The sequence below is a fragment of the Rhinolophus sinicus genome, chromosome 5, assembly GCF_057876585.1.
Source record: "Rhinolophus sinicus isolate RSI-liver-muscle chromosome 5, RSI-T2T, whole genome shotgun sequence".
NCBI lineage: Eukaryota > Metazoa > Chordata > Mammalia > Chiroptera > Rhinolophidae > Rhinolophus > Rhinolophus sinicus.
Window position 1 is genome coordinate 98,836,890 of NC_142505.1, and position 144,179 is coordinate 98,981,068.

At 37.5% G+C, this 144,179-nt stretch overlaps 4 protein-coding genes and 1 pseudogene across 10 annotated transcripts; 3 read left to right on the forward strand and 2 right to left on the reverse strand.

The window, feature by feature from the left end:
- The first annotated feature begins 37,971 nt into the window (after window positions 1–37,971).
- On the forward strand, window positions 37,972–44,726 carry CCNG1 (cyclin G1). The gene is made up of 7 exons (XM_019740817.3): window positions 37,972–38,184; window positions 39,334–39,597; window positions 41,155–41,411; window positions 41,988–42,066; window positions 42,147–42,245; window positions 42,465–42,659; window positions 43,462–44,726. The coding sequence occupies exons 2-6, from the start codon at window positions 39,334–39,336 to the stop codon at window positions 42,654–42,656; spliced, it is 891 nt and encodes a 296-aa protein (XP_019596376.2). The 5' UTR covers window positions 37,972–38,184; the 3' UTR covers window positions 42,657–42,659; window positions 43,462–44,726.
- Window positions 44,727–50,659: 5,933 nt separating this feature from the next.
- Window positions 50,660–56,284, reverse strand: NUDCD2 (NudC domain containing 2). Of its 2 annotated transcripts, none has more exons than XM_019740830.3 (4): window positions 56,012–56,265; window positions 54,707–54,755; window positions 54,317–54,468; window positions 50,660–52,248 (listed from the first exon to the last, which is right to left on the reverse strand). In XM_019740830.3, the coding sequence occupies exons 1-4, from the start codon at window positions 56,198–56,200 to the stop codon at window positions 52,165–52,167; spliced, it is 474 nt and encodes a 157-aa protein (XP_019596389.1). In that variant the 5' UTR covers window positions 56,201–56,265; the 3' UTR covers window positions 50,660–52,164. The 2 variants fall into 2 exon arrangements, with proteins under 2 accessions (XP_019596389.1, XP_019596397.1); XM_019740838.3 differs by having other exon boundaries at window positions 52,150–52,248; window positions 56,036–56,284.
- Window positions 56,285–56,735: 451 nt separating this feature from the next.
- On the forward strand, window positions 56,736–91,983 carry HMMR (hyaluronan mediated motility receptor). Of its 3 annotated transcripts, XM_074313870.2 has the most exons (19): window positions 56,737–56,894; window positions 60,762–60,860; window positions 61,288–61,367; window positions 63,202–63,249; window positions 66,148–66,336; window positions 67,390–67,476; window positions 67,564–67,664; window positions 69,251–69,325; window positions 69,460–69,638; window positions 70,102–70,250; window positions 71,565–71,779; window positions 73,850–73,966; window positions 76,077–76,223; window positions 76,502–76,654; window positions 76,741–76,840; window positions 77,481–77,657; window positions 82,763–82,925; window positions 83,489–83,537; window positions 91,882–91,983. In XM_074313870.2, exons 1-18 carry the CDS (start codon window positions 56,849–56,851, stop codon window positions 83,506–83,508), a joined length of 2,145 nt encoding a protein of 714 aa, XP_074169971.2. In that variant the 5' UTR covers window positions 56,737–56,848; the 3' UTR covers window positions 83,509–83,537; window positions 91,882–91,983. The 3 variants fall into 3 exon arrangements, with proteins under 3 accessions (XP_088654894.1, XP_074169971.2, XP_019595652.3); XM_088798768.1 differs by lacking the exon at window positions 91,882–91,983 and having other exon boundaries at window positions 56,736–56,894; window positions 63,205–63,249; window positions 83,489–84,350; XM_019740093.3 differs by lacking the exon at window positions 91,882–91,983 and having other exon boundaries at window positions 83,489–84,350.
- Window positions 91,984–93,646: 1,663 nt separating this feature from the next.
- Window positions 93,647–107,765, forward strand: MAT2B (methionine adenosyltransferase 2 non-catalytic beta subunit). 4 transcript variants are annotated; one of them, XM_074313872.2, is made up of 8 exons: window positions 93,674–93,812; window positions 100,846–101,040; window positions 101,538–101,649; window positions 102,352–102,466; window positions 102,658–102,810; window positions 105,243–105,436; window positions 106,378–106,491; window positions 106,881–107,765. In XM_074313872.2, the coding sequence occupies exons 2-8, from the start codon at window positions 100,943–100,945 to the stop codon at window positions 107,049–107,051; spliced, it is 957 nt and encodes a 318-aa protein (XP_074169973.1). In that variant the 5' UTR covers window positions 93,674–93,812; window positions 100,846–100,942; the 3' UTR covers window positions 107,052–107,765. The 4 variants fall into 4 exon arrangements, with proteins under 4 accessions (XP_019596413.1, XP_074169973.1, XP_019596408.1 ...); XM_074313871.2 differs by lacking the exon at window positions 93,674–93,812 and adding an exon at window positions 96,005–96,143; XM_019740854.3 differs by lacking the exon at window positions 101,538–101,649 and having other exon boundaries at window positions 93,647–93,812.
- A 455-nt stretch (window positions 107,766–108,220) lies between these two features.
- Window positions 108,221–109,031, reverse strand: LOC109452135 (receptor expression-enhancing protein 5 pseudogene; annotated as a pseudogene).
- Window positions 109,032–144,179: the final 35,148 nt, after the last annotated feature.

Genomic DNA, 144,179 nt, shown 5'->3' on the forward strand with positions numbered 1-144,179 from the left:
TGAGTTGGGGAAAATGATCCAAAGAGTCTAGTTGAAGGCAATGCTTGAAAAATAATGAAGCTGGTTCCTGACTGGAAATTCTCAAGTCCAGTCTGTCCAAGAAACCAACTACATAAAACAGAAAATGGTAATTTCAATAAGGAGAGTAAAAATAAAGTAACAGAAGATATCTATGTTGATGCAAGCAGTTCAAACACATCTCTCTGCTTAGGAATAAACTTACCAACCAATGTTCCAGGAATATTAGGAATAATAGAATCACATTTGTACCTATTGCATATGCAAAATGTGTCCATATTTTTCTCTTCCTTCAGCAAAAATTATTCATGAAAAACATAAATTTCTCATCAACTCCCTGGAAAATTGTGCATCCTGCAATTGTGGATAATTCAATATTTTTTTGTGAATGTACAATAACAAGATATTACATCTGAATATGTTGTTCTCTGCAAAGAACTTCAATGACAGAATGTCTCTCACTTGATCGTCAGCCACCTAGGCGGTGGGTAGAGAAAATATACTCCCATTTTACAGGCAAGGAAATTGAGACTAAAACCGGGGTCTGCAAATTATGACTCACCAGCTAACTTCACCCTACCACCTGTTTTTCGTATGGCCCATTAGCTCAGAATCATTTTTACATTTTCAGTTCATTGAAAAAAATCAAAAGAAGAATAATATTTCATGATACATGAAAATAATATGAAATTCAAATTTCACTATTCATGAAGTTTTATTGAAACACAGCCAGTGCTCATTCATTTATATATTGTTCATAGCTACTTCCATGCTATAATAATGAGTAGTTGTGACAGAGACTTTAATGGATGGCAAAGCTTAAACTATTTTCTATTTTAGCACAATATTATTGACTATATGCTCTAAAAGTTTAAATGGCATCTAATCAAATTTGGCCTTAATAAAATTTGTACAAAGAATCATCACATATGCATAAAAACTCACTATTTTCTTTATTAAATGTGTTGGGGTAACAATGGTTAATACCATTATATGACTTTCAAGTGTACAATCCTATATAATACATCATCTGTATATTGATTGCACTGTGTGCTCACCACCCAAAGTCTTCAATCACAATGTGTTTGACCCCCTTTACCCTCTTCATCCTCCCCGCAACCCCTTCCCCTCTGATAACCACCATACTGTTATCTGCACTATTTTAAAAACATCACATAAGTCTTCTTGTAGAACAACACATCTTTGAGTGATGCATGTAATTATTTTTAGTTCTAGGATTTGGGTATGTGAGGTTTTGTTAAGATATGGCATATTTTTGTTTGAGACAACAGAATCCCCAAAGTAAGAATGCCCTTAGGCCAGTGGTTTTCAAATTTTAGGTGCCCAAGGATCATCTAGAGAGATTTTAACCATGTAGATTCCTTGGTCTCACCCTAGACCTTCTGAACCAGAATCTCTAGGGTAGAACCACAGAATTTGCATCTTAAAAATTTGTCCCTCATGTAATTCCTCTGCAGTTAGTCTGTGCAGAATACTGTATTAGGCTTTTGTTGCCATGGAAATTGAACTTCTGTATTAAAATGGTGAAGATGTTATTATGATCTCATGTGAAAAGCACTTTTTTTGTAGAGAGTAACCATTGGTATGTCAAAGACCATTGTTGTCTTAATAATTTTTTCCAAGTATATGTTATTTCTAGTACCTTCCAACTACTGATCACCTTCCCAGATTTCAAGTTTTTTGTGTTTAATTGAAAATTAATACATTAATTGTGTTGCTTAATATAACTTGCCATCCTTTTAAATTTCCCAAGGCATTAACTATGCCTCTAAAAATTAGAAAGCTTACACATTCACCAAATATTCTATCAGGTTATAGAAACATTGAGTGTTTTATTTTGAAGCCATTTTTATAATCTTGAAAATTAAACATTGCCTTAAATATGCACAATATCATGAATTCAGGGAGTATCTTTTATTAATATTTGGTAGCCCAAATTGGTGACAGAAGCTATTAATCATCATTACCAGTGAATGTATGCGAGACACTAACAAGGAGCATTGTATTTAAGATCTTAAATTCCCCATTCTCCTTATCACCTACAAAATGTTCTCCATAGGAACACATTTTCACCCATCAGGTTGGCAAGACTTGATCACTGGACTGAACTATGTACTACTAGCATGTATAAAGCCAACATGAACAAAATACCATTTCCTTTAGTCCCCCTTCTTAAAAAGAACCAATTCTTTGTGGTTTAATGTGAAAACATTTGGAGCCATCATGACAAAGGCTAACTAACTGAGCATTTTCTATGTACCAGACACTCTACTAAGCACTTCAAATCTCAGTATCAATGTATTGTCATGATAGTCTGTGATGGAGATTCCAATATCATCCTCATTTTGCAAATGAGAAAACTGGAGATTAACTGTCCCCAGCAATTAAACAGCAGAGATGAGATTTGGACTTGTGCTATACTGACTCCAAATCCCGTTCTCCATGTTTTCCCAAAATGTATGAGATCCTGGTGTGCTGGAATGAGCATTGGGCTGAGATCCAAGAGATAAATGTCCTTGTCTCAGCTTGACACTATGTAACTGGGTGGTTTTGACCATGATATTTCCCCTCTTTGGGTTTCCGTTTCCTCTTCTACAAAGCGTGATAATTGGACTGCTAGATGAATAATAAAACTGCTTCCAACACTAATATACCACGATTTAAGAGCAGCCACTTTGCACAAAAAGAGGACTAGAGAGACAATGGAAGCCATCTGGATGTGGACATGATGAATGGCAAAAGCTTTTGGAGGGGCTAGTCTCAGATTAGCATGCAGTGCCACGGGGTCCACACACCACACTGAGTTTCCTGCAAATTGCCTGCAGCTGCACTGATCCCGAGGCCATTTACAGTGCAGAACCCTTGACAAATTGTTCAAGGTATTTAGTCTTGGGTTTCTCAGGAGCCGGTCTAGATCCATAAAAATGACATGTTTTGTGATTTTGCCAACTTTGCTGTGAGAACTGGATCAAAGTTGTATTTTTTCATTTGTTTATTTGTTTGAACTCAATTATCACTTCTTTCTGGATAGAAAGAAAGCCTGTGCCAATTCTTGCTTGAATAGGTGATTTGTGACAAATTTTCACATCAGTCCAAAACTGCAAACTGTCTAAATAAATATGATGGGAGAAACGTTGCAGTATTCTCAGAAACTACATGTCTGCTTCCACTTTTATAGGGGTATGCCTCCAGGACTCGTGTTCTTAATCCATAATGCTTTTCCCAAGATGTTTATACATTTTTAGGTATTTTTAGTTTTAATATTACAATTTGCTCTTATTTAAAATCCTGCAAAAGTTTCGTTCACACTCATGCGAGCCTCCTATGGCTTTTTCTCTCTATGTTAACCAAATGTTTCCCAAAGCATGACTCCAAAGGGCAGTGTTGGAGATGACAAAGGAGGATTCCATCACAGCGCAGAGTAGAGCAAACAGTTCTCAGTCTAATAGGACACATCTCCATCTCCATTCTTAAGTTTTTCAAAGCCATCTTTGCCACTGGGAATGTTTCAATGGCCATATTTGGTCAAAAAGTCCTGGCCTCTCCCATCTTGTTGTGTGACCCTTTCCCCATCTCCCTGGTGCCTTAATCTCTTGAGACGCCCTCTCAAAAATAAAATGCCCATAATTTTCTTATGTAGAATAATTGGCTATTTCTATTGCCCTCTCCTTCCAGGACATACCCAGAGACTATTCCTTCATACTCTCAGAGAACTCGGCCACTGGCACCGTAAATTAGAGAAAATAACTTGAAGCTCCACTTGCTGTTACCCAATCTTAGTACAAATATATTACTTGAATATAAGTGGGGCTCCATAGGGCCCTGTCTCACAACACTGTTTTACTCAAAGAGGAAAAAAAATCTGATTCTGACCCTTCAAGCTATTTTTTTAATTCCTTTAAAAACAAACCAAAAAAAAAAGAAAAAGAAAAAGAAAAAAGAACACCTCATCATATCACTCCTTAAAATTCATCTCCCATTTTTGTCCATGTCAGCTTTCATGTTAACTGCCCAAAATTGTTCTCTCCATCCTCAGTCTTAATTTTCTAGGGGGAAAAAATGAAATACTCCCATATTCGCACTTATTTTCTTCTTCCCCTCCTAAATTCTCTTTTGTACCAGCATTTTTTTTTGCGGGTGGGTGGGGGGAAGCATATTTTCATTTGCAGTACCTCTCAGTTCTTTTTGAAACAACTCCCATCCCATCCCTGGTTCAATGATTGATCCGATCCATATAAAATAGGTAAGAGGAGAGGAGATAGTGTGGATAGTGTGGGCAGGAACAAAATTTTCTGGTTGAGGTAGTGGGGAAAAAAAGAATGGGATACTCATACATCATGAAGTTTTGCCTCCTTCATAAATAAATTAAAATTTTGAATCAATTGCAGCTGAATCATGCAGTACAATTGTCATGCTTGGAGTTCTTAGGACTTAAAAGAGATAACACACCAGAAATAAATTAAACTTCTTTATGACCTAGTAAAAGACATGATTGAAAAGAGCTTTAACTTGAGAAATGTATCTGAAAAATGACAGCTGTGAATTGATTTGAATGCAACAACAACTATTAAAGGGAACCAAAAACAACTATTTGCTACAAATGCAAAAGAATCTTATGAAGAGTGTATTTGTAGCTCTAGGCAATATTCAGGCAACTGAACAAAACGGGACCCAGTACAAAGAAATCTAATCCAACCGAGTGCCAACACTAGAATGCATAAGCAAAGAGCTCCTGAATTCAGTTAAGCTTCACTGATTGCCAACAATACAAAATATCTGACTAACTTAATCAAAATAGAACGTTATTATAAAAATATAAAGGAATGCACAGAATGAAGAAGAAGGTTTAAATCTGGCCATCTCTCTCCCTTGCTGGAAATGCTTATGTGAATTTCTTTAAACCACAATTAAGATCCAGTTTAAATTATTAACATTACCTTTACACTGTGCGTGGCCTGGCCCCTTCCCGCTTCTCCGTTCTAAATTCTACTCACACTGACCACCTCCTGGTTTCTCTCCTACCATGTCCTCTAGCCTCAGGACCTCTGCACATAATACATGGTTTTTCCCTTCACACCCCTCCTTCAACTATTCTCAACTACTCATCCTGCAGGTAAAAGCTCAAGCTGCACTTCTCAGGTGGGTTTTGGGTTGGATACATACATGAATATCCAATTTAAAAAATATTATTAATTTCATCAGGAAATAAAAAAAGCTTGTGAAGGAAAAGAAAAATAATTATTGTATACCACACGACTAAGGCATGGATAATGCCTTACAGACACAACAATCATATTTCTGAACACTGAATTTTCTAACCAAAATTATAACTGGATTGGGTGGGAGAGGGGTCAGAAGAGTAACTAATTACATACATGAGGAAGAGGGGGAGGAGCAAGGGTGAAAAAGAGCTAAATCTTTATCTTCTATTGTAGAAAGGTCACCAAAAAAAAAATGCCTAAAACTGAAAAATCAAGACATAACACTAAAGGCCTGTTATTTAGAATTTTGCAGATAAATGCCAAAAGAAATAGATAGAAGAGTTCTAAGTATTTGTCTCTGGATGATTGGGGAATAGAGCAAAGTAAAAAAACAGGGAGGTGAGTGCTGTCTTTAAAATAAACGTTGAGAAATTATTTGATTCTTAAAGCCGGATATATGAGTATATGTAACTAAGTTTTAAATGACAGTATTTTTTAAAAGCAGTAAATGTGCTAATGGGAAACTAAAATATGAAAGATGGGATGAAGACAAGAAAGAGGTGAATCAATGTTGTAAAAACTGGTGCATCTCCTAGAGATGGGCCACCAAATTAATCTTTTCTAATACATTTACTTCTTGAAAAAAAAACAAAAAACTCTTCACCAAAAACCTTGTTCCCAGAAAAATATACATCTCTATGATTGCCGTTAGCACCTTGTGCCTAAAAAAAAAAACACGTGTCTTCATTTTCAATTGTTCATTGGTAAGCTACTGGTACCATTTCCAGAAGAGGTAGGTCACTGGGAAAGAATCGTCTAGAAGAACTCATTCTCCAAAATGCATCATGACCATTGGTCACATTTTTGTCAAGATGAAAAATGATGTTTGATGGCCCATGTATGTTGTTAGGCAAATATTTCTGATATGGAAAATAATGAGAAGGTCATGTTCTGCAGCAGAGAATGCATAAGTTTGAGAATCAGGAAAACTGAGCTGGGAACCTGTCCTACCCAATATGGTAGTCATTCACCACATGTGGTACTGAGTATCTGCTGTGTTGCTAGTCCAAATTGCAATGTTCTGTATATGTAAAATATACAAGTGGCTACTAGAAAATTTTAAATCATATCTGCGGTTTGCATTACATTTTTTTTTTTTTTGACAATGCTACTCTAGTCTTAGCTCTTGCATTTAGTGATCGCATGGTAATGACAGTATAGCAATTCATTGAATTTCACTGGGCTTTAACTTCTTAAGTATAAAATGAGAGGTTAAATAGATGTCCTCTAAAGTCCCGTCTATCTCAGAAATTTTACAAGGGAAGAAACCTAAAATATAATAGATATTAATGAATTTTTTATTTGAAAAACCAGTAGCTGTTTCCTTCAGATGGCTCACCCCCTAACCACGCTGAACTTAACCCCCTGGCACCATCAACACCATCTAGACATCTATACCAAATGCTGCTCTCACCAGTCAATAATGTATGTCCCATGTGAAATGCTTTATGATTCTTTCATTATCTCCCAATCCCTGTATAATGAAATCGTGTTATTACCCTGTTTCACAGATAAGGACACTGAAGCTTGAAAAGGACAGGCGACTTTGGAGGACCTCAGAGGCAGGACTGGGGGACTCATGATTCACGTTCCTCTGAATCTCACACTTGAATTCTTTATCACTGTGCTCTGCTCCCCTTTACAGAAACCAAATTGGTTTTCTTTTGAAACCTAAATGACAGCCCCAAGTTTTTGAGTCACTACACCTCTCCTGTGTTGTTTTCCATCCCTGGATCCTTAGCCCCTAAAAAGTATGGGTAATGAACATTATGCATCATAATATTCTGAAATTCTATGTCACTTGGTTTAAAATAAACATTACACTTTACAGTATGCCTACAAAATAATATGCAGTGGTTGGGCTTTTAAGACTAAATATTCCCCCAAAGCATATACAAATGATTATTGTGCACTTCAGATGAATACCTTTGAAGAGTTATTCCAACATTGTTGTCTTAAATCAGAAAAGAATTAACTTCTCTTTATAAATGTCATTGGAGCCTACAATATATTCCTTTGAATGTCTGTGGCACAAATTTTGTCTTTTCCTTAAGTATTGTTTTTGTTGTGCCAAAGAACAAGATATCAAAAGGACTCAAGAGCCGACCTGAAGAGACCCCTAGTGGTCTAAAGTGGGACAATTTGAGTATCAAAAAGGAATAATAATAGTATCGGATTAAAATAAAGCAAATATTTGAAAAACCATACTGGGAAAAAATACACCTCATGTATGATCACTGGAATTTGCTATATAACAACTCATACGCTAAAAATCGACAAAGGGAGTAAATCAAGCATTTAGCCCAACCTTCCTGTATGAACTATATTTCAGAAAAGCCAATAGCTACTGAGGAAAAATGTCTTTTACTGAACATTTCTAGCTAATAAGTGCGGAAAGAATGATAAAATTAGAAAATCACCATTTTGTACCCCCTAATAAAATAATGGATCAGAGCAATGATCACCATCGATGCTAAACTAAGACCATTAGGTGAACGTGGATGAAGAACTTTAGAATGAAGAAATCAGGCTGACACTACCTCAAAGTGGAACCTTCAAAATTACGTGTCTCTTCATGCGATGCGATAGAAAGTAAAGAACACTTGCTCTAAAAAGGAAGAAGAAAAGAAGGAGGGCGAGAACAACCTGAATCTAATCAACCATCCAGTTCTAACTTCCTATTTACAAAACAATTGGGGAGGCTAGAGGAAAAAAAAAAAAGTTAAATACCAGAGAAAAATCAGCCACATCCAGAATTCAATACATTCTGCAAGAAAATTAACTTGGTTTGTTCAATAAATAGATAGCATTTTTTAAAAAAAATGTAAAAAGGAGAGACTATTGTAGATTAAATGAGTTAAGAATATAAAAACCAAAAGTAATGTGCACACCTTATTTGGACCCTGATTCAAATAAACTAACTAAGAAGGAAAAAAAAACTTTTGAAATAAACAAGGAAACTTGAATATGGACTGGGGATTATGGGGATTAGATAATAAGAAATTGTTAGTTTTTTAGGTATGACAATGGCATTGTGATTGTGCTAAAATATGCCTTTATAAAAAATAAATAAATAAATAAAAATATGCCTTTATATGTTAGAGATGCATAAAAAAATAGTAACTCAAGACAGATATCATGATATTTGGGATTTGCTTTAAAGAATGAAATACACTAGCAAAAACACCACCACTGTCACCAATAGTAGCAGAAGTAATAGGGGTGGGAAATAAGACTAACAAAATGCTTATAATATGAAAACTGGATGAAAGGTACATTAGGATCATTATATTTTTCTCTCTGCTTCTGTATATGTTTGAAAATTTCTCTAATAAAAATAATTTAAGCTCCAAATAATTTGTAAGCAAGTCTCATGAGCAAAGTATTGATGAAAAAAAATGTGTTATTCCATTTTTGTTGAAAACTGTCTCTACCATAATGAGTGGTTTTCTTTTGCGTTTCTGAAGGCAATTCCAAAAGAGGAGAACTGGGTTTTAATTATCATTCTAGGTGACCTTGGGCAAGGAGGCCTCCACATATCTTGCTTTTCTTATCAGTCAACTGAGAAATTGAATGACTTGATCACCAAGATCTTTTCCAGCAATATTCTAGAGCTGTTTTTGTTCTGTAATAGAATTATTGGGTAAGGGAATGTCTTTTTCACATAATAATGATCATTTAATTATGTAAGATTCATTTTTAAAATAATCTAAAAGACAGCTTTATCACCTGGAATGACTATATTTAATATTTGACCACAGTGATATACAAGATCAAGAATGTTCAAATAAATCAATTATATGAACAATAAACTGCTTTCATTTGTACTTGTCCAGTAAGAAGGAACTCCTGGAAATTCTTGCCTGCTAACAGTAATCCAATCTTAACTGTCTACATGGCTCAGATCACCAGATTAATAGTTTAATTTACTACAATAAATGGACTGGTTGCCCCATCACATGACACAGAGTCTTAAAACAGTAATCTGATACTGTATCAACTAAAATAAAAACAATGGAGGTTTTATACTCTTTAAACAGTAGTGATAAGGACTTGAAGTTGACTTTGGGAATCAAATATTGCCAGTTGAACTAGCCATTACATCCCCACCTTCCATACACACCAAGGTAAAGTGAGGTCAGCAGGAAAGCCTAGTTTGGGGTTTGGCTTTTTATTTTTGTTTCTTTTTTGTTTTTTTATTCTCAGTCCATTATTTTTTTCACAACTCCATTCTATACTCTTTCAATTCCTAGGAACTTTTCCAAGTTAGGATCAAACAAATCACTCATTACGAGTAATGTTTCCATAGCTCTCTTTTGATAATTTTACTTAATTCAATTGTTAAATTGCCACTGGCATGATTTGATTCTTAAACTAATTTTCATAAGACAGAGAAATTTGTCATATCCAATGCTGCTCCTCTTACTTAAGCTGACTTTAAAACTCTAAGTCACTGCTTTTCAACAAGGGAAGAAATATAACTTGCAATCAGTAAAATAATTAAATATTTGTATTGGAACATGGCAGATATCATTAACTACAACCATAATTAGGCTCCAATCTGAAATATTTGAGTGATGGCTAATTACCTTAAAAATATTATTGCAGTTATTTACCTTTATTACTCAATATGAGTAAATTTTTTTCTTAATTGCAAATAATGAAACAACCTGTCAATAATTTTACTTGTTAAAAGATGTCAGATGTGGAAGAAAGTAGAATTTGATGATGCAGTTTTGAAGTTTTCAGAAATAGCCCTGGTTTCTTGCCCTTACATAGAAAGAGAGTAATCACACTCTACGTAGATTTAGAATTTTGAAAGAGTTTATGCAATGACCCTTTGTTTCATTTTTCTAAGTCCTTTCAAGGTAAAATTCTACATTAGTGTAGTTTATGAAATGAGAGGTCTCATGAATTTGAAATAAAGTATTGTTATTGAATTCCTTCATGAATTTTGTATCAGGCTATTAAATCCCTACTAGATAATTCTGGATTGAAATGTTTAAATGTCCCTTGAAATAAACTCCCAAATACAAGTTGTCATTGTTTTCAAAAGCCCTGTAGTAAACAAGTTGAAATTGTTTTGTACTTTAATTGTTAAACACACACACACACACACACACACACACACACACACACACTTCTAATAGGGCCACCATACTGCATAACTTCAAACAGTAGCACCCATTCTAGTCTGTGTAAATGATGCCTCTTGGGCTATACTACATGACTATGTGCAGTGGTCCTTACCTCTGGCAATTTCATGTTCAATTCCATAAAAATGTTCTACCAAAAGTAAACACTCAATGATTTATTAACTAGCGGTTTCTGCAGCAGCAGATTCAGTTGAATATTGGTGGGATATTAGAAAACTCAGATTTCAGAAGTTCTTAATGATCAACTAGTAGCTGATGAAATAGTTTTCTATTATATTAAACTCTCCTAACCTGGGCTATATTTACAAAATGGGTCAATAGCTGGCAATCTTTAACTTCATTCGTTAGAGAGATAAACCAATTAGACTTGTAATACAGCAGTGTAATAGTAGGCGTTGACCAAGCAAATACAGTGAAGACCAAAATTCTGTTTTGCTCTAGGAGAAAAACACCTACCAATCACTTCAGTGTCCAACACAATACAAAGCTTTCTAGCTAGGAGTGCCTTGCTCTTAACAAAACGCTGTCACAGAGTTTTTTCTGTTCATTTTCAACAATGGCATGCGGTGTTATTATTATCAATATTATTATTACACATTGGAAGAAACTGAGACCATGAGAATTTAAATAGATTAACCATGGTCACGGCAAATGGTAGCCAAAACTGAAATCCCTGCCCTTTAACTCCAAGACTTAAGCACATTCCATCACAAAAAGTCAGGTTCTATTTTAGTCACTCTTTAATTCTTCCAACCTTCTCTCTCTTGTTGTTTGAAAATAAAATAAACAAATAAGTAAATAACGAAAAGAGAATTTGGTTACTGCATAAAACTGTGATGAAGAAAACAGCCAAAAATAAAGATAGGCAAGTCGTTTTGATTTGCAAACTTGTGATATAAAAGTTTATAAAATGAATGGAATGAGACCTGTAGCTTACGAGTTGACCTTTATCATTAAGAATGTCTCCCCTTCAGTGACTGGCAACAGTGGGGGGGCAGGGAGAGGTAGAATAGAAAGGTAGAGTTGGAAGCATTCCTTAAAGCCCAGATTTATTCCAAAAATCTGGGCTCAAATCTAACGAGGTGCCCATGAACAACACTGAATGTCACTGAGCCTCAGTTTCTTCATCTATAAACTGTATGGATTAATACCCACCTTCACATTAGGTATTGTGGGATTAAATGAGATATCATATGTATGACATTTGCACATGACAGTTACCTCAGTTAAAACAAAAGAGCCTTTTTTTTAATGTTAGCGCAATAATATTATAGATGTGAGGGGGTGGAGGGGAAAGGATATGAAGAAGGATATGCAGGTAACTGAAGTCTGAGAACACTGAATTAACCTAACCCATCTTTCTCTTCGGAAATGACAAAACTGAAATTCAGTGATGTTACATAATTGCTCATAGTCACACAGCTGACTAGGGCCAGAGCCTGAGCTATGTTTTAACTTTGTTGCAGCAAGTCTCCCAATGCAGGGACCTCTTCAGATTAGATGTGGTTATTCAACACAAAGAGACACAATTTTCCCACTCATTTGGATGGAGTCTAACATCCCTTTGTTTAAAGACTTCCTGGCTTCTACTATTCCTCCATTTCAATGACAATCACAAAGTGTAGAATAAATATTAAGATTTGGGGAAAGAGAGGTGGCTAGCACATTATTATCCCACAGCAGGCCCTATGAGTGCCTTTTGAAGGAAGACATAAATATACACACCCACTCGAGACTCGGAGAAGGACCCTTGGTGATTGATTTAAGTAAAAGAATGAGAACCACATTTTTTTTTCCGTTTAGTGATGAAGGACTGAACTGAGGAAAAGTCATACTGGGGATCTTTGAAAGTGCTGAGGGACAACGATGTGAAGTTTTACAGGGACCTCCAAATGCTGTAATCATTCCACTTCTAGAACTTTGTAGAGTCTTCTTCTAAGAAAAAAAAAAAAAAAGTAAAGGTAATAAAGACCTGTATCCTAATTCTGGACTGAGGCTGAGTCACTGTAAATAAACGTCAGCTGCAGGTAAATCATTTGCCTTGAAGAATGAAAACAGTGAGTCTTCCAGGTGTAGACCTGCAAAACAGAAGCACTTGCCATTGTTCTGCAGACGCATGAAGTACAAGTTCATGTCTCCTGGCTTTGCTAGCTCTCTTCTATTTGGGAATTCACATGTGTCCAAGAAGCCTGCAAAGACAAGCAGCTAAACAGAGGAGAGTTGCTGCAGTACCATGAAGGCACAAGAGACTAGGAACTTGGAGACGTGAATTTTTTTGTGTGGCTAAAACATAATAAAATTCCAAGGTCCCTGGAAGAAGAAAACTTACCAATGCATTCACCGTAGGATACAAAGGACTAATTGCACAGCCTTTCCCTTCCTTCTTTTCCAACAAAACTCTGCTCCAGAAGAAAAGCTGGGATACAACTGTTCCACGGCCTCCTCTATCACTTACTAACTAATGTTAGGCAAGTCATGGAAGCTTTATGGACTTCAGTCCTCTCTCCACCTCTACAATAAGATATATTACCTACTGTTCCTAAGAGAACTAAATGAGATAATACATCGAAAGCACTTAGCTATATGTCTGACATAGAGCAGCAGCCTGAATAATTGACAACTAGTATTTTTATTGATATATGGCAAGGACAGTATGACTGGAAAAAAGCTGGAAGACTCCTCAAGCCAGTTTACATGTAGTGAGGGACAAACGGAAAAAGTTCAAAAGAAAAGAGACATTTCCCTTTCTTTAAGATTTTGCTAAAGCATGATTCCAGGTTTACAATAGTAGAAAGCCAAGCACCAGACTGTTTTCTTTATTTTCTTACAAGGCCAAACCAGTCCTTCTAAGAATGGACCCTGTGTGGACCTCATTACACTAGGACTGCCAGATTGAGCAAATAAAAATACTAGACACCCAGTTAAGTTTGAATTTTAGGTAAATAATGAATTTTTTTAGTATGAGTATTCCATGAAATATTTTGTACATAGCTGTACTTTTAAAGTATTTGTTGTATATCTGAAATTCAAATTTAACTGGGCATTTTGCATTTTATATAAGAACTCTATCGAACACCTGGGCTCCAGAAATCAGGAGACTCTAGATGGTATACCTAAAGCAACCTTTACAGACCACAAGTGTAAGCCTAGTGGCTGGTGAGGGTATTTAAAGGAAATGGAAATATAATATTTACTTTCACTGGCTTGAATGGGTTTCTTTTCCTTGCAATAAAAAAAATTTGAAGAGCAAAACATACATGTTGTCTGTTTTAGTTTTCCTATCTTAAAAGATGGAGGAATAACATTCATAAGGCTCTTACAAAGACAAAACGGAAACTGAATGTGAAAACACTTTGTAAACTAGGTTTTGGGAATGTCTGGGTGAAAAATGCTACACTGAACACATGCTCACTCCCTCCAGCATCCCTACTACAATAAGAGGAAAGGGATTTTTTCATGCATGAGCCCAAAAGAAAAGGGAAAACAGAACCCTAAAGGACAAAGAGGAGATGACAGCAAAAGCAACCCCTCCAACGAGTTAGTTCCCTGCTCTCTTGGGTCTTCTAGATAAGACCAGCTAAACACCATCAAGTGACCTCAGGCAAAAACAGATTAGAACAATCTCCCAGCTAAGTCCTTTTCACATCCTTTAACAATAAAAATGATGAGCAATCATAAAATAATGGGTGTTTTAAACCATTAATTTGGGGTAATTCATTATATAAAACTGGAACACATCACAGAAGGCAGAATGGAATTGGTGACATTAAGACATAGGGTACTATGGGACCAGGTGGAAATCCACTTCTAACTAAGCAAATCACAAGGAAGTTGATATTTCAGCTGCTGTTAAACGATATGTAGAAAACAAGATGCATGTCAGACAGTGTATAGCATAAGCTTAAACACCTCTCTTCCATAAGGCTTTTGAGAGTCCTCGATATTAGCGTGAAGGTCCCCTCAAATTATGGGAGACACGAGGATGAACTGAGCAGTAAAATCATAGGTGGTAATGGGAAAGATGAGAAACTCCATGAAAAATATTAGCTTCAATTTTAAAAATAAGATTGTGAAAAATACATTATTTCCCAATACCTTTCAAAAAAAATTGCTAACTGCAGAAAGTGTTTATTGCCAGTGTAAACAGAGACCCTGAACATTTAACATAAGTATTATTGCTCTTTCTTTTTATGAACTGTATTAAAAAAGACTATTTCTGTTGCATCTGACAGAATGCCAACTGAAACCAGCTTAAGCAATGGAGCAACTGTATTGAGTTAAGAAACTTAAAACTTCAGACATGAAATTGACCTTCTCCAAGAATTCAAATGATAATTTCATTCTCTCTGCTTCCCTCTGTGTGCTGTCTGTGTTGTCTCATTTTTTCCTATAATACAGAGGCTTATCATAAGCATGGAGCAGGCTATGACTTCAGATAAGACTAAGTCATCCCAGTTTAGCAAACCCAGACGAAAGTGAAAGCTTTTTGATTCCCAAGCCCTCCTTACTGGTATTTCAAATCCCAGATAAAGTCATTCGTTCACTTGCCCGCCCTTTGTCCATCATTTGATAGGATGACATAATTGTCCATGGCTCAAATAAGTGAGTTAATATCAGTGCATCCCCAACAGAACCACTTGTACTGAAGGAATAACAGTTCCTACTAAAGAAAGGTAACAGTGCTGTGTGAATCGTGTTGCTGGGCTGATTAAAAAACAGATGGCTAGAATATGGATGGCTTTGTTTTCAGAATTACAATTTGAACAATGGACCCTCACACTTTTAAGGGCAGCGTAACAATTCCTTCCATATGCACTTTTTCCTTAGCCCATCTCTGATGGACTCCAGTCTGGTTGACTCTAGACTTAAGAAATCACAATCTTTAAGGAGTTAAACAATGTGTACATCACAAAGGAGGCCAATAAATAGATCTAGCAACACAACTCACTTTTTCTGAATTCCTGACATGTGCAACAAAGGCAAGCATTCAAGCAGGGATACATGCCTTGGGAGAATGCAAAATAAACAACACAAGTAATGTGAAAAATGGATAAATTTTCCACTCTTGCACCAATTTTTCTCCCCAAACATCTCATTCCCTCTCAAAAACTGCAGTGCAGATTTTGCAGGCACGATGGGTTACGTAAGTAGGATTATGTACTCTTCATGCAAACTCTGAAGCCAGCTGTCCATCCAGTTCTATTTCCCAGTTAGGAAAAAGGATTACTGCACAGCTCCAACACAATGCTGGATAGATATTAATAAATTCTGCCTCTCTTATTTCAAGTTAGGAAGCGGAAAATACATTTAAAAAGCTTGTTCAACTAGAGTCTCTCTTAATGAAAGCAATGGCATTTTGATCACATCATTATAGTTTTATAGTTATATATACAGTGTGCATATCAGGGTCCACAAAATATATGTTAACATTATGGGTTTAACTGTGTCCTCCAAAAGTTCATTGGTTGTAGTCCTAACCCCATCCTTCACACCAAAGAATGTGACCTCATTTGGAATCAGAGTCTTTACAGAAGTAATCCATTTAATACAAGATTTTCAGCATGGGCTCTAATCTGGGGAAATTTGGAGCCAGACTCACACAAGGAGAATGCTACGTAAAGATGAAGGTAGTGATCAAGGTGATGCTTTTGCAAGCCAAGGAGTACCAAAGATTGCCAGAAAACCAAGTACAGAATTTAATGATACAGAGGCGGGTAGGCAAGAGGCATGAAACAGATTCCCCCTCACAACTTCAGAGGCAACCAACCCCACCAACACTGTGATCTTGGGCTCCTTGTGTCCAACGTTATGAAACAATACATTTCTGTTGTTTAAGCCACCCAGTTGGGAGTACTTTGTTACGACAGTGATAAGAAACTAATACATTAAGTAAGAAACTTCACATCAGAAATGAAAAGAAAGAATGCATTACCTCTAAGAACTTTAAACTTTTATTATCACATTTACCCTATAAAGAAAGTGTTTAGTCTATTTTCCCCAGACCAAATAAAAGTCAGAAATTGAGATAACTGCCTTTGTAGCATAAGTCAGAAATTCTATTAAGTTTTACTCAGTAAAATCAGATGAATTGAAGCAACATGAAATTCCTTCCTGATGCTTAAATTATCCACATAATGGTCTTCAACCTTCAACTTTGATTGGTCACATTGTGAAGTAAACCTGATTTCAAGTCACGGAATTTAGATCACCTTTGACCTAAAAGATTTAACACCTCCACCAGTCTCTGCTCATTGGCTCACAGTGACGAGACCTCTCCTACCTGACTACCTGCTAAGCAATTTGGTCCAGTTTCCGTGTCTGATCTAATCCATCTAATCCTTCCTTTCAGTTCCATGTGGGTTCATGTTTCTTTTTGTGCAAGTTGGGGTGAAGGGCAGGGTAGAGGTGAAGATAACACTGGAAATGCATAAGTAGCAACCCCAAATACCTGAGTCTATGTGTATACAGAGGGTGCCAAAAAAATGTATACATATTTTGAGAAAGGAAAAAAACTGTATTAAAATTGTAATTCTCAATGTTTACTGATGACAAAAGATGAATACAAGTCATGTATATGCATTTTTTTGGCACCTATGGTGTGTGTCGGGTAAAGGTCAAGATTCAGTAGTTGCCTGGGAGAAGACCTAGGCTTCTCAACTCTTTTATTTCAGTTGCATTAGCAGTCCCACGCAGCCAAGAAAAGGAATCAGAGCTTTAGCGAAGAAATTATAAAGCTGATATCCTTGACCCCATGACTCCAACAAAACTCTTTTCTGAGCATGAAATTCAATTGTTTCTCTAGTAGGTCATGAGAAAGCAGGAAGCAGAGATGCCAGTTCTCAACTGGCCCTAAGGTAGCCTGGAAAATCTGGAGTTTGTAGTCATTTCAACCTCAGTTGGAGTCACTAGTAGACATAAAAGTAAAACAGGGTTAAGATTATTGCATCATTCAAGAAACAAAGATTCTAGGAGAAGCATGCCATCCCATTCTTGTCTCTGTTGCCTTGTTTTTACAAAACATGTCTATTTACCAATTGCAGAAGCCCACTTAGGAATGCAAAGAGCATGGTAGATATGCCAACCTCTGCATTCAAAATGGCAAATGTCAAATTGTTCTGTGTAGGTAGATGGTGAACAGTTGGGAAAGGCTTTGAGGTGCATATGTTTTGAGTAGAAGTAAAACTGCAAAGCTTCAAGAAATCTTCCCAGTTTCAGTCCCTTCTCCCCTCCCAAACCTGCCCAATCCCCACAGATGACACTCCTTTCACTTCAGGCTTGGTTATTGCCTCTCTGCATGCCCCACCCCCTGGGGACTCACACTGCCTTTTGGTTTTAAAACTTGCTTCACTTAAATTCCCTCTATTCATACAACATTCCCACCCTTACCCCAGCTTCTCCTCTGTAACTGAAGATCATCTCTGCCTCATTAGTACACCCCAGCACCAGCTCACAGCCTGGTGGTTCAAAGCCTTGGTTTGTTGTGGTTATTTTAAGCTTGCTCCATATTAACAAATATAGGAGATTTTATCCCAAATGCCACTTCCTATTAATTGATAGAGGCTGCTTCAGGTACTATGTTAAGAAGGATTCTGAGGTCTTACCCTAACTTAGTTGGAAAGGATGCCTAGACAATTAGCAATACCAGCCATAGTCACTGGAGAGAGAAATGGAGTAACATCTGCTATGAGTATATATATTTGCTAAACCCTCTCTGTACCACTGAATCCTGTATGTACTTGGTTTAGTTAGTTACACACACACACACACACACACACACACACACACTTTTAGTTAGATATTCTTACATCTGGTAATTCAACCCACGTGATCAAGGCAATTTTAACTACACAGTGGCAACCTGGTGTTGCAAGCCCAGGGACTTAAAAATGGGGTTTGCAAATTTAACTTGTAAAAAGATAACAGTAATATGACAAATTATAAAACATCAACACATACACTTATATTTATTAACCATATTGCCTCAAAAGATCCTGAAGAAAGAGAGTATGAAGTAAGTCATTTTGATGCACTAGGAAGGGAAAGCGTTCCAGTCTAATGCATGGGGTAGGGTCTGGGAGGTGAAGTCTAGAGGACTGGAAGGTTTTTGGCAGACCAGGCTTAGAAACATCCAAGGAGATTCTGAATAAAAGGACAGGACCTCTGAAAGAAAAAAGGCACCAAAATCAAGTTGCTTTTGAGGTTAGATGCTAACTATAGGGAACATCTTGTGAATGAGATGGTATTAGACTCTGTCCCCGAAATAAATAACCTTGCAACTGAAATCCACAAAAAGAAAAATCACGTGAGTTAGAGCCTCCATAGTCTATCTTTACGCAGAACTGGGGGTTGGGGGAGATCTATTTAAAACAAGTATTTAGAAAAGCATCATTTCCCTGGCATGATTATTATGTGCTTCATATTGGCAGGAAGACTTCATTTCCAGTGATATTTTCAATTGTTAAAATAAAAAATAAAAAATCTCTGCTGCCTGCTTTGCAATCCATAATTTTGTATTTTTAATTTCAATAACTCAAGTGTCTCTAAGCAGAAATAAGCTGCATATTCATGAGCCCTGCTTTGCTGTAATGATTATTTCTGAGGCTCTGTATCTGTGAAGACTCCAAGTACTTGAGTCTTGTTCTCAGACAATTACATCAGACTGGTTCAGAGGAGAGGAAGTTGGGAGACCCCCACTTCTTCATTTTCTCTTTGAAGGGCTTTGTTGGTCTGAGGTCAACTTTCCTTGCTCCTGATAATTAATGGGGGTGATAATTTGTTACCTCAACATTGGCAGGAGGGATAAAAGTCTATTTAATATGTTAACTAGAGAATTGTTAACTTTTCATCAATCACCCTTGGGTCATAGCCAGCAAAGGGAAAAACAAAAATGGGGGTAAAGATATATGAAAATAAACTGAGCAAAAGTTAAGGAAGGAAATATATATTATCAACAATATTTAGGGTATGTGAAAAATATGGATGGAGAAATTTAAAAAAATAAAATAAAACGTAGATGGCCATAGGGAAAAATATATACTAGGAACTAGAAAAACATCTAGAAATCATCTATCTTCCTATATAAAACTTGGCTTCTCTTGGTGGAACTAGCGCGGGTTTGGGGTTCTAAAAAATGGGAATTTGAACGTCAGCTCTGCTACTTACCAGCTATCTACTGAAGGGCAAGTTTCTTATCCTCTAGGCTAGGTTTCTTCCAGGACTAATACCCTCATCTGTGAAAGGATGATCACACTTCCCTTTAAGGGTTTGCTGGGAGACTTAAATGAGATGTAATGAAAGTATATATGCAGTATGGAGTCTAGCACAAAGTACACACTCCATAAATGCCAGTGTCCTGCCCTGCCTGATTTCTCTTTTTTCCCTTCTGGCTACGTATCTATTCTGTTTTTAAAGGACTTGCAGCTCCCTTTGTAAACCACTCCAGACGATAATAAGCATTTAGATAGTTCTTCCTAAAAGATAAATCTCTAGCGGTCATCTATCCATTTGCCTGCAATTGGGCTTTCCCTAGATAAACTGGAAAGAGTACAAACCAGGATTCAAAATCTGGCACCACCATTTACTAGATATACGAGTATGACAACGGATTTTCTAAACTTCAGTCTCCTCATCTTTAAAAATGGGGATAAAATGATAACTACATTGTAGAGTAGTCCTTTTTTAGAATTAAAAAAGATAAATTGTGTGAAGGGGCTTACTGTGGTAGTTGAACAAAGTAGTAGAATAACAAATACATTTATTATTGTTATATCTAGTCTACTCTTTCTACTTCCCCAAGAAAACTCCAGAAAGAAGAAACAGTGCATATGGGGGCTATGCTCTTCCTTTCTGCAATAATTTGACAATAGTCATGTGGCCACATTATTCAGTTCCCAAATCAGCTTAAATCAATAGCTAGATTCCACCCAAAACTTCCATTTTTCAGATGAAGCCCATAAAATTATAGTCTCCTTCAGAAGGTCACATAGCAGAAGAAATCAGAAATCTTAAAACCATGAGATCAAAATAATTACGTGCTCAGCTTCCTGGAGTGGCTCAAATCTACATCTTTAAAAATCCAACCCAACAAACCATTTTTTCCTGCCTGTCAGTCAGTCTGTTTGTTTCAATGTTTGTTTCGGGAAAGTTTAATTTGAGATATATTTTACCAGTACATATAAAGTACATTTATTCATTGATTTAGAGAATTAATTTCTACTAGGGAAGTAAGTTTTTCTATATAATTTTGAGAACAAGCATTATGTCTTAACCTTTGGATTCCTAAAAGTACTTAGGAAGATACCTCCTAATCAGTATTTGTTAAATAAATCACGAAGAATTACCTAATTTGTGGGGAGGGGTTCTCCTACTTTTCCCTGGCTCTTTCCTTACTGTGCCATTCACACAGGACAGAGTAGAACTCTCTCCCTTCTGAGCCTTTGCACCTGCTGTTCCTCTCCTTGCAATGCTCTTCCCCAATTCATCAATGAGCTGCCTCATTCTTTTCCTTCAGTTTCTGGCTTATTAAGTGCTACGTTGTCCCAGAGGACATCCCACACCATCCTTTGTAAATACCACTTACGTATCTTGCATCCCTGGTAGCTTTTTTATATTTTACATAAGCAGTGAGAACACATTGCTTATCTGACTTGTTCTCTGCTATATACCTAGGGCCTAGCATTTCATTGTTCCTGGCAGCCAGAAGAGGATCCACAACTAGTCATGGAAAAGTGAGCAAAAGAATGCAAAACCGGACCCAGAGTGAATTTCTGATCTAGTATTAGGATTACATGAACTGACTCCTATTTGTCTTCTGTTAAAAGAGTTAGAAAATGTTAAAAAAAAAAAAAAAAAAAAAAATCCTATCATATCGGTGCACTGGGTTTGCTTTCTTCATTATCAAAAAAAAAAAATTCAATTAATTAAATTTATTCCCGGGTGTGAGTTTAGCACATTGCAGGATTCTGAAAGCTTCACACGCTGACTCGAGGCTTCAGTTTGATTCCAGGTGACTATTGAGGCCTCTAAAATCATGATTGGTAATTGCACTGGAGAGTTGTTATTGTGTTCCTTTTGAAAATTGAGTCCCACCTACCATTCAAGACATCAGCACTTATGCCTCAGTGTTTTCTTGTTTGGTTACAGAGAAAGAGAATGTCGATTCCCAGTACAATGATTACACTGGAAGCCCCCTCCCCTTCACCAAATCTTTCTATATAAGTGAATCTGAGCTGACAGGCCATTACAGCAGTACAGTATTCAGCTGCCAATATTGACTGAAAAGCAGCTACCTTGTTTATTCTCTGTTGACTAAATGATGGGACAGGCACAAACGGAGCTCCCTGCTTTAGCTTTTAGTTCTTAATCCTATCGTAGTACATAACCACTATCATATTGGTCATGTAGAGAGAGCAATCAAGCTAAAAATAAAAGCCGGGCTAGGATATTCTGAGATGATCACATGGCAAATATCATTCTTATATTTAGAGTTTTCTCTCTTACATCATATTAATGAATCATAGGAAAATGCACCCCAAATGTCTCATTAAAAAGCAATTTTCTGCTATATACACATTCTTAAATAGTTGATAAATTGTGTTTGTTAAATTATTTGGCTCTATATAGCACGTTTAACTTCCATCAGCGATCATTACAAATACTGAGAAATTCCTATGAGGTGAGCAAATTAATCTAAAAAAAGTTTTCAAATGGAATGGAATTTTATGACTTCATTTAAGAATTATTAAAATTAACAAAGTATTAGATTTTATAATATTTGATTTAACATTTATTCCATTATGATTTTTAAAGTTTTTTCTTGCATTTTTGAGTCAATTGAAAGAATTTTTTTTTTTTTTTTCCAGGCCTCAAACACAGCCCTTTAAAAAGCCCATAGATCCTAATCTCTTACTGGATAAATCGGCTCTGCATGTGCCTAATCCATGCAAAAGTCAGATTTAGAATTGATGGCTTTCAATGGATAATCATCCCTCTATAGTAAAATGACTGGTGGATTATCCTGAAATTGTGCACAAAAATAAAATAAGTAACATTGGATCTATATAGTAGAGAAATGAATAGGCTCTTGACCCCCTTCAGAGAAAGACTTAATGGAAATGATGTATGTTTGCTAGACCTAAATAGAGTCTACCAAATAGTAGGTAGTCACAATATTTTTTACTCATGTAAATTTATATTATATAGAGAGCGGCCAGGAATATCTCCAGTTCTTCTGTATAACCCAAATACCCATGCATCTTCATTTGGTCACAGACATGACCACCTTAAAATATTTTACCCTGAATTTATATTTCTTTTGTATCCAACTATTTGGAAACTTCTGGTACCCTAGATATATTTGCAAAAGTTGTTACAACCAGTTTCAAATAAATAGTTTGCATACTATACATTATCTGATAGGTACACTGGAAGGGCTTTTAACTACTGATATTTTTTTTTAAGAAAGTGTATGTGGGGTGCAAATGAGAGGATGAAATAATCGAGGGCATGATATATCCATATTCTCATTCCCTCATAGTTCAGTATTAACATTCACTGTAATTTGAAGCAACCTTGTTAAATCACATTGGTAATTAGGTAATTTTCCTCTTCAGTTATCCAACTTTTCCACAGCTCATCCCTTGAAGGGAGTGCATTAATATTAAAGTTTGCAAAATAGCACCCTTAGAAAAAAATGTATGTTTTGACCTTTCCCATCTCAGAAGTGACTCATCTGTGGCTGCAGCCATCTGATGCCCTATCAGCTGGATCCCCATGATGATAATTATTAACAATATTTATTGAGCACTTGTAATATGTCAACATTGTGCTCAGCACTTTCCATAGATTACTTCTTTGAATTTCTACAGCAGTCCTAGGAAGCAGGTATCATCTCCATTCTATAGATGATGGAACTGAGGCTCAGAAACAGTAAAAGTCTCACAGCTGGCAAACTGTTATCGGGATTCACAGCCAAGTGGTCTGACACAGAAGTTCACACTCTTACCCTCCAGACCAGTTCTTTTCTTAAGTAGATGGTTTAATTCAACTGATCATTAAACAGGCACAGGCAAAATTCTACAAAATAATGGATTTCTTTTTTTTTTTTTTTAACTAGACCAACAATCCTGACATTGTGATGATAGAAACACTACATCCTGAACTCCCCACAATTAAACTGATTAGTTCTTATTGTCAATTATTCAACATGATTTCATTGGTAGTGAATACTGACAAAAGCTTTCAAAATATGGGGGTAGGGGTTGGAGTTTCCAGGTATCCTCATAGCAATGGCATCAGCTTAAGAGATGTACTCTAAAAAAGCTACAGCTTTTAATCTTCAAAGTAAATATTGATTGACCTGTTTTCTTTTCCTCTTTTCTCTAACTTCTGAAAAAGATGTGGAAAGAGAATAAAAGGTTGAGCTAAGCTGAGAACATGATCAAGGAGGAGATGATTGGGAGGAAAGAAAAAATGAATCTCCCCTAGTCTGTGATTGTTGGCTTTACATTTACTCTGCTATCTATTTGAATAATTCCACTTGACTTGGGTGCTTTGTCAAGGAAATTGATAGTCATAGAACTGGAAATATCCTATCCCACTTGCAAAAATCTATTTTGTCTTCTTGAAGTCTACTTTTGTGGTCTTTATTCAACACAATCAAGGAAAGTACAAAAAAAGTTCATTGGATTCACTGCATCTCCTCACTGACCATTTGTCTCCACCCTTTCAGCCTGCCATGACAAATAGCACAGACTGCTGCCTTGGCAACAACAGACCTGTATTTCACACAGTAATGGTGGCTTGAGTTCCAAGATCAAGGTGTCAGCATGAGTGCGTTTTAGTGAAGGCCCTATTCCAAGTCACTGACTGCTGACTTCCCATTGTGTTCTCACTTGTTGTAAGGGGCAAACTAACTCTCTGGGGTCTCTTGCATAAAGGCATTAATCTCATTCATGAGGGCAGAGCCTTGTGACCTAATCCCAAACACCTTCTAATACAATCATATTGGGCATTAGGATTTCAATTTATGAATGTTGGATGGACACAGCATTCAGACCATAGTACTTTCCTAGACAGATATAATCTCTCTCTCTCTCTCTCTCTCTCTCTCTCTGTCTCTCTCTGTCTCTCTGTCTCTCTCTGTCTCTGTCTCTCTCTCTCTCTCTCTCTCACACACACACACACACACACACACACACACATACACACACACACATACACACCACCACCACCACCACCACCACTAAAATTACCTTCATATTTACTTCACAATTGCATGTACACCTCAGCTACTTAAGGACTTTTATGATTCTAATATTCATTCATTTCCACATGCTTTCATCAAAGGCTTATCGAGTAGCTGTTAAATCCCAGACACTATGAAGAACACCAAGTATACAAAATGAATAATCTATACTTCCTATTGGATTTTAAAAGATCTTTAATTGAGAAGACAAACATTTAAAGAAAATAAAGGGAGCTCTTCTGAGCATTTATATGCCAAGCTGAGTGATTCCCACTTATTCTCTCAGTCATTACAAGAGCCTCGTAATGTAGGTATATTTTTTTTCCCCATTTGCCAATTGAGGTAACTGCAGCTTAGATAAACCAAGTAATTTACACAGAATCACAGTTATTAACAAAACTGCTGCTACTACTACCAATAGAAATATATATAAACATGAAATATTTACTATAAAGCAAGAATTGTTCTAAGCGTCTTACATAGATTAGCTTACTTATTCTTATTACCTTCCTTTCACCAATGAGGAAACAGTAGCACAGAAATGTTAAATACATTTTCCAGTTACCCAACCAGAAAGTGGTAGAGCTGGGAGGCAAACCCCAGCATTATACCAGTTCTTCTTAATAACTCACAGACTCAAGTCTGACCATCCCCAAACCCATGCTCATAATCACTCTGAAACAGAAAAACAATGCGTGGTGTCCCCAATCATGCAAATATATCAATCTTCCTCATCGGAATACTAATGAAAGAAGAGGACTTAAGGACAACGGCTTATTTCAACAGATCAGACTTCTTTCAGAATACTTTCTGATTTCAATCTACAAATTGAGTTCGGAAGTTAAAAAATTCAGCAAGAAACGGCTCCACGACAGTACCATTACATGGCTCAGTTTCCATCTATTTTTCTTATTTATAACAAACGAGTGAATGACTAATAGTCATTGACTACATAACAATGCTTTCCAACTTTGAGGAGTGTATTCCATAAGCTCCATGAGAGCAGAAAGTAGGTCCATTTTTATTCACCATTTTGTTTAGAAAACTGAGTATACTGATTGGCCCATAGCAGTCACTCAATAAATTTGCACTGGCTACATGTTGAGAAAAACCTGCCTGAACAAGCACTGAAGAGTATTTCTAGGGCTGGGTCTACGGTGAGGCAAGTGAAGCACCCATCTTCAGTGAAGCAAAATTTAAGGGGTTATCAAAAATTTCCTTTTGCCTCAGGCTCCAATATGACTCAGCATAACATTCTTATGGATCTCATCTTTATATAAAAGTTTGATTTCTTTTATATAAATTATTTTGCATTTAGTTTTTTCTCCATCCTTATTACACATATTCTGATTACCCATCAACTCAGAGAAAGCAATATAAGGCAAGAACATAAATAAATGATTCAGGCATAGATCCTATCTTCCTGAACTTACTGGGAAGTAGATGATATCATCTGTAAACACAACTGTACAATAGTACAAAGGAGAAAGTGATGTATACCATTAAGAAAATCACACTTAAATTTTTATGAGCTTTGAAGCAAAAGGGTAAGAATTCTAAAGTCCAGTTGGAATCAGAGATCTTTATTTTTAAGTCCCAATTAACTGACTTCTTTCTATAATAAATCTAGAAAAGGCTAAAATGTGATCCCAGCAAATAAAACCAGTGAAACTTGTAATGTTACCATATGGAAAACAGTTATTTTAAAGCCTTGTGTATGATTCCTGTATTATAAAACTTGAGGTTGAAGCTAACAGTAATTTACCAAGATTTCAAGAAAATTACTATTTCCAATGAACATTCCTCAAGGAGTTAGTGAGGGTCTTTTACTGGCAAGTTAAGCTAACCTGGGTTCCAAACTCAGTTCTACCTTTCACCTGGATAGTCCTGGGCTCACTGCTAACCTCTCTGACTCTCAGTTTTCTCCAGTGTAAAGGGAGAGGTAATAATACTTATTTCATAGGGATGTTATGAGAATTAAATGAAACAATTTATGTAAAGGGCCTAGTGCATGGTAGTCACCCAGGCAGTACCCCCTCCGGGTTTAATTAAAGCTCTGGCTCTCCGCCTCTCAGTGAACAAAAAATTTTGAGTGTCATAATTAATGGAAGAAATCCAAAAAAACAATGTCAAAACCACGCGCAGGATAGAAATGAACGAGCTGGCATCGTTACAAACTCCTAGGCTCCTTTTTTTCCTCCTCAACTTAGACTTTTCTGACTGCTTGAAAAGTGGCACAAGGCTGCCATCTATTGAGTGAAAGAATGAAAACCAAACCCTTTGTATTGAAGAACCAGAGCTATGAAGCCTTTCAAAAGGCCTCTCCAATTAAAAAAAAAAGAAAAATAATAATAATTTTTTAAAAATCTTAACATTAGACATGATTGAAAGTAAAGTGTCATCTTCCTTAGTCACAGCAACAAATCTACTGACACATTTTCTTTGAGTTCTGTTCTAACACATGCCCCACCTTCCCAGCCAGGGTCTTACTGTTCTGGAGTCTTAGCCTTGTCCACCTAATAAAAACCTGCTATCACCCACCAATAGCATTAAAAATAATCTGATTGATTTACTTTTTTTTTAAATTCTTAATTCAAGGTTATTCCATGGGAGAGGAGATTTGCATTTTAATTTGGATTGAATTTGTTTTTGTTGTTCGCATTTCATTTTATTCTGCATTCTGTGAAGGACACAAATGCTTAAGGCAGTGTCTCTCAAACTTCAGTGTGTATCAGAAGTAGGCTGAAGGCTTTTAAAACACAGACTATTGGTCCCCATGGCTATACTTTCTGGGAAAGTGGATCTCTAATGAATTACCAGTTGATAGGATGTTGCTGGTGTGGGGACCATACTTTGGGAACTACGGACCAATTTCTGACAGAATTTCATAATGGGACACAGCTGATAACGGTGACAATTTTTTAAGGAGAACCTTTGCAGACCTGTCCTATGCTATCTCCTCTATTTATGAAATCCATCTATTCTCTCCAACCCCACAGCCACATCAGTACTTAAGGTGACCACTGCCTCTCTCCTCCATTCCTACCATGGCCTCCTTCAGTTTTGCACATCTGCAATAGCTACTCCATCAGTAGACTGAAGTGATCAAAAGCATGTCATCATCAAACCCCATCAAAACCATGAACCTCAGGACCCAATTCAAAGATATCTTTTAAGATCCTTTATAGTGCACTCTGCTTCACGTTCAACTCTAGCCAACCCCACACCTCATGCATTGTGTTCTTTATAGCCCAGTGGTCCCATGCAATGGAATGTCATTCACCCTTAAAAAAGGAAAGAAATTCTGACACATGCAACAACATGGATGATCCTTAAAGACATTATGCTAAGTGAAATAAGCCAATCACAAAAACGACAAATACTGTATCTATAAATAAATTTTTGTTGACCCAGTCTGTGGTATTTTCTTATGCCAGCCTAACAAACTAATATACAATCTCTGCCCTGAAAATCTGGCAAGTTCTCTGGGAAGTTTGGATGAAAAAAATATATGTAAAAGCCCTTTATAAATTATGACATTTACTAAAAATAGAAGATACCATTATCTCTTGATGGGAATCATCATATACTTTCATATATAAGGGAGAGTCCATTTAAGGAAAATGCTTAACAGAACAAAGACTAAAGAAAAACCTGAAATACTGGTTTGTCTTTATTAGTTGATTTGTATTAAGCCAATGCCTCCCAGTTTATGAGGTCTTATATCTGGCAGCTTAGAACATGAATTCCCACTTTAAGTTCGAAACAACCGGAAGATTAACTTACTCTTGTAAATAATAAAGGACAAAGATCCTGATAACATTGGTCATTTAAAATATATTTAGTCATTGATATCAGCTGTGCCACAGGTTATAATTTATTTATCTCTCAGAAGATTCTTATTTCTATAGTCTAATGGTCTCCTAATTTAATTATTCCCACAAATCTAAGCCCCCGCCCTATAGCATCACTGGAAATGGAGTCCGAGAGTCCCAGCAGGATGGCGTGTACACCCAGTGCCTGGCACTGAGGCACTGTGGGCCATTGATCTGGGACCAGCCTCAGTGTGGAGGAGAAAGGACCCAGGACGATACTACACCCACCATCCTACGATCCTACGGTCACAGCCCTTTCAAACTTGTCACGGGTTGCCTGGTGTAAATTTTTTATATAAATATATACATATATGTACAAATACATATTTTATATATAAAAATAAATTATATATACACACACGCATATACTCACATATACACACACATAGCAACATACACATATCTACATACATAAAGCAAATGCAATTGGCATTGAAAAATTTATTATTTCCTATTTACTGAAGTACTTTTCTTTACACCTAAAATCACAGTCACTGCATTAGTAGCACGCACTGTGGTATCTATACAGAAGGATTCTAGGCTTTTGAATGCATTTCATTGTTAGTAAGCCACTCTGTCTTCTTTGACAGATCCTGTAAACTACTTAATTGTGAAATATTGTTTGCTCACAGCATCTCTTCCTAGATAACTATGCAAAATGAGCTATTTCAAATGAAAACAAGATAAACAGCTATATTTTTACCCAAAGAAGACCTTCTTAGTTTACTTACTTTGAAACACCTGATCTGCCTCAGCTAAGGTTTAATTTTACTTTGAAGCTATTCTTCTCAGCCTCCAGGTGAAATGTCCCCATCATCCTACCCTCAGGACCTCCACTTACACTACACCCAAGGTTCCATAACTCACAGTCTGAAAGTGATCCAGACTGTCGCAACCCAATTGTCACTTAATGCTCTATGCCTGTCAGCAGTTGGTACCAGTAATTAGACTGGCTTTAGCATGAAAAACATCAAATGTATCTATTTGTACAAATTTCTGATTGGCAAGTTGCAAATAATAGAATTTTGGTGTGGTTCTTTCTCACTCAGTTATCAGTAACTTTCACAATAAACACTTATTGAGCATGAAAATAATCAGATCTCGTTACACAAATGTAAGTCACTTAGACTTGAAGTTCAAAAGCAGCGTGAATAAGGCACATGAATAAGAATATACTTGACACTCAATTGCCACAGACTCACCCTTTCTTCATAGAATTCTAGGTGACCTTCAAGTTCATGTTCTTTTCTGACTTCCCTTGACATTACTTTTTTCAACATTCATCTTTCAAAATGTCTAATTTTTACCAATTTTATAATTAGCTGGTTTCAGAGTTTTAACAAAAAACTCACACTGATAACATCCTGACCATTTTGGATGGAAATATTCCTGTAGAAATTTAAGCAGCGATGATAAGGGAATATATTAGAACATTCCCTTCAAATCCTGAGATTGAGTTGGCAAAAATAAATTCTACTTTGCAAGACTTTGCATGGAAAACTTGGCTCACTTAATCCTTAGAAAGTTCACTGCTCCGTTTCAGAACTGGCCCATGCACTGTGAAATATATGGTTGCGTACCAAATGTTACTGAAAGAGCTGCTTAAATACATCTGTCAGGAGTGTGGTTTATTGCCTGAAATTCCCACTTTAACAATCATTTCTTTAGATTTTGATGTTGTCATTTTAAAATTTGTATGTTACCATTGGGAGGTATGTATATTGTATTTTCCAAAAATAGCCACATCAATGTATCTGGTCTTACCTACTCCTCCAGAACCTTGCAGCTTTCCATCAAGAAGTGGAGCCCATTTTCCCTGCCCTTAAACTGGACTAGGCTACTTGACCAATCGAGAACAAAAGAAGAAATGTGGTATGACTTTAAAACTAGTTCATACAAGACAATATGGCTTCTTCCTGTTCTCTCTCTCTCCAATTGGTCATACTTGGAACCCAGCCACCATGCTCTGAGGAAGCCCAGCAGCCAACTGAAAAGGTTACATGTAAGTACTGGGAACACAGCCAAAGCTGAAGTCCCAGACAGCCACACATGTGAGTGAGTGAGTGACCCTTCAGAGGTCACTCTAGCCAACTCTAGCTGAGCATAGATTTGTTAGTAAGCAAATGATAGCTTTGTTTTAAGTCACTTAGCTTTCAGTTGCTTCTTTATGTAATCACAGGTAACCAGCACGAGTAACACATTAATATGGTACCAGCTAATTTTTCAGATTAGCTAGCCATCGTATAGTAGATATAAGGACCATAAAGGATTAAAACCTGAAGAGAAAAAGCAAGACAACATTTTCTGCTTATTTTGGATTGGCTAAAACTATAAAACTCTTAGAAGAAAATGGAGAAAAAGCTTAATGATATTGGATTGGCAATGATGTCTTGGATCTGACACCAGAAGCATGGGCAACAAAAGAAAAAATAGAAAATCAGGCAGCATCAAAGTGAAAAACTTCTGTGCATTAAAGGACATTATCAAAGGAGTAAAAAGACAACCCACAGAATGGGAGAAATATTTGCAAGTCATATATATGATAAGGGGTTAATATCCAGAATATATAAATACCATGTTTTCCCGAAAATAAGACCTAGCCGGAAAATCAGCTCTAATGAGTCTTTTGGAGCAAAATGACCAAGTATTATATTATATTATATTATATTATATTATATTATATTATATTATATTATATTATATTATATATTATACTGGTTTTATATTATAGTAAAATAAGACTGGGTCTTATTAATTTTTGCTCCAAAAGATACATTAAAGCTGACCATGCGGCTAGGTTTTATTTTCGGGGAAATATGTACAACTCAACAACAACAATAAAAAATGATTCAAGAATAGAGGGAAGGACTTGACAGACATTCCTCCAAAGAAGATATACAAACCGTCAATGAGAACATGAAAAGACACAGCATCTCTGTGAAACAGGTGTTTTTACTTTTACAATGAAGAGGGAATAGATGCTCAGAGAAGTTAATAATGTTCCCAAGTTCACACAGTTAGAGCTAGCCTAAATACAGAAAGTTCTAAAGTACTAAACTATACACTGCTAAGAAAAGCTCCTTGAGGTCCAGGATCATGTATTTTGTTTCCGCGTGCCCAAACCTAGGTCTTAGAAGACACCTAATAAACATCAGTTGAATGAAAAGAGAACAAAAAGAACATCAAAAGATGCTCAATATCACTAGTCATTAGGGAAATGCAAATCAAACCCACAGAAATACCATTTCACACCCATTAGAATGACTATTATAAAAAGAAGGGAAATAGCAAATATTAGCAAGGATGTGGAGAAATCACACTTGTGCACTGTTGGTGGGAATGTAAAATGGTGCAATCACTCTGGAAAATAGTATGGTGGTTCCTCAAAATATTAAAAATAAAATTACCATTTGATGTAGCAATCCCACTTCAGTATACCCAAAAGAATTGAGAGCAGGGTCTCAAAGAGATACTTGTACACCAATGTTCACAGCAGCATTATTTACAACAGCCAAAAGATGGCAAATCAAGGGTTTATTGATGAGTAAATGGATAAACAAATATGGTATATATATACAATGGAATATTAGTCACCCTTAAAAAAGGAAAGAAATTCTGACACATGCAACAACATGGGTGATCCTTAAAGACATTATGCTAAGTGAAATAAGCCAATCACAAAAAAGACAAACATATTGCACCTGTAAATAAATTCTCGTTGACCCAGTCTGTGGTATTTTCTTATGCCAGCCTAACAAACTAATATACAATCTCTGCCCTGAAAATCTGGCAAGGACTCTAGGAAGTTTGGATGAGAAAAATATACGTAAAAGCCCTTTGTAAACTATGAAATTTACTAAAAATAGAAAATACCATTATCTCTTGATGGGAATCATCATACACTTTCATATATAAGGGAGAGTCCATTTAAGGACAATGCTTAACAGAACAAACACTAAAGAAAAACCTGAAATACTTGTTTCTCTTTATTAGTTGATTTGTATTAAGCCAATGCCTCCCAGTTTACGAGGTCTTATATCTGGCATCTTAGGACATGAATTCCCACATTAAAGTCAAAACAACTGGAAGACTAACTTATTATTGTAAATAATAAGGGGCAAACATCCTGATAACATTGCTCAGTTAAAATATATTTAGTCATTGATATCAACCGTGCCAGGACTTATAATTTATTTATCGCTCAGAAGATTACTTATTTCTAAAGAAAATAATATGCAACATTTATTGTGCCCTTACATGTGCTCTTTCCAAGTATTTGTTCAATTAGTCCTTGCAACAACCTTTGACTTTGACGTGGTCCTGTTGTTATTTCCCAGTCACAGCAGGTCCCACTTACCTGCAAGGGGTATGTTCCAAAATACCCACTGAATGCCTGAAATCGCAGATAGAACTGAGGACTAGATATGCTATTATTTTCCTATAAATATATACCTATGATAACGTTTAATTTATAAATTAGGCTTGGTAAGAAATTAACAATAATTACTAATATAACAATTATAACAATACGCTGTAATAAAAGTTAAGCGAATGTGGTCTCTCTCGCTCTCAAAATATCTTATTGTACTGTACTCACCCTTCTTGTGATGATGTGAGATGAGACGATGCCAACGAGACGAAATAAACTGAGGTGAATGACGTGGGTTATGATGGAGCATTAGACTGGTAACTGAGATGGCTACTTAACGACTAACCGGTGTGGCGCGTATCCAACAGGTGTGGAGACGCCGGAAGAAGGGAAGATTTACCTTGGGGGCGGGACGGAGCAGGACTCGCGAGATTTCATCTCGCTACTCAGAACAGCATGCAACTTAAAACTTACGAATTTTATTTCAGGAATTTTCCATTTAGTATTTTCGGCTCATGGTTAACCTGGCGTCACAAACCAAGGTAAGCAAAATTGCAAAGAAGTGGGGACTACAGTAAAATGTGAAAGTACTGAGGCTGTGAACCAGTAACTCAGAAAACTGAGATCCAGACTGTAGCCTTTCCCTCAGTGTCTCAACCAAACCATTGCTTTTTGTTATTAAAAGTTCTCCTAGAAGACCGGGATTAACAGGAAATTTCTTACTTGAAAAAACAAACAAACAAACCAAACAAACAAAAAACTGCTTTGATGCTATTTGGCAGTATTATTTATTACATCCAAGTATTGTCATGCTCACACACACTGTATTTATGGTTGCATGATGTAAATACATGCATGTTTCCATTAAAAGTAGAAATTTCCATAATGCACCTAAAGTTTTTATTCAATTGGAGCTACATCTATGCATGGGTAACTGCCAAAAAAAAAGCTAGGTATTTTAAGAAGTCTTGAGAAAATTGATGCCTTGTTCCATCATATTTTAACTGCATAGGGGTACATAAAATGTATATTTTTATTTATTACTCGTAAGTCAGCACTGATATAAAGCTCTTAAACTTGACAAGCCAGAATGTTTTAAATCAAGAAGAGTCCTTTGACTAATTTGAAACTGGAAATTATGAATATAAAATTGATATAGAAAACATAAACACTTATAAAAGATTTAGTGATATTTCTTTACATCTATTTAATGAATTTTAAGCAGGCTAAATACACAGAATTCTGTTCCTTTGTGCTGTGTGCTTTCATTATAGTCTGTGAATATTTTACTAGAAGCTTCTATAACAATACAGCTGACCGAATGTAAATTGACTAGCGTCATATGAAGCCTTAGATTGTTCCAATAGTCAGGTACTTCTTTTTCCCTGCTGGCTCTCTCCTATCATTATTTAAATTGGCACAAAATCTAGTTCATCTTGAAAAGCAAAATATCTCAGTATCATGTCTGCCCTCTGTTTATTGCGTCTACCCCTCACAGTCAAGCTCCTTGAAAGAGTGGTTTGTATATTCATTGATTTCATTTTCTCTCTTTTTTGTTAATACTTCATTGTATCCTCTTTGCAGCATCAGATATCTCATTCTCGCCTTGAATCACTTTCTCTTGATTTCTGTAACGTATTCTCTTCTGTCTCTCTCATTCCTAACTAATCTACTGCCAGGATTCAAATTACCTCCTGTAGTTCTTGCTGCACAAAGCTATCTGCAGCACCAAATGTTTCTCAAGGTGCATTTTGGACATCTCTTCCTGGAAGACCCTCAGGCATCTCTAGCTCACATTCTTCCCCACAAACCTGGTCTTTTTCCTATATCCCCTGATCTTACCACATATATAGAATCTCCATTCAATCTTTTGCTTAAACCAGAAATTTAAATATTATTCCTCACTCCTCCTTCTTCTTGATCCCCTAATCAATCAAATCTATTCAATGGCCACAATCCATTGGTGGCTGATCTTGGTTTTGAGCCCTGCACTCAACAAAGTCTATGGCCATTAAATTAAATGCTAGAAAGTGGGAGCTCTCTCCCTAATGTCTCCCAGTGCCTTTATATAGCAGTGGTTACTTGACAAATAAGGTTTAGTTTTCCATGGAATATAGTAAAACCTCAATTAATTAGAAGGGGTTCTTTTATCTGAGGTAGCTAGAATCTCTGAATGGCAAGATACACATGACATTACTAATCTATTTTCTGTGTAAACTTCTCCCTGCGTCCCATCACCATCCAGACAACACACAATTTCTTTGGTCTCCCAGGGACTAATAAAGACTCCACGAACCCACTGACAGGCAAAATCTCATCAAATGAATAAGACAGAGCAGATGCACCAGAGAACAGCTGGCGAGGTGGCAGGGGCTGTAAGTCAGTAACTCCAAGAAGGATCAGGAAGTAAAGGGGAGGGGACTCAGCTGAATTCCTTTTGATCCTCCTTCCCTGGCCCTCATTGTGTTTGGACAAATCCATATCCCAAACTTCTGTCTGGGAGCCTGAACAGACAGAGAGGTACAAATCCTCTTCCAATCTCCAGGATGGACACAGAACCAATGAGGAATTTCCCTATGATGTAAGGCAGCATTTGACACCCTGCTTGTTAACATTTTTGTTGCTCAAAGGCACTTCTGCAGTCTACGTAGAGAATGTGATTAAATCTTCCTGTTACTGCCTGGGATTCTTGCCCCATCTCGAGACCATTTTTCTGAGCTCCAGCTCTTGCTGCACTTAACTGTTGTTGATGAAGAAGAAAGTATGAAGATGGCAACTGAATATATCACTGAGCCTAAAAAATACCCTAGAAACCAGTCATTTGAAAAATTCCCCAGAGAAATTCATTACTAAATCCACACATCTTTAAAAATAAGATAGTTAATGCTGGGCTCATTTTCTTTCTTTTACAAGAGTACATAATTGAGTCTTACATTTGCACATTTTGCTAATTAGGTCTTTACAATTATTTAAATGATAGTCTGTATTCTAATATTATGGAATTAAAATGATAGTGGGAGTGAGGCGGAAAGACAAAAGGTAAAGACTGTCCATTTTGACTTGATTTACATTTAATTAATGTTTCTTCAATGCTATTGAAATTATTTTTTTTTTTATGTAGGGAATTTCAGATTTTACTGAAAAGTAGTAACAAGGCCCTAATGTGAGAGAAAATATTTTTATTACATAAATAATATGTTAACAAAAGCCTCATGTGAAAATTTCAAGTATAAATAAGGTGTAGAAATTAATACATGTAGTTTAGGTACTTCTATTAGTGTTAAATAATTTTAATACTCTGATTATTGTCTGAGAAATCTAAGTCTGACAACAGAGAAAACACAATCAAATGCATGTGTAAGCACACATTTCAAAAGAAATATTAGTAATTTAATAATAAAGGTTATCATTTAGCAAGTATTTACTGGGCACAGTACTTACCTCTTTATGTACTTTGCATTATTTAATCCTCTCAGTAGCCCTACGAATAAGCAACTTTTACTTCCGACTTTTGAGAAAACCTTTATTTTCTAGTTAGTAGCCTGTGATTTGAAAATAAGTCAGTTTTATTCCGAAGTCTATACATTTATATTGTCCACAAGACTAGGTGTTCCAAAGGACAGGAACCAGTATATTTTGTTCCTCATTGGCACAAGTTATGTGTTCAATACTTGTTAGGGAAAAGTGCATGTATATATATATTTGTAATTTTGTTACTAAAAGCCAAAAGGAGAAACATGTACATCTGTAAACTCACAGATTATTGTTAAGTACTTTTCAAATGTTTTAAATGGCCCATTTTATATTCATTACTATTTTCGGGGAGGACCAATGCCACTTCTCCATTTGCAAGGCCACAATTTGTCAAACTGACTTGATTATGTGCCTGAGGTATTATTTTGCAGTATTAATTTTTTCTCCCCAGTTTACCCTCCCCTTTCCTCCCACAACTCTGCCCCCATTTCAGGGTCTGGTTCTGTGGCACTGCCTTAGGGAAATACATGGTAGGGCAAACAGCAGAGATGCCAGCAAATCTTTCAGATCTTCACTTTTTCAAAGCCCAGATAACCACTAAAAAGGAAGAGGCCATGAAACAGAAAAGTTCAAGTACATAGCATGAAAAGTGATAACAGACTCTTGGCTTACCAGTCCCAAGGCTCTTTTAATGTAGACCTTTTCAATTGTGACAATCTGGGAGAGAGAAGAGGGAGGGAGGGAGGGAAGGCAGGCCTCAGGCTAATGTTTTTTCCCCATAACCTGACATAGACTCACAATCAGAGATTAAGTTCATTTACAGTAAATAAAGATAATATTGCTTCACACATGGATCTGTGGACTGAGATTCAGTCACTACAATTAATTTGCCCATGTGTTCCTCTTAAGAGTCAACCACATACCTTTCATTTTAAGCCACTGAAAAACTAACTTTTCTCTTTCAATTTGCTAAAAAATCAAATTCAGAAAATCGATATAAGAGCAAAAATTCATGTAGCCTAAGGCAAGGGCCAATTGATTTCCAAAGCTCACAAAGAGAAACCTCTGGAATTTAATAAACTACACCATTGAAAATATGCCATCTCTTCATCTAATGAAAAAGCAGCTTTACTTTTTTTTTTTTTTTTTTTTGGTGACTAGCCACTGTACTTTTAGAAAGAGGAGGCAGAACCGCTCTACTCAACCGCACAGAACAAAAACTCCCAGTACATTCTGGAACGATATTCTGGCGAACCAGGCCGCTAGCAGACACCTGAGCCTAGCCAGGGTTGGTGAGCACAGCATTTATAAATGTTCTCTCTGCTCTCCATTGAAGACACTTTGGAAAATTCTCCAATGAGAGACGCCCAGAGGTAGGGGGCGTGGCCTCAAGGGGCGGGGAATTGGACTCCCTCCCACTATGGACCAGCTCTCTTTGGTCCGCGAGGGCCATCCATCAAAAGAACTACACCAATCAGCGGCGAAAATGGCCCCTTCCTCTCCTGAGGAAGGCTCCGCCCTCCAATATATCTCTCAGGAGGTCAGTCGCGGTCCCTTCGGCTCCGAACTGACCCAGAGGAGGCAGTGTTGCCTGGGCGGCGCTGCGAAGACCTCCACCCAGGACAGCTCCCCCTCCCCGGGCCTCTCCCCTTTTGCCCGCTAATCCCCTCGGTCTCCGAGGTCTCCCGGATCTGATAGCGTGGGCTGAGGTGAGAGCAGGCCCGGGGAGGGTGATCAGCGCTGAGGAGCCGCATTCGTGATCAAGGTGAGCTGGGACTGCGGGGTTGACCTCGGGGGTGAGGGTAGGGAGCCAGCTGGGGGGCGCAGGGTCTGGCCCGCGCCCATTTCCTCGATTAGCTGTCCCGCTGCTGTAAGCGACAAGTCCAGACTAGTCCGAGCCTGGAGAGGCGGGTCCATATCCGACCTGTCTTGTATCCGAGGTGTCTTAGTGTCAGGCCGGCGGGGTCCCAAGGATCAGCCCATGGAGAAAGACGTGGACTCTTAAAGTTAGTGGCTCCTTGTCTGTCCCCCGCTTCCGTTGCCCAACTCTAAAGATCCCCTGCCTTCCTGTCTCTTAGTTGGTGTGCGGAGCGGACCCTCCGTGTATCCAGGGCTTAGCTGCTTATGCCCGGGACATAGATGTGCAATATTATTAATGAAATGATTAATAAAAATTCAATTTATTAATACAAAGCTTCCAGGTTCATCTTGCAGGCTAGATTAGCCCCCCCCACGTGCTCCCATAACATCCTTTAAGCTTCTTTTCCTAACACCAATAAAGTTAACAATTGAGTACCGTGTGCCACACACTGTGCTAAACTCTATGTGAACCATCTTGTTTAATGTTCACAGCCAAAAAGACAGACATTGTTACCTCATTTTACAGACATAGGAATACGTTTATTATTAGTGTCCAGTATTAATTAGGCACCTACTGTATGTGCTAAACTCTATACCTAGGTGACCTCATTTAGTCTACACAAGTCAGTGAGGTAGGTAATAACCTCACCCCCACTTTACAGATGGGGACTAAGGACTAAGAAAAAGAAACTAACTTGAACACTTTACATTGTTTTAATATGTCACAGAATACATACTACTACCATCTAATTTCAGAGTTTTGGTTTCCTTTCTAACAGTGTCTATTCAGTTCTCTCTTGACAATGAATGACTTTCACAAGTATTTCTTGAAGATGTGCATTTTTTTCTTTAAAGACATGGCTCCTGCCCTCTAGGAACTCCCAACTTTGAATGTGACCAACTGGTTGGGGGGTGGGTGGATGTGACAGATGGCACTTTGCAATAACTTAGTTTCAGTAGCAGCATTGGGGGGGGGACTTATAAAGCACTTGGCACAACACAATGTAGAAAGGGCTATTCTTACACTTCTTTCTGGACTTTGTTCTATATATAGATGATAGAGGTACTGACAACAACTGACTCTCAGAATCTGCTACACCAGCTGAATGCCCTGTTGGAACAGGAGTGGAAATGTCAGCCAAAGGTCTCCGGCTTGAGACTCATTGAATCTGCACATGATAATGGCCTCAGAATGACAGCAAGGCTAAGGGACTTTGAAGTAAAAGATCTTCTTAGTCTAACTCAGTTCTTTGGCTTCGATACGGAAACATTTTCTCTAGCTGTGAATTTACTGGACAGATTCCTGTCCAAAATGAAGGTATGTTTAAAGCTACATTAACGTATTCCTTAGTTTTGCTCAATGTGTTTTGGAGATGGAATTGCTAGCTTTGGACTGGTGTTCATAAACTTGACCTTTTTTATTTTCAGCAGGTAGCCAAAACATGGAATTCTATGCACTACAGCACTGATGAATATTCTTTGTTATAATCAAGAGTAATGCATCATTTATGAAATGTAACTGCTGATACTGAAAAATAGTCAAACATCAATTAATTGCAGTGTCTTCTGATAGGAGAGTTGGCTGTTGTTTTTAAAAATATCTCAATAGATTCCGTATTTTCATGTACTATTGTTTTTCAATTAAAAGAAAATGTATTAGCAGCAAAATGCTAGTCTGTGGTTAAGAATTAGAATATATGTATATATGTGTTTTGTTTTTTTTGCTGATTCCATCAACCACTTGGTCAAGAGTACATTTAATCTCTATTTATATAAAGTTCTGATTGTTTTAACCTTGGACTTACTCGAGTCTTGCTTATGTTTGGCATTTCCAGCATCAGCTGGCCTACAGTAGAGAAGAGAGTATCTAATGAAGGAGGAGCATTTATATGATTATTTCCCTGTATCGGATAAGCAGTTCATCAGTGTAGCTTTCAGAGCTAGCTTAGCTGTGCAAAATACATCTGCCTGGTCTGTGTGCCTGTGGTCATTGATGGATATTGAGATAACCTGACAGTCCTCGTTACCTAACACAATGCACCATATACAGGAGAAACTCAGTACGGTTACTTGTTGAATTGGATGGTTCAAGAAATCTGTTCAACAAATTAAACAACTCTTTAGACAGCATGTGCAGGCACTCCCTTTGAAGCTATCAGTGTTGCACAGATGAATAAAATACATCTGTCCGGTAAGCGTATTAGTCTTATGTGAGAATGTTTGCACCAATAACTATCATACAGTACAAGGCATAAGAAAAATAATTACCTTATACCTCTAAAGTGGCATAAATATATTACTGAAGGGGTTTCAAGAAGAGAAGAGTACAGACAACTGGTAAAGGCTTCTTCAAGTTTCATTTGAGGTAGAACTTAAGAGTGGATAGAATTTGGACTGTTTCTCACATTGTAGACATTTAGAAAATGATGACTAAAAAAAAAGAGATTGGTAGTGGACAAAGATTTCCAGGCAGAGTAAAAGGTATATGCTACAGTGTTTTAAAACTATTTTATGTGTGTTACTACAAAGAAAACAGCCTGGAGAAACAACGTTCTGGAAAGAAATTTTGTGCATAAGTGGTATTTCAGTCCTCATTTAAGCCTTTGACCAGTTATTTGGTCCAAGTAGAACACAGTGCTTATAGTTAGTTCTACAGTGATTTAAAAACATTCTATGGAAATTTAGTCTAATTGATCCAAAACTGGTTCCAAATAAGGTGCACTGGGCTGATAGGCTACAGTTGATCTTGTTATTTCCTTCATAGTTGAGAAATATTCCTCAGATACATTTTGATAATGATGGGTCTGAGTTATAGATTATCCCTGTGTTTCTTTAATTGAAATAAGATGAAGACATGGGCTTATTGTCTTTTTAGGTACAGCCCAAGCACCTTGGGTGTGTTGGACTGAGCTGCTTCTACTTGGCTGTAAAATCAGTTGAAGAAGAAAGGAAAGTCCCGTTGGCAACTGACTTGATCCGAATAAGCCAGTATAGGTTCACAGTTTCAGACTTGATGAGGATGGAAAAGATTGTGTTGGAGAAGGTGTGTTGGAAAGTCAAAGCTACTACTGCCTTTCAGTTTCTGCAACTCTATTATCATTCACTCATTCAAGAGACCTTGCCATTTGAAAGGTATGTGATCTTTGTTTTGAACACAGACATTTGGAAGTCAGAATGGAATTGTCTGGATGTTGCTTAAAATTGAAATCCTGGGAGAATAAAATAAGTAAAATGACAGCTGCAGCTCCTTGAATTTCACTTCACTGTCCAGCAAAAGTGAGAAGACTTGCAGTTGTCAGTGGCTTCCTGAAGTCTGTGAAGGCTCATTCTTGGGATTAAAAAATACTTCAACTCTTATTTATACTACATTTTCCATTTATAGACTAGTTATAGAACCTGGTGGATAAGCATCTAACACAGGTTTATGGAAAAAGGAACTTCAGTAGATGCACAAATAGATGTATTAAAATGAAAAGAAAACTTGATAGTTGTGAGATGATACTTATTATTTTGGCCCAAATCATTTAAAATTCATGTATGGTATCCTTCAGGAGTTAATGTCTCTGAAGAAAGGGGAATTCTTTATTTCAAATAATTTATTTTCTGTAAGTGTGTATAAACTTTAAAATTGACCGTTTTTCTAAAAATTTGTATTTTGACTAGATGTAAAATTATCTACATAAAATAAATCTCATTTTCTTTTTAAAGGAGGAATAGCCTTAATTTTGAAAGACTGGAAGCTCAACTGAAGGCATGCCATTGCAGGATCATATTTTCTAAAGCAAAGGTAAATATCTTATATAAAGAGTAAACCTATTTATATACCTGCTTTATATTCATTCAACATTTAAAATTGATCTCTTTTAGCCGTCTGTGTTGGCATTGTCTATCATTGGATTGGAGATTCAAGCACAGAAGTGTGCAGAATTAACCGAAAGAGTAGGATGTCTTCAGAAACATAGCAAGGTATGTCGAGGTTATAGCCTAAATCCTGTTAACAGCTGTAAAAGAAACTAAACTACTTGTACTGTCCTGAAGTAAAATGAGATACCATGTGTTTGAAACTTAAGCTTTTCCTCAAATTTTTTTGATGAAGAAAGACACGTTCATAAGATTGTGACTGTTATTGTAGTTAAATACTATAGGACTTAACTAACAGTAATTTTTTTTTTAATTTACGTATAGATAAATGGCAGAGATTTGACCTTCTGGCAAGAGCTTGTATCCAAGTGTTTAACTGAATATTCGTCAAACAAGTGTTCCAAACCAAATGTTCAGAAGTTGAAATGGATTGTTTCTGGGCGTACTGCACGGCAGTTGAAGCATAGTTACTACAGAATATCCCACCTTCCAACAATTCTTGAAACGGTCCCTTAATTGGTAAATTTGGCTCATAGTTATTCTCCATATAGAGAAAATTTTCTAATGCCCTAGTTTTGTTCTGTAATTCAAGAATTAAAATGTGAATTATTTTCAAAATAAGCAAAATGAAGTTGGAGTAGCAAAGGGGAAAATGACTTCACTGATATAGTCTAATATTTGAGGGCATTTACTACATTTAAGGTACAACACCCTAAGAGTAAGGAATTATCCAGCCTTTGATATGTATGTACATTAGCCATTTCATTAAATTACCAGCTTAGAAAACAGCATCTTCTGTAATAACCTAAATTTTAAAAGGAGCACTAAAACAGTAATTCTACACTGCCCATCACTTTGCAATATGTAGACTCAAGCTCTGGGTCATTTAGAGTTACACAAACCTGAGTAAGACAACAGGACCAAAAGTGCACCATATGAACTAATTTGAGAGTGCTAGCTTATAAGCAAAATCAGTATGATCTTGCACGTTGTATACTTAAATGTAAGTTATGGCAGATAGGCCTCATATTGGTGTCTGGAAACCACCAGGGTATCTCAACACTATAGTTGTGTATCATTGCTATCGCAATTGGAACACTGGAAAGTAGGTATATGCGTGATCATCACTGATACATACATTCTTGGCACCTAAATTTAACTCACGGTGGTGATTTAACTTTTTTTCCTATTCAAAACTAAATGTTCACATTTAACAAATCTACACAATGACATGATTATGAATCTTAGATATACTAAGTTAATTTTTAACAGTAATTGTTTGGCAGACTTCTGGTAACTTGATTTTTATTTGTTTAAATAGGATTACTACAGCAACAAAAAACTTCTCTGAAGCCTTTCTCCACAATCCTGAGCTATGGATTCCTTAATGTTGTCATGGGTTTAAAGCTGTGAAGCCTCAAAACGTCACAACTTGATTAACATTGATGTTGTCAGCTTTGGGGAAACTGCCTAATTAACATTACACTGTAATGGAATTATGCTTAAATCTGAATTCATCCGTGAGACATACAAAGCCAAGAGCACAAATGTGAATTGTTAATGACAGTCTGGGAAGGTAAAGTGTGAATCTTCATTTCTAACACTGATCCAACTTTCTATATCAGGTCAGTATATTTCAGTGATATGAAAAACGGTAAAAATTAACTCCGTTTAATTTTGATTTTAAATTATGAGGTTTAACTCAAAACCAACATTTCACAAATGCCCTTTGAAGGCATAACAATGGTCACTATTCTAGGCAGTGAAAATGGTTTCTTGACCCCCATAATACAAGTTATAGATAATCCGGAGATGTGGACTTTATTGCTACATGGGAATTACATTTAAATTTGGGGGCATTTTATATAAAACAAAACTATCCACCTAATAATTTTGGTATATTGTTATATTTAACATATTTTCTAGAAAGCAGGTGATGTTTGTATCCATGATAAGAAAAGTTTTTATACAAAATCTACTGCTTCAATATAGTTCCGAAACACTTAGTTTTCATTGTATAAGTAACTCAAAATAAATTAACATCACTCTGAAAACTTGCCAATTTAACACTCCAGAAGTTTTCACTAACGACTGTTTTTATAAAACTGGCATTGCTTCTCATTTAGAATTGTGTTTAAAATAAAGAGACTATACTTTCACTAATTGCACCTATATGTCAACCGAAAGTCTTAATAAGCATCTTTCATAATTGTGAGGTTGCTGAGGGTCGAGTTTAGGATTTTCTATTAAGTCAGTGAATATAAGGAGATCTGCAGTGTTGTGTTGTAAACAGTTACTCAGTACAGTGAATAACCTGAGTCCACCTAGGATGGCTGTACACAATTTTGATATTATGTTATGGGTAAATATGCACTAGAAAATAAACCAAAGAACCACAGTGTATCCTATACTTTTGTAAACCATGTTTTGTAGATAACTTTTCAGTTTTCCCAAAAGGCTGATATATTTCAATATTTTGATTACATCCTTGTTAATTTTGAGTTGACAGAGGCAACCTAACCAACTACCTTATTATGCTTTGGTACTGGACATAGTACATTTCAATAAAGTTACTGAAATGCGTTATGTTTACTGTTTGTTTCTCTTCTGATTTAATTAACTATTTTGGCAATGTGATGGCAGAACCACAATAAAAAAGCTATCTCTGCTCAGTATAATTAAATTTAGCACTGAAGTAAGATGCATGGTAGTAGAAACAAAATCTCTGTGGCAGTTACCTACTTGATGTTTTACTCACTAATGGCTTTTTAAAATAGGTGCATAATAATAGGCTTAATGTGCATCATAAAGTTGGTTTTTATGCACTGTAGTCACTTTTGTCATTTAGATTCATCACTATTATGGCTATCTTTAATACAAAGTCACCCTTAGTTAGATTTGGCCCACTTGAAGTTCTGTGCAAACCCTCTTACCTAATTAAACAGCATTCCAGCAAGGTGGTTGGTAGGGACAGGTAACTGCCAAGCATTGTGTTAGCCTACTTAGATCAACTGGTAATTATTGAACTGAATACACAATTTTGAACGATTAATTATACCAGCAAGACATAAAGTGTACACCGCAAGGAATTACTGATAAAAACATAAAAGGCTCCTTTTTCACTTGAGTCATATTTAATATCTAATTTAGATGGTTAGATATTTAATATCCTCTTTTCACAAGTGTTATTTTTGAAAAGCATCTGAACCTTATGTATTTCCAATATGCAACATAGTATCTAAGCAAGTGACATTTCTGATCTAGTATTTGTGGTTAGTAATGATAGCTTTTACTGTCAGGTACTACTAGGTAGCAAATATTTTATATGAATCATCTCATGTAATCTTCCAAACTGTATGAGGTTATCCCAATTTACAAACGAACCTGAGCCACAGAGAAGGTAAGTGATCAGCTCGAGGTCACATACCTGGTACTTAGAGGTAAGATTCAAATCCAGGCATAAAGGCTGTGTTTTTAGCCACTGCATATTATCTCCCAAAATAGAAGATTAAATGGACTCCTGTGAAATTGTATAATTTCCAATCAAAACTGACCACATTATGTTATTTATAAAATATATATTATATACATATATATATATACATATATATACATATATATAGATACATATATATATGTATGTTTTATATATGTCATATTCTGTCCAGATTAACTGCAATGATCATTAAACAACAACACTATTGTCCCTATTTTATAACAATTTTTATAAAACGTGTTAGTGCTTACTCAGTGTAAAATCTGTAATTTCCATAAACCCAAACCAGTAAGTATAAGTCAAATAAGATGAATTAAAAGATAAGACTATTTTTTAATATTAATTCAACAAAATAGATTTAGGAGCAATCAAAATAACTAGGGAAAAAGAGGGGCATTAAATAGAACAATCAATTCACCAAGAAGACATGACAATCCTAAATAGGTATGTACCTAACATCAGAGCTTAAAAAATAAAAAGAATCAAAAGAGACAGCATTGAAAAGAAAAATGGACAAAGCTTCAATTATAGTTGGAGACTTAAAACATTCCTCTCAGAACTACTAGAAAATCAGCAAGGACGTGGAAGAAATGAATAATATCAGTAACTAAATGGATTTACTTGACATAAAAAATTTCATCATAAAACAGAACAGGCATTCTTTTCAAATGCACAGGGAACACTCACCAACATAGACCATATCATGGGTCTTAAAACAAACATTAAGAAATTTAACAGAACTGAAATCATACAAAGTGTGTTCTCTGATCGTAAACTAGAAATCAATAATGGATAAAGGTAAAAATCTCCAAACACTGGGACATTAAACAACAGACTTCTAAATAAATTCATGGCTAAGGGGAAGTCTCCAGGGAAATAAAATCTTTTGAACTAAATGAAAATGAAAATATAAAAATGTATAAAATGCAATTAAACCAGTGCTTAGAGAATAATACATAGTCAACTGCTTTTATTAAAAAAAGGTCTCAAATCAATTATGTAAGCTTCCATTTTACAAAACCAGAAAAAGAGCAAAATAAACCCAAAGCAAGCAGAGGAAGAAAGTCATAAAAAAGGAGTAAAAAACCAATGACAGAAAACAAATTAACAATAGGGAAAATCAAAACCAAAACTTCGTAGTTCTTTGAAAAAAGCAAAGCAATTGATAAACCTCTAGCAGTATTGACAAAAAAGACAGAAATGACCAATCTTACGAATGAAAGAGATACCACTACAAACTCTAAGGACATTAAAAGGATTCCAAAGAACCACAAATCTATGCTCATAGTTAGATCAAATGAATCAATTCCTTGAAAGACATGAACTAACAAAACTTAAATAAATTAGATAATCTGAATAAGTTCTATAATTACTTTTAAAACTTGATCCATTGTTTAAATTCTTACTGGCAAATTCCATAAAACATTTAAAGACTTAACACAAATTCTACAAATTTCTTCCAGAAAGTAGTATAACTTCTCAATTATTTTAGAAGGCCAGCATTGCCCTGATACCAAACCAAGACAATAGAAAAAACCTACTGACCAATATCACAAATGAACAGACATAAAAATCCTCAACAGAGAAATTCAGATATATAAACTGAACAGTGCACCATGACCAAGTTTGGGATGGAGGGAAATACAACCATACAACCTGGTTCAAAATTCAAAAATCAATCAACATAATCCACCGTAAAAACAGCCTAAAGGAAAAATACATATACATACATATATATACATATATGTATGTGTGTGTGTGTGTGTGTGTGTGTGTGTGTATGATCAAATCAACTGACACAAAAAAAGCATTTTGAAAACATTCAAATTCACTCGTGAGGTAAACTCGCTAACTAGCAATAGATGAGAACTTCCTCAATCTGATAATGGTCATCTCTAAAAACCTACAGCTAACATAATACTTAATGGAGAAAGACTGAGTGGTTTAGAAACTAAAATCCAGAACAAGGGAAGCTAGCTTTCACCACTCCTATTGCAGCAAGTGCAATGAGGCAATAAAAAGAAAGAAAAGCCCCATAGACTAGAACAGACAAAATAAAACTGTTCTTATTTGTGGTTTATGCAGAAAATCCCAAGCAGTCATTGACAAAAACCTCCTACAACTAGTAAATGACTTTAGCAAGGTCACAGGATACAAGGTCAACAAACAAAAATCAAACATAATTTTATGCACTAGCTATGTGCAATTAGAAACCAATATTTCAAGAAAAATCATTTACAACAGCTCCAGAAAATGAACACTTAGGAATAAATCTAACAAAAGACGTAAAGGTTTTGTAAGCTGAAAACCACAAAATGCTGATGACTGTAATCAAACATCCCAAATGAGAGATGCTCCATGTTCATGGACTAGAAGACTTACACACTATTGCAATGAAAACCCCAGCAGGACTTTGTGTAGATATAGACTAGCTGATTCTAAACTTTACAAAGAAAGGTAGAAAAAAACCTTAAAATAGCCAAAACAATTTTGGAAAAGAATTGTTGAAGGAATCATGCACCCAATTTTAAGACTTGTTATAAAGCTGTAATTATCAAGTCAGTGCAGTATTGGCAAAGGGATAGACACAGAGATCAATGGAATAGAGATTAAAACAGATCCATATAAACAACAATTGGTTTTTGACAAAAGTGCAAAAACAATTTAATGGAGAATGGGTAGTTTTTTCAACAAATGATTTAGAAGCAACTGGACATCCACCCATAGGTAAAAACATGAACCTCCACTTGTATTTCACAGCTTATACAAAAAATAATTTAAAATGTCACAGATCTAAATGTGAAACATAAAATTATAAAAACTTTTAGAAGAAAACATTGGAAAAAATCTTCATAACCTAGGATTATGCAGAGTTCTTAGACATCACATCAAAAGCATAATCCAACAAAGCATGACAAATTAAGACTACATCAAAATTAAAAAATTCATGCTTCAAAAGACACCATCAAGAAAGTACAAAAAAAAAAACCTACAATAATATATGCAAATCAAATATCTGATAAGGAACTTGTTTCTAGAATATATGAAGAACTCTTAAAACTCAAAAAAAAAAAACAAAAAAAAAGACACCCAATTTAAAAATGGACAAAGGATCTGAATAAACATTTCTCCAGAGAAGATACACAAATGGTAAACAAGCACAAGAAAAGATGCTCAACATAATTAGTCATTGGAAACACAAATAGAAACCACAGTGTGCTAGCACTTCACAACCACTAGGCTGGCGAGAATCGACAAGTAACACAAGTGTTGAACGGGATGTGGAACTCTCATCCACTGCTGGTGGGAATGTAAAATGGTGCAGCCACTTTGGAAAACACGCTAGCAGTTCCTCAAATGATTAAACATCAAAGTTTCCATATAACTTGCAATTCCAGTCCTAGAAATGAAAATATACCTGCACATAAAAACTTGTCCTCAAATATTTGTACAGCTTTATTTATAATAGCTGAAAGCTGGAAACCTCTCTAATGTCTATCTACTGACAAATAGATAAACGTGTGGTAATCACACACAGATTATTTTGCCATCCATACAAAAGGAATGACGTACTGGCACATAACATGGAAGAACCTCTAAAACATTACGCTATGTGGAAGAAGCCAGTAAACAAAAGACCACATATTACTATTCCATGTATATGAAATGCCCAGGACAGGGAAATCTATGAGATGGACAATAAATTAGTGGTTGCTTGGGGCAGGAAGTGGGAGGATGACAGCTGAAAAGCATGGGGTTTCTTTTGAAATAATGAAAATTGACAATGGTGATGATTGAATATACATGAATATACTAAAACCACTGAATTATATACTTTAATGGGTAAAATGTATGGTATATAAATTATCTCAATAAAGCTGTTTTTAAAAAAGATTACACGATTCCATTTATGTGAAGTTCTTGAAGACAGATCTAGCTAGCATGAAGGAATTTTTGTAGTAACCTAATTGTTAAATCGCCTGATTTTGGAGGTAACATATTTATACCTGTTAAAATTCACAAAACTACAAAGTTAATTTTACTGTATGTTTATTCAAAATATAATTTTTAAATGTCAAAATGAGAAGCCAATTAAAAGAAAAAAAGCCTCTTTCCCAGCCATTCATTCCTAAAGTTATTAGGTAACTTGAACAAGATAGACATCTTGCCAAAGGGTGTGGATGGGCTGCCGTGGCCCAGAGTGGGGTATTAGGGTCCAAGCAGGTGAGAAGGGTATCACTGCGTGGCATACGATCTTGGAGCCTGAACAGAGTGAAGAAGGTATTCATGTGAGGAGACGGACTAGAATAGGGACCCAAATATATAAAGGATAACAGGAACCAGGTTTCTCACTGTTATTGAAAGGAGTTATAAATATAGAACAGGAGAAAATAAACCCCATGAGTAGAAAAGAAAGTTTATGTGTGAACTCATGGTTTTCAATACATATATATAGAAATAAACACAGAGGTAAATGTATGCATTATATATATACATCAATAGGAATTACTCACTACCGTTTCCCCGAAAATACGACCTATCGGACAATCAGCTCTAATGTGTCTTTTGGAACAAAAATTAATATAAGACCCGGTATTTTATATTACATTACATTACATCTGTTCTTATATTATAGTAAAATAAGACAGGGGCTTGTATTAATTTTTACTCCAAAAGCCACATTAGAGCTGATTGTCTGACTAGGTCTTATTTTCGGGGAAACACAGTAGTACGCAGATCTTGACTTCTAAAAACCATTCTCCACTAAAAAGAACCAGGACTCCTTGGAAAAATGACTGATTCTTGGGCTAGGGCAGAGAAAGCATAATAAGCCTGGTGCACCTTGTGCCAGAAAGTAAGAAATTGCTCAAATAACGATGGGGACGTATCAAAAGGACATAGAAGCCACCTATAGTGGTCTTCTTTCTACTGGCCAAATTGAGAAAAATGTTGAGCATCAAAGTAATGGGAATAATAGATTTTAACCCACAAAATAAAAGAGGAAATCATGAGTCTATAAAAATATAAAATGAAAGTTTTATGAGAAACAAGGTAGTAAAATTTTGAAACTACCTTCCACAAAGTAATTATAAACATAAAAAGCATAGCTTTACAATGGAGAAAACTGACAGACATCACTTAATCAATGACCAAAGTAAATACCATCAAAAAAAGCACAAATTGAAATTATTAACTCATCATAGGATGCAGTAAGACACAGCTTCATCACTTCTGTAACATTCCTGCCAAAGATGCGTAATCTGAATTTAATCATTGAGAAATATCAGACAAAACTCAAAATGAGGGATGTTGTACAAAACTAGCCTGTAATCTTCCAAAGTGCCAAGGTTGTACAAGTTAGGGAAAATGAGAACTTATTCCAGATTGAAGCAGACCCTCACAGACACGTGACACTTAAGGAAAGGCATGATTCTGACCGGATCATTTTACTGTAAAAGACATTATTAGGACAATCAGTTAAACTGGAATGGAATGAAGATCTGAGGATTAGATGGTCATGAGGTGTCAATGATAATGTCCAGATTTTAATGGTTGTATTGCAGTTATGTAAGAGCACGTCCTTTCAAGGAAATACACACTAAGGTACTCAGAGGTGATGGGGCATCCTGTCATGAACATACAAACAAACAGGTCAGGGAAAATAAAAAAAAATTCGGTGTACTTTACATGTAACTTTTCTATACACTTGAGATTGCTTACAATATACATTTTTTTTAATTGAAAAGGAGACAAAAAGGCTGAAATAAAATTTCAAGACAATTCTTACCCATATTATCTGGATCAGTGATGATGAAAACGATGCCACAGACTTATAATCACTGACCACAATTTTTTTTGTCACTAACAATGGACTCACCCCATAACCATACTCATTTCACCAAATCTCTTTTGTATTAAGCCATTCCTGTTTTTCAGTTTCTTGACATAAAGCCCTCTCTCAAGGAATAATATACTAATTCAGTTTTCATCAACTCCTAAAATTCACTTAGAAAATACCTGTAGATGGATTTTTCCCTTTCTTAAAATTTTTTTCAGTAATGTAATTCCCTTGTGTGAACTGGTGTATTTAGACAAAGGGGTACAGGATTCCTACTTAGAAAAGTTTATTGAACATTATTCCTGCATCACACTTATTGAAAGAAAAACCTAATTTTGTCTGAAGGCACCCTGTCATTTCACATGACCTATACTCTAATTTTATTGCAAAAAAATATAGGTTCAATATGAAATTAGTAAAATGCAGCATATAAAATTTCATTCTGAGCAAAAACAAGTCCAAAAAAAAGTTACCATATATCAATAGAATAATTCCCACAGTACTTAAGATGTTTCCTATGTAAATCACATTTGAATGCAATTTTTAGAACCATTATTTAAATATATTTTGCAATTTGTTAACTGTAGGCATCCACATGCTTCTTCCACCACATAATCTGTTCCTTTGATCAAGATGGCAACATCCGCTAAGATCCACAGAATGCAGCAAAAAACAAAACAAAAAACTGTTTATTTCTCAAGATTTGAGAAATCTGGTCCACCTTTAGTGTAGTTTCCTGAGATTTCTGCTCCACTGAAGTCAAAACCAGGATTCTAAAGGACATGAAAAAATTTTCAGTTAATAGCTAGCATTTTAATAGGTTTTAATAGCTGGCATTTTTTGAGATCATACTGTATGCCAGGCAGAACACTAAGAACTACACATATATTAACATATTTAATTCTCATAGCAATCTTCTGAAGCAAGCACTACCCAGGCTTTAGTCTTTTTCAACAAACATTTAATGAATTCCGACTGTCTGGAGGACATCATTAGAGCACATGGAATTCAAGAGTGAGCAAAGATGCCTGCTTCGGTGGAGCTTATATTCCAACAGGAGGAGACAAACAATAAATCATTATCTAGAGCAGGAGTCAGCAAATTTTTCAAGACCCAGGCAGTAAATATTTTATGCTTTGAAAACCATATAGTCTCTGTCATAACGACTCAATTCTGCTCCTGCTATATGAAAAACAACACAAACGAATGAGCATGGAGCTGCGCTCCCGTAAAAGACTTCAAAAACAGGTAATGCGCTGGACTTAATCCATGGGCAGTAGTTTGCAGATTCCGGGTCTTTATAACATAACACAATATAATACCACATCTTATATTAATTTTTGCTCCAAAAGACACATTAGAGCTGATGGTCCTGCTAGGTCTTATTCTCAGGGAAACAGGTAGGATGTTCAAAGTTCAAAGCATGTTCATTGAGCAATGACTTGGTAACGGTGAAGAAGTTAGCCAAGTTCTGGGGAAAAAGCATTGCTGGAATGGCTTGACACGTTTAAGGAAGAGCAAAAAGGCCTGTATGGCTACAGCAGAATGACCGAGGGGGACAGTAGTAGGAGAGGTCAGGGAGATCATGGAAAACCAGATCAGAAAGACCCTTATATAAGACTTTGTCTTTTACTAGAGTGAGAGTTCTGAGAAGTGATGTGATCTGACTTGCATTTTAAAAGGACTGCTCTAACTGCTATTTTGAGAAGACTGTAATTTGGCCAAGGTAGAAGTAAAGAGAACAAATAGAAGGTTATGGAACTAACGTAGATAAGACGTTAGAGGTAGACCAAGTCAGAGTGGTAGTTGAACTGGTGGTGAGAAATGGTCAAGTTCTGAATATATTTGGAAGGTACCAGTAAGTCTTCCTGACAAAATGGATACAGTGTGAGATATGGACAAGAACAGAGGATGATTCCCTTTTTTTTTTTTTTGGTCTGAACAGCTAGTTTCCATCAACCGTGATGAGAAGGCTAGAGGTAGAACAAATGTAGGAAGAAAGTTAGGGAGTTCACGTTGGTCAGTTTGAGTTTAATATCTGTTAGCCAATGGAGATGTTTAATACGCAACTGGAGGTGCGAGTCCAAAACTCGGGAGAAAAGTCTAGGCTAGAGATATACATTTGGGAATCATGTAGATGGAAATTATCCATCAAAACTTTGACAGTGCTTTGCTCCACTAATTCTTCTTCTAGGTATCTATCTTAAAGGAATGTCTGAATAGTTTCACAGATGAAAGCACAATCTTTGTTTGAAATAGTAGACACAAATGGAGAAATCTAAATCTTACCAAAGGGGAATAGCTAAATAAATTATTACAATAAATTCAAACTAGAATACACGCTACAGCAGTTAAAAGAAGTTTTATCTATATGCGCTAGTAGGGAAAGAGACCCAAGACATATTATTTAAAAAAGCAACATGAACAACACAAACAGTGTGAGCCTCCATTTATGTTAAAAACAAACCAAGCAAATATATATTGACGATATGAGAATGAGACAGAGGCATGGAATGCAGAGATATTGATGAAGGGGACTTTCACTTTTTTACATTCTGTAAGTCTACACTCACTGAATTTTTGAGTTTATTCGCACATTACTAACATACATTAAATAAATTTAAACTTCAAAATCATGATCATACAAATTCTTCTCAAGAAACTTAAAAAAAATCAAATCCATACATAGAAAGGGCAGTCATTTTTCTCATCATTTAACTTAAAAAATTCCTCTACAGAATTTTAAATTTTTTTTATAAACACATTTGAGTTTTAATTTCAAATAATAGTTATGATTTGAAGATGTTTAGCTATATATACTCAGACATTTAATTGACTCACTTCTTTCTGGAATCTCTCTAACGTAAGTTTTCTCTGCATTTGGTCTTGCACCCAAGGATCAGCTGCGTATTCAGATTCTAGAAGAGAAGTCCAACAATTTGCTGCATCTCTCTTTGTCTTTGTAAGAACAATACGAACCATTTTTCTGTCCTCTAAACAAACAAACAAAAATCACAAAGAAATTAGAGTTCATCATTACATTTAATATTTTTCAAAAACCATTAGGTAACCTTGACATACAATTGTTTTCAATACATTTCTATTACTAAATCTTCAAAAGCTGCAAAGACAAAGGACCCAATACAATAAGGGACACAGTATACTAAGTTCCAGGACAAAATTAATTTTTAAAAATATGCTAAGATCTACTGTATAATAGGTTACCCTTACCCAAAGTCCACGTTCCCTCATCAGCTATTGTAGAATCAAAGAGTTTGCCCTGAAAAATAAACAAATAAGGTACTAAAAATATAGAAATTTCATTAATTTTTATAAAGCTTTCATAATTTAAAACTTAACTAATTTCCTATCTAATCCACATGTAATTGTCTAAGTTGGTTAGAATAGGGAGGTAAAATTTTATACCATTTCAACACATTGCTAGGCGCTCAACCCTGTTTCCTCCTAGCGGGTGAAATGGAACCTACTTTACACTGCTTGGAATATTTATTAATACTATGACAAAGAACACAGGGCTCTCTAAAGAAAGATCAAGGTTCCTTCATTTTTGAAGTTGAAGAAATAAATACTACTGATCACTGTTTAGCCAAATATGTAATTAACATCTGAAATGCTTTTATCAATTGAATGATGAAATTAATAAGAAACGACGCTTTTAAAAATAAACTCTTAAAACTCTTAAAAACTGGTTCAATGTCTTTTTTGGGCAATTTAGCATTAATTTTTTTTTTTTTTGATTTGCTGCTACTTGCCAAATTTAAGTTTTAGTAAATGAAATGAAAATGTCACGTTAAAAAACAACAACAGTTTTTTCCCCCAAATGTCAGTATTTGTGCAAAAAAATCCTACTGGGCTAAAGGTACACCCAAGATCTTAGTTATTGTTAAATTCCCAAGTAATTGGAATTACTAATTTGAATTGTAAAGGTAAACCACTGTTCAGGAAACTATGAATTGCGCAACTGTTCAGAAAGGTCATTAACATCCAAGTTGATATAAATCAGTGTCTTTCACATGAATCTTCCTTTTCTCTATGGCACTCATAGCACTTTCATATAAAATAATAGCTAACATGCAGTATGCTTATTACATACCAGACACTACTCCAAACTGCATTCACATGAATACTGTTACGCTCAAGATAACCCTACATAGCACCATAACTGCTGCACCTTGTGGATGAAGGCTTAGAAGCACTGAATGATCTCTTGCCCAAGGATACAAAACTAGTAAAAATGGCAGAGCCGGGTATCCTACCAAGTAGTCACCCTTCACTACACTACACTGCCATCAAACATCTTGGGACTCTAATCTTAGAAAGAAAATTAACTTCGACTTAATTGAATTTAACTATGAATCTTACAAGGAAAATGTGGGTCCCAGACCCAAAGGGCACTGGTGAGAAGAACAGGGGTGTCCTTTTCTTCATACACCCCTTGACCACCTGCTTACCCACTCCACAACATGCAGACTATTTCTAAGGAGAAACTGAGCACAAACCCCAACCTGCCGCTACCTTGAGGATCTCACGGCCACCCACCGCCAGCGCCACATGCCGGCTCTGCAGGCCGCACTGGATATCCTGGGCGCGGGTGCCTGGCGGCACCTGAACTTCAATGAACACTTCCTCCAAAGTCTGGTACCACTGGCCCCACGGCGTCCCGCACGGAACTACCCCACTGCGTTCCTCAAACGGGGCCGACATGCTCTCGGCTGCAGCCGCAATGAGCGAACTGAACGCATGCGCGCAAGTCTCCACGATAAGGCCACGCCCCAGCCTCTTCGTTGGGGTCACTGCTCATGCGCAAGGATATAAGCTGATGTCTCAGTGTGTTTGTTTCTCCCTTTCGCTGGCCATTTAGGACACTGGCGGAACCCAATTTGAAAGAACTGAAATCCAGAAAATCTTACATCCAAGGAAAGGTGGGACAACGTTGGAATCAATGAGGCTGGAACTCACTGCACTGTTACCAGTATGACGCCACATTCAGACTTTCAAACTCTCAGATATGAAGTGCGCTTGCGCAAATGCTGCTAGTGCAAGTTAGAATTGAGTAAGGCTAGAAGTGATTGGGCATGGGGGGATGGGCAGGAGACAATAGTAGTCTGCGATTCGCTGGTAGCCTAAACTCACAGGCCACCTAATTGGACGCAGTGAGAGCTGAGTGCGCATGCTCCCTGCGTGTTCCTTTCCTGGATTGGTGTGCTCAGGGTTTTGGATTTCCAATTGGCTAACGTCAGGATGGGCGGGGAAAGAGCAGAGATTTGAATTTGAAGCTTGTAGGCCAAAATAAATACCAGGAAGTTGCCGAGGAACGCTTGAGACCTTCGGTTTGTGGAGCTGGTCGTCAGCATGTCGTTTCCTAAGGCGCCCTTGAAACGATTCAATGACCCTTCTGGTGCGTACGGGGGAAGGAACTGGGGGACGGGAGTTGCTCTCACGCCTCTTGCCCCTCTCGGTTTCCTTTGTCAAAGGCAAATAGGAAGCGATTTTAGGGCTAGGATGGGGCTCGTTCACTTGAATCATTCTTCTGAAATAAGTACTAAGTAAGCATTTACTACATGCCAAGCACCATCTAAATGATAAGGATACAGCAGTGAGCGAAGCAAAGTCCCTGCCCCGTGGACTTGCATTGAATTGGAGAATACACTCAATAGTGCTGTGTAGAAACAAAAGCAGGGAGAAGGAATGGGGATGAGAGAGCATTGGTACCTCTTTGATGGGCAAGTACGGAAGGCCTCACTGATGAAAAACACTTGACCGTTGCTTTTTGTCTAAATTTGTGGATTTATGATTGGATATTCCTTCGGGCATAAGGAAGGAAGATGGGTAAGGGCAGTTTACAGGTGTAAGATCATGGCAGTAGCATTTACTGAAAACACTAAATGAAGTATAGACAGCTTATATCACGGTACCCTAGGCACCAAAGTTCATCTTTAAGTAGATTCTTAGGTCTTTTTAAATTCCCCTATATCCCTGAGAGGTAATTCAATTATTAGTCATTATTTTATTGATTAAAAAGACTGAGACTTAGAGTTCCTCGATGTTACACAATTAAATTGGCAAAACGGGGGCATGAAACCAAGCCTCCACGAATCCACCCTGTGCTCTTAACCACTGCAGTGCCTAAGCGCAATAACCAGGAAGCCTTGGATGTGGTGGGTAAGGCACTCATTTAGTACATGGATGCAGGGACTGTGCTAAGGTTTTTCCTACTAGATCTGGTTTGTTTGTTTTTTTCCAACAGCCAGATGAGGAAGGTACTGATTCTGTCCATATTTTACAGAAGAGAAAACTGAGGGGTTTTGTAACTGTGTTAAGCAGCCTGTAAGTGGTAGAGCTGAACACAAAGCCCATGATTTATCCATTTGTAAGAAAACGAATGGTCACTGATTACATCTTTAATTTCTGTCAGACAACATGCAGGTAGAAATGTACACCACTCTACTCCCAAAGAAAAGCCACGTAACAAAATGGATTGGCACAAGCTCATTTTCTGAATTAAAAGACTCAAGGACCACATTATTTCCCAGATATTCAGAACCTACTCTAAGTTCTATCAGCAGTGTGGCTTTTAAACAGATTTTTTGCTTCATAATACAGTAAACTGGCTTTACCATTGACAATATTTCAGGCTCACAGTTTCAGGAGTAATAACAGTTACCATTTATTTGATGCTGTGTGTGTGTGTGTATGTGAGTGTGTGTGTGTCTAGTGATTTTTCATGTTACTCCAGTAACCCTAACAATCATACTATAAGGTAGATACTACTTTTCATTCCTGTTTCGTGAATGAAGAATCAGCCTCAAATAGAAATAACTTTCCAAATAACTTTAACAAAGTTGGATTTGAACTCTGATCTGGCTGATTACAAAACCCTATTCTCATTGCCATGTCCCCAAAAACTTTCAGTGTTTTCTTTACCACCCTGCTAACAAAAACCTTAAGCTAAATACTGGGGATACAGTCATGAATAAGACAGTCCCTACCTTCAAGCAGTTTTGTCTAATGTGGGGAGTGAATAAATACACTATTATAAGCCATACAAAAACTGCAAGTTCTGTGATAGGAACTCTATGCACAGGCTTCTATGGAGTGGGGGTTCTAAACCGATTTGGGGATCAGACAAAACTCGAAAAGGTGACATCAGGCTAAGGTCTGAAGGATAAGTGGGAGTTGGCCAGGCAAAATGGAAGGTGGATATCTGTTCTAGGTGGAAGAAATAGAAAAGAAAAGCTCTGGAAGTTTGAGCATTTAATGTAATGCACAAAATGTTGTGTTTGCATACATGCATTGACTGCTTGTGTTAACTTCCGATCATTGTTGATCAAGATACAAGTTGTTGCAGAAAGCTTGTGATATCTCAGAAGTTATCCCAGTTCTATTTGATGTTGCCTCTCTCCAGATTTCTAACGAGTCATATCTAGGATGTAATATATTTAGGTGTTAGTAAGGAAAAGACCTAGATCATGAAAATGGTATGTGCCCCAAACAGATGGCCGGAATTTCAATCTAGTTCTTGAATCTAAATACCTATTACTATCAAATTTGACTCTTGAGTCTTTAGGGAAGAGTTTTTAATCGTGGTTTTTATTGTTCTCAACTTGCATGATTCGGCTTAGTTACTGTCCACCATCCCACCATTTGCTGTCCCTTATCCCCTTTTGGGAGTGTAACCTAAATGATGGACTAGAATACTAGAATTCAGTATCACTTTTTGTTTTCTGGCTGCTTTACTAAGTGTAGAGCAGTGCTTCTCACACTTTTACAGAGAAGCATCCCTAAAAGCAGAGAGCAGAGGAGATTAACCATTTCCTCACCCCCACTTCCCCCAAAAGGCATAACATACAGTAGTGGTGACAGTTTTCTTTGAAGTCTCCTGTTTGCTTTAAAATATAATATGCTCCCCACTTCTATTCCAAATCAGTAAAATAGATGCTCTAAGATGTGCCACCCTTAACCTGGTTTTAGGGAACCCCCCCACCCCGTCACTCTACAGTTCATCCCATGACCTTGCCCAGTTGTGCAGTGTGAGGTATCTGAGTTAGCCAAGATTAACACTTTTTCCTAATTCCACCTTACCTTAGATTCTCCAGTGAATTTTACACTTCACTTTAAGACTCTCTCCTAATTGGAAACCCCACTCACTACCTGTACCCCTTATTGACCACATTTAGATTTGAAAGCACCCAGGATTGGATTCTTTGTGTCAGTATATGTAAATAATTATTAGTCTAGATAGAGGAATGGGAATTTAATTCCATCTTAATGGCCTACTGAGAATTGAAAGCGATGATTTCAATACTTGAGTCCCAGGATATATTGTATATCTCTGTGTGGGATATATTTTTATATTTCTACACATAAACTGAAAAGTACCACAAAACAGTGTTTAACTCTGCTACATGGGAGTCACACTGGTACTTTCTATTGTTTCGGGGGTTTTTTTTAATGCTAGTCAAGATACACTAATGAGCCTTTGCCATCCCATTTGAAAACCACTTAGGGGATAGTAGGAGTTGCCTTGGAATGGTCATACTATTGGCTGTTCCTATTTATTTGCCTGGAACGCTGAAGAAAATAGCTTTCCAGAGAATTGTGTAAATCTGTTGATTCCAAATCAGGGAAAGCTTTATGCTAATGACAGTATTGTCAGTCTTGAGAGCCAGATCTCAAGTTTGCTATCCATAAGAACTCTGAAATGCCTTCAGTTTGGGACTCCAGTGACTTATGTGAGATTATACAGTATCAGTTTCTGGAACACAGAAGTATAGTCTATGGTTTTATAAATTTTCTGATGTATCGGGACTAGCCAGAGATGGATTATCATTATAAATTTTTATTCCAGGCTGAATCTTGAGGGCTAGACATTCTTAGTTGCTTCATTTCTAGAAGCTGATGATAGTCACCTCAGTGACTCCGAGTAGAGTTGATTCCAAATATTTTATGTCATATATTCAGTCTCTAATAAAAAAGCCATGTTGCTTGTTCTTATATGATGCTCATTCCAAGACTGTCTTTGCTGTTTTGCTCAGTTGCCTGTGTTCCTTTGACCCAATTGAAATAATGGGGATTTTGGAAGAAAATGATATTGTTCCCCATAGGCCTACTTTATAATATTACATAGGTACTATTTTTACATTGAAAAAACAAAGATACAATTTATTGATGACATACTTACATTGCTCACTTTACTATGGCATGTTTTTAACTTTAGATCATAAGTAACATTAGGTGAAATGTTAATGTTTTATGTTTCCTCTAGGTTGTGCACCATCTCCAGCTGCTTATGATGTTAAAACTTCAGAAGTATTGAAAGGACCAGTAATCTTTCAGAAATCACAAAGGTTTAAAAACCAAAATGGTAATGGGTCCCCAAATAAAATAGTGGTTATATGATCTCCTTAATTTTAAAGTTATGCATAACAATATATCAATTAAAAGATGCTATAGTATTTCTAAAAATGTGAAGCTATTTAATTGTTTTGTATTTGATGGATTTATAAAAGGATCATCTACAGAATAATGCCTTCATCATTACCCTGTTGTATAGCCAGTAGAATTAATCAAGACACTCACATAGATATGTAGTTTCCCTTTTGTTAGTTACCTTAACCTTCTGTCATTAGGAATATTAGGAAAATCAGAAGAGTGTTAGCTGTGTAAAAAATATTGTGCAACTAATTATTTGGAAATGTACAATCAAGGAAGGAATAACTTTAAATGGCTCCACTAATAGTTGCAATACGAATTTTGAAATTGTGTTTTGTCTGTGGTTCAACTTATTGCAGAATCTCAACAAAATCTTACTGTTGAAAAAGATACTACCTTGTCTGCTTCAGCAAGAAAAGTTAAGACTTTGGGAATAAAGGTGAGGAGCCCTTATATTCTACCTGGTTTATGAACTATATCATTGAAAATATTTCTGAAAGGTATTGTATTTGACCAGAATGGGTTAAGTGTATAAATTAAGGTTATAAGTAAATCTGTAAGTTAATGAAACATATTATCATTAGGACACTAGTAAGCTTTACATTTCTGCATACATCATTATTAAATACATTGTGCTTAAATGTGCCCTTAATTCAGAATTACAAAATGGTCTCCACTTCTCAGGCATCTCTATATCTAGATAAATCGTATAATACCTACGAAGCCTTTAAAAATTATGTGATGTATAGATTTGTTATTATAATTACCATCATTTGAGTTATTTTGTTTTTGTTTGTGGGGAAAGGTAAAGAAAGAGAAAAAAAAACATTCTAATACCTGAAAGATATTTACTATTCAGAAACGATCAAGGAGTGGGGGGCGGGAGGGATTAAATTTTTAGAGTGGGGAAACAAAAGCCAAAGGTTAAGCTTAGGCTTGTTCATTCATTTGGCAATTGCAACTACGCCTCTTGTTCTGTAATATAGAGCTGTGTAGTCCAATAAGGAAGCGATTAGCCAGCCGTGTGGCTATTGAGCACTTGGAAATGAAGAACTAAATTTTTAATATTATTTCATTTTAATTAATGTATATTTAAAAACTGATACTTGATTCTGTTGTTGGAAAACTCTTAAATGTTTTCAGAACAACTCGGGTATGTGAATCTATTTTATCATCTATACGTTTTAGGAAGTCTAAATACAGATAGATAATTTCTGATGAAAATTTAGCATCTGAATTGAGACGTGCTATGAGTGTAAAATACACAGCAAATTTTGAACACCTGGAACGAAAAATATAAATATCTCACTATTTTATACTAATGACAGATTGAAATAATATTTTTGATATTTTGGGTTAAGTAAAGTATATTATTAAAAGTTTTGCTTTTTAAATACAGTTACTAGAAAATTTGAAAGCATCTGGCTTGCATTATATTTTTATTGGGCAGCACTGCTATAGACACTCTTTTCTTAGAAATCAATGTAAATTTCTTGGAGAAACAGTTCTGAAATTTTGAATTTATTATAGAATTCATAAAAACTAAATTACATGTAAGTTTGAAGTTTATGCAATGCCCCAAAATAAGAGGCCTTCCTTGATAGAAAATGTCATTGGTGGTAAATTAATAAACATGAGACTCGTGTGCCCCCCTCCCACCCCCAACTTAGAAACATATAAAACAGATTTCATTCAAGATGTTTATGCATTTTCTTCCATTTTTAGATGGAAAAGGTTTTTGGTCATTGTCTCAAAAAGGCTGTTGGATATAAAAGGATGGAGTGTGAAAATTATTTCTTATTTAGAATAAAGGCAATGAGTGGATTAGAATCAGAGTTTGTGCTATTTCGTTTCTTTATTTTTTTTGCATTTTTCCCCTCTTGGGCTATCTAATTTTAAGTTGGTTTCTCTTTGTAAGATTCTTTTCTTTGTGAGATAGCATAATTAAATATTCAAAATTGCTGTTTTACATTAGAAAGAAACTGTCTGGTAGTTTTATTCATAAAGCTTCACCAATTTTTTTCACTGGACTTATTAGAAAAAACCTAATCTATTGGGATGAAAACTTTTAAGCCTGAAATATTTTGAGATTTAAAGAGCCTTTCCTTGATTCACCAGATAGGTCACCTATAAAATGTTTAGTAGACTCGGGGAAATGTTTAAAATTAGCTCTTTGGAACCCTTAATCTTTTCTGATAACTAAAAATCAAATTTGGCCAATGATATTTGTAGCACTTAAATTTGATTATCACTGTTCTTTGACTTTTAAATAGAAGGAATCTCAAAAGAATGATAAAGATTTGAAGATACTGGAAAAAGAGGTAAGCCATGCTTTCAACTTACTGACAAATAAATGTGCTATATAATGGAAAAAGAATTATGTAGGGTTAAGAGACAGGGATTCTGTTGCAGTTTGAAGAGACACACAGTGAGGCAAATATTCCATGCAGACCAGTGCCTACAGGGTAATCGTTCCTTGGCTGGGATACCGTATTTCAGAGCCTGATGTCCGTGTGATGTGCTAGCAAAGTCAAGTTGTTAGCATGCTAAGGGACAGAATCAAGATAACTCACTTCATGAAAAAAAAAAAAAAATGATAACTGAAAACCAATATGTTGCTTTACTACAATTATGTGAAAATCAAGTCTTTACATTTACATTTCCTGTCTGTTACTCTATATGTGAAGACGATGACTAGCTAGAGAATTGCTCAGGGAGCATGAAATTTAGCAGGTTAGTTGGACGATGATGGAGTTCTGCTAACCTGATGCATTGCTCTGCACCATTGGTAAATGCCTTCCTCAAGGATAAAATGACCGAGAGCTACGCTTTCCTATGTGGTCGCTACTTACCACATGTGGCTATTTAAATTAAATTAAATTAGAACTCAATTCTTCAGTTGCACTAATCATAGTTCAAGTGCTTAATCGCCATACGTGGTGAGAAGCTACCATACTGGACAGTGCATTTCCACCATGGCAAAAATTCCTATTGAGCAGAGCTGACCTAAAGAACCCACTTACTTCCCTAAGCAGGGCTGAGCTGATCACTGCCAGCTTTCCTTTTCTGGAAGTCTTTTTTTCCATATTTCCATTACCAACTCTTTCCGGTAGACATATTCTTTTGATATATTAAAACTTCAAATTGCTTACAGTTACATATGTCAAGGTAACTGCAAATCTCTGCCTTGGTTGCACTGATCCTTTTAGCATTTTTCTTTTTTTGATATTCGCTATCATTTTATTGAGGATACATGCCTGTGATGTAGGAATTCATGCTTAGAGATGTAATAACTGAATCTCAGATAGCTGGTGAGTGGCAGTGCCAGGATTAGAAGTGGTAATTTGCATCAATTACTTAGTCTTTTAGAATAGAGATTTTTGACAAATAGAGCTCTATTTTATTTAAGCCCCACAGTACTAGTTGTTTGTGTTTTTGTTTTTGTTTTTAACTTGAATTATTTATCAATATTTGAAAGTACAATTCCATGCAAAGCAAATTCAACCTTTTGACTTCTTGTTGTAAAATCAGACCTGACAATGCTGTTCCCACATTCCCCTCCAGGGTAACAGTCTGCCAGGGCTATGCAGGGCTGCCTCCTCTTTACCTCACATTTGCTCTCCAGTCCTCACTCTCTTTGCTTATTCATATTATCTGCTTGGCCATGTCGGCATTGGAGGGTACAAGTGCTTTTTTGGAGCTGAAGCTTTTTTAACTGCAGAAAGGGAGATGTACATCATCTCAATGTTCTTTCTCCTACGGTATAACACTGTGTTATAAACAATAGGATAAGCATGGAGAATCTTCTGGGGAATCTTAAAGCTTGTTCAGTCCCTTGTTCACAGCTGTGTACATAAGTAGTGCTTGATGCATTTTTAGTTAAGTAAGTAGCCTTAAAATACTGAGATTAGAATTCAAAACGAACAGGAATAAAAAATACTTTTCATGTTACTTAATACAGCTATGCTTTCTTGACACTTATATCCAATAAATAGTCTATTTTGGTAAATGTTTTATATGCACTAGAAAAAAATGTATATGTACTTGTTGAGTATAGTGGTCTATATATGTCAAGTAGTTCAAGTTGGTTAAATAGTTTTGTTCAAATCTTTATCTGTACTGATATTTTTGTCTGCTTAATCTGTTAGTTCCTGAGAGAGATATTTTTAAATTTTCAGCTCTGTGAATTAGTCTATTTCTCTTTTCAATTCTGTCAGTTTTTACTTTTGTATTTTGAAGTTATGATATTAGGTGCACAACAAATTTAAGATTATGTCTTCCTCTTGAAATGACCTTTTTATCATAAAATTCCCTCTTTATCACTAGTAATATTTTTTGTCTTAAAGTGTACTTTGTGTGATATTTCTATAGCTATACTGGCTTTCTTTTGTTGAATATTTTTGTGGTAAATTGTCTCTGATCACTTTCTTGTCAACCTGTCTATGGCCTTATATTTAAAGTGCCCATCTCATAAACATCTGTGATCATTTTCCTTCAGCCTGAAAACTTTAGTGTTTCTTGTTGTTGTGCAGGCCTACTATATTGCTAAGTACTCTCGGGTTTTTTTCTCTGAAAACATCTGTACATCACCTTCATTTTTTTCATTGTGAGTATTTCATTGTGAATAAAAGGATATTTTCATTGTGAATAAAATTTTTCATTGTGAAAAAAATATTTTCATTGTGAATAAAATTTTAGATTGGCAGGTTTTTCCTTCCTGTATTTTAAACATGCCATTTCATTGTCTTCTGGCTTCCACATTTTCTGTTGACATATCATGTGGTTTTGATTTTGGGTTTGGTTGTTATCTAGTAGTTACAGCAGAAATGATGGTTTGCTGATGCCGACGGCACCCTACTAAGAATTCTTCTGCCTCTTAAAAAAGATACTTAGCATTTGAAACTATAATTTGATTTCATATAATTAGAACTAGAGAAAATAAGAGCTCTTATAGGTAGAAAGACCTTAAAAGTGAGTAAAGAGTTTAATTACACCAGGAAGCTTATGGCAATTAAAATCCTGTGTTCTTAAAATGCACACAGATTTTTAAGATGTATCGTGAAGGAAGTATGATTGTTTAAACAGCTGGTGAAATTAGAACATCTGAGAGCATCATGTCACAATCAGAGGTTTTTCTAGAACTTTAATTATCAGTAGCAGGTAGTTACGTGCGCATAGAATCAGTGAATCATTCATTTGTACACCTTGTTTCCATCCAGATTCGGGTCCTTGTGCAGGAACGTGGTGCTCAGGACAAGAGGATCCAGGATCTGGAAGCTGAGGTGGAGAAGATGGAAGCAAAGCTAAGTGCAGCAGTCAGGGAAAAAACATCTGTCTCTGCAAGTAATGCTGCTCTGGAAAAACAGCTTGCTGAATTATCCAGGGCTAATGAGCTACTAAAATCTAAGGTATTTGAACCTCATGATAATACTTACAATTGAATAAATAATAAACATATTTTTTCTCGCATACCAGTTGTTTGGGAATTTTAGACTCAGTTTACTCCTTTTCCTTCACTAAACGTGCCTTAAATATTAAGCTGCTTCCAATGGGAATTATGATTGTATCTGTTTATCATGATGCCTGACACATAAGAAGTTATAAACAAACAAATTACTTTTTGTTTTAATGTCTCACATTTCCTTACCCTCCTTCAAAGTAACCCCCAACAGTAATGCCATTAATCAAAGTTGCAGAATTCACACCTAGAAGTCACTTTAAAGATCTCTCTCTGGAATAAATAATAGCATAATAGCAGGTTTCCATCTCACATCCTTTTGAGAATGAAGTGGGGAATGAAAAACTTTGTGGAGTAAATGTGTTCAATGAATTGTATTTATTGATGTTAATGTACTAATAGATCTGAAAGTACTTAACATGGTCATCCTTCTTGTTACAGAAGTAGAAGGTGACCGTAAACCACTGTTCGGTTTAATGACAGTCATTGATTCAGGGCCTGGAATGTGCTGGGCCCTTTGCTTACAAAGAGAGTGAGGGTGCATAAGAAGCAGGAGAGAGGGGTTCCTGGGCTCCCACCCAGGATGATTTGATTGACCTGGGATGAACCCTGCAGTCCACATATTTCAAAGTAGACCGGGCAATCCAGATGCATTTTGTGAAGCGAACACCCTTTACAAAATCCTCTCTAGGAAGTTTTTTCTGTTTGTTTTTTTTTTTTTTTAGAGCCTTGCGATGTACTTTCCAGCATGTAGATGTAAGTGACCACCCAGGCTACTTTCAGAAATAAACGAGAAAGTCACATTAAAGAAAAGGAGAGACAAAAACAGTAGTAGTATAAAATCAGTAATCCGGGGATTGATCAAAGGTGGTTTTCTCTACCAGAGGATATTATAGACAAATAATAGTCCCAATAATTGGTAGAATAATCAATACTTAAGTGATTTTATATGTGACTTAGCAGAAAATATTTCTGAATCTTTTACGTGTTTTGTTGTACTTAGTTTTCTGAAGACGGTAACCAGAAGAATATGAGAATTCTAAGCCTTGAGTTGATGAAACTTAGAAACAAAAGAGAAACTAAGATGAGGGTGAGTGATTGATACCTTTTCTAAGTTTGTTGCATCTGTGAATCTGAACAATTTTTTTATTTCCTAAAACACATTTCTGTTGTGCAGAGTATGATGGCTAAACAACAAGGCATGGAGGTGAAACTGCAGGTCACCCAGAAGAATCTCGAAGAGTCTCAGGGGAAAATAGCACAACTTGAGGGGAAACTGTGAGTGACTAAAAGGAAAGAGAAAGTATTAAGTGTAACCAGTTCTTGATTTACCTCTGTCACCTAGCTGTTGATTACTGAGACTTTCCTCTTCCCTCAATACCTATCATTGCCCTCCTCTAATTGCCCTATTTCTTTTCAGAGGTTATATTTGACACCTAATCATTCCCAAACATTTTATGCTGAAAAGATGCATGAATGTTTGTTACTTTTGTACATCTTCTGTATCAGTGATGAGGAAAGGCCTCATAATCTTTCTAATAGCATAATCTTATGGAAGTGGTGAAATTGACCAAAACTGAGAAACAGTGGTATAGGAGGCTGTGATTAATGCACAGTCCTAGCCTTCTTTTTATGACTGAGCTGAAATTTACATACAATAAAACACACAGATCACAAGTATTCAGTTTGGTGACTTCTGACAATTGTGTATACTTGTATAACCACCACCCAAGCATGATACAGACCGTTGCCACCTCCTCAGAAAGTTCCTTTGTGCCTCTTCCTGCTCCAACCCATGTAATACCCCTCACCGCACAACCACTTTTTGACTTCCGTCATCATGAATTAGTTTGGCTTTTTGGGGAACATTTTTTAGAGCATGAGCATGTTTGTGTGTGTGTCTGTGCCTGTGTGTGTGCATGCATGTACATGCATGTGTCTTATTTTGTTGAACATAATTTTTTGAGCTTTATCCATACCGTTGTGTATATTGTAATTTGTTCTTTTTAATTTCTGAGTAGTATTCTACTATATGAACATACCTCATTTATTTACTCTTCTCCTGTTGATCAATATTTGGGTTTCCAGTTTCTGTCTATTATGAATAAGACTGCTATGTGTGCTTTTTTTGTGGACATGTTTTTATTTCTGTTGAGTAAATATGCAGGAGTGGAATTCCTAGGTTATAGGGTAGTATATGGAACATTTTCAAAACCTCAAAGTGGATGTACCATTTTACGCACCTCGATAGCAGTGTATGATACTTCCAGTTGTTCCACATCCTCACCGACATTTGATTTTATCAGTCTGACTTCAGCCCTTCTAGTAGGTGTGAAGTAGTATCTCATTTGTGATTTTAATGTTTCACTATTAATGTCGAGTGTAAATGTATGTGCTTACTGACAATTCATATGTATCCTTTTGTAAAGTGTATGTTTAAATATGTTGCCCATTTCTTAAATTGAGGTGTTTGGAGGAGGTAAGCACATAAGAAATTGAACACGAGGGCAGCCTGGAACAAGGCTTTATGGCACATAAAGTGCTATTTTTATATCTGGTGGGTAGGGAAACCGGAAAGCTAAAAACAGATTATTTCTAACACTTGGAATGTGGTTGATGACGACTTTTGTCATCACAGCCCTTTTATCAGAATATATTTGGAAAGCTTCCTCACTTAAAAAGAAAACAAAAACAAAAACTTGGGTGTCCTATTTGCATACATTAAATTGTAAATTTGAAAAGTCATATAAATGAGTGGTTAAGAGTTTGGACTCCAGTCAGCCTGCCTGAAACAATAGTGTCCGGTATAGAGTTAGCATTATATGTAATTAGTGTATGTATTAATATATGCAACTTCTTTTCAGTGTTTCAATAGAGAAAGAAAAGATTGATGAAAAGTCTGAAACAGAAAAACTCTTAGAATACATCGAAGAAATAAGGTAATAAGAATAGCGGTTTGAAATTGGACCTTATTTTGTTGAAGTCTAATGAATATATCATTTTCATCTCTTTTCAGTTAATTTTCCCTATGCTTAAATAGATATGCTCTTCAAAGTAATTTGTTTTAATGCAGTTGTACAGCAGATCAAGTGGAAAAATACAAGCTAGATATTATCCAGTTAGAAGAAAATTTGAAAGAGAAGGATCATGAAGTTTCAAACCTTAAGCAGTCTCTTGAGGAAAATGTCGTTACGTTATCTAAACAAGTAGAAGACCTGAATGCTAAATGTCAGCTGCTTGAAAAGGAAAAAGGTATTCTAGTGTTTACAGTATTAATTTCTTTAGATAAGTAGTACTACGTACAATATTTAAGAAAAGCACTGCTATGTTAAAACAACTTTTTAAAATAATTATATAAACAACAACAAAAAAATATTTTTCTGTATGTGAGAATTTTGTCTTTTATAATGTTTGTTCTCTGTTGATTTCAATATATTGCTTGTCTTGATTAAAATATGTACAATTGTGCTGTTCTTTAATCCCTGTTTTGTAGCCATTTAAAATTGGTAGAAACAAAACTAGGCTTGGGGAGTGTTACTATATATAGCATACATAGTAATGATCCAATCTTCAGAGTAGTTTATTTTCCTTTGAAAATACTTGATCTGTGTTAACATGCTAACAGCAATATCTGTAATAAAATTATGAGAATCTGGATTCTTAAAACTTAATGTTAGGATCCAATTACAGCACTTTTAATGTTTCTCTTTTATAGAAGACCTCATCGACAGGGGTAGAGAACGGGATGAAAATCTAAATTCTGAAATACAAAACATAAAACAGAAGTTTATTCTTGAAAAACAAGAACATGAAGAGCTACAACAAAAAGAGCTGCAAATTGATTTACTTCTGCAACAAGAAAAGGTAGTTTACAACCATTTAAAATAAAACTGTACTTATTTTATGTCATACATTTCCCGTGATCAGAAAACCTTTCAGTTGTATACGTCCTTTGATCCAACTGGTCTGTTTTCGGAAGCTTATTCTTTAGAAATAATGACAGTTGTGCTGCAGATTAACTACGAAGATATTCACCCCAGGGTTATTGAGAACGTGAAAAAATTACAAGCAACGGATGAAGCAAAATAAGAAAATTGTTTAAAAACCTTTTCTAGCACATTCTTGCATTAGATTACTACATAGGCATTTACAGTTATGCTGTAGAAGAGTGTCTAATCACATGAAAAACAAAACTGACAATTTTTAAATATCTAGATTACGTAAAGAACTTTTTACATATCAGTGAGAAAAAAGACAGTCTACTAAAAGAAAATACGGGCATAGGATGGAAATAGATAATTCTTAGAAGTAGAAAGTCAGATAGCCTGTAAACATTAATAGTAATAAATGCTCTGCCTTAGTAGTCATCACAGAAATGGAAATACGTTTTCACTTATGAGATTGGCACAAATTTAAACATTTGATAAAACACCACTGGTGAGAGCTGGGCAAGCAGGTACCCGCATGCACTGATGTGAGATGCTATATTGTTGGGCAACCTGCAACAACTAAAGGGATTAAGTAGATCTGTCAATGCTGACTTGAAAAGATCTCAACAACTGTTTTTGATCGCAAAACGATTTTTAAAATGACATTTACATATACAGTATATACCATTTATATTTTTAAAAATATATAAATATATAGGAAAAGACCATAAGGTATATATATGAACCAAACTAGTGGTTGTCTCTAGAATGGCAAAACTAAGATTGGGGTGGGAAGTGGTCAAAGGCAATTTTCACTTAGTTTATAATGTTAGAATCTTTTTTACACTGGTGATTTATTTATTGGTATTTATTCATATAACTTTAAAATATTTTCTATAACATTAAAATCATAGTACTTTTTATATAATATCGTATGAGAAAAATATATGATAAAAGTCAGTGTAGAGTATGATTTTAGTTTTACAAGGATGTATGGGTTGTGTGTGTGTGTTACAAAGAAGAAAACTTGAAATAGTATTTATCACAATTACAAGAAGATACAGGATATAATTCCAACAAAAAAGGTGTATATCTTTATATGTTTCCAAATTTCTTTGAGGCTTTTGAATTTAGTGTTCATCCTTTATTATCTATATTTCTTTTCTGTCCGTAAGAAAACGTCACAAATTATTCAATTAAATTATCAAAACCTTTTAAATTATTTTGGCTGTTTTTTATTTGGATATAGGAACTATCTTCTAGCCTTCAGCAGAAGCTATGTTCTTTTCAAGAGGAAATGATTAAAGAGAAGAATCTCTTTGAGGAAGAATTAAAGCAAGCTCTGGATGAGCTAGATAAATTACACCAAAAGGAGGAGCAAACTGAAAATCTGGTCAAGCAACTGGAAGAGGAAACAAAAGCTAGGGCTGAAGAACTGAAACTTCTAGAAGGAAAACTGAAAGGGTTAGTATTAACTGGACCTTATATTTACATATGACATCAGATTTTACAAAGTATTTTCTAGTACGTTCTCTCGGGATTCTCACATCAATCATGCAAGTGAGTGAAGTTGTAATTATTTTACAAGGAAGGAATAGACACAGGGAGGAAAGTACATGCATAAGATATATACACAAAAAAGTACGACAGCCAGACTCAGAAGCCATACCCTTTCTTTATTGAACGGGTTTAATTAAAGAGACTTTTAATTTTAAAATGACCACAATTTTGGGTTCCTATAACTACTGTTATGTTTCCTAAAAATTACTGGACATTAACATTACAGTGGTAATGGATTTAGAAAAATAACCAAAAACTGAAAATCTCACCCTTTTATAAGATACAGTTCCATTTTTTGTCTAAGTGTACATCCATGTACATAGTGTAAGTATGTCTTTAATTACCTTTTCTGAGGGAGCACCACAAATACTTCAGAAGTAGCAATCAAAAAGCAAAATGAGAAACAGGAACCAGAAGTGAGACACTTTCAAAAATAAGAAATTTGTCATTAAAAGTAGAAAACCTGAGATCTCATGGTTTTTCACTCTAGTTCCGTATTGTTTTCATCACGTTATGTGTCCTCTGCAACATTTACTTCAATTACAATATCCAAGTTGATTATTAGGTTCAAATTACAAATAAAATAATTATATTGTTTGAATCCTTGGGATTTCATCACTAAATAATTTTCTAGCAAGGAACCATGGACTAGACATGAGGTATATCTCATAAGTGTGTATCCATCTCTTGTTGGCTGTTTTTTTATTAATCTCTTTTCTGTTTTTGTTTAGTTATTAGTGATAATAAAAAAGAACACCAAGGTTTTATACACGCGTGCTTTTTGGGGTGCAGTACCAAAGTATAATTAAGGGCATTTTTCTGTACTGCAGCCAGTCTCAGGGAATAAGCACTTTAAGAAACTGAGTAGATGATATCAGTTTCAGAAAGAAAGTTGAAACATTCATTTACTCTGACTCTAAGAACTGGGTCCAGAGGTCAGGAGATAAGGATTTTACTACTAAGTCTATTACCTAGCTGTTTGGTTATGAACAAGACAATCTAAACCTCTTTAATTTCCTAGTTAATTAGATATAAAGGAGTTTTATGAGATGTTTTCTATGGTCTCTTCCAGCCTGGAAATGTTATGCTTAAAAGAAAAACTAAGAGTTGAAAGTGATTCCTATAGGAGGCAGGGAAGAGAATAGTATTATTATAAACCCTTTAGTACTATTTGATTGCTTTTAGCTGTGATGTGTATATTTTTAAAATCCCATATTCATCACAGAATGAATTTGATGAGCTGTTTATCTTGTCTCAGTGTCAAACTTAGTCTGTAAGTGAATAATGCTGTGTAGTTTTTGTTCTAAATGTTCTTTAAAGGATCTCTTATAAGCTCATATGCTTATCTGAAAATTTGTATCACCGTTTTGATGATATATAATATTTTTTTAGCCTCTGAGATTTGTAGTATGTTTATAAAGATGACTTAAAAGCCATTCTGTCTATGCAAAATGGTCCACTAAATAAGTTGTTGAGTAATTGAATAACAATTTATGTGAGTTGTTGATATAATCAAAATAAATTTACATAGTCCTGTAACACTTTTTTCAAAAGAACTTTTAAAACCAACTGTCCTTAACTGTACTTCGTATTTCTTAAATGTCTGCATGCAGAGAATGAAACTTGATTCAGCCCATGTGTGTTTCAACTGTTGATCCTTTACATTGTTTAGTCTTGGCTGCTGTTAAGATTCTGTTTGAGTCTTTTTATCCTACTTTCTTGCAAAAAAAAAGCATTCAAACTACCTACATAAATACATATGATATGAAAAAATAAGTTTAGAAATAAGTAAACAAGGAGGAAAACAAAAGTAAAATAAGAGCAGGGAAGGTCAGATGAAGCCGTACATAACTAAGCATGCAATCAGATGTAGGTCATACCTTTAGACAGTGTCAAAGGTGAATACTAATCGCTTTCTTAGGGTAATGATTTGTAGTTAGCAGTTTATTTTTTAATTGTTTTTTGTTTCCTTAGGAAAGAAGCTGAACTCCAGAAAAGTAATGCTGCTCACACGCAGGCCACCCTGCTTTTGCAGGAAAGGTATAATAGTACCGTGCAGAATCTTGGAGATGTTACTGCTCAATTTGAAAGGTATTTTTACTGGGAGACTGCACTCTCAGCATAATAAAAGCAGGGATGGGTTTCCACCTAGAGAAAATTGTGAACAAAGCAATCACACAAATAAAATTATTGGTATCACTTTAAATTCCAAAATGACCAACCACAAATAGGCATTGAGTTTTACATGGTAGTCTTACATACAGTAATTTACCTTTTATTTTTAGGTAGTTGAATTTATAGATTTTTATGTGAACACTTTTGCAGTTCATTAAAGAACTTCTTTCTATCCCAAGAACATAAAGATATTCACCTATTTTTCTTCTAAAAGTTTCAAAGTTTCACTTTTCACTTTGTCACCTAGAACAGATTTCTGTGTGTGTAGTGATGGAGGATCAAATTTATTTTTGTTTTTCCATTTTGTTTTTCCATTCCACAATCAATTGCCTAGTGCCTATCTGTTGCATAGTACCTTGTTTCCCCAGTGGTCTGTTCTTACATGTGATATAACATATATATCATATATATACACACACATATATTATTTATATGTATATATTATAATTTTTATATTAATATGTCAGAGCATAAATATAAATTATACACATTATAAATACATACATATATAATTTTTACTGCTGTTCTCAACCCTGTAAAGGGATTCCCCTTCTTTCTACTTTGAAAAAATAGTACCTTAGGAGGTTTTTAGCCATTCTATTTCACTTACCATCAGTATGCTAATATCATAAAATTTTATTTCTTCAACCCACACCTCCTTTCAGCTCTGTACCCGTATATCCAGCTGCCTATTTGACTTCTCCAAGTAGATATCTCAGTATCATCTAATATTAACCTGTCTAAAACAACTCTTGATCTTTCTATCTCTTTCTACCTCTAATCGCATTCTTTTTTTATCTCAGTCAGTAACATCTTCGCAGCTTCTCATTCTATATATCTTTCAGTCATCTTTGATTATTTTCTCCTAAAATCCAATCTAATTCTGGAATTTTAAAGTTCTGCCTCCAAAAAATATCTTGTATCTTTCCATTTCCAACTCCTTAATCCAAGCCTTCTTTACTACTCACCTGGACTGATAAATAATTTCTTTCTAGTTAATCTTCCGAATTTGCTCTTCTGCCCCTTCCCCAATCCATTATCAGTATCCACATACCGTGTTTCCCCAAAAATAAGACCGAGCCGGACCATCAGCTCTAATGCGTCTTTGGGAGTAAAAATTAATATAAGACTCAGTCTCATTTTAATATATAAGCCCGGGTCTTATGTAATATAATATAAGACCGGGTCTTATATTATTTTTGCTCCCAAAAATGCATTAGAGCTGATGGTCCAGCTCGGTCTTATTTTTGGGGAAACACGGTATCTCCAGAGTAATCCGCACACTTACTTAGAAACCTCAGGTAAACCCATTGTGCCTCGCCGTGATGACTGGCCTCTTGCATCTCTAGATTCTGTTCCTGTCTCTCTTATCCATTAGGCACCAGTCTTATCTCTTAAGCACTGTATTCTATCTCCTTCTGAGCTTGTGTGCATCTGCTCCCTCTGAAATTCTTTTCCCTGACTGCCTAGCTAAATTCTCCTTATTCATCATGTCTCAGCTTTTCACTATATATTCCTCAGAAAGGCCTTTTCTGAATCACCAACCAAAATGTTGGGTCCCCTGTTCTATTAGCTTAAGGTGCTCTGTAGTTGTTCTTCATAACACCAGAAATTTAATTCTATACTTATTTTTCCAGTTTTTTTGCAAAAACTGAGGGAGGCATTTCCCTCTCTTCCCCTCAAGACCATAAACTCTGGCAGTAGTAAGTTCAGGGACTGTAGAATTTTTGTTTCAGCATAATTTTCATGTTTGGTAGTTGTTGTTTCCATCTCTGTACACATTCTTCCTGCACATAGTAGGCGCTTGATTTTTTCTTTTTCTTTGAATAAGCAGCATATGCCATATAAGCTCATTAATACTGACCTGAGAACACTGAATTCTTACCTGTGTAAATGCTTAAATACATACTAAGGTTTTATTTGTTTTACTGAAAAGTTTACAAAATACAAATTCATCAGCTATGTATTTGTCATGTATACAATAGTTAGAAAAATCCTTTAACTTTTTTTTTTCCTTTTTAATAAGCTATAAAGCATTAACAGCCAGCGAAATAGAAGATCTTAAGCAGGAGAACTTAACACTTCAGGAAAAAGTGGCCAAGGCTGAGAAAAGTATAGAGGATGTTCAACATCAGATACTGGCAACTGAGAGCTCAAATCAAGAATACGCAAGGTATGTAGTGGAAATAAACCTGCCCACACTTGTGGCCTTAGAACCATAGACAATTTCATGTTGAAAATCAGCTGCTAAGGGATGCCGGGAATTGTAGTCCCGTGGCTTGCTTTGGGTGATCTTAAATTGCAAATTAAGAATTTACTTAGTAAGTTAAGAAAGTACAATTCTTGAAGAAGTCCTGAAGTTTTTTGTTGTTTTTTTTTAAAAGGAAGGGGGGGGGAGGTAATTAAAATGGCTGTAAAATGTTTAGTGGACTCTTCTCTCTCAAACCCAAGGATGATTCTAGATCTGCAGACCAAATCAGCACTTAAGGAAGCAGAAATTAAAGAAATCACAGTTTCCTCTCTTAAAAGAATAACTGATTTGGAGAACCAACTCAAGCAGCAAGGTGAAGACTTTAAGAAACAACTGGAAGAGGAAGAAGCAAGGTAATCTAGGTGTAGAACCTGAGTGTCATGTACCTCAGTCATTTATTCTAAGACACTATGTCTTTTAATTTCATTTGCCCTTACAGAAAAGCTGGAAAAGAAAACTCAGTGGCAGACTTAACGGAGGAAATGAACAAGTGGAAACTCCTTTATGAAGAACTATATAATAAAACGAAACCTTTTCAGGTTTGTCAATTAGGACTAAACTTACTTGTGTTTCTTTTAGGAATTCACTTTGTCCCATCACAATCATGACAATAACTTGGTTTTTGTAAAACAGCATTTTGCGGTGCATTTACAGTGCCAATTTACCTATTGAAGAAGGCTTACAAATTTTATTAAATTATTATGTGTACATTTGTAATATAGCCTTTATAAGCTAAAAATATCTTCTAATAAGAGACTTAACGTTAATAGCTTACAAGGCTCTTTTGACAATCTATGTCAATTTGTTATAATTATTTTGTTATGATCTTTCTCAGTGTATCTCAAATTAATACAATACACTTATCTTAAAAGAAAAAGGATAAATGCTAATCTTGGCACTTGAGTAAGGGGCAGTATTGGATATGATATGGCGACCCAGTTGACACACATTAGGCTGGCTAGCTGGCCTTTTTTCCTTGTTTCTTTCCCTGTTTTTATGATCTTTGAAATGAAAAACACAAAGGTTTTTAAGAGTCTCGTAGATTATGAAGAGCCCTGAGAATGTGTCAGCATAACCTGTTTTTGTTCATTTTCTTTTACTTTTGTTTTCTTTATAGTTGATGTAGGCAAGAATTAACAGCTTTAAGTCTTAATTTTTTATTAAAAAAATATGTTTCAGCTACAACTGGATGCATTTGAAGCAGAGAAACAAGTGTTGTTGAATGAACATGGTGCAGCTCAGGAACAGCTAAATAAACTAAGAGATTCGTATGCTAAATTATTGGGTCATCAGAATCTAAAGCAAAAAATCAAGCATGTTGTGAAATTGAAAGATGAAAACAGCCAACTCAAATCGGTTTGTAAAGTAACACTTAGTTCTATTGAAGATATTGGGGTGGGGTATTTTTTATTCTAACTATTTATAACGAAGTAAAATGATAGTCTTTTATGTCAGAAAAAACTAATGTTGACTAGATGAGTATTAACATTCTCGGGTTTTCCAACTACCTCATTAGTAGATTGAAAATTACTAGTATGATCGGAAGAATTCATAAAACTTTGCACATCCATTTCTATTTGCAAATTACCAAAGTCCTTGATGTAAATAAATACCATAAAGATAAGCAGTATCCCAAAATAGTTAGGTGTTTAAATTTTCTAACAGCTCTCTTGAGGTATATTTCACACACCATACAATTTACCCCTTTAAAGTGAACAACTCAATGATTTTTAGTACATTCACAGATTGATGCAAACCATCACCACAGTCAATTGTGGAACATTTTTATCACCTCAAAATCAAGCCCTTTATTCTTTAGCTATCATCTCCCTATCTTCTCATCCACTCCTCCCACCAGTAATCTACTTTCTGTCTTTATAAATGTCTCCATTCTGGACATTTCTTATTTGTGGAATCAAATAATAATATGTGGTCTTTTGTAACTAGCTTTCAATCAACATAATCGTTTTCAAGTTCATCTGTGTTGTGGCATGTATCAGTACTTGTTCTTCTAAGACATAATAATATTTTATTATGTACATATGTTACATTTTAATTATTCATTTGTTAGTTGATGGGCATTTGGGTTTATACCTTTGGGCTGTTATGGATAATGCTACTATAAACATGTACAAGTTTTTGTTTGGATATATGTTTTTGTTGCTGTGAGAGTATATCTAGGAGTGAAATTGCTGTGTCATGTGGTAACTCTGTGTTTAATTATTTGAGGAACGGCTGGACTGTTTTACAAAGCAGCTGTATGCTCTCTACTTTCCAGCAGCAAAGTATGAGGAATCCAATTTCTCCATATCTTCACCAACACTTGTTATCTGACTTTTTGATTGTAGCCATCCTAGTGGATGTGAAATGATACCTAATTGTGGTTTTGACTTGCATTTCTCAAATGACTAGTGTTGAGCATCTATCTTCTCATGTGTTTATTGACCATTTGTTATCTTCCGGATAGAAATGTCTTGAGATCTTTCACCCATTTTTTAATTGGATAATTTGTTTTCAATGAATTGTGAGAGCTTTTTATATATTCTCTATACTGATCACTTATCACAGCTATTATTTGAAAATATTTTCTCCCATTCTGTACATTGTCTTTTCACTTTCAGTATGATGTTCTTTGAAACACAAAATTTGATGAAGTCTAATGTATCTGTTTTTCCTTTGTTGCTTGTTCTTTGGTGTCTAACAACTCTTTGCCAAATCCAATGTCATGAAGATTTAGCCCTATGTTTCTTCCAAGAGTTTTATAGTTTTAGCTCTCACAATTAACCATTGATCTATTTTGAGTTAATGTTTGTATATAGTGTGAGGTAAGGTTCCAAATTCATTCTTTAACATATAGATATCTAATTTCCCCCCCACCATTTGTTGAACAGCGTATTCTTTACCCCAGTGAATGGTCTTGGTATCTTTGTTGAAAATCAGTTGGCCATATATGTATGGGTTTATTTCTAGACTTGTAAATGGATTCTGTTGATTTATGTACCTATTCTTGCCACACTGTCTTGGTTATTCTTGGTTTGTTGTGAGTTTTGAAACCAGGAAGCATGAATCATCCTACTTCGTTCTTTTTCAGGATTGTTTTGGCTCTTCTGGGTCCCTTGAAATACGAATTCTAGAATCGGCTTTTTTTTTTTTAAAGATTTTATTGGGGAAGGGGAACAGGATTTTATTGGAGAACAGTGTGTACATCCAGTCAAGTTGTTGTCCTTTCATTCTTAGTTGTGGAGGGTGCAGCTCAGCTCCAGGTCCAGTTGCCATTGTTAGTTGCAGGGAGCGCAGCCCACCATCCCTTGCGGGAGTCGACCTGACAAACTTGTGGCCGAGAAGATGGGCTCCAACCAACTGAGCCATCTGGGAGCTCAGCTCAACGTGCCATGTTCAATCTTACTTGCAGTGGGCAGAGCCCACCATCCCTTGCGTGAGTCAAGGAGTCGAACAGGCAACCTTGTGTTTGAAAGCCCACTGGCCCATGTGGGAATCGAACCAGTAGCCTTCGGTGTTAGGAGCACGGAGCTCCAACCGCCTGAGCCAATGGGCCGGCCCCTAGACTCAGCTTTTTAATTTCTATAAAGAAGTCATCTGAGATTCTGATGGGGATTGTGTTGAACCATCAGTTTGGGGCATATTGCCATCTTAAGTATGTTATGTCTTCCGATCCATGAACATGGAATGTTTTTTTCCAATTATTTAGATCTTTAATTTATTTCAACAATGTGATAATTTTTAGAGTATAAGTTTTGCACATCTTTTGCTAAGTTTATTCCTAAGTATTTCATCCTTTTTGATACTATTGTGAAGGAAATCGTTTTTGTAATTTTATTTTTGGATGGTTCATTGCGAGTATATAGAAATACTATTGATTTTTGTATATTGATTTATTCTGCAACTTTACTGAACTTGTTTATCAGTTGTAATAGTTCTTTAGTGGTTTCCTTGAGATTTTCTGTATAGAAGATATCTGTATATAGAGGTTGTTTTACTTGTATTCTAATCTGAATGTCTTTGATTTCTTTTTTCTTGCCTAAGTTCCCTGGCTAGAACCTTCAGTACAATGTTGAACAGAGGTGGTGTGAGTGGACATCCTTGTCTTGTTCTTGATTTGGGGGAAAGCTTTCCTAATTAAGCATGATTAGTTGTGATTTTGTCTTTATCAAGTTGAGGAAGTTTTCTTCTATTCCTAGTTTTTTTCAGTATTTTTATCATGGAAAGGTATTAAATTTTGTCAAATGCTTTTTCTATTTCTATTGAGGTGATCGTTTTGTATTTTTTTTAATTCTATTGATCTTGCTGGATTCGTTTTGCTCGTATTTGCTGGAGATTTTTTAGATCCGTATTCCCAACAGATACTCGCCTATAGTTTTCACGTAATATCTCTCTGGTTTTGGTATCAGGGTAATTCTGACCTCATAAAATGAGTTGGAAAGGGTTTTGTTCTTTCTATTTTTTTTTAATTGTTTGTGAATAATTGGTATTAATTCTTCATTGAATGTATTGTGCCATCCTGACCTGAGCTATTCTTTGTCGGTAGTTTTGATTACTAATTCAATCTCTTCATTTCTTATATGTCTATTCAGATTAACTGTTTCTTCATGACATTTTCAACAGTTTGTGTCTTTCTAGGAATTCGTCCATTTCATTTAAGTGATCTGGTTAGTTGTATACAATTATTAGTAGTATTTCTTTATAATCCTTCTTATTTTGGTAAAACCAGTAGTAATGGCCCCTCTTTTCATTTCTGATTCTGATTTAAGTCTTGTCCCTTTTTTTTTTTTTTTTTTTGTAGTTCCTTTAGTTCTATGAACATATTTATAATGGCTACTTGAAAATCTTTTTTGGATAAATCAAATATCTGATTACTCTCACAGGCAGTTTTGTTTTTCCCTGCTTTTTCCCAATGTGTAGGTCATGCTTTCCTGTTTATTTGCACACCTGGGAAAGTGGGTATTTAGATCATATATTGTAGCATCTCTGCCCACTCCTGCCAGGTGTGATGTTACTATCTTGTTATTTGTTTCCTAATTGGCTTGATTGTGTTAGTAGAGTTTATTTTTCCTCCCTACCGCCTGTAGTGTTGAGCCTCTGGTGTTGCTGCTTAGGGAGGCTCAGTTTTAGGTATGTGGCAATCACCCTGGGATGACCCTGGGCTTGGTAGGGCTGTCTTCCGTCCTCTCTTTTGCTGACCACAGTTAAACTCCCCCAGTTGCTAGATGACTAGTTGCTTATTGCTCTGTTGTTTTCAACAATACCTGGGGGTATAAATTGCTGTATAAACGAATTCAAATTATGGCTCTTGTGTTGGAATTGTGGCTGAGGTCAGTGGTTGATTGTGTTCTGACTCCACAAGGGCTTCTCCCAGCTGTCTTATTTACCAATGCTCTCCTACAAATTGTACCACCTACAGTTTAGCCTATATTTTGAATCACTCTAATGTTCTTGCACCCCCACCTGTACCATTATCTAGAGCAGCCTTTGGCTTGAACTCCTCCCAGCACTGTTGCAAATGAAGTCAGTTCCTTTAGGAAGAAATTAGGAGCTCTGTGTTTTACAGCCTGCTTTTACCCTCAGGTAGAGTCTCTGAGGCTGGGCTCTGGAACTGGAGTTGTGGGCAACGGCACACTTTTTTCTGAGTGATACCTTTGCCCTCGGATCTGAGTGCCCTGTGGACATGAGGGAGAAGGGGTGGGGAGCACCCTAAGGTTCTCTCAGCTGGCCCGACCTGGCATGGCACCATCACCTTATGAACCAGGACAGGGATGATCAAGGTCCAAACATTTTCGCCACTCTGCACCTAAGGCAAAGCCTCTGTTCGATGGGAGAAAGGACCCTCTACCTCTCAAGCACATTAGGTGGCGGAGGGCAAGATGAGAAATGCTGATGTCCTGCTCTTCCCGGCAGGAAACGCCTCTGACAGGCTGCTGTGTTCTTGGCTGCAGAAGTTTGGTGTGGAGTTTCCATCTTCTGAAGCTGAGAGTGGGGCGAGAGGGAGCAGGCTTGGTTCAGATACCTGCCTTTCTTAACACATTTGTATAGATTTGTTTGAATAGATGTTTCCTCCTTGGCTGTTTTGCCTTAGCATCAGTTTTAGAGGCTTTACATGGTTGCTGTTTTCTAATTTTTAGTTTCACTAGGAAGCAAATCAGCAGAGCTCCTCATGCTGTCGTGGTGGAAGTGCATCTCAGCATTTAAGTTAGAGATGAACTTTTACCAGAAACATAGCTTTGTACCTGTAGAGGGGCCAGAAGATTTAAATCACTCGTTACCTCCTTTGTCACAGCTGTTCCGAGTCATCTTGTCATTTGTGGTCTTAAAGTCTATACCTAGTAGTCATTTTTACCATTTGGTGTGATACCTGAGCAGCTGTAGAATTTGTCGGTAACATTGGTAACACATTTCACTAACATGATCTTAAGTAATTATTCATTGTCTTTATTTTTCTGACATAGGAGGTGTCAAAACTCCGCTGTCAGCTTTCTAAAAATAAACAAAGCCAGAGAAAACTTCAGGAGGAATTGAATAAAGTGCTGGGTATCAAGCACTTTGATCCTTCAAAGGCTTTTCTTTATGAAAGTAAAGAAAATGTTGCTCCCAAAACTCCATTAAAAGAAGGTAAGAAATGAGTAAATGTATAAAAGTGTCGTCTTCCTTCAGATTAGCTTTTATAACATTTAGTACGTTGTCCATTTTTATGAACTGAAAATTTGTTGACAATTTCTGATATGAAAGAAAGTCTTTCCGAGATTTTTTGTAAAATGCCCTTTCTTTCCTCCCTAATACTCTCCGTTTTCCATATATCCAGATCGCACCTGTCTTTCAAGCCCCGTTCAGACTCCATCTTCTTGAAGCCTGGTCTGACTTTTTTTCTCCTACCTGCTTCGCACCAGAATTATTCCCTCTAACATACTCTTAGCATTTTAATCTAAATGTCTGATTTGTAGTTTTGAAGAAATAGGTGTTCTCTTTACTGACTGTGTGAATCTTTGTATTGTTGACAATAAATGAAAATTGATTGAAATAGGGAATGAAGAAATACAAATAAAATTATGCTACAGAATGCAAACATTGCTTCATCTGCCTCACAGGGGATAGGAGATGCCTGTTTTTAGTTTATAGTGACTGATGATTTAATTTTAATTGAGAATACTAATACCTCTTTTTAATAATCCTTCCAGGCAATGCAAACTACTGTTGAGCTCCTGTGGAGTTTCAAGAATCATGCAAGTAAACATCTGAAAAACCTGTTGAAGATTCTTTTATTCTTATTATTTTTATTGTTGTTGCTATTACTATCATTACGTTTGTAATGAATATTTTTTTAATGTATTTAGTATGAACTTCCTATCCTTAGGTATCTGAAAGGAAGTTCAACATTTTTATCAATGTCTTCTGACATTTTATTTTCTGTTGTCAGTACCTCCTCCTCAATGCTCATTTTTGTCACCTCATTCTAGACCTTCTACCTGGCTTTCCAACTTTAGAACTCATCCCAGCAAATCAACATTTGTTTTAAAGTCGCTCTCATATTATTACCCCCCCTATTCTGAAACCTGAGATGGTTTCAAGATTCTAATCCACAGGTTTTGTAGGTTGATACTGAAGGGGTTTTCTAACCTGAACCTGGTAAGCTAGAATAAAACACCTTGCCTTGTTCTTTCCTCTACTTTGATTCTTCTAATAAGGTTCATTCTGTCCTCCCCATCGTCATTTTTCCAGTTCAAGTAAGAAGGGCACACTTAATTCCATAGTAATCTCTTTATCTCGTATCAGAGTCACTGGGTTAGTCAATAATTTGCAGATTCCTAGACTCCATCCCAGTCCTACTAAATTAAAATCTGGGGTTTGTCATGAAAAATCTGCCTTTTAAGCAAAATACTCAGTTAATTCTTAGATACACTGAAAATCTGAGAAACTCTGCTCTTAACCTCTTTAGAGAATTTTTCTTATACTCCTTGGCATAGGCCTGACAACTGGGTATTTGATCAGTATTTCTGTAATATGAAATAAAAACCACACATTAAGTCATTAATCCAATTATTCAACTTGTGTTATGTGAAGTTACATTAATGCTATTTAAGATGTATTTATTGTTTCTGCCCTCCCCTCTCCACCTTGTCCCTAGAATTACAAATGGTAGTATACTATTTAAGAATGGTGATTCTCTATCCAAAATGTCTGATTTAAAAAGTATATTATAAGCCACCTTTTTAATAATATTTTTTCATTGATGGACTAACAAAGACTATTAGAATAGATTTTCATAATAAATTATTTTGGATCTTAATACATAGTTGAATTTTTAAATATTTGAATTGAGTTCAGAGGAAATGTAGAAATTAGGAAACTTGTCTAATAAAAAGAAATAATTCAAGACTTCTCCCTTTAGCCAAGATGGAGTAACAGGGATTGGATTTATTGCTCCTCCCCCTACCCTACACACACAAAACACACACACACACACACACACGCGTGCACATGCACGTACCCGTATGTGCACACACACCTAAAACTATCAAAAAACTAGACAAGATATACAAAATAATGATTTTCAAGATGTTAGACGTAAGACAACAAAAGACAGAAATCCCTGAGAGATGGGAAAAATCAAGGTGAGCTGTGCAATTGATCCCTATTTATAGCCTTGAGAGAATTTCCAAACGATGATGTAGTGAAGGGGAACCCAGGCAGAGTCCACCCAACTACCTGAGTTGAAAAAACAGAGCTGAGGTCTGGGGAGTCCAAAGTAGCTAGAATTTGTAGGACAGAGTACTAGAAAGGAAAAACTTGTACACACAGAGATCTCTGGAGATCTACAAAGGGTCTGTCAAGTATTTACTACTCATGCAGGTGAGGAAACTACCGGAAGCCTGGGAAAGAACCACCCCCAACAATTTAGAAGTAACAATTCTCGAAGCTCAGACAAGGCTAGAAATACTGCCTGTTCCCTCCAGCCAAGTCATGATTTATAGGGCATTGAGTAGGATATACAGAAAGGTTTAGCCTCATGTGGGGACAGAGCCCCAGAAAGTAGTTTACAGGCTCTCGGCCTCACGTGGAGGAGTGCTGGCTCGGGTAGTAGATGGCCGTCATCTGTGGCTGATTGGCCGTCAGCTGTAGCCAGTTAGCCAAATAGCCGCTAATATAACTGCTGCGGCTATGGAGAGAGAGGAAGAATGGGGGCTAGCAAGAAGATGGTGGCTGGGCTGGCAAGTGTGGATGGCGGTTTGCGGACAGTGTGGATCCAGCCTCCAGTGAGAGTATAGTGCCGCCAGAGAGAATATAGTGGTATGACTCCCCCATCTATGGCTCCGTGGGTGTTCCTTTTTGGCCTCACCATATCCTGCGTTATGTGGGGAGCGGGACCAGAGACCCTGCAGGCCTCCCCGCACGACAAATGGCGCAGCGAGCAGGGTCCCCCGCATGACAAATGGCGCAGCTAGCAGGGTCTCCCGCAGGACACCTCAGTATTGGGAAATACAGGCATACCTCGATTTGCTGCACTTTACTTTATTGCACTTTGCAGATACTGCTTTTTTTATAAATTGAAGGTTTGTGGCAACCCCATGTCAAACAAGTCTATTTGCACCAAAAAGATTATGACTTTCTGAAACTCAGATGATGGTTAGCAATTTTTAGCAATAAAGTATTTTTTAATTAAAGTATGTACTTTTTTTAGACACAATGATATGAAACACTTAATAGATTAGAGTACAGTGTAAACATAACTTTTCTATGCACCACAGGGAAACCAAAAAATTTGTTTGACTTCCTTTATTGCAATATTTGCTTTATTATGATGTTCTGGAACCAAACCCACAATATCACTGAACTATACTTGTAATTAGTCCTAAAGTGAGCACTGCTCTGGTCCCACTTAACAAATCTTAAAAGGAAGACCCAAAATGATCAAACTATTTCTAAGATACTTAATTACATACCAGGGCAAAGCTCAAGAATATTTGTAGGATTGTAAAAATATCGAGCACCCAAAAAGTTAAATTCACAGTTTCTAACATCCAGTTGAAAGACTACCAGACATACAGAGAAGCAGGAAACATCACCCATAATGAAGAAAATAATCAACCCAGAACTAACACAGAGCTTAGAATTAGCAGAGGACATCAAAACAGTTATCCCATATATACCAACAGTTTAGAGAAGACATGTAACATTAAAAAAAAAGTCCAAATCTAATTTATAAAGATAACAACTAAACTACTCAATGGGAGTAACAGTAGATTAGATATTGCAAAATGAAAGATTAGTGAAGCTGAAAACAGTAGCAGGACCTATCCAAAATGAAACAGAAACAAGATTCAAAAAGTGAGCAGAGCAGGGGAAAGGGATACGGGTGTCTAAAAAAGGTGAAGGAATATAATCTAATATTGTGATAAGTTTTCACAGTGACAGATGGGTACTAGACTTAGTGGATCATCACATTGTAAGGTATAAAAATGTTGAGTCACTATATTGTACACCTGAAACTAATATAACTAATATTATATACCAAGTATACTTAAATTGTTAAAAAATGAAAGTAGGAAAAAAAAAGAACACCAGCACCAAGGTGCTCTGGGACAACTACAGGCAGGCATATATACGTAATTGGAGTTCCCAGAGGACAGAAGGAGGGATAGAAAAATTATTTGAAGAAATAATGGTGGACACATTTCCAAATATGAAAACTATCCACCCGCAGAGCCAAGGAACACAATGAACCCTAAGAACAAGAAATATGAAACATCACAATCAAATTATTAAAATGCAATGATAAAAACTATCAACCTAGAACTATCTCAACAAAAATAGTTTTCAGAAACAAAGATGATAAAGTGATTTGCAGACATAAAACAAAACAAAACAAAAAACTAAAATTATCTCCATCACCACTAGAAAAAATCTTAAAGCAAGTGCTTTAGGCAGGAGAAAAATAATGCCAAGTGGAAATACGAGTTTACACTAAGGAATGAAGAGCACCAGAAATGATAACTGCATGGGTAAATGCATGACTGTTTTCTTACTGTGTTTCCCTGAAAATAAGACCTAGCCGGACCATCAGCTCTAATGCATCTTTTGGAGCAAACATTAATATAAGACCTGGTCTTATTTTAATGTAATATAACACCGGATCTTTATAATATAATAATATAATATAATACTAGATCTTATATTAATTGTTGCTCCAAAAGATGAGTTAGAGCTGATGGTCTGGCTAGGTCTTATTTTCGGGGAAACGCGGTATTACTTTAGTCTCTTTAAAAGACAATTGACTATTTAAACAAAATACATAGTTTGGAGTGTACTCATAGTAAAACTTGAGCACGACAGCAATAGCTCAAAGCCCAGGAGGGGAGAAAATGGAATTTGGTGATAGTGAGGTTCTTACACTATATGTAGCGTGGTATAATGTTACTTAAAGATAGGTTGTGATAGCTAATAATATAAACCCTAACTAAGCAATCACTAACATAAAACACTTGCAGCCATAAGCCCATAAAACAGAATCATAAAAAATATTCGGTTAATTCAAAGGAAGACAGAAAAAGAGGGAAAGGAAAACAAAGGACAAATGGGGCCAATAGAAATCAGATAGCAATACGGTGAATTTAAACTTAACCATATCAATAGTCAACATTAAAGATAAATAAATGGTCTATATATCCCAATTAAAATACAGAAATCATCAAATTAAAAAGCAAGACTGAGTGTATGTTGCCTACAAAAATTCACTTCAAACTTAAAGACAAAAATAGCTGAAAAGTAAAAGGGTATTAAAAGATACACCAAGTTGAGAGGTGACATCACCAAGATTACGTGTTAGAAAAACCTAGACCTTCCTTCCCTCCATAGACACTGGTTCAACAATGATACAGAAACACATTCCCTTTGTGAGAAATCCAGAAACTAGCTGAGAGTGCCAAGAATACACATGGGTTAAGGATAGTCTCTTCAACAAATAGTGTCAACAGAACTGGATGTCCAAAGCAAAAGAATGAAATTTGAACCTTATCGTAAACCATACACAAAAAACAACTCAAAAAATATTAAAGACCTAAATGTAAGGATTAAAGACCTTAATCTGTAAAATTACTAGAAGAAATTGTTAAGGGGAAAGCTTCTTGACATTGGTCTTGGCAATGATTTCTTGGTTGTGATACCAAAATCACAGTCAATAAAAGCAAAAATGGACAAGTGGTACTTCAACTAAAAGGATTCTGTATAACAAAGGAAAACTGTGAAAAAACAACTTACAAAATTCGAGAAAATATTTGCAAACTATATATCAGATAAGGAGTTAATTTCCAAAATATATAAGGAACTCCTACAACTCAATAGCAAAAAAAAACTAATAACCTGATTAAAAATGGGCAAGAATTTGAACATTTATCCAAAGGCTACATACAAATGGCCAGCGGATTTATAAAAAGATGCAATGCCTAGGGCCTCTAATCATCAGGGAAATGTACATCAAAACCACAATGAGATATCACCTCACACCTGTTAGGATAGCTATTATCAAAAAACGAAAGATAAGTGTTGGCAAGAATGTTGAAAAATTGGAATGCTTGTACACTGTTAGTGGAGATGTAAGATGTTGCAGCCGCTACGGAAAATAGTATGGAGGTTCTTCTTCAAACAAAAAATAGAACTACCATAGGATCCAGCAATCCCATTTATGGGTATTTATCCCAAATAATGGAAATGAGGATCTCAAAAGAGATATTTGCACTCCCATGTTCATTGCAGCATTACTTACAATAGCTAAGACAGGGGAACAACCTAAATATCCATCATTGGATGAATGGATAAATAAACTGGTACTTCCAGACAATGCAATAATAATCAGCACTAAAAAGAATGAGCTACCAAGCCATGAAAAGACAAGGAGGAGGAGCTTTAAATGCATATTACTAAGTGAGAGAAGCCAGTCTGAAAACACTACATACTGTATGATTCCAACTCTCACATTCTGGAAAAGGCAAAACTCTGGTGATATTGAAAAGATCAGTGGTTGCCATGGGTTGAGGGGAGGGAGAGATGAATAGGTAGAGCACAGAGGACTTATAGGGCAGTGAACATACGCTATATGATGCCCCAATGATGGATACATGTCATACATTTGTCTAAACTCATAGAATGTACAACAGCAAGAGTGAGCCCTAGTAAACTGTGGACTTCGGGTGATAATGATGTGTCCATGTAGGTTCATGAATTGTAACGTGTACCACTCTGGTAGGGGATGTTGATAGTGGGGGACGCTGTGCAGACATGAAGGCAGGGTATATTTGGGAAACCTCTGCATCTTCCCCTCAATTTTGCTGTGAACCTAAAACTGCTCTAAAAAATTAAAGGTGTAATAAAAAAAAAAATAATAAAAAAAAAGTAGGGCTGATTTAGGTGAGAAGAGAACTAACAAAATTTGGATAGAAAGTATAAGGATGTTCGTTAGGCTATTCATTACACTTTTGTGTAAGTTTGAAAATGCTTATAATACAAAATTTTAATTCCCCTACATTAGCTAAAAGGTTATAAATGTTTTAGCTCAGGACTCTCGTCAAAGTTCTGACTCAAGTTCCCCTCCTTCCTCCCCACCCTCAGCTGATGGCATCGCTACATAATTAACTGAAAATTGAAGCCGTTGGACAGGAACTTCCTTATCTGTCCTCTATTAAATTTGCCAACTTGAATACATGTGTACTCACAACTTCTGCCTTTATTCTTTGTAGCACCTTCTATTATTCTTCAAGATACAGTAATTTTAAGGGGAGGATTATACTTCTTCACTCCATTAATATCCCAAAATGTCCCTTCGTCACCTTTTCCGACTCATCCCCCCACCCATCTATAGCCAGTGTAAATCTTTTCAATTCAAGTTAATCTGTCTTCCCCAAACTCGTATAAAAGAGCCCCGTCCATCCCAGGATGGGGGTATGTTTGTCTTCTCCATCTAGTCCTGTGCTGCTGGTGTAGACTGCACGCCCCAGAACCTGGTCTTTTTTCTGGCTAGCGTGTGGCTCCATACACCCTTTCTTTCAGGACAACCTTCAAAACTTTTTAACAAAGGCTTCCGCACTGCAAGATTATGCTACACATTTTCCTCTAGTACTTTTGTTCCACATTTTAGTTAGACATTTTTAATCTGTCAAGAATTTATTAGTATAAGTAGGAATCCAGCCTTCATGTTTTTAATGGTTCGTTTTTAATTTATGTTCGTCCCCTAATAAGTTACCATATGCATATTTGAGTCTAGCTGAGTTAATTAGTATAATAGTATCTTTCACACCAACCTGGGAGGTTAAGAGGAAGATTGGGGTTGGGGAACAAGATGGTTAATCAATATGAAATTTATTTTTAGTTTCTCGAACCTATGAGTTTGATATGCCAGAGGAACATACAGGTAAAGATTCCTTTTATGCATTTGGAATGGAGAAACTATAGCTTGGGAAAGAGATTGGGTCAAAGCCATTCATGTGGGTGTCCCAGTTACAGAAATGGGAACTGCTTGGATGGCCGAAGCAGAGGGTAGTTTACAAAAAGAGGGAAGGCTGCAAAAAAGAAGAAACAAAACTCTTTTTCTTGCCCTTGGGTATCATAATCACTTAGAGATATATTTCTCAAACTTAACTAACGTAGTCATACCCTACCAAGGAAAAAGATCTTGATTTCTTAGATCTCGATGAGTTTAGAAATTTATATACTGTCCATTTAGTTCTTCACTCAGTTCCAATGCAATGGTTAACACTACCTCAATCCAGTATCCTGGAAATTGTTGACTCAGACGAAGGTTGTTACCTAGATGATCCAAAATATGACTATTACTGTTTTAAAATTGAGGTATAAATTACATACAATAATACAAACAGTGAAGTGAACAGGTCTTAATTGTTATGGTTCAATGAGTTTTGATGAACAGCTACCCTGGTTATCCACACCCCTCTCAAGATGTAAAGCACTTCCATTATCTCAGACAGTTCATTTATGGCCTTCACCGGCAGTCCCTACCCTTCCCCCAAGGCAAGATAATTTCTTTCACCAGAGATTAGTTTCACCTACTTTAGAACTTCATATAAATGGAATCATACTCTTTTGTGTCCAGCTTCTTTCTCTCAGCTTAATGATTGTGAGACTCATTCCCATAGTTTATTTCGTTGTAGAGCTCAGCAATATTCCACAGTATGGATATACCACAATTTGTCTATCTGTTTACCTGTTGATAGATGTTTGGGTTCTGTCCAGCTTTAGGTTATTTGAGTTAAGCTACTATAAATATTCTTGCACAAGTCTTTATGGATGTGTGCTTTCATTTTTCTTGGGTAAGTACCTACCTAGAAATGGAATTACTGGGTCGCGGAATAGGGCATCGTTAGGCCAGGAGCAGAAACCATCTTATCTTCAAAGCCATTTGTACCTTGTACATGCCAGCTTGAACCATCTTATCTTAAAAGCCGTCTTGTGCCTTGTGCCTGCTGGCTTGTATTTGCCTTAGACTTGGAGAAACCATCTTATCCTAGAAGCCATCTTGTCTTGCTTTGTGCCTTGCACCTGCTGACTTGAGTTTGTCTCCTAGGGGCTTATGATCAACTGGGCCTGGGCATTCTGGATTGTGGCATGGGAGCCAGGATGTGGAGCAGGAAGGCATAGTCATGCCCCGAAACCCTTTATTATGAGAGACAAAGGAATGAAAAGACCCTGAAGTATTGAAGGGGACCAGCCTCGTTTACCCCCTCCTATACAACTCCATACCCATTTTGCTTGGAGAGGTTATGGTCTTTTCTAACCTGACCTCCTGCAGCTCAAACACGACAAATAAATTCTAATAGACCAATTTTGGTCTTCCCAGCCGTGCCTAACAGTAGGTATTTGTTTACTTTATAATAAACTGCTAGTTGTCTAAGGTGGTTGTATTATGTTATACTCCCACTAGCAATCAATGAGCATTCTAGATTCTAGATGCTCAAAATGCTTGTTATCATATGAGAGTCTCAGTCTTTTTAATTTTAGCCATTCTGTTAGATATATAATGGTATTTTAATGTGACTGTAATTTACGAGTACATTTCCCTGATGTTGAGGGTCTTTCTCCAAAGCTCTTTCTCCCTGAAGGGAGGCTTAGCCATTGCTTAGATACACTTATCTGATTCGGTTCATGTCACGTTCACCGGGTTAGAGCTTTGTGTGCAAAAATACTGTGCCACATTTTAACACTTAGCAACAGCATTTAGTAAGAACCACCTAGACCTTGAGACCCTGGCCCTAGCTAACATTTTTACATGATTATTGGCCGTTCTATGGCTTCAATTTGTGTGAAGTATCTGCTCAAAACTTACGTCCGTTTTAAAAATGATTTAAGATTATTGAATTTTAGTTCTTTAAATATTTTGAATATGAATCCTTTGCAGACATATATAGAGAGATTATTTTTTTCCAGTCTGTTTTTATTTCCTTAATATTGTCTTTTTGTGAACAGAAATCTTAAATTTTGTTGCATTTTAATTTATCAATTAAAAAATATGTATAAATTCTTCATTACTCATAGATTCTGCAAGCCATAGAGAGTTTACCATGTGCTATGCAATCTAAGTGGATAGTATATAGTTTTTTTGGTTTTTTTTTAGCTCTATCTGAATGGCAATTTTGTTGTTATTGTTAAATTGTTATAAAGCCATAATCCAGAGCAGTGGTACAAAATTTAATTGAGCATATCCATCACCCTTGACCTTGTTAAAAATAATATTGCTGGGCTTCACCCCTACAGAATGAATTTGTTTCATAGGTTCTGTGGTGCAGGCAGATTTAGGAATCACGGATTTAAAAGTCTTTAGTGCTTGGCCAAATTTAGGGTTATGTCACCTGCAGTTTTCTCACACAGAGGGCAAGACAGTGTTAATGGAAATAACCTGTTGCATTTTAATTTCTGCATGCTGTTACCACCTGCCATTTACTGCCCTTTGAAATAGTTAATTAGAAAGCACTGCAGGGGGGAAGCACTGGAGAACTTTACTAATTTACTGAAGATTCTGTGGTAATAAGGTGTAACTAAATAAAATATTTCAGAACAGGAATCGATTGCGTGGTCTCCATGCTTTCTAACCACTGGCTCCTGCTTTTTTTCTGCAAGAGAAAATTGCAACAAGTCTTCACAGTAAGGTGTTTTGTGTGTTTCTTAAAAATAAGTTGGTTCCCCGAACGGTTTTGCTAAAGGACCTTGACTTGTCTGGCAATTAAAAATGAAACTTCTCATTGGGTATTTTCAAGTCTGCCACAGGGAATCAGCTGCCAGTTTACTGCAATGTAGAAAACTGCACGAGATTCTGGGATTGGCATCAAAATGCTAATTTCAAAGGTCGAGTAAAGCTGGCTCTCACGTTTTCCGTGCCTGCGCTCACTGCAGGGAGAACAAAGACCCAGCCAAAGGAGGCAGGGGCTGAGATTCATCCCAAATCTGTTTTCCTGAGACAATTTTGGAACCATGCCTGAAATGCCGGAGAACATGGAACAGGTAAGAACTAGCGGTTCAGGAGATGAAGCATTTTGAAGTTAGAGTTTCTTTAAAAGCATCCAGTGAATGTCTGCTAAAAGCTGAAAGGGTGTGCAAAAAAACATCGGAAATGGGTGTCATTCATTTCTTTAAAGCATATAACTTTGAGATGTGAAACAATAAGCCAATTTTAATTATTGACCCTGCATGGAGAACTCAGCTAAGTCTTATTACTTGACAAAAATAAAATGTAGAACAGCAGTTTCATTTACCAGATTAAATGCAATGATGTAGGTGACGATTCTGTATAAATAAGACTTTTTATCGGCATCGTGTACTCTAGCCTTTCTTTGCATGAATTGAATCTGCTAAAGTTAATGTTTAGCTCCAGGTTGCTCTCTTTAAATTTATAGACTTAATCAGAGCACTTAATTTGGATGTTGTTTATATAACGATGGCCTTTTTATTCACATAGAAACTTTCATCTTTGTGCCCCTAGAACTATACCCAAGTTTCACCTGCCAAGTATCAAACCAGATTCTCAAATGTAGGCAAGTAACTCTTTTATTCTTCCCTCTAGACAGTGCTGCTCTGAGAAACAATATGTTAATTGTATGTGCATGTCCTTAAATCTTCTTCACATTCAATACTTAATTTTTCTTTTTCCCAAGAAAGATTAGATTGCATCACAAACCAACAACAACCCAGTTTTTAAAGAGAGAATTCAGAGGCTCTTGAATCTTCTCCCCTATTTCCATCCCCCCTTTTCTTTGTTGTCTGCAGATCATGCATATTTAGGGATGGGGCAGTCCCTCCAAGGACTTTCTAAATAACACTAAACTGATTAACAGTAATAATATGGATTAAAACAAAAATCGGAAAGCGAGGGGCCTTGGGCTCTCATTACTGTTCCAAAGAAACTTTGTTTACATAAATAAGGAATCAGTTGTTGGGGGTTGGGTAGGAACGTCGTGGGACTCAGACAAGGAAAAACTTTTTTTAAAAGGCCTCAGGCTTTAGCTCTAAGATTATACCAAAAAGGATTTTGAAAATGAGATCTTTTCAGACAGATCCAAGAGCAGTCACGTTGGTGGGCGACTTTTAGGTCTTGGTCTCCTGTGTGTCTGGACAAGAACACTCAAACTGTTCCGGGAAAAACTGGCGAACCCTACTCGGTTCGTGCTGTTTTACTTACGTATGTGTGTATGTGTGTATGCATTTATTTTCTGAATAAGTTGCACAGGCATCCTGGCTGGCGCGGGAATTTGCAGTTTTGAAGTGAAAGGGAAATCAGTTGAGTTGTTGTTCTCAGCACTTAAGGCTGAATCTGACTTGTTACTTAAAAAAACAAAAAAACAAAACAGTATAGAAGTGGTCCAGCATAACTTTCACCCCTTGGTTCCTTCTTCGGCTTTCTGTTGTTGTGGAGACTAGGCTGGTGCAGCCCGAGCTGCAGCCCTGAAGGCGGTGCTGCTCAAAGGGTGTTCTCACTGTTAAATCCACTAAAATGTAGAGTCCCAGGCTCTACTAGCACAGATTCTCATTCTATAATTATTGATAAAGTCTGAGAACATGCATTTTGAAGAGGCACCCAAATGATTCATCCCCCATCCCTGTACCTGCCCCTCCTGTTTTATTTTTAACTAGTTGAAAATAGTTTGGCATCTTTGGAATTTCACACACTACTTTTTAGCATCCCAGAAAGACAAATTGGTTCTACAGATGTTAATGACTCAGAGACCAACACTTTTATTTGTATTCGTTGTCTCTTTCTAAATCTCTCAAAAACACTTCTAATGCTCTAGAGATACATGTCTATTGTGTTTTCTCTCTCCCCTCACGCCCCATGACTTTAAATGTTTTATCCCAGTTTATATATTACATGTCCACTTGATTCTTATGCGCTGAGCACAGTGTGCAAACTTGAATCTCCAGGCGATGCAATTCAATCCTTCCTTAGTCAAGGAAAAAAGAAACAGCGCATAAACAAACCCTTCAAAACAAAACTTGTGTGCCCCGCTTCAGGCCAAAGCCTTTGTTTTGTGTATCCCTTTAAGAGTTGGCGCGTGGGCTGAAAGCTACCCGAGCACACCGCCCCCTTTTGGGGGGGGGCATTGGCGGAACGTGTCCAATCAACAGGCGCGACCTTGGCGGCGGAAGCCGGAAGCGGTGAGCGGGACCGGCCTGGACCTATAGGAAGCGAGCCGAGGGCGAGGGAGCTGCGGCCCGCGACGGTCCAGGACTGGAGGAAGTGGCGGTCGCTGAGGCGGCTGCGTGAAGACCGCGGACATGGTGGGGCGGGAGAAGGAGCTCTCCATCCACTTCGTTCCCGGGAGCTGCCGGCTGGTGGAGGTGAAGGAGTCCTCCCGGGGGTCTCGTGGGGACCAGGGCTGCAGAGGGGGACGACCCAGGTCTCAGGGGTTCGGGTTGTTTTCCTGGCGCATCATCCCTGAGTTGGAGCTTCTGGCGCGAGTCTGCTCAGTGCCACCTTCCAGCCCTGGGAGACCTGGGCGGCGCCATTGAGTTTGTTTACCTCGGCACACACCCGTTAGTCTTTCCCAGCCTCTGCGACGGGAAATCGAGTAGATCGGGTTTCACGTTTTGAGTCTCCAGTCTCCCCTTTCGGGAATGAAGAGGGGTTTTCAGAGCTGTTGTCAGTTTTGATTTTTTTCTTAATTTTTTTTTTTTTTTTTAATCCGTGTCCGTATCCCTCGATCTTACCTGTTTGTATCTCTTAGGAAGAAGGGGGAAAGGTATTTCAGAAATACTAACAGTATTGGAGATGACAACTTACTCAACTCTTAGTTTATACAAAATACAAAAACTACGTTATGCGTTGTACATGTTATTTACTGTAATCTTAGTAACTACCAGATTGTTTTTCCTCCATTTTACAGAGGAGGCAATTGAGGCTTAGAGGGTAAGTCCGTGGCCCAAGTTCGTTCAGTACTGTTTGGACCTAGGATTCAAATGCAGGTCTCTTTTTCTGGGGCTTTCAACTACTATGGAGGTTGCAGAAAGGAAGGCTACTACTGTGTTTGGGAAAGACTCTCCCTCCTCTGTTCTATTCCAGCCCTCCCAGCATTCATCAATCAACAGAATATTTTGTCGGGTTTAAAAGAAGACATTTACTCCACTGTCTAAATTTTTTCAGCTGGGCTGAACAAATTAACAGATTAACGGGAAAATCAAATATTCAATACATACTCATGGGGAATTCACATAAGCATGAAAATTTCAAAGATAGCGAGGCAGCATTGAGTATATAAGACATTCTGGACAAAGGAGAGAAGGGGTGAGATGGGGTTTTAGATTTCAGGAGTGAGAATGAGTGATTTCCAGATAGTTCAGGAATAGCTGAACATACATGATAGAAAAATTCTTGTTAGGCAACTCAGAAACAATGGGACATGGGGTATCTAGCTAATAGGCTTGGAGTCTTCCTGACTAATTCTGGGGTAAAAATTCTTAAGCCAAATCTCCCTTCCCAGCATAGGTTTTTCTGTCTGCATCTCTTGGGCAGGAAATGGGGAGAGTCTCAAAGGTTCTCTGAGTCTTGTTTCTTAAACAGCTGAAAATCTATATCCTAAAAGCAGCTTCAGGGTAGCGAAATGTTGGTTCCCTTCAATATCTAGCATGGGGTTAAGAAGACCGGTAATGTCCCGACCAATATGTCTTGTGGGTATAATAGGAGGTGGCAGCTTTTGGTAATGCAAAATTTTTTCACCTGCAAATGTAGAGTGTACAGTGATTACAAGTAACTTTGGGGTTTTGAGGGTAAAGTTAGAATAGATTGGCTATTTAAACCTTTATATTCCTATGTACCCCAAATAGTGCTGAGTACTTCTTACCTATTTTAGCTTACATGGATACATACATATTGGTATGTGTATGTGCGTGTATAAAACTCAAGTTTCACAGTAGGAGTTCAGGAGCCTAATGAAAATGGGTTTTTCTTTATAACAAGTGGTACAGCCAAGAAGCTTGGCATGTATTTGCTCCTCTCAAAACATGTATAGAATTAAAACCCACTTGTGAGAATGAGGGCTGTCTTATAGTTTATGTTAAGAGAAACACAGTAGTGGTTTTTTAAAAATAATACTGGCTGGGACATAAATAGGGTGACAGTAGGAGTTAGACCAGTGTCATCTAAGTAGTCATGGGATCTTAAAAAGTTTTTTAAAGGTCCAGGAATGTATACTCAAAGATCTGCCTTGACAGGAACGTTGTGAGGATCAGTTAAAAACTTCACTAAATTTAAGATGTCCTAAAAATAGCAAAGTATTGTTATATTTACTACTAACGTTTATGAAGATCTCTGTTTAGATATTAGTGATGTTTCACCCTACTGTTTCTAGGATATTTTTAATGCAAGTATGCTAAATTAGAAATCCCAGAGTATTGTTTTGGATCATTCTGAAGGTGTCATTTATTTTTCATTACGTATACAGTTTGTTTGAGTTGATTTGCATAAGAAGAGTGGTAATTCTACATTTGTTTATATTGGTTTAATTTTTCACGAATTTTCTTGGTGTCTGTAAATCTGGTCACCTGAAGTTACTGAATTCTGTACATCTAAAGTGTTTATACAATAAGAGGCAAATATGTTCAGAGTAACTTAAAGTGCTGTTTCATAGAATTTACCTGTAAGGGAATAAAAATTGAGAAAGTAGACTTTTCAGGCAGACAAAATATTTGCAACTCTTTCTTGTGGTTTAGATTAACTAAACAACTTTTTAGTCTTCCGTTCTGAGTTCCTTAGGGTGTTTGGACATTCCTCAGTTTTGCAGAACTAAATTTGTAGAGTAATGGTCCAAAGTAATTTTCAGAGGACTATTTCATTTAAAAATAAAACAGTCAAAACAGCATGCTTTACAAAGCTTAGGTAAGGTTCTGTTTGTATAGAAACTCACAAAAAGAAGAGTTATTTTCGTTTGGCATCTTTTAATTTCAGAGTGATGCACATTTTATTTGCAACCACCAATACACTTGTAATTGAAATGGAAAACTCTTTTGGTTCCCATACTGTGACAGAAGATACTCATTGAATCTCTAGAGAGACTAAGTGAAAAGAGTAAAAGTTACTTTATGTAGGTAAATTCACACTCTTCAGACCGCTTTGTGGTAAGGATAATAGGGAAAATGTTAGAATTGTAGAACTGGAAAGCTGGACGATCCTTGTCATCTTGTCCAAATGCTTCATTCATAAGATCAGTAGAGATGGAGTAACTTCTCAGTACCACAGTTGGTGACAGCAGATAAAACTTAAATCTCGTGATTCCAAATACAAGTTCAGAAGATTGAGACAAAGTTCAGAATGTATTTGGCTGGACCAGAGAAGCAAGAAGACCTAAGTTCTTGTCATAACCTTTTCCCTTTTACAGTGGGCAAAACTTTTAACATCTCTACACTTCAGGTTCTTCACTTTGGAAATATATCTGCCCTGCCTAACAAGGCTATTTTTATGATCAAAAGGAATGATTATGATCAGGAGATATGGTAATAGGTTTATGTAACACTTGATAGTTTTCAAATATAAGATTGTTTGGAATCATTTCTGTTTCAGAAAAGTGCTTGCATTTCAGATCTTTGCTCTTTGAATAAAGAAGATTCTTGAGCATTGACATCTGACCACATTTCCCCAGGGTGTAAGGATGTAAGGTTGTATTTTTTCCATGCATCTCCCATCCTTTTTTAAAGTTAAGTGTATTTCCTAAAATGCCTTGCTGTGCTTATAACAATACTGTATTGCGTCACATCTAAGAAGCTTTTGATTGTAAGGTCATCTGGGCCCTTATTTAAAGATGCACTAAAAAGCAGAAAACACTGCCAAACTGACACATTTCATACGATGCACATCTATTTCATTCATTTAACCGAGATGTTAAAAAGAGGAAGCAGTGTGTTTCACAGACTCAGTGAGGTATGCAGGAATCTTAATCTACTGTAGTAACCTTTGTATCTTGCATAATGCTTGTTCTTTGACTTTTTTCTAATTTTCCTTTTTAACGCGGAAAGGGGGAAAGATTTCACTTTTAGAAAGGTAGATGGCAATTTTTTGGCTTGTTTGAAAGAGAAATTTATCTTTAAGAATGTGTTGCAATTTCCTGGAATTCAAGATTACAGTTCTCAAAGTGTAGTTCTCAAGCACCACACTTGTTAGAAATGCATATTATCTGAGAGCCTTCCAGATGTTTCTGATCCATACCCTGGATCCTGAGAACCACTGACCTAAGAACTGCTGTAGTTCTTTGCTTCTTAGAGTGACATAAAAAGTGAGAAATAGAAGAGACCGAATCATAGCTCTAAATAGTATTTTCCTGGAGATCTTTATGGTATTTATCCTGTGTAAATTTTTCTGAGTGTATCTCTGCTAGACTTGGCATGTTTTTGCCTCTTCACAATTCAGTCTTTGTAGAGTTGTTTTCTTGCCAAAATTCAAAGAAAATATTTTGCTGGCCGAAATCCTTGTTTTCATAAGTCTTCACTTAGAGTGGAGTTTTGGCAACAGAGTCTAGATGCATTTTCCTTCAACTTTTAAAATGTCTTGAAACTGGTTGAACTAAAGAAAAAAATATTTCAGAACTTACCTTTATGCTGTCTCTTTCATTTCAGGTTTTTCCTATTATAAAACTACCTGATTTTGGTGGCCTTTTCTTTTTTGTAAATGTGTATGTAGTCTGCTAAGTTATTCTGCTGGATAAGGACTGAAAAAGAAAGATCTTTGGTTATTGTGTGTGTATTTAAAGTTTTAGACAGTTCAGAATTAGGTGACTAACAACACTTGAAATAATAAGTCTTCAAGAGGATAAAATTTAATAAAACTTCTGTTTTTTTTTTAGTAGCAAATGTTGACTTTATTCAAGAATCTGAAAGGAAATGGGTGTTCCTCATCTTGGAAAGAAGGGAAATTTGAGAAACTATGCCTTGCAAATACAACTTAAATTGTTTCCTAAATAGTAGTTCCTTTTAATTTTGGTGTGTAAGGAATTTTTTTATGTTTCACAATAGCAACACAGTAAATAATCCTTTTTCTCCCCTCTTTACCCTTTAGGAGGAAGTTAACATCCCCAACAGGCGGGTCCTGGTTACTGGTGCCACTGGGCTTCTTGGCAGAGCTGTGTACAAAGAATTTCAGCAGAATAATTGGCATGCCATTGGATGTGGTTTTAGGAGAGCAAGACCAAAGTTTGAACAGGTTAATCTGTTGGATTCTGATGCAGTTCATCACATCATTTATGATTTTCAGGTATGGTTTAGTGTATTTTCACACACCTGTAAACTATATTAAGAATCATCTAGAAGATATAGAAAACGTTGCTCTCAAGGAAGTTGCTGTACTTAAGCTCTAACCTGTTAGGTAGCAATATCCAGTGCACTTTTTTTTTATCATGGCAAAGTGTATGCAGTCCTTGAGAAGATTAGGCAAGAGACCGAAATATGAAGCATTTTATTAAAAGCTGATATTTATGAAGTACTCTTGTAAGTACCACTTCCTATGCAACTGTTCTTTTAATATTACCTGTAAACCTTACAAAATAGATAACATCATCTCCATTTTAGAGATGACAAAGGCTTAGAGAGGTTAAATAACTTGTTGGCCGTGGTCATAGTACCACAGAAAAAAATAGGTTTTGTTCCATCTCTAATCAAATGGAGTGTGCAGGTTCTTTCTAAAAATGTGTTCCAAGTAACACTTGCAACGGAATCTTTTGGGCAACTTGTTCTTCGGCCTCTCTTTCCCAGAGATTTTAATTCAGTAAGTCGGTGGTGGGACCCAGGACTCTACATTTTAAGAAGCACCCCAGACTGTGTACATTCAAGTTTGAAAACAGCTACGATCGTGCTCCCTCAAGTAGTGAGTTGTTGAGGGGGACATTTGGTATGTGGGTACAACGTAGCCTTGCCTGTCCTGTCCGTGATTGTCCCAAATATTAGCTCTGGCTCAGCTCTTCTGGGAAATAGGTGCCTCTTCTCTCCAAAGGACCCTCTGCATTCCTCTATCTTGACGTCTGTCACAATATAGTCAAACAGCCTTTTCACATATTTGTCTTTTCCACTTGATTATGAAATCCTTGCTCTCTGCACAGTGCTTAGTATATAGGTGACATACGAAATGCTCAACTGGGAATATAATTTTTATAGGTAGTTGATTCTCTTTAAATGATTGGTCTAAGATTTGAATTTATGAATTTGATTGGCAATTGGTATTCCTTTTCCTTTAACAGATTTCTTAGTATTTAGGTCATGTTAATCACACATCATATTAATCACACAAATGATAGCTCTTTTCTCCCATCCAAATGAGGGGATGAAGCTTATTTTGATTGAGAACTAGAGCTGTTGACCTAGAGGGTTGTCTGGTGCCTAGGGCTCACTCAATGGCTCTTTCCTTTTAAAGGAAGTTTGAACCTTGAAAAAGGGAAACGTGGGAAAACTACCTCAAAAATTACAATGATTCGATGGAATGTCAACTTTTTTCTACAAATAATTTACTGTTGGAAGGCTTCAGTTTCTGTTATATTCCTTTTTGGGTTAAAAATCAATACTTAACTTCCAGCCCCATGTCATAGTACATTGTGCAGCAGAGAGAAGGCCAGATGTTGTAGAAAATCATCCAGATGCTGCGGCTCAACTTAATGTGGACGCTTCTGGGAATTTAGCAAAGGAAGCAGGTAATGATGACTGTATAAAATCTTTATGAAATATTAAATGATCTCTGAGTTTATAAAGATTAAAGTTTTGTGAATTGCTCATAAGACATTTGTTTTTATATATGATGAATAAGCCATTACATCAATTCCAGTGAAGAGTAAAGAGTAATGTCATACTAATTTAAGAGATTCTTTTCTGTCTTTTTTTGTAGCTGCAATTGGAGCCTTTCTAATCTATATTAGCTCAGATTATGTATTTGATGGAACAAATCCTCCTTACAGAGAGGAAGACATACCAAGTCCCCTAAATCTGTATGGCAAAACAAAATTAGAAGGAGAAAAAGCTGTCCTGCAGAACAATTTAGGTAAGAAACAGCAATCTCTTCAGCTCCTGATTGTTTTTGAGGATTCCTTTCTGTTTATTTTTTATACACGTACATACATGCATACATATATACATATGTATGTACTTACAGAGGGTCCCTAAAGAAATGTATACACGTTTTAAGAAAGGAAAAAACTATTCAAATGGTAATACTCAATATATACCAATAACAAAAGATGAATACAAGTCACATTTGACTTCTGCAATTACAAGAGGTGCTCAAAATGGTTATCATCATCGTCCAGACACTTCTGATTATGGCGAACTACTGCTTGAGCAACGCTGACCAAAATGTCCACTTGTATCTCTGCGCGTGCCACTTCAGTTTCTTCCCGAAATATCGCCATTGTAGCCGGTTTTCTACAGTACACCACATCCTTTAAGGTCCCCCATAGGTAGAAGTCAAGGTGTGTTAAGTCAGGAGAATGCTCTCGATTTTCAAATGCCAGTTCAAAATGGTCTTGTGCTCCTCGAACAACAACTGTGCTTCTGCCATTTTCTTTGACTGTCCTGCCTGTCGCATGGTGACTCTAGCATTCATTTGATTAACGCCATCTTTTGAGCGAACGTCATACTATATACATTGCTACCATAATTCAACTTTGAAAAGTACTATATAGATAGCATCTGTAAAATGTGTATACATTTTTTTGACACCCCAAGTGTATGTATGTGTGTATGTGTGTATATATATATTAATCAAGAATCACAAATCATTGGAGAAAAATTAGAGCATGTAGTTAATAAAAAAGAAAATTAAGAATTTTAGAAATATTGAAAAATGTATGAATCCTTCAAGACTTTTTTCCGCTGTCAGTGTATACATAAATATCGTTATATAGAAAGAACAAATCATATAGTACAAATTTTGTGATCTAATTTCAAAAAATTGGTCAATATAATTCCCTTAGATTGAGGTATTTTGTTATTTGTGTGGTTTCTCTTTTTTTTCCTATGTGTATTTGCCTATACATACATATATACATATATGTATATGTGCTGGTTATAAAAGGTATAACCTCCTTGGAAAAAAAAATTAAAAAATATAAAATTGTAAATAAGTTCTTTTATAATGCTACCTCAGAGAGAAGCACCAAATTTGGTTACGTATGGAAGTGCCTTTTGTGATTTTTTTATAAATATATGCGTGTTGTTTTGTGATCTGTTTTTCCCCCACATACTTGCATTTCAGTACACGTGGAGCCATTTCTTGGGTATCTTTTTCCTATCAGTGGCTGCATAGCACTTGGTTTAACGATCCCCTGCACTAAAACTACTGCCTAAGATGTCCTTGCGCAGCATCCCTTGGTATAGATATCATATTAATAGACATTCCGTTTTTAGGCTTTTCCTATTATGAATTATCCTGCAGAAATTACCCTTGAATACATACTTACATACAGTTACCCACTACGTTAATTTAATTAAAAAGGTCTGTTGTAACCCCTCAGTAGGGACCAACATAAAATTCAAATACCTCATAAATCCTTTTTTTTTTCCTTAACTTTTTGTTCATTTAAGTGTGTTGTTCCAGGACCCATCAGCTCCAAGTCAAGTAGTTATTTCAGTCTAGCTGTGGAGGGCACAGCTCACAGTGGCCCATGCAGGTATTAAACTAGCAACCTTGTTGCTAAGAGGACCACGCTCTAACCAAATGAACCAAAAGGGCCGCCCCATAATTATTTAATTAATAATTTCAAGAATTATGTGGTGAAGACTCACAAACCCTTTATATGGATTCACTAATTGTTAATGTTTTGCCTCATGTGTTTTGTACATATAAATTTTTTTTTTCTGAACTCATTAAGAATTACTGGATTTAATCCCCAGATTCTTTATCGCGTATCTTCTAACAAGAATGTTCTTTACAATGCAGTTATCACACTCAGGAAATTTAGTATTACTGTACTATAATATACAGTCTTTATAGGAATTTTCCCAATTGTCCCAATAATGCCCTTTATTACATTTTACTTTTTATCTAGGATCCAATCAAGGATCATTCATCGCATTTAGTTTTATTTTTAATCATCATAATGATGAAGACATTATATATAAAAATACCCTAAATGAGAGAATATTTGAAACCATTCAGGATCACATTTGTTAAATGGGCATCATTATAGGTGAGCTGTGTCATTTTGGTATCTTGCAAGTTTTCTACTACGATATTGTTTAAACCCACATATTTTCATCTTATATCAAGACTTAAGAACCAGTTAGTTTTTGCTTTTTTTTTTTTCAGTTACAGTTGACATTCAATATTACATTAGTTTCAGGTGTACAACATAGTTGTTAGACGTTTATATAACTTAAGAAGTTCCCCCCCCAATAAGTCTAGTACCCTCCTAGCACCATACATAGTTATTGAAGAACCAGTCAGCTTTAAAATACTACCTGCTTCATTTCTAGGAGCTGCTGTTTTGAGAATTCCTGTTCTGTATGGAGAAGTCGAAAAGCTTGAAGAAAGTGCCGTGACTGTTATGTTTGATAAAGTGCAGTTCAGCAACAAGTCAGCGAACATGGACCACTGGCAGCAGAGATTCCCCACACACGTCAAAGATGTAGCCACCGTGTGTCGTCAGCTAGCAGAGAAGAGGATGCTGGTGAGAATCTTGGGCAGGAAGATGTCCTAACTTCCATCACAGGGAAAATCCTGTTAATGAATGAAAATTAAAGTGCTTTTTTTTTTTTTTAAAAACTACAAGACCAGACAAAAATAGTTTACAGATAGGAGGCTGTATTTGTAATAAAAATATCATATTCTTGTGTTTACATTCATTCCTCAAATACTACAGACACCATTTATCATTGTTTTATTGCAATATGACTGAATATGTGTATTTTTATTGTGAGGAACAGTAATCTGAAGTTTTTTAAGAAGGTACTCATAAGATCTACGTAATGTCAAAAAAAGAATCTACATAGGTATTTATAATTTCAGCCGTTTTAAGAATAATGTGGTTTTTTGTTTTTGTTTTTAGATAGCTGAATAGGAGTTAATTTTAAACTTTTGAAAAAGTTGGAGCTAAATAGAATATTCATAAAAAGAAAGGTCAGAGGCTGATTTATTTTAGAATATAAAATACATGACTGTACTTTTTAATACATAAAAATTTATATATATATGTATATATATATCTTGAATATGTACTGTCAGTATTTAAGGATGTTATGACTAATTAGCTCATCTTGAAAAATGGTTCTTAAGTTTTGTTTTTAGCTTCTTACTATAATTAGAAATACTCATTAAATTGGGCTGTGTTTCCATAAAATCTGTAATCATTTTTAGGATTCCCACTAAGTAAAATGGGAGTCATTTATATTTTCATTTAAAAACATTCTCAAGGCTAAATTCTAGAAATTGCTTTTTATGTTTAGCTGGGAATACTTACAGGGATTCTATTTTAGATTTCTTGTGGAGAACATTCCAGAAAGGAGAGATGCGTTTCTTTTTTGGACATTTTAAATTACCTTTCTTGTCAGACCTACCATTTCATTCAACTCAAAAAGTTGAAGCTATTTTGAATTTGTGTGTCCTTGTTAGGATCCATCAATTAAAGGAACTTTTCATTGGTCTGGCAACGAACAGATGACTAAGTATGAAATGGCGTGTGCGATTGCAGATGCCTTCAACCTCCCCAGCAGTCATTTAAGACCTGTAAGTACACACATCATTTAAACTCTCGCCTTTCGAAAGTCCAGAACCATCACGGAAGTGTGTATCACTACCATTTTCATGTTGCTTTGGAAGTATTGGTAACTTTATTTTCAGGTAGTAATCAAAGTGGACTTCGCTTGTATCTTCTCAGTTTATATTGTTATTTTTCTCTAAATTATCATGTATGATAAAGAAGTCCGTAAGTATTGGTGTAGCTTATAGAAGAAGTATTGTCTTGATTGTTGCAGACTTTTTCTTTATTTTTCCAGGGATCAAATCTGATTTCTTGCACTGAGGTAAAAAAAAAAAAAAATGAAGTAGAGAATGTAAAACCTGAACATGTAGCTTTCCATTTATTTTTGATATTTTGCTTTTATTTTTCTTTAAAGATAACTGACAGCCCTGTCTTAGGAGCACAACGTCCGAGAAATGCTCAGCTTGACTGCTCCAAATTAGAGACCTTGGGCATTGGCCAGCGAACACCATTTCGAATTGGAATTAAAGAATCACTCTGGCCTTTCCTCATTGATAAGAGATGGAGACAAACGGTCTTTCATTAGTGTATGTCTTGTCTTTTTTTGTAATGATAACTACAGTATGTGGCACTTTTTAAAGAAAAAGAAATAGTTTTGTATGCGTGCTCTTTAATTGTGACTCATGATCTTTCAGGTAAATGATGCCCTTGCACTAGTGAAATTGTGTAAAAAACTACGGTCAATAATGCCTTGTTTGAAGTCATGTTTCTTTTCATCATTTTGTTGGTTCTGGCTCTGAGTATAGTAGATGATTATTCTTAAATGAGCCAGGATGAAACATCTGCTGTAGATTTTCTTTGGGGGGTGGCGGGATGAAATGCATTATCCATTCCTATAACCTCTACATTGTTAGGACTTTTGCAACTGTTGACCTTTTTGTTTTAAAGTGTATTAAATAGTATGAAAATCAATGGTGTTCATGATAAGTTTCACTTGAGCGCAGATCAAAATGTTTGAAGAAAGAAACTTTATTTTTGCAACTTAAATACGGTTTTTATGCTTGAGATATTTCAACATGTTATGTATATTGGAGCTCCTGCAGCTTGATGCCTCCTGCTTTTGTAGCAGTGGGCACTTGACAGAGAGCATGTGTGTATGTATTTTTTAAATATATATAAAAGTGTCCTTTTCACTCCATGTTACAAAGAGATATTTCATATGTGTGATTAATAATAATGGGCCTTGTAAGTATTTTGACCATTCATGAATAACAATAAATATGTACTGCTGGCATGGTAATGCTTAGTTTTCTTGTATTTACTTCTTTTTTTAAATGTAAGGACTAACCATCTAAACTAATTGTTGTTTTGTTGCTTTACTGTAACAGGCATACGAGAGAATATAGTTAACATTAAGATATAAAACAAAATAATAAAATGAACACCGGTGAACCTACCATTGGAGATCTAAAATGTTACAGACATTGTATCTACTTGTGTCAACTGATTGTTTTTTAACTAAAACTAAGTAACTATGTAATCTTGTTATATATTTATACAGAATGTTCCTTCTGAAGAATGCAGAGTATTTGACTGTATTGTCTATACTAAGTAATACTCAGGTGACCTTAGCCTCAACAGTATCTTTGGTCCGTGAGAAGAAAGCGCAAAGGTAGAGTGACTTATATGACTAGGCTTCTGTTCAGGGGTCAGTGCAAACTTGGGTTTCAGATTTTCTTGTTTTGTTTTTTTTGTTTGTTTTTTTACAACACATTCCTTTTTTTAATATATCAAAAAATGTTTCCAAAGCAACACTATTAAAATGATTATACCAGTCCCTAATACAACGTCAAGCTCTAATAACAGAGAGGGCAGGAAGGTTTCATCCATCGTTGCTTTAGGTGCTCTTTCTTTTTTTCACCCAGTAAATTCATGGCAGCTTTCTTGGCTTCTTTAGCGATGGCATCTGCAGTCCCTTTGGCTTTGACCTTCAGGTCATTCACCACATTGTCTACCTGGGACTCCTGCTTCAGGAAGAAAGGAGGGATGATGCACCTGTAGAGCAGTTCCGCCCCGTGGGAGGGGTTGGGGCCCGTGCACCACGGCAGGAAGCTGCACGTCAGCGTGTAGTAGAAGGGGAACCATGACACACAGTGGTCAGAGAAGAATTTGGCAATGCTGCGCACACCATGCACTACCCAGCAGGTCAGCCACGGGGTGGCATCTTCGTGGGACTCGGTCTGGCTTTGAGATGTAGGCTGGGTAGCCAAATGTTAGCAGGTTGCCGAGGACAGAGGCTCCACAACCGCACACCAGGTGCAAGGCCACCAGCCCCATGACACCGAGCATGGTGTAGCTTCATTCACGGCGGTCTTGGCCTCCAGCTTGGCCAAGAGGTCGGTCATGCAGTTCTTGTGCAGAAAGTGGTTGAACCTCTGTCTCATGGCCATGGCCATGCAGAGACCGCGTGCCGCTACTGTGGGCTACTAATGCAAGTGGCTGCAGAGCTGGGTGACTGACGGGCCGCGCGCCCTGGGGCCAGCCTCGTTTGCGCAGCCCTCCCACTCTGCCCCCCCCCCCCCCCCCGTCCCCGCCTGATCCACACGACCCCTCCCCCTGGTTTAGATTTTCTGGTTTCACTTGTGGGTTATTCTTGCCCTACATTATGATCTTATTCTCTCATTGGACAGAAAGTATTTCTAATTTCCTAATTTACTTAGAATTTTGGGTTTAGAGAGGATCAGTTTTGGGTGATTTGGTGAAAGCAACAATTCCTAAACCATGCTATATTTTGTAATTAACTAGGGAAATTTTACTGATACCTGAGTCCTACCCTGGACTCACTGAAATAGAATTTCTGGAATTGATGCCTGCTCATCTAGGTTTAAATGTTCCCTAGGTGCTTCCATTTTATGGCATCCAGCTTGGCACTTGTATTTGGCAACCACTGAATTGAAGCATTCTGGGTTTTGTTTTGTTTTTTTTCAAGTTACTTCATTTCATGTAGTACACAATTCAGATTTTCAGAGAGTAAAAACCTGTTTTTCATCCTTCTCCTCTAGCCACCTATTTTCCAACTGGAAGAAACCAGTGTAGATCAGATTCTGGTATGTTTCTAGGGGTACTTTGCATATATAAGAATACACTCACAATCCCTCCCCCCTTTATTTACACAAAGAGGAGCATGAGCATAATACACATTTTTCTGCATTTTGGGTTTTTTGTTTTTTTTTTCATTTAATATGCCTTGGAATTTGTTCTATATTAGTTATAAACAATATCCATGTTCTTTTTTTTTGTTTTACATTTTGACATTTCAGTCTTAGAGAAAAGTTGCCATAATAGCATAGAGAATGCCTGTATTTTCCCTTCCAGTTTCCCTAAGTGTTAACATTTAGCTACATTTATCCTGTCATTTTCTTTCTCATTTTATATACACACGATATAGTATTTTTTCCCCTGAACCATTTAAAAACAAGTTGCAGCCACGATACGTAATCACCCACTTAATTATATGTAAACTTGTGTCTGTTTTCCAAAAATAACATATAAACCCATAATACAACCGTCAAAATCCAGAAGTTAACATTGATACACAGAACTATCATCTAATCCACAGACCCTATTCACATTTCATCAGTTGTCCCAGTAATGTCCTTCATAGGTTTTTAAAATCTAGGATTATTCATGGCATTTGTCATCTTGCATTAGCTTCGGCCTGGAACAGTTCCTCAGTTCTTTCATGATCTTGACACCTCTCCATAAAGGAAACCATAAATTCACATCGATATCAGCAATGCTGGTATTGCTCCATAAGGTTTATTTTAACTTCCCTCTTTCCATCTTTGTAGCTCCTTCATTCATTTGTTCAAGTCCTCAGTAAGAATCATTCTGATGATGTCAAGTCCCTCATCACCGAGGCCTCCACGAGCCCACTGAGCTTCCGTGACCCCAGCCCTGATGCCAGTGACTAGATGGGCCCGATGATATCGTTAGCAGTAACCATGACAATAGGTTTTAAGTCAAGTCTATAGGTTAAGGGAAATTTCTGACGTGAAGGCAGTTATATGTAGCAAAAAGAATCAAATCGGGATCGAATACGATTCAACCACTTGTTCCTGACAAGTTTTTTTGTTTGTTTGTTTATTTTTGCTTCAAGATACCTGTTTCCTCCAAATTGCTTTTGTTAGTTTATGCTTGGTCTGTTTTCTGTTGGAAGTTCTGCTGCGCTGTCTGGTAATCTTCGGCTGTCTGACTGTGATTGAGAGTGAGATACTGAAAACAAGGCTGATTGGAATTGCTGAGTATCGGTGTGTAGACGGGCTGACCCGGACGTTGTAAGATGCTTACCAGTATCCTTGGCCTCTTAACGAGATACCAGCCACACCTCTTTGGTCATGACAATCAAAACTGTGTCTGGACATCATCAAATGTTCCCTGGGAGCAAGGTCATCGCAAATGAGAACAACTATTCTAGGACAATGTGAGAGGTCCCTTCTAGTTGGGGAAACCCCAAATGTCATTATTTTTAGGTTTTTCAGGTCTGATTCTTCAGAAAAGGGTCTTCCAGTCCCCTGCATGGAGGGCAGAGTTCTGACTGCCAGTGGTCTGTCTGATGGCTGATTGGGGGAAAAAGCCTGAGGTCTGTATTGTTAAGCTATTAGGGTGTGTATGGGGGGGGGGGCGGAGGGGGGCGTGTATCAGGTGAAAGTTTATCACAAGAAAGTATAGCTAGAGGGATGAATTTGCTAAGCACCTCAGCCCCTCAATCATGCCTTTAGGCTATTGAGAGGGTGGAGATGGAGGGGCCAGAAGGGTCCTCATCCTGAGGGCTGGCAGCACTCCTGGCAGCCTCTTCCTACTAAGGTTCATTGCACCTTAGAGATACCAGAATTGGTGATGGAGAGAGCCATTGTTAGATCCATGCGTACCTTTTATATCATAGGCACTCTTACCGTGTTACCCTGAAAATAAGACCTAGCCAGACAATCACCTCTAATGCGTCTTCTGGAGCAGAAATTATATAAGATCCAGTCTTTTATAGTAAAATAATTTATTTTACTATAACATGGTAATTAAGACTCGGTCTTATTTTACTAAAATAAGACCGGGTCTTATATTAATTTCTGTTCCAAAAGACACGTTAGAGTTGATTGTCCGGCTAGGTCTTATTTTCGGGGAAACACGGTACTTAAGAGTGCAGTTCATCCAGTAGACCTAGTCCCCAGATAAAGGGGGAGCTGTTTTGCTTTCCTCGCTAGATTATGTTCGAGTTCCCACACGGTTCAGAGACCCTGAAATTGACATTGAGCTTTCCTGTGTCTCTCCGTTTTCATCGACCCTACTAGAAATCTCCAAATGTGCAATGTTCCATGTCAAGCAGCGTCATGACTAAACCACCTGGTAACACAAGGATATGGAAAATGCAGTCACTTTCTGAGGCTCATGTAAAAGTCATTTTGCTCTTTGGAAACGGGAATTGCTGCCCAATCCCAGCAGGCTTCCACCTCACCTTCTTAGACTTCCTTCTGCCTTCCTTTGTTCAAGTCTTATCCCTCAGTGTTGATGTTGAACTCGCCGCCCAGAACGAGTAAGCCTGTTCCTTGTAATCTGCCCACGGAGTCATCGGGTTAAGGGTGTACCTATTCCATTCCAGTGCAGACCTTCATCCTCAATCTGCCCGTGTCTCACCCGTTTCCCACCTTCCAATCCAGAAATCATCTGTGTTAGTCTGTCCAGAGGGTGGAAGCCCCGTGATCTGGAGGTGTTGGGAAGGGGATCTGGGAATCGAATTTCACTCATTTCTCTTTACTCTTTCCCTTCACTTTCATCCAAGATTCAGAGGTAGATGGTCCTGAGCCTGTTGAGGATTTTCACAGTAAATTAATTTGGTTCTCAGTGCTTCTAACCACTGGTTACAATTCAGCTTTTGGGGGTTGGTGAAATCCTTTCACCATGAGTCCCCTTTGCTCTCCAGCTTCCAAAATTTTGTTACTCTTCTCTGCTTTTCCGGTTTTTCTTGTTGTTTTAAGAAGTGTTTTTTAAAAAATATTTCTCACTGGGGTTTTGGGAGGAAATTAAATTTGGTGCCTGCATTTCATCCACCATCTTAAAATGGAACACCATACTTTTATTGATTGTATAGGCTTAGATCACAAATCTCTTCCTGTTTTATGAGCTGCATACTCAGTTTTCCGTAGTTTGATGCCTTCCATAGCAATTTTTGTGATGTCCTTGATTGCTATTCTTTGCTATGTCTTCGGGAAAGCTAATGAACTATAGCTGGACATACGTGTGTATATATAAAGTCATCATTTAATACAAATGAAGCACCAAGTTAACCATTTTATTTTTGGTTATCAATATTGCCTGGATGGAATTCACCTAAAAAAAGTGATGCTGTTACTAGGCATGATTCCTGTTGTTTTCAGGTGTCTTTTAGTTAAAAAGACCTACGGAAATGTTGCTTCAACTCCTGTGGACGTCCTTCTACAGGCTGCCAAGTTTCAGCTTTAAAATGGAGAACAGTTAATTCCCTGATTCTTGCCAAGAGCAATCCTTGGAAGATGATTACGGGCCAGCACGTCATATTAACATTGTTGACCTAAAACAAAGCTAATAATTCTTGTCTTCTCCCCAGTGTCCCAGTCAGTGTTTTTAAGTTAATAATGTCAGTTTCCTGAAAGGACACTAGCATTTTGATATTTTCCATTTGTGAGACATCATTTGATTTTAGCAAGTACTGTTTGAATTTTCATTGCACAGGGTGTTGCTGACTAAATACTGAATGATAATAAAATTAATGTTACATTTCTCGTATTTAGACACTTCCAGGATGATCTGGGTACCAAAGTAGGATATTATGCTATAGACAACGTATTAGTTTTCTGTGTAGCTTAAAACAATTCAAAGATACTGTCTTATAGTTCCGTAGGTGAAGTATCTGACACAGGTGTCTCCAGGCTAAAATCAAGGTGTCTCCAGGCTGCATTCCTTTCTGGAGGCTCTAGGAAAGAATACATTTCCTCCTGATTTGGGTTGGTAGAAATCGGTTCCTTGCATCTGTGAGAAGAGGTCCCCATTTTCTTGCTGGTTATAAGCTGAGGGCTGTTCCCAACTTCTACAGGTCACCACATTCCTTGGCTTGGGGCCCCCCTGCCTCCATCTGCCAAGCCAGCAGGAGCAGGTTGAGACCTCACCTCGAATCTCTCCAACCCTTCTGTTTCATCTCCCTCTGACCACAGCTGGGAAAGGTGGTCCAATTTCAAGGATGCATGTGATGAGTTGGGTACGCCCTCACAATCCCGGATAATCTCCCTATCTCAAGGTCAGTAGCCTTAATCACATCTATAAGGTTTGTTTTTCCATGTGTGGTTCTGGTGTTCAGGGTGTGGACATTCATGGGCGACCATAATCCTGCCTACCCTGTAAATCAGATGCAGTTTGTTCTGTAACTGAAAAATGAGATTAGAAATGGCAGCTTGAAAACTCAAGGTAAAAGTGTTCTAAAATTAGTTAAGTGTTCCATCATTTGCTTAAATCTGTTAAAGCAGGGTAGCAGAAACAAACCAGCCTTTGATAATATTCCTTCTCCCAAATTTTGGTTACTTTATTTTTGCTGTAGTCCTTATTTAATCTTTGGTTAAAGTTCCTCAGAATAACAAAGACTGTACTTTTATCCTTTTGTAAATATTGACTGTATCTACTCCCAAAGGGACAGCCATAGCAGTGGGGCAGATAAAAATGGGACATTTTCTTCTCTCTGTTCTCAGACTTTGTCATTTAATTGGAAACCCAATTAAAATGGAGACACTGTATAATTTAAGAGGCAAACGTTGCCTTTCTTTGCTATCTCTTACCCCAAAACTTCAGCGTGATCCTAAAACAGACTGGCACCATTGTCTTCTGTCTCTTATCATGCTCCAAAAAGCAGTTGATTATCTTGGAAGGGTTTCAAAAGCAATTAAGAAAATCCTTTATGTCACGTTACATTTCAGACAGGACAAATTAGATGTATGGGGAAATGTCCTGATAAAGTACTCGAGAAATAATGAATCTGTGTACAATTTGTAACTGCTCCTGCAAAATTTTACAACATAAAAGAGGCTGTGAACCTGAGACTGGAAGCTCAGAGATGATTTTTTATTTTTTTTTCATTACAAATGCAAATGCCTTATGAAATCAAGCCCAGAGCGTTTTTTTAAATGTCCAAAATGTAATTCAAAACATTGTTTATTACATTTTTGTCTGGGCTTTTCACTGCATCACAAGCTGCTTTGTAAGTGCCGATTTTTAAGCCAGCAGGTCTGCAGTGAATAAATGGCCGCTTTGGCCCCTGCATGTGGAGCAGGTCCTACAGGGCCGTTCGGCGCCAGAATGAAGGGTGAGGGTTAGCACCAGTGCCGCCCAAGGATGGTGAGGACAGTGATTGAAAAGACGTTCAGCTAGTGAGTGCCCACAAGATTGTTCCGTTTGGTTTCTTCTTTGTGAATTAAAGGTATATGATCTTCAGTCTGCACAACCCCCTCCCTGTGACTACAGAACAACGCAAGCTCCATCAATGCCCTGATGACTTAATGGGGACGGGAGTTGGTGGTTTGAGTGTTGGTGGCTGGGGATACTCAGTCACAAATAGGTATCATTTAGATAGAGTACTTTCATCACAATGCTGGGAAATGCAAATGCATTTTCCTTCCCTTAAGAGCTGCTATTCCCCTCTGAGTAAAATGATTTCGACTCATCCAAATGACTTGGATTTTATCCTCAATAAAAGAAACTTCACCCTAACTTTTGAAGTATAGGTGTGCCCATTGCTAATTCTCTCCCCCCCGCCCTGTGATAAACATTAGCAAGTGGGAAGTTATTCTAGGGTCATTATGCAATATTTATAGACCACATTTTTTTATTTGTCAAGTGTTTGAAGGTCTCTTACATAGGAACTGTTTCCAAATAATGTTGGGCTTATATTTTTCATCTTGATCCAAATCCCATGGAAGCAAACCAATCACGAAGCAAAAAAGTCACTGGCAGCCCCAGGCTCGGAACCCAGCTGTGGAGCACGAACTGCTGGGTTCTGTGCTGCTGGCAGCTTTGAGGAGCCGAACCACGGGCACTGGCGCTCATTTAGGAATCCAAGCTGGTGCTTTGTTTCCGGAAGCCTTTTGCCTGAGCTGAGGAAGAGAGACTCAATCCCTCGTAGGAGCTCAAATTGTTTAGACGTTTTTGTTCTTACACAATTCCTTTTGAGACGGTTCAATAACGTGATGTCTTTTCTGTTTAAAGAATAGGGAACAACGACAACAAAGCCACTGAAAAACAAACATCAGGGTATTTCCATCCACGGGATGCCTTTGATTTCTAAGTTTGTCATCATTAATGTTCTATTCCACTTTCTTCGGGCCGTGTTCCCTCAGTGAGCTTTTCCCCGCTCCCATCCTCAAATACCATCACAGGTCCGTACACTGAAACCTCCCATTATTTCTCTTACCTTGATCTCCCTTCCTCTGATTTACAGCCTGGTCATCCTCTTTCTCATCAAAGTGTGTGTGTCCCGTTGCTCTCCAGAGTCAGCATTTGACACAATAACACTTACTAAGAACATATCTAGGTGTTTGACTCAGATAAATGCATTTATGCTCAAAACAACCCTCTTGGGTAGTTACTGTTGTGGTGATTGTTTTACAGACGGAGGAACGGGAGACACACTGATGACAAGCATGTTGTTTATGTCTTACAGCTGCCAAGTGGTGGAGTCAGGATTCCTCTGGCCCCAGAGCCCACTGCTCCCCTCTGCGTGTCATAGGCTCTCCTGGTGGCGAGAACATCTGCTGCAGGTCAGATGGACCTGGGTGTGAATGCAGATCCTGACATATCACTCGCTGTTTGACCTTGGGCACATTAAGTAATTCCTCCGAACTTTAGTTTCCTCTGCAGTAAAATCGGAACATTCATGTGGAGAAAACGCCCATAAATGTTCACAGTCGTAGTAGGTGCTTAAGAAAATTGGACGTATAGTGTTTGCAAACCCTTTCCCTCAGACTCCTCAGCTATGGAATTTGCAAATGAAATGAGCTGATTTCTGTATGTTGGTGGGGAAAGTGGTTTCATAGGTTCCCTCTCTCATCAGGTAACCAGGCATCATGACATTTCAGATTGGTGGACTTTTCAACAGATCAGGCCACCTCAGCCAGAACTGCATCTTCTCTGTAGTTGTACCAAGTCCCATGTTCTTGGGTATACTTGTTTTTAATCTTGAGCTTTTGCATTTCCCTTTAGATGATGTGCTTGCTGATAGGATCCTCAGGAAATGTTCTGAAGGATGGAAGGAAGTGGACTTTCCCCCCCCCCCCCCCCCACTGTGGGTTTGTATCGTATTATGAAGAGCTGGTGGGCTGGGCTGGTGCTGCAAGCATGGCAGTGACCCATGGCAAGTGTTCTGGCAGCTTCAGCCATGGGGCCAGCTGTTGCTGTCTGCACACTGTGTGGTGGGATGTTCCTTCTCCAAGCTGGACCCTTTCTGGGAACCACATGGACTATTAATTTTACAATGACAAATACAACTGCAGATGGCTGTGTGCAAGGCTGGGTGGCAGGATAAACACGAGGTATCTACTTTCTGGGGACGAAATGGAGAGTTATCTGTTCTGTTGCATTTACCACAATAGCAAGTAGAATGCCCTGTTTTTTGCCAAGTTTCAGTTACACTTATTTATACGAGATAAAAAGAATATGAAAAGTTTGTTGTGTTTGAGTACTTCCTGAAATGAGCCCTCACATTATTTTCGTGATCCGTTTGGACAAATCTTTCTACTCCCCTTTCTTGACTTGGCTTTCCCTTATGTAAATCTGTTCATATCAATCCAAAACCATGTATTATTGAGTATCTACTATATGTAATTTCCTGTGCATGTGGGAATGTCAAGAAGAATAAAGCATGATCCTTGTCCTAAAGGATTTTGAAATCTAATAACAGCTAGGAATTAAACGTAAAAATTTTACATATTGCTGTTTTAGAACAATAGCTATTTGCAAACTACCAATTATTTAGACATCTTTCCAGAGATAGCCCGTGTATAGATTAAGCTTATATTTATATACATACGCTATTTAAAAACACAGTTAAAAGCATGCTGTGCATACGGTTACATTCCTTGTTTTTTTCCACCAAACAATATGTTTTGTAGGTCATTTCATAGCTGCACATAAATACCTGCTCCATTATTTTTAATAGTTTCATAGTATCCCATTATTTGGAAACCAGTTATTTTCTTCTATTACTACCTTATTGCTTTAACCCCAACCAGGTACATTGAACTTGATCATTCACTTTTGTCTTGGATTTAAATGAATTTTAATTGATTTTTTAAAAAGTCTGCTTGTAAGGAGAGATAAATTAAACACAGAAGTTTGGAGCATCATTGAAATAAGTGCGTGTCTTTTCTCTGTGACTATTTTGAAGGGGATAACATTTGTTTGGATTTAAATCCTGGCTTGTTTGTATAAATAAGCAGCCTCATTAAATTGCAGTCACATCAACATAATAAATAAATGCTACGAAAATATTAAAGGGGTTCTGAGTATGGAGAGATTATTGCAGTGATTTTTAATAAAGTTGTACCAACATGTGTCATGGGCTACCCTGTCCCATGGCTCCACTGGTATTTGAAACTGGGCTTTTGGCTTCCTTACTCTAGATGGTTATTTTATTTTGTTTTGTTTTTATTTTATTTTATTTTTATCTTATTTTAGTAAGAACACTTAGCATGGGAGGTATCTCCTTAATAAATTTTTAAGTGTACAAGACAGTATTGTTAATTATAGGGAAAATGTACAACAGATCTCTAGAAATTACTCATCTTGCATAACAGACTTTATACCCACTGATTAGCATCTCTCCTTTTTCCCCTCCCCCAGGCTCCTGGCAACCACCTATCTACCCTCTGCTTTTATGAGCTTGATTGTTTTAGATACCTCCTATAAATGGAATCATGCAGTATTTGTCTTTCTGTGGCTGGCTTATTTTATTTGGCATAAATTCCTTCCGGTTCATCTGTATCATCATGCAGGATTTTCTTCCTTTTAAAGCCTAAACAATGTTTCGTTGTGTGTATACACCACGTTTTCTTTATTCATTCATCCCTCCATGGACCCTTAGGTTGTTGCCACTTCTTGGCTATTGTGAATAATGCTGCAGAAGAGAATGTGGTAGTGCAGGCATCTCTTTGAGATTCTCATTTTAATTGTTTTGGTAAATATTCACAAGTGGAATTGCTGCTCATATGATAGGTTAGTTCTATTTTTAATGTTTTGAGGAATCTCCATACTATTTTCCATAGTGGCTGCACCATTTTAAACTCCCATTGGCAGTGTTCCAATTTGTCTACATCCTCACCAATGCTTGTTGTCTTGTGTATTTTTGATAATAGCCATCCTAATAGGTGTGAGTGATCTCCCTATTGTTTTGATTTGCATTTCTGATGAGTAGTGGCATTGAGCAGTTTTTCATATACCTGTTGGCCATTTGTATGTTGCCTTTGGAGAAATGTTTATTCAAGTCTTTAGCCCATTTTTAAATTGAGTTACTAGTTTTTTTGCTATTGAGTTGTATAAACTCCTTATATATGATGGAAATTAACTCCATATCTGATGTATGGTTGGCAGATATTTTCTCCAACTCTATAGGTTGCCTTTTCACTCTGTTCTTTTCCTCACTCTAGTTTTTTGCTGTTGTTATTTGTTTGCTTGTTTATTTTATGGCAACATAAAAAGAGAAATGACATATTCAGCAAATTTTGTTAACTGGTAATTTTCAAATTTTAAATTCAATAAAAGCTGATGTTTATAATGATGTTTTAGAAATTCCAAGGTGCCTATATTATTTTGTTGAAGAAAGATGAAATCCACACTAGTTTAATTTTACTACTTATTTCCTATATATTTCCTTTATTTGTATTTATATTCTAAATTTTCCCAGTGCACTTACTATTGTGCTAGGTGCTTTACATGCATGATGTCATTGAATTCTCAGGTTATGTGAGGTACGCATTATTCCATTTTACAGATGAAACAAGCTCAAGGAGACTAAGTAACTCACCCAAGGTCACACAGCAAGTGGAAGAATTGGAACTGAGCAGGCCTCCTTGTAGCAAAAGCCGTATTGTTTCTGTTCTGCCACACTAACTCCATCTAAGTCTTTGAAAACTGGACCTGGATGTTACATGCATGCACACAAATGTATTCGTTTACACCCACCCACAATGTTAACTAGATTAGTAGTCCGAGAAATGGGGCCTAGACCCCCACATTATAACATAAACTCATCTTTTCACTTTAAAAATCTTTGGCCAGCACTGCCAACAAGTAACTAATTTGATTCATGTGAATTTTATCTCAGTCTTGCCTGCTTTGTGATGCAAGTCATGAAATGAGGCGCAAGAGTGAGCTGGTGGAAATGTCATTGTTTACCATTCACCAAACAAGGAGCTCTGTAGATATATGTGGAGGAAGCCCATTTCTAAGCTGTCAAAGCTCATTTTTCTTGAGGAAAACCCATTCCATGTGGTCCTCATGGGACTGAACTTGTCCTCCCTGCTTGATAAGTGGCGGTCATATGATACGTATTTGGCCAGCATGCCCCATTTCCCTAGCCAAAGGGATTGGATCAGAAATAGGCCTTTGACCCAAGCTGTGTTCATTTGACCTCTCCATGGGACTTGTACCAGGAGTTTTCTTTTTTTTCTTAGGAACAGTAGTCAGAAGGGTAAGCCTCTGTGGCCATCTTAGTCCCCATGTGTAGCTAGAATGTGGCTTAGGAATGAAGCTGAGAAAAGCAGAGCCAAAAGTTTGAGAAAGATTTGACTTTCTAATGACATCAGTTAAACTCTTTGAATTAGCTGTTCTTTAAGCCAGCGTCATTGCCTTGACCTCTCCAATGACTTGAGTCTCCTTGGAGAAATAGCTCATTCCAGGGCTGGAATTATGAGATGCACACAGGTGCCAGAAAGTGAGAAAGGGCTCAAAAAATAATGCAAACATGTCCAAAGGACACTGGAACCAACTTGAAGGAGCTCCCAATGGCCAAATCCGGGGCAGTTTTAGCAACGATAATAATAATAATAATAGTAAATATAATAGTAATAGATTATATTCCATGGAATGGATATTTGTGAGTTCATACTGATATAAATAAATGAATAAATCAGTGATATGGGGCAGTTCTTCCTTAGAGCAGAATTCCAGTTAATAAATACAGCATATGAGTACGTGGTACAAATAGAAACCATTTGCCAATCACCACAGTAATAATTGTTGTAGGCAGTAATCACTGATGGGTGCTAAAATGAGTGAATGAAAGTATAATGAGAAAAAGTCTATTTACAGTCTCAAAGTATCACCTCACAAAACACTTAGTACTTACAAAGGAAAAAGTTGTAAATCTACAGTGGAGAAACTTTGCCGATGCCGCCCCGAGTGAGTGACCATAATCAAAATTACAGCAGTGAGCCCTGTTCACATGTATCTCCTGATATGAAGCCCTGAGAAAGATACGACATCACTTCTCCGGTGTTCTTACTTCAAATGCATAACCTCAGTTTAAATCATGACAAAATAACTGGACAATGTTCTCATTAAGGTCAAGACAGATAAAGCCTGAGGAACTGTGCCAGGTTGGAGGAGACTACGGAGACACGAAGCCTAAATGCAATGTGGGATCCTGGACCAGAAAAAAGACAATCGCCAACATTTAATCAGGTCTGTAGATGAAGGTATTTTATCAATAGTTACTTCCTGGTTTTAATAATTTTATGACAGTAAGTTTATATTTAGGGAAGCTAGATGACAGGTATATGGAAATTGTATAATATTTTTGTAATTCTTTTGGAGATCTAAAATTATTCTAATTATTTTCCTCTTTTGCTGTCATTTTAAGTTATTTTATGTTGGGCTTCTCTCATCTGAAATAAAAAAAATGCTCTAATTTAGTAAAATATGCTTATTTTGTCTCTTTTACACAACGACCCTATAATGTGAGGCCTATTATCTTTTTATAGATCATGAAACTAAGCCTTAGGTAATTTAAATAATTTTCCCAAGATCACACAGTAAATGACAGAGCCAGGATTTGAATCTGTGTCTGCTTGACATCAAAATTTTATGTGTATTATAAAAATAATCAACTGGGTAAGTAATCTGTCTTATTTTTTAAATTACTGTATTTTCAAAAACTCTGTGTTGTTCCAGAGAAGACTTGAGACAGACTACTTGAGAAGTGGGTGCTGGCTAAATATTAGAAAATGTTTCGGTGCTTGTGTTTTATAAGCATACAGTAGACTAATTATGTGATACAGGAGGGCATGCCAGCTAGCCTCAACAGGGACTTCCTCTGAAAATTAACATTTGATAATATGATCAAATAAACCAGACAACTGAGGCATTTTTCCAATGGGATTATATATATATATATATATTATATATATATATATGTATATATATATATATAATATATATATATATATATATATATATATATATATATTATATATTATATATTTGGTTTAAACCTTTGATTAATGTTTTTTTAAAATATGGGAGTTCTTTAAATTTAAGGAAAAGCAAACAATAGGGTACGTTAAAATATCCATTAACTAAACACCATGAAAGGGTATAAAATGCCTCCAGCTGCCAAAAAACAATTAGGCTGCAAATACGCCTTCGGTTACCTAACCACACATTCCCTAAACATTTAGTTCTAATTAATTTTCTTCATTACACAACAATGCCTCCCCTAATTACACTAGAGAAATTCTATAAACCTACTAGCTATCCAGAGTCTTGATTGCGCAAATTATCCTGGTAGGTCCCTATTACAAGCAAATCCTCACTCTCTAATTTATACATACCTCATCTCAGCAGACACGAGCTACTTAGTAAACCCTTGACAGCCAGGAAAACTAATCCAGTATGTGACCATATTCCAAATTAGTCATTTTAGCGTGATGGAACATCAAGGCTGAATAATTTAAAACATACCAAGGTAAAGGTGAAAAGGACAAGCACCGGAACCATGTAGCATCTGAATTCATACACATGTTGCCAAAGCTTGTGATCTCTGGGTCAGCAGGAGAGGCTGACTCGGAGGGACAAAACTCCCGTGCTTTCAGCCAACTTGTCAGTGCAGAAGGTAGGCAGAGGCAGAATTTAGGCACCGGGAACAACCCAGTGTGTATAATAAACGTAAAGGACTGCAGAACAGGCAAAGACCCCAAACCCATCACGCAATAAATGAGGAAATCAAGGCCCACTGAAGTGACATGAGTTGGGAACTAGGCGTTGGGACTAGGCCTCCGCAACTCCCTGACCAGTGACGACGCAGTGTCTCTCTAGAGAGAGTAGAACTTACCACACGCAGCCTGTTAGCTGACTGGTGACAGAATGTGATCCTTGTGAAGCCATTTTTCGCTTCCTTTCCCAGCCACATAAAAATTTGTGATCTTAGTTTCCAGGGTTTTGGAGGATGGCATGTGGGCCAGTCAGTACAAATGCATCCTTAATATGCAAGTCTCAGAGCAAAATGAGGGTATTTTAGCAGCCTCACTTTCTATGCCTGAAGTATGCTGATCAACCAACCATTTCAGCCCAGGCCTGGGGACCTGCTTCTGACTTTTATTAATTTTTTTTAACATGAAATTTCTCTCATGACATTGGATAAAAAAATAACCTAAGAGTTTTGCTACTCAAATGTGTGGTCTATGAACCAGCAGCATCAACATCACTTGGGAGACTATTAGCTCCCAAACCTACTGAAACAATTTGCATTTTAACAAGATCCCCAGGTAATTCATGAATGCACTAGTGTTTGAATAGCACAGGTCTAGAGCCGTGGTCTTTAAATTTCAACGTGCCTCCGATTGATCAGAGGATGCTCTATCCCCAGAGTTTCCAGGTCACTAGGTCTGGGGTGAGGTGGCGAATTTGCATCTCCAGCCAATGTCTCAGGATGCTTCTGAGACAAAACCTTCCTGGCTTCTGGCTATACTGGGCCTTTTGAAGGACTTTGGGGTTTTGGAGATTAAATTGTTGTAGGTGTTGGTAGCCAAGGGCTCTACCAGAGTTACTGTTCACAGAGTATGGATTTGTACAGTCTTTTTTAGGTGATTCTGGAAATTCTACATAGTTGAGAATGGCAGTAAGTCCGTGCTTCCCAATTTTAGGGGGAGGTTGTTAACAGTGCAGCTTCCTGGTACCCATCACCAAATCCTCCCCCAAAATTAGTGGCTCTGGAAATCTGCATTTTCAATAAACATTCAGATGATTCTTGGACAGGTGGTCAAGAGACACACTCTGAGAAACATTGATTTAAATGCTGAACGTCTTAGGGAAAAAGAATTTGTGCCCTCTCAGCAGCAGAATTTCAACGTCCTCCCAGTGCGGCCGCCGGCACATCTCATAATTTAGCAGTTGAAGCAGTTCCAGGAAATCAGTCCACTGGGCCTTTCCCTCCCTGAAGCCCCAGTAGAACTCGCTTCGCCTTTCTTAATTATGTCTGGGCAGCACAGAGCACTCCGAACGCTGCGTGCCTTAATCTGCTTATCCATCTTACAAGTCCAGTTAACCAGGTGCAGCCATCCATCTGGTTAATATGAGGACAAGCTGTTAATTTGTGAATGAAAAAGGAAGGTTTGAAGACAACAAAAAACTAGCAAGCAACTCTGGAAGGTAACATTTACCCCAATCTCTGCTAAGCAGGTGAGTGGGATGGAAATTCATTTGTTACAGTAAAAGAAGGACGTGCTTTTTCATGGAGGGAAGCGCGTAGAGAATTTAGGCAGCTCTGGGTACCCATGTGACTTACCCCATGTCATCTCTGACTTAGTATCTTTAACTGTAAAATAGGAAGATAATAGGACTTAATCTTCATCTCAGGGAAGGTAGGAGAATTCATTGAGATTAAGTGAGATAAAGCACTTTGAAAGATGCAACAGAAAAACAACACTGAAAAAAAAAGTAAGTAAAAAGATGCAACAAATATTTTCATTAGGTTCTGTGCATTTCTTTTACTTCTTTTATACATTTATACAGCGGAATCTCTCTTCATGCACGTTTGACATGTTATGCTTAGTGTTTTCTAGCAAAGCAGATTGTACAGTTTGGTTACATGGTGGCTTTACTATTTTATACTCTTCAAGTATGTTTTTTTAAATTATAAAAGCTATAATAAGACAGATTGTCCTGTACTTTCCAACCCGTGTTAAACGTAAGTGCGCGTTGGAATGTGTCATGGACTGAATATTTGTGCCCTGCTCAAATTCACATGTTAGAACCCTAACTCCCAATGTGATGGTATTTGGAGGTAGGACCTGTGGGAGGTAATTAGCTTTACACTATGTCTCAGGGGTAGGACCCTCATGATGAGATCAGTGCCCTTGTAAGAAGAAGAGGAATTGTCTCTCCATGTGCTCACAGCTCGGACAGGCCATCTGGACATACAGAGAGAAAACAACCATCTACACACCAGGAAGAGAGCCCTCACCAAGATCTAAATCTGCGTGCACCTTGACCTTAGACGTCTCAGACTCCAAAACTGTGAGAAAGAAATGTGTAAGCCCCCCCAGCCTATGGTATTCTGTTGTAACAGCCCGAACTGCCTGAGACAAATCACTGGAGAGCTGGTTAAAACCTAGATGAATACACACCCAGAGTTTCTGACTGAGTGTGGGCCTGAGAATTTGCATTTTTGACAAGATCACTTTCTTAAGTATTCTGGTTGTGGACTGCGTTTTGAGAACCATTACATTAATACAAAACCTCCCTTAATTATAAAATACAAGCTTTCCTTCAAAAGTTAATATTCTCTACCTCAAATTCCTATTCCTGGTCTATGATTTAAAAGGAATCGTATTCCAGATTTAGAGCTGAGCTGAGGTAGTAGAAAATAAACACCCACTGACTTTGGCTGTCCTTTTGGCAACAACACTGCTAAGGACTTTTTTTCTCTTCCCATGTCATTAAAAAAAAAAAAAATTTAAAACTGTCCAACTACCCAGAAGTTTGTGATCAAGCTGGGGGGAGACCAAATACACTCTGTAAAATACTTTATGAATAATTACTGAGCAAAATGAACTATAAATGCAAAACAGCATTGCCTAAAGTCCCAGGTGAGCATGCCGGCACATTCCTAAATGGAGAAACTGCGATATAAATCCCAAATGCTCAGAAAATCTACTTTATCACTTCAACGTTTGTACAGCTAGCTGGAGGCAAACCTAACCAGTTCATCCAGAGATGGTGTAAAACTTGGGCACACTTCCATTGGCCTCACTGTCCTGCGTCATTAGATAAAGTTAGAAAGCAGTTTCTCAGAGTAGGATCTGTGGGCGATCTGTAGTAGAATTGCGTTAGACTATTCAATGTACACATTAAAAATGACCAACTGGAAAAGAATCTTGGGAGTGAGGTCTTGCAAAATTCTCCTTTAACCAGAGACCCTCTAGGAACTTCTCCCACAGCCCCACCCAATGCATCTAACTGGGATTATTACCACATTGTGCTTGGGACAACGGTACAGCAGACATGAGTGAGTCTCTCTCATGTGTAAGGAGATGTTTATAGTTTTCTGTTTTGGCCTCAGTTTCTGGACAGATTTAAGGTCCCAGCAGGGATTTGATTCCACCTGTGATAGAGGTCTTCCCTTTGTACCTGCTGGAAGCACCGAGATCTGTGATGGAAAGATGGGTGGCAAGGGAGGAAACACGCCTGTGCACACATAAGAGAAAAGGATCAGGGTGTAGGGTAGTCAGAAAAGCCACGTTGCTGTTGGTTGTGTCCCAGGAAGCTTGCCAGACTAGGTTAAGAGGCAGACTTATCTTTGTTTCTTTAAATTTAGAAATTTAAACAAATTTCTGCAGGGAGAATTGTTCTGATTCACCCATGCTATCTCCAGATAGAAGATTAGATATAAAAAGTCCTGTGGTCCAGTCGTGCGCTTCAGGGTGGGGCAAAGCCTTTCTTCTTGAACTCCATTGATCAGTTTCTAATTATGAATTAATACATAGCCAATGCAGACACCTCTTAGAGCAGCAATAAGTGCAAATAAATCTAATCACATGGAGTTAATCTAATGGTGATTACTGAGTCCATATTGGTGTGGGATTTCAGGTTATTAAATGGAGCCACGCTGTGCATTTGCTACCTGCCATTTTCACCTAATACAGTCACTGTCTCTCTCCCTTAAAATATATTCTATGATCTAATTTTTTACATGTCTGCAAAGCTTCCCAATGTACTGATGTTGTGGTTTGTATATGTAGTCATCGATGATGGGATGCCATATCCTTTGATAGTTCCCAACCAGATTGCTCTATGTTATACTCGATGCCCTTCCTAGCTTTGCCTAACGATCCAGGGGTAATGTTCTGATTATGGTAGCTTCCCGTTTCCCTCCCTCCAAATCACTTAAGTTTTTATTTTATCTTTTGGTGCCTGCTAAAAGCAAATGCAACAGTCCCAGCCCCTTGTATTTCATTCATTAATTTATCTAGTCAGCAAGTACTGAGGAGATGGAGGCGACTGAGATACAAACCCTGCCTCTCCTGGGTTTTATTCCGGTGGAGCCCAAGGGCAACATACAAGTCAAAATAAATATATACTGTAATCCCAGGTGGTGGTACGAACACTGAAGTCGGCCTAGATTTATTACTCTCCCCGGGAATGGCATCTGTTGTAAATACACTAGTCAGCAAAGTCAGAGTCAAGGGGAGGGCGTCAAGGGTCCCTCCCCACCAACACACACATGCTTCCTATTCAGTCACTGGTGGTCTTCTGGTCCCCCCTTTTCTGTAACATATAAAGAGACCATCGGATTATTAGCTTAATGCATGATCATTTTTAGATTAGGTAAGGGAACACTAGGCCTCCTTTCTAAAGCAAGTCATTTTATCAGGTTGGTACAAAAGTAATTGCGGTTTAAAAGGTTCTAAATAATTGCAAAAACAGCAATTACTTTTGCACCGACCTAATATTTATAACCGTCCTGCCTTTGGCTCGCTGCCCATTGTTTTTGTGGTTTTTCTTTTGTTGCCTTTTCCGTTTTTTGTTTTTTTTTTTTTTTAATCAATGAAGAATTTAGACTGGTACAGAGAGCGTTAGGAGGTCTAGTTTCTCTTTTCAAGTTGAACAGAACCACTACTTATTGTGTATTTCTGGGGTCAAGCAAATCAATAAAAGAGGCCAACAAAAGCCTGCCCTTTAGAAGGTACCAGCTCACTGAACGTGTGTCGTGGCACATGCTGAACTTTTATATCTCAAGAAAAGGGACAGATCTGAATACTGACTCCTCTGTTATACAACAGATGAAGAAAAACCTGTCTGGAAAGTTGTCACGAATTGGATTTCCAGATGTCCGTTCATAGATGAGCTCTAATTAACCAAAACCTGGCTCCCATGAGGTCAATAAAAATCTGACCCTTTTTCAGAAGTAATTTGTAGAGCGACTTTCTGGTCATTTTAGAGAGCATTGAAGCATAAAAGCATTTTGCTTCCCATGGAAGCTCTTTTTGGTTAGAGTCAAAGATAAAGTCTCCACAATCCCTTTTGTGTTTCTAAGGATCATAGCTCAACAAGTCAAAGAATTTTCCTATCATTTTTTCTATGATTCAAATCTAAGCAGGTTTAAAGGGAACAATAGTGATATCTAGGATTGGCTTGTCGTAGACCCAGATGGCATATTTTTATTACACATTTATTTGGTAATCAGGAAGTTATTTTGATTCTTATATAAGCAGTGCTTCACACAGAGTAAAATCAGAACAAAGTGAACCATTAAGTGTTACGAATATATCTGTATTTAGCCCTATCTTTACGGAAAGGGAATTAGGAAGTACAAGTTCAAAACTTGGTTAAGTCTGACCATTCTAGAATCTATTTACTGAATATGGCATGGCTAAATGTTTGTGGATTAAAAAGCAGAGGGTAATATATTAGTTGATTTGGGCTGCCATAACAAGGTATCACAGCATGGGTGGCTTAAACAGTCGGCATTGATTTTTTTTCACTGTTCTGGAGTCTGGAAGTCCAAGATCAAGGTGCCATCGGGGTGGGTTTCTGGTAAGAGCTTTCTTCCTGACTGGCAGTGCTTCCTGACAATGTGTTCTTTCTGTGTTCTTACACGGCCTCTCCCCTGTGCATTTGCAAAGAGAACACTCTGGTTTCTTTTCCTCTTATAAGAACACCAGTCCTCTTGGATTAGGGCCCCGCCCCTGTGACCTCATTTAATCTTGTGAACTCATTTATCTTCTTAAAGGCCCTATTTTCAGATACAGGCACATTAGGGGTGAGGGCATAAACATAGGAATTTTTGGGGGAGGATGGGGGGAGGTACAATTTAGTCCATAGCAGATGGATCAGTTCTGAGGGACATTGTGTGGGATGTTTCTGGAAGAGGTCTTCCCAAGTGTGAAAAGCCTTCCAGGCTCTATCTCTGAAACAGGTACAGAGGGAGATGCTGATCTGAAATGAGACCTTTCAGAAGTGCTGCCTGAGCCTCAGAACTGACCATCTGTGTGGACACAGGACCCGTGGTTCCTGTTGAGGAGGTTGCTGATACTTTCCATTTGAGATATGAGGGCACCCAGAATCAAGACTGGAGAATGTCCACAGGGTAGCATGGTCCTTTAGGCCCCCCAGAGCTTTCTTGAGCAGGTTAAGTAAAAGCCACCTTTGCTTTCCCTGTAGTGTAGTCCCCAGTCAAGTTACACACACGTTCCTGACCTCTGGACTTGGTGCAGAGCCAATGACCAATTTGGTTGAGGATTCACGGGCTCTTCCCTGTGCTCTGTGAGAAACTTGGGCAAGTCCGCGTCATTTCGTTAGCCTGCCTCACTCTAGTTTCTGTACGTCAAGTCTCTCCGTCTTCGTAAGGGAGCCGCTGTGCTCCCTTTGGACATGAATGCTCTTGCTGTCAGTGAAATCAGGTCTGTTTTCTATTTCACACTATTTCAGGGCTGCGGATGTAACATGATGGATTTGATCATATCCTTGCTGTTGGCTTTTTAGGTTGTCGCTCCCCCTTTTTTGATGTTGCTTTCAGCACACTGTATGTTCTACAAAATGAAAACCAAAATGTCCATTTTCTGAGAGTTGGATGTTTACAATGGGTATTGGGCAATTTTTTTTTCCTTTTGACTACCCGGAAATTGTCTCTTATATGGGGTTATAAACAAGCATGCTTTAAATACGAACATGTCAGGAGAGGGGGAGGGACATCAAAACAACTCTAAGGGGCAGAAAGCACATCTCTGGATCTCTAGTCTTTTTACATTACAGCCCCTTCTATCTCCTGACCCCTTCCTTCAATTCCATACACACCTTTAGGGGGGAAAGAGGGTGGGTAACTTTATTTTGATAAAATTATAAGTTTTTAAAATACATGTAAGGATGCTGGAAAGAGCTCCCTTTTAAAAAGACTTTATTTATTTATTTATTTTTAGAATAGTTTTAGGTTCACAGAAAAATTAAGGGGAAAGATTTCCCATGGACCCCCTGCCCCTATACATACACATCCTCCTCCCATTATTAATATCCCCCAGGAGTGTGGGACATTTGTTACAATTGATGAACCCACACTGGCACTTCGTAATCACCCAAAGCCCATCGTTTCATTAGGGTTCATTCTTGGTGTCATGCATTCTATGAGTTTGGACAAATGTATAGTGACGCTTATCCATCATTGTGGTATCATATAGCATATTTTCACTGCCCTGAAAATCTGTGCTCTGCCTGGTCATTCCTCCCTCCCCGGCTCCTGTCAACTACCCATCTTTTGACTGTTTCCTGGTTTTACCTTTTCCAGAATGTCATAGAGTTGGAACAGGGTCCCAAAAGCTGGAAACTGAGGGAGAGTGGGGATTTTCACCTGTGAGCTTCACTGTAAGGTGACTTTACTATTTTGTTAGGCTGCCCCAAATATCAGTATTATGAGGTTTTTTTTTCTTTGGCTGGTTAGATTATTTTGTTATATCCTGCCCAGAGGGTATGATTTGGGGTGCCAACATTCTGGGCCCGGGTCCGGGAGAAGGCTGGGGATCTCAAGTTTTGGTATTTGAAGTTCTCTTAACTCTCCTGTTTCGGGTGGATGATCCTTGCCTTGGCCTCTTTCTTATCCTCACTGGCCCTCTAACTGCTTATGAAAAAGACTGACAATTTTCAGGTTTTTGGTTTCATCCTTATTCCATAGTTCTAGAGATAGCGAATGTGATAACCTCTTGTGCATTTTGGGTTCTGCTGTCAAATGGGTGGCTTCTTGTATCTCTCTGTTGCCAGTTTAGGATTCTGTTTTCCCAGGTCTGTTAAATCAGTGACCACTTAGTTTGTTTTCCAGATCCCCAAATTTTATTTTCTTTGTCTTTATGAGTTTATACCTTTTAAAAAAAAATCCTCTTAATATGGATATATTGAGGTTTTGGGAGGGAGAGTAGATCATGTGTGTAATCTATTTGTTGAATGTTATTGAAAGTTTCCTAACACTTTCTTTGTTATGTTTTTATTCCCATGTAGGTGAAGCATACTTTTAAGACGCCCTGCCCATTTATCTCACTGTACCCTTTTTTAACAGGAACAAGCTCTGGAGGGGGCAGATTTTTGTTCAGACAATGGCTCTGGCAGTTTCTATCTTTCTCATCGTGGGAGAGTCACTTCATCTCTCTAAGTTTCAGTTTCCTCACTTTAAAATTAATTAAAATGGTACTTGCTTCATGTGACTGTTTTAGGGATTAACTGAAATGATAGATTTAACAAGCCATCACGGAGCCTGCCACATAGTAGGTGCTCAGGAAATGGCCGCCCTTAGCCTTCTGCTAACCCTCATGTCAGTTTAAGACACAGGCAGTAAATGGTCAAAAGAAAGCTATGACATTTTCAGGAATTGAGCCTGTTTCTGAAATGCTAATTTCTGTAGGAGGTAATCTTTAGGTCTCACCTAGATGGGCAACTCTTGACATTCGAAGCAGAGTGACCTAATCCACAGGTGAAGACCATAGCAACCCTTATTCATTCATTCACTCATTCAACAAAAGGTGCCCAGTATGTAGAAGATTTTTAAGTGAATATATATATATCCATCCTGTCACTGAATCACTAAATACTTAACAATGCCCCTCAAAAAAGACATTGTTTCATAAGAGTTAATTATCAAGAAAATATCTTTAATACTATCTAATATCCAGTATATATTAAAATTGTTTTGATTGTCGTAAATTTTTTTTTCTAAACAATTGCTCTATTGATTGGGTTTTCAAATGTGGTCTGTTTATTGTTTTCTGATTCTTACATCTCTATTTTCTCTTTGCTCTATTTCCTCCCCTCCCCACAAACTCCTCCCTTCCTCCCCACCCACGCCTTTGCTTGTTGTAGAAACAAGACAACTGCCCCATAGAAAGTCCCATACTCAGGATTTGGCCAATGCTTCCATGTGGTGTAGGTTAACTGGTTCCTGTATCTCCAGTATTCTGTGTAAGCGGGAAGGAAGGTAGAACTAAACGCAAATTAGTTTCCACATCAATTTGTTTTTTGATTTGGAAGAACGTAACATAGTGGTGCCATGTAGTTTATATTTTATCATTTCATGTGACATGTAAGGGTTGTTGTTTATCTTTTAGTGGTACTTATATTGATCAGTGTGTTTAGGTGGTGATGTTCTCATCCTGTCAGTGTAAAGTTTTCCATCAACAGTCTATTTATTTTTTTAATCATTGATTGATAACTATTATGCATTGAATTGTCTCCCCCCCCAAAAAAAAAAAAAAAAAGATATGTTGACATCCTAACCTCTGGTACCTGGGAATGTAATCTTACTTGGAAATAGGGTCTTTGTCTGTAAAGTCAAGTTAAGACGAGGTCATGAGGGTGGGTTTAAGTCTGACGTGACTGATGTCCCAGAAGAAGAGGAAAATGCCATGTGAAGTCAGAGACATACTGCAGGGAGACTGCCATGTGATGACAAAGGCAGAGGTTGGAATCATACAGCTGCAAGCCAAGGAATGCCAGGGATTGATGGGACCACCACCAGAAGTGAGGAAGAGGCAGCGTAGGATTCTTTCCAGAATCTCAGAGGGAGCACAGCCCTGCTGACACCTTCATTTCAGGCGTTCAGCCCCCAGAACTGTGAGAGAACACATTTCTGTTGATTTCTGTTGTTTTAAGCCACCCAGTGTGTGGTACTTTTTTATGGCGGCCCCAGGAAACTAGCACAATGGCCACTGCCTGGATTTAGTTAGTTCATTAAAGTTGTGAAATGATGATTTTAAAATTCTTTCATTTCCTCTGCATTTATTAGCTGGAATTCTTTTGGATGAAAGGACTTACTTTCCTTCACTAAGTGTATTTTCATTGTCTTGAAATGTATTTTTTACCTTGAAAGGTGTAGTAGATATGCTGACCTTATTGTTACTTTTTAATTATCAAATTTCAGAGTAATGAGTTGGTTCTCTAGCAGCCCTCAGTGATTTCCAATGAGTTTATTTCATTCCCTATTTTCCTTTTGAATGTATTATAGACTTACGAAGAGAGCTTATTTAAAGAAAATGTCATTAACAAATTATTCTTGGCCTCTGGGCTTCTCCCCATTGTAAATGGGATGCAGGATTGATATCTTGCTCTTGAGTAAAATGTATACCCAGAAAAATGGCCTTGTTAGGATGTCTAAGATAAGAAAATACCTTTTAGTGACTCTATGGGAGTCTATCTAATTTCCAAAAGGATCAAAGTTGAGTTTGGTTCAGACAATTCTCTGAATCCCAGTATAATATTGGGTATAATTATATTACTATTTGGTTTCCAGTTTGATAAACCTTTTATCTCCTTTGAACTGCCACCGTTTTTTCTTTTTCTTTTTCTTTTTTCTGGAAAAGAATTAAACTTAGATGCATTCTCAGAATTTCTTCCCATCTCCCAACCATTACAAGCTCTGAATAGAACTTCTCATTTTATGGCAGATGAGCAGGACAAAGAATTGCATAGTAGCAACCAAACGGAGATTTGTGTTTATAATGACCTTGTCTTTGAAAATAAAAATCTGGGTATGAGAATTAGTGCATTTGAGAGAAAAGAACACATTACTTTAAATTGTCTTAGAAATGTCTTAGAAAACCCACTTTTTGTGGTCTTGGCTATATCTCCGATCTCCCCACTAAATTCAAGTTCCTCCAAGGCAAGGCCGTATCTAACTTATTAAATTCCCCAATACTCAGTGTAATGGTTTCATAAAGTAGGTGCTTCATAAATAAATGAATATAATCAGAATTCAGTGCAATTAAAGTTTCTCAAAAGATCAATATGGTTGAAACCAATTTAGAGCAATGAACATCATGTGAGCAGACAGAATGAATCCAATTACCATAAACATGATATATTAACTGTATACAGAACGACGTGGAAGTACATTGGTAAAGCTGCCCACGATATAAAACAGGTTATGGTATAACATAGTAGTATCCTATTATATAAAGAAAAATGGGAGCTAATGTTTCCATATGAATTAAAAGAAGCTTAAGAGGAATATATGTGTATATATAATGGGTTTTTGTCAGTCAGGATGAAATTAAGCAGACAAGGCAGGTCAAAAGGGGCTGTATTTCATTGTCAGAACACACACACACACACACACACACACACACACACACACACACAAAGTAATGGCAAAGTGATTGAAAGAAATAGTGGATGTGCACAAAGCATGTGGGACTGACGCTCACAGGAAAAATAATGAGGGCTCAAGGGCCAAGACTCCTGTCGGGAATTGGTCCATAAAAGGGCCTGGAATACAAAGTGGAGAATGGACAGTTGGTTGAAGGGAGACTAGGGACTGGGAGCTTAACCCATCTGCCCAGTTCTTGATGCGAAGAAACAAAGAAGGTCGCGGGCTTGCTTTCGGCAGCACTAGGGGGACCGCACTAAAACACTCCAGGCCAGGCAGGGCTGGTCACCCCGATGTGAAAAGACTAAACAACAGCCAGACAAACTTGGCGGTGCGAAAACCTTCTAGTTAGGAGTCATCACTTCACCATTCACCCTTGTCAGCCTAGCCACTGGGGCGACTCGGAAGGGAAGGAAAATGATCAATAGTAGCCCCTGACAGGTTACAAGGGAAGAGGTAAATGTTGGACAAATGGCTGCAGGTCATGTTGGCCAGGCTGGCTGACTCCCAATCCTGCCCTCGATCTTGATGCTGGAGAGTTTACATCCCTCATAGTCACTGAGTCTAAATCGCATCCAGAGGCTTTCCGGCTTCTGATGCTGTTGCTCACCCCAACCTGAAACGCACTTGGCCTGCAAAGCCTGCTTCGCACATTCACAATGCCAGATCTCTTATCATTCTTTAACGTATGTGATGTGTCACAAACTGTGCTAAGATCTTTCCAAGCACGCATGTGTTCTCACACCTTCCCAAGGAGTCAGGGACCATTGTCTCCGTTCTATAGATTGGGATATAAACTCAGAGATGTGGATAAACTCAGAGCTGTGGATCACACAGCTAGTAGTGAGGTGAGGCTTGAACTTGGGTGTATCTGATGCCACAGCGCATTGAGAAATCTCAGACTCTGCGATCCCATCTTTCCAATGTGAATCCTCCAAGCCATCTTGGTTGTAGGTCTGATGAAAGAATCATTTCCTGCTTCTAAAGGTGGAATAAATAAACAATGGATTCTTTCCCTTTAACGAGTGGACACTAACGCAGAGCACTGACATGCCTGATATAAATAAAACAAAGCCCAGCAATTTTGCCCCTTGTTCACTGGTGGGGAGGAAGGGTCCCACTCATTCTCGCGGCAGTGGTGGGAGTTGGGACTGCACGTCCCTCATAGCAGCCTGCTGCCCTCAGAAGTGCTGTGGATCCAGCTGGTTACGATCCAGCATAGCCAGCCATTCAGCCAGCAGTCCCACCACTGACCTGGCAGCCATGTCACACTCGCCTGGGGAGGGGCTTGAGCCAATTGGCCTGGTTTTAACACTTACAGGTAGCAACCTGGCCGTCAAGGGCTGGGTCACAAACCTCAAGCAATCCCTGAGCTTTCAGATTATTATCTAAACAATCACATCCACGAAATTTAAATCTAACACTTGCACCGAAGTTCAAACCAGGACATTATGATAAAAACCTACAGGTTTTGACCCAGCTCAGAGAGACTTGGATGCCCAAGACACCCTATTGATGGTAGGATCAATTAGAAGGTGTTACCCCATTTTACAGGTAAGAAAGCTGGTTCAGAGGGGTTTCTATCCTGAGTGTGCCTGGCACCTTGTTTTATGTCTGTAGATATTCCATTTTAAATACTTGTTCATTGACTGACTGTCACCCTATAGTCAGTGGAAGAGAGAAGAAAATAGAGGTCTTATTTATTGTTTTTTAGGTATAATGTCTCCAGTCTGTCTAGTTGACCATGTTGGGGAAGTTTTCCTTTCTATGCTCTGTCCAGGCACCAGGTTCCTGCCACGCTTTCAGAGGCTGCCTACTCAGGAGTAGCCTCTGGGCTTATCTTGTCACCATGGACTTGAATGGTGCAGCCAGGGGTTGGTGGTATAAAGTAATGGTCTGGAGACAATAGATGAAAACGGGAAATAGAAGCCCCCCTTCCTACCTCCCCCCCATGCAGGAAGGAAGTGAGGTGGGCAGCCAGGTATGGGCACTGTGGCAGGGAAGTAACCGATGTCATCATTAGGTCCCAGAGTTGTGTCCTTGCTCTCCGCTGCTTCCTAGTAATGTTTTTTTTTTTTTTTGTCTCTTGAATTCTTCTCCCTTTCATAAGAAAGCTCAGTGTGGAATAAAACTCGAGGTCTAGGATCTGATTTGAATGGAGGCTTTATTATAAGTGATATTTGTATTTCTTAAAATGAAAGTTTCTTCATATATTGCCCGGTGCTATAAATGATTTATATTTATGAGAAGTACATTTTTCAGTCACAACCTTTCAAGCCTCTTTGGAAAACAGCTGCACTATGTTTTCACACCACAGGAGGGCAGTAGTGTCACATATAAAAGAAACCTGCCTTCTTTCTGAACAGATGGCACATTTGTTAGACTTCATTGGATGTATTTTTCCCTTATTGAAACACAGGGGAGTTTCAAATTTGCAGGTAGAATGGGGGAAGATAGTTAAATTTTTATACCGTATTTTTATCTCTTTGTTTATGCTGATAAAGGTAGCGAAGGCAGTTGTATTCTCCTTTTTGCTGTTTTGAGGGATGGGTGTGCTAACAAGCTGGGGTGAGTTTTCGTTACCACCCTGACCCTGGCAGAAGATGTTCTGTTGATTTTGCATTTAATTGGAAATGTCACAAAGAGAATACATAAGCCCATCCTTCCTCCAAACCCTCGATACCGTTAGATATGACTTAAATCCTGCTGCTGCTATCAGGAAATGCATTTAATCTCTCTCCACACCTATTAAGTAAGCAGAATCCAGCCAGCTTTCTCTGAAGATGGAACCGTGTGACCTTTCCTTAACCCCGTGATCATAGGAACTCTGAAGTGTGCCTTTCATAGATCGTCCTGTTGGGTTTCTAATGTCCCCTGGCCCCTACAGAAGCTGGAGGGCTTAACTCAGATCTAATCAGCTGACTCTTATTAAGGCAGGACAATGCAGAGCTTTTGACACAAGGGCGGACAGCTCCAGCATCTGTCCTATGAGTGTGTTTGGTTTGCCACGCTGTAGTGGCCCATACAGTGTTTAATATATTTTAAAAATTCGTTGTCGACACTGAAATGCAAAGATTTCTTATTTAAGATCCACGTTTCTTGCTTTTCTTGAAACACTGGACGATTTGATGTGACTAGCCTGCACCGTCCCCCAGTGACAGTTGTCAGCAGACACCTTCTTTGTGCCCATATGTAGTCACCACATCCTCGGGTCTCCCCTTCTGTGGCCCTGACACTAAGGGAGGTGTCGATTGTAGTTGCATGCGCACTGTTTTTGTACAATAAAACGGAAAACAAGAACTTCATACCCATGTGTGTCTCAAAGTAGAAAAATAAAAGATACAACGAGGGAGCCACGTGTCTCAAGAAGAATGAGCCTGGCTGTAGACCACCGCCTTGCTGCAGCACTTAGAGAAACTCCCTGGTCTCCAAAGCATCTTGAATTTCGCACCTGGGGGCAGGGGAGGGTGCACCTTGAAGGTGGGAGCAGGCCTGGAGTTGACCTTGGGTAAAGTACCTCCCTCTGGTGCTCTTTTCGTCCAGGTGGTTAAATGGGGACAATCTCATTTAACCCTCACAACAGCCCCTGGAGGCAGTGAGTTTGCAGGCTGATGCTCCACGGAGCCTCCTAACCAGCAACACGCGGGCACGATGCAGATTCACTGCTTGACTGGGCTGGGGGAAGCAAGGGTTAAGGGGGAAGGGGAGCGGAAGAGGAAAGCCCTTTGGATGGGGCCTCTGACCCGGAGGCGGCTCCACAGCAGCTGAGCTCCAGAGGCGGGAGGAACTGACAGGAAATCCATTCTTGCTCTGCAGGTACATCGGCAAAACGCCCAAAGCAAACAGCAGGGGAAGTTTGCTTTAGTGGAGACAAACTCACAACTTTGCTCTTTCAAAGCCTCTGTTTACAAGTCAAGCCAAGGCTCAGGTGGGCTTCCCCCCCCCCCCCCCCCGCACACTCACCTCTGGAGGTGCGGCCTGTGGGCCTATTGCTGCAGAGGGGCTCTGGTAACCCGGTGGGGCAGTTTGGGGGGAGAACCAGTTCTCTACTCATTGAGGCGCCAGGACTCCTCATTGGACCCAGGCCTCCCAGGGTCCAATTTAGGAAACAAGGAGAGGAGAACAAAAGCCCTTAGCACTCTTGAGTGTTAGCATTGAGCGTCACCTGTAGGTTATAGAGTGAAGTGGATAGTGACAGGTGCTGCCCATAGGTAATTGCAGCCTGAATAAAGGTGCTAAGCCTTGCTGCTCACAGAGTAGAAACCACTCCAGGTATCTCGGGTGGTGTTGGCTCTGTCCCCTGAACAGGGCCCAGTGCTATAGCTGGATTGGGTGTCCCTGTCAGCTTGAAATAAAATAACGATTACAGTAGTGTCTGGAATAAACATATGTAGGCTAAAAGTAAAGTTTGGTGAATTTTTAAAAGTGTTAGCCTAGATCTTATGTAACTATATTCCAATGAAACGTTTTCTGTGGGGGAAGTGAGGCAAAGGTGATGCTCTCAGCTGACTGATGGGAAGTGGAGACCCAGAGGTACCGGGACACCGTGGAGATTGGGTGAGTGACTGGCTTTCTTGCCCTTGAGGAGTTGGAGGAGACGGAAATAGTATAATACCATGGGCAAGCCCAAAGGGCCTGGCAAGGCAACTAAATCTGGTTTTGAATCCTGGCTGTGATGCTTTTTAGCTGTGGAATGTTCCGCAAGTGTATTCCTTCTCTAAGCCTTTATTTCTCGGTTGCTGGGAAGGGGATGGTGTGAGAATGAGCATGTAACTCAAGGTTTCCCGGGAGGCAAATGAGAGTGTGACATTCCAATGGAAATGTCTGATTTCAAAGCCCTGGCACTTTGCACTGCTTACAGTGCTAAGGACATAACCTGTCTCTCTACCCACTCTGTCCTCCCCAACATAGCCTCCCAATTCAGAGTTTGAGCTCCTACCTAGATCCAGAACCTTCTGTCGCTGCTGCTTATGTTATGATTCCTCAGGTCAGGAACCTCCCACTTTCTGTCTATTCAGTCTTTCCAGTTCCTTTGTAAACTATTCCTAATTTTTTTCAAACAGAATCTTTGCTTCTTCCCAACCATAGCTTCTGGTTAAGCTTTGCTCGTCTTCATTCGTTTTTCTCAGCTGATCTCACTTTCTGTAATACCTATCCTTCTCCCCAGAAGGCTGGTGCGGGTGTGGTTTTCTGCCTCTGCATTTCTCTCAACTGTTCACACATATGTTGTGCCTGTGGGGCTTAGCAAACCAATAAGTTTGGAAAATGGTTGCTTGTTTAAATAGAGTTTAATATTAATGTGCTCTCTAAATCTGAACGGATGCTATCACATGCAGGGTTTCTCAAACTATGTGGACCTAGGAATTTAAAACTTCCTCCCTCCCTCTCTCCCTCCCTCCCTTTCTCTAGTCCTTCCTTTTCTACTTCCTTCTTTTCTCTTTTTTCCCCCTTCTCTTTTCTTTTAATATTTCATGAGGCCAGAACGTCATGATACAATTTTGGAGGCTACAGCGCTGACCATTACAGTTGAGGTTACTGAATTCCTAGGCAGGGGGAGCCTAAGGCCAGACTGTGAACCCATTTCTATTCCTGGCGGGGGTGGTTAAAGAGGGCAGTATCAACCCCTTATTGCTCTGCTGGGAACTCCTATTTCACCTGTAGAACTGTGCTCTTACCATCTTACCTGGTATCCAAGTCCCTGTCTTATCAGGCATTCCAGTAAGCACATTCCTGCTTTGGTTTCCTGCCCATTGTCTCAGTTCCTACTGCCTTCTTTGTCATTCCAAGGTCTGGCATCCTACTCTGTCCCCAAACATGACTCTATATTGCTAGTCTCCTCTCATGGCACCTGCTGATAACCATACCATTTGCCTTTCTCTGTGGGTCTGTTTGGGTATCCGGGTCTTCGTTCTTGGTTCTGTGCCTCTCCGATCACTTAGCTCTTTGCCAAGTGTTTGGTGTGATTTAGGCATTGAAGAATTCAGGCTCTGGGGGTCAAACTGAGTTCAAATTTCAGTTCCACCATCTAATAATGGTATACACTTGGGTGAATTATTTAACCTGGGGCCTCAATGTTTCTCACCTGTAAAGCCGAGGTAACACCCTCACAGGGTCCTGATGAGGATTCAATGAGATGTTGCTTGTGAAGTGCTTCTCATACCACCTGGTGTAGAATAAGGCAACGATAGTCATCATCAGCTATTAAATTTCCCAAGTTCCCAGGACGTCTGTGGCCAATTTAGTCCACGAGGAGCTCTCGGGTAGAATTTATTTATAGTTCGTGATGCATAGTTATCCCTTGATTTTGCTTATGACTTAGTTATAGCTCCCCGCTCTCAATTTGGACTTCGTTTTTTAAAGAAATGATGGATAACTTCAAACATACCATAGATACAGAGACTAATAGCCTGGAACCTCTTTTACCTGTCCCTGTATTGGGTCTTCTCTAATAGTTCTTCATTCTGTTCTAACATTAAATCTAACATTGCTCCATACACGGGGGACATGACCCAGGCTGTGACTGAGCACGCAAGCCGTCCCCTGGATGAGGCTGTGTATACAAATGTCTCTGCTTAGCCCCTTGGAGCATGAGGCCACCAACAAGCCTCTCTTTTCTCTGTTTTTCTAGGGATGGGAAATAACACCCTACTTACTGTATTGCTTCCTGGAGAAGACACTTCTTTTCCAAAGCTAAACTCGGCTACCTTCCCTTGTCAGCTCTTCAAAGGGCTTGAACTGTGTTTAACTCATTCTGATATCCCCAGCCTCTACCTGACCCTGGTGCAAAATAATGTTGTTTGAGTGAATAACTTCCTATTTTTCTAAAGTTTTATTAGAACTGCTTTCTAGTATCAGATTTGAATTCCAGTTGTTGACCTTTGATGCTTAAAGCTGCAGACTAGAAAAGACAGATCTCAGAACTAAATCCCCCCTCCCCCCCCTCTCCTGGGTGATTGACATCCGGGGACACAGCATATTGACTTCTTTTCAAGATGTTGCTCAAAATAAAAACTATGCTGGAGGAAACATGGTCTTACACTTATTAACGTAACATCAGATGACGTCTCTGGAAACGAATGTTTTATGCTGCAATACCACTTGATGGCACTGGAGCCTTAAATATCATTGCTAGTCAGCTCTTTCACATTCTAAATCCTATTATCTAGGTTAGCTCATCTGTATTCAAAAGATCAATGTTGCATTATTACAAAGATCCTTTCAAGTGTAAAAAGGATGGCACTTCATTACAGAAAGTAAAAGAAACTAATCAAACTTTCTTGGTGGAATCATTGACTTTTTTAAGTAAAGGGCAAATTTAAGAATTTGAAAGTCCGAGATGCGAGAGAACTCGGTGGGTTTGGGCTCACTGCGGCACGCGTCTGGTCCTGGTGTGACTCTCGGAGAACCTAAAGAAGAAAGAGGCATTTTTGAAAGAGTCTCAGTGCTTGCAGCTACTCTCATTTCTTCTGTCATTGCTTTGTTGTGTGTCTTGGAAAAAATGAGCAGCTGGTGGGAAGACTCAAAGAGAGATTCCATGATGCGCAGTGTATGGGCATCACTTGTATCGATCTGGTTAATAGAAATTGTTAGGCAAACTTTGGTAAATATTATTCATTCATGGTTGTGGGGACAGAGCCCCAGAAAGCAGTTTCCAGGCTCTCGGCCTCACATAGACAGATGCTGGCTCAGGTAGTAAATGGCCATCAACTGTGATGGGATGGCCATCAGCTGTGGCTAGTTGGCCGTCAGCTGTAACCAGTGAGCCATTGGCCACTAATATAACTGCTGTGGCTACGCTGGTTGAAAGAGAAGAGGAGAAAAATGGGGGCTAGCAAGAAGATGGTGGCTGAGACTGCAAGCAGAGCCATGAGGATTGACAATTATGTGGCTCCTGTTTCCTGTTTCTCCAACCCAGTCGCCAGCGAGAATATAGTGGTATGACTCCCCTACCTATGGCTCCGTGGGTGTTCCTTTTTGGCCTCACCATATTCTGCGTTCTTGTGTGGGGAGCGGGAGCAGAGACCCCGCAGGCCTCCCTGCACGACAATGGTCTTAACTCTTCTTTCAATAGACAGTGCTTGTTTCATGTTACCACTGGTTGCAGTCTGTATTAACAGGCAGAATGTTTATTGGGGAGTACTTTTGGGATGATACCTGTGGAAGGGAGGAGAAGGAAGCAGGATGGGGCAGTGGGAGAAGTTGACCCATAATGCACGCCCAGGGCTACATTCACAGGCTGAGGGGCTCTGGAGCTGGAATGCTCTTTCAGAGACCTCCAACCAGAGGAGGAGAGAACCTGCCTGATTACTATTGTATTATAGGCAAACAACCCTAGAAGAGGGGCTTGACGTAAGCCCCTGGTTTCTAACTGGGCAGTCCCCAAAGGGAGATGACAGCTGAGGGCTGTTTGCTGTACGTATTCCTAGCATCCTGGATAAAATGCTGTTTATTCCCGAAAGTAGGATCTGGACAGCACATCACAGGGTCTGCCACTCATAACATCTTAAAAGCAAATGTTCATGGAGCACCTTGTATGTACTGGGACTGAGCTAGTTATTAAAACTTGTGGTGATGAATACGTAAGTAATAGTCTTTGCCCTCAAGGTATTTCTGACCAGCGTCTTCTTGCTGAGAGTTGTTGATTATTTTGATACGCGGGGCACAGTTCCAAGAACTCTACTTAAAATCACAAATTTAACCCAGCAAACCACATGGGATACCTAGAATTCTTAACCTCATTTTACAGAAGGGGAAACTACGGTACGTGGTGGTGAAGCTTGGGGCAGTCTTTTCCCAGAGTCCGGATAGTCTGCTATTCTGCTACCTCCCAAATGTTGCCATTTCTGTGAGATCAAAGCCATTCCTATCTTCTTGTAGCTTGTGTCTGAGACTGCAAAAAAACACACCACAAAAACAAACAAACAAACAAAACACACACACACACAAAAACAAACAGAAAACCTCACCAATCTTTTTATATTAATTGTACGATGAAATAAGATTTTAGATACATTGTGTTAAACAAAAGTATTTTAAAAATTGACTTCACCTCTTGTACTAGAAATTTTTAAAATTACTAAGTGGCTCATGTTTGTAGCTTGCATTTTACATCTACTGGGCAGTGTTGCCTTAGAATATCTGAGATTCTTCAGATGGGTATATATTTTGCTCTTAAATTCAGAGAAATTCCTATTTAATTTGGTATTGGGATCAGGTTCTTTTAATATGCTTCATTTACTTTGTATTTATTAATAGGGATTTTATCCACCGAGTAGCCATTGCTTGCTGGTTGTTTCGTGATTGTTGAAAACTAGTTCAAGGCAGTCTGAGTGAGATGAATTAAAGTTCTATTGTTGTACAGGAGCAAGGTCGTCAACTTGAAATTAATCACCGGATTTCAGATCACCAGGAAGGGATATTTCACCCTCAGCTTTACAGTTGCAGCATGTAAATTGCTGTTTAGAGGAGAGCCTGTAAAATCAATCCAAACTTTCTCCCTTCAGAAATGAAAAACAATTTATTTTTATTTTTGGCAAATCCCAGAAAGCAGTTGTACGTCCAACACCTTTGCCCAGACACCCCACCTGTGTTGCATGTTTTTTGGACTTCTGAGTAGAGAGGTGGGAAATTCAGTTGTCTTGGTATCCCACAAGGTTTGGATGACCCCTCTGATGTCGGTTGGAGAGCCCATCTGTCTCTACCTGATACATTTTATTTCAAATGAGTCAGAAACCCCAAAGCTAAACTTGGCCAAAGTAGCACAGATCATGTGGACTCCAACCAAAGCCGTATAAATCATCCCCGAATCATACCAAACTTGGCCCCCAAACTGGGCACAGATTTTCCAATCTGGTCCTGGAGTTTGCCAGGAGGCAGGAGGACCACAGGGATGTGTGGGATGCATCTGGCTTTTGTCCCAACTTCCGTGGTTAGTGAAGCTTGTCTGATCTGAGACTAGATATAAACACAGCTTGTGGACTCAGAAGACAGTACATCACCTTGGAGGATCATTTGGTCCAAGCCCCTGCA

Excerpts from the sequence above, each read along its gene's own strand:
- CCNG1 (XM_019740817.3), top strand. The coding sequence starts at position 39,334 with ATGATAGAGGTACTGACAACAACTGACTCTCAGAATCTGCTACACCAG. Across the intron at positions 39,598-41,154 it reads GATTCCTGTCCAAAATGAAG|GTACAGCCCAAGCACCTTGG; the intron begins GTATGTTTAAAG and ends TTGTCTTTTTAG. Across the intron at positions 41,412-41,987 it reads GAGACCTTGCCATTTGAAAG|GAGGAATAGCCTTAATTTTG; the intron begins GTATGTGATCTT and ends TTCTTTTTAAAG.
- NUDCD2 (XM_019740830.3), bottom strand. The coding sequence starts at position 56,200 with ATGTCGGCCCCGTTTGAGGAACGCAGTGGGGTAGTTCCGTGCGGGACG. Across the intron at positions 54,756-56,011 it reads GTGGCCGTGAGATCCTCAAG|GGCAAACTCTTTGATTCTAC; the intron begins GTAGCGGCAGGT and ends TTTATTTTTCAG. Across the intron at positions 54,469-54,706 it reads TGAGGGAACGTGGACTTTGG|AGGACAGAAAAATGGTTCGT; the intron begins GTAAGGGTAACC and ends TTGTTTGTTTAG.
- HMMR (XM_074313870.2), top strand. The coding sequence starts at position 56,849 with ATGTCGTTTCCTAAGGCGCCCTTGAAACGATTCAATGACCCTTCTG. Across the intron at positions 66,337-67,389 it reads ATGAGCTACTAAAATCTAAG|TTTTCTGAAGACGGTAACCA; the intron begins GTATTTGAACCT and ends TGTTGTACTTAG. Across the intron at positions 69,639-70,101 it reads GCTGCTTGAAAAGGAAAAAG|AAGACCTCATCGACAGGGGT; the intron begins GTATTCTAGTGT and ends TCTCTTTTATAG.
- MAT2B (XM_019740849.3), top strand. The coding sequence starts at position 96,081 with ATGGTGGGGCGGGAGAAGGAGCTCTCCATCCACTTCGTTCCCGGGAGC. Across the intron at positions 96,144-100,845 it reads GGAGCTGCCGGCTGGTGGAG|GAGGAAGTTAACATCCCCAA; the intron begins GTGAAGGAGTCC and ends TTTACCCTTTAG. Across the intron at positions 102,467-102,657 it reads GAATTTAGCAAAGGAAGCAG|CTGCAATTGGAGCCTTTCTA; the intron begins GTAATGATGACT and ends CTTTTTTTGTAG.